Source organism: Vanacampus margaritifer, chromosome 15 (genome assembly GCF_051991255.1).
Source record: "Vanacampus margaritifer isolate UIUO_Vmar chromosome 15, RoL_Vmar_1.0, whole genome shotgun sequence".
NCBI lineage: Eukaryota > Metazoa > Chordata > Actinopteri > Syngnathiformes > Syngnathidae > Vanacampus > Vanacampus margaritifer.
The window spans coordinates 779,226-923,404 of NC_135446.1; positions in this window are offsets into that span (position 1 = coordinate 779,226).

Below are 144,179 nucleotides of genomic sequence, written 5' to 3' on the forward strand. Positions count from 1 at the left end.
TGTATTTAGTGTATTCTAGCATCCTGAAGATGATTCCAGCATTAATTTCATTGTGCTTATGCTCATTTTGAAGATTTTGACATTTTCACCTTATGTGTACAATCAGGGGCTGAAAACGCGTTTAAAGCAATAAAAAGTTTATTTTGGCTCTCACACCTAAACTAAACGTTTTAGACTCAAAATTTTTGCTGTATTTAGTGTATTCTAGCATCCTGAAGATGATTCCAGCATTAATTTCATTGTGCTTATGCTCATTTTTAAGATTTTGACATTTTCACCTAAAGTGCACAATCAGGCTGAAAACGCATTTAAAGCAATAAAAAGTTCATTTTGGCTCTCACACCTAAACTAAACGTTGTAGACTCAAAATTTTTGCTGTATTTAGTGTATTCTAGCATCCTGAAGATGATTCCAGCATTAATTTCATTGTGCTTATCCTCATTTTGAAGATTTTGACATTTTCACCTAAAGTGCACAATCAGGCTGAAAACGCATTTAAAGCAATAAAAAGTTCATTTTGGCTCACACACCTAAAATAAACGTTGTAAACTCAAAATTTTTGCTGTATTTGGTGTATTCTAGCATCCTTAAGATGATTCCAGCATTAATTTCATTGTGCTTATGCTCATTTTGAAGATTTTGACATTTTCACCTTATGTGTACAATCAGGGGCTGAAAACGCGTTTAAAGCAATAAAAAGTTTATTTTGGCTCTCACACCTAAACTAAACGTTATAGACTCAAAATTTTTGCTGTATTTAGTGTATTCTAGCATCCTGAAGATGATTCCAGCATTAATTTCATTGTGCTTATGCTCATTTTTAAGATTTTGACATTTTCACCTAAAGTGCACAATCAGGCTGAAAACGCATTTAAAGCAATAAAAAGTTCATTTTGGCTCTCACACCTAAACTAAACGTTGGAGACTCAAAATTTTTGCTGTATTTAGTGTATTCTAGCATCCTGAAGATGATTCCAGCATTAATTTCATTGTGCTTATGCTCATTTTTAAGATTTTGACATTTTCACCTAAAGTGCACAATCAGGCTGAAAACGCATTTAAAGCAATAAAAAGTTCATGTTGGCTCTCACACCTAAACTAAACGTTGTAGACTCAAAATTTTTGCTGTATTTAGTGTATTCTAGCATCCTGAAGATGATTCCAGCATTAATTTCATTGTGCTTATGCTCATTTTTAAGATTTTGACATTTTCACCTAAAGTGCACAATCAGGCTGAAAACGCATTTAAAGCAATAAAAAGTTCATTTTGGCTCTCACACCTAAACTAAACGTTGGAGACTCAAAATTTTTGCTGTATTTAGTGTATTCTAGCATCCTGAAGATGATTCCAGCATTAATTTCATTGTGCTTATGCTCATTTTTAAGATTTTGACATTTTCACCTAAAGTGCACAATCAGGCTGAAAACGCATTTAAAGCAATAAAAAGTTCATGTTGGCTCTCACACCTAAACTAAACGTTGTAGACTCAAAATTTTTGCTGTATTTAGTGTATTCTAGCATCCTGAAGATGATTCCAGCATTAATTTCATTGTGCTTATCCTCATTTTGAAGATTTTGACATTTTCACCTAAAGTGCACAATCAGGCTGAAAACGCATTTAAAGCAATAAAAAGTTCATTTTGGCTCACACACCTAAAATAAACGTTGTAAACTCAAATTTTTTGCTGTATTTGGTGTATTCTAGCATCCTGAAGATGATTCCAGCCTTCATTTCATTGTGCTTATGCTCATTTTTAAGATTTTGACATTTTCACCTTATGTGTACAATCAGGGGCTGAAAACGCGTTTAAAGCAATAAAAAGTTTATTTTGGCTCTCACACCTAAACTAAACGTTGTTGACTCAAAATTTTTGCTGTATTTAGTGTATTCTAGCATCCTGAAGATGATTACACCATTAATTTCATTGTGCTTATGCTCATTTTTAAGATTTGGACATTTTCCCCTAAAGTGCACAATCAGGCTGAAAACGCATTTAAAGCAATAAAAAGTTCATTTTGGCTCTCACACCTAAACTAAACGTTGTAGACTCAATATTTTTGGTGTATTTAGTGTATTCTAGCATCCTGAAGATGATTACAGCATTAATTTCATTGTGCTTATGCTCATTTTTAAGATTTGGACATTTTCACCTTAAGTGTACAATCAGGGGCTGAAAACGCGTTTAAAGCAATAAAAAGTTCATTTTTGCTCTCACACCTAAACTAAACGTTGTAGACTCAATATTTTTGCTGTATTTAGTGTATTCTAGCATCCTGAAGATGATTCCAGCATTAATTTCATTGTGCTTATGCTCATTTTGAAGATTTTGACATTTTCACCTAAAGTGCACAATCAGGCTGAAAACGCATTTAAAGCAATAAAAAGTTCATTTTGGCTCTCACACCTAAACTAAACGTTTTAGACCTAAAATTTTTGCTGTATTTAGTGTATTTTAGCATCCTGAAGATGATTCCAGCATTAATTTCATTGTGCTTATGCTCATTTTTAAGATTTTGACATTTTTACCTAAAGTGCACAATCAGGCTGAAAACGCATTTAAAGCAATAAAAAGTTCATTTTGGCTCTCACACCTAAACTAAAAGTTGAAGACTCAAAATTTTTGCTGTATTTAGTGTATTCTAGCATCCTGAAGATGATTCCAGCATTAATTTCATTGTGCTTATGCTCATTTTGAAGATTTTGACATTTTCACCTAAAGTGCACAATCAGGCTGAAAACGCATTTAAAGCAATAAAAAGTTCATTTTGGCTCTCACACCTAAACTAAACGTTGTAGACTCAAAATTTTTGCTGTATTTAGTGTATTCTAGCATCCTGAAGATGATTCCAGCATTAATTTCATTGTGCTTATCCTCATTTTGAAGATTTTGACATTTTCACCTAAAGTGCACAATCAGGCTGAAAACGCATTTAAAGCAATAAAAAGTTCATTTTGGCTCACACACCTAAAATAAACGTTGTAAACTCAAAATTTTTGCTGTATTTGGTGTATTCTAGCATCCTTAAGATGATTCCAGCATTAATTTCATTGTGCTTATGCTCATTTTGAAGATTTTGACATTTTCACCTTATGTGTACAATCAGGGGCTGAAAACGCGTTTAAAGCAATAAAAAGTTCATTTTGGCTCTCACACCTAAACTAAACGTTATAGACTCAAAATTTTTGCTGTATTTAGTGTATTCTAGCATCCTGAAGATGATTCCAGCATTAATTTCATTGTGCTTATGCTCATTTTTAAGATTTTGACATTTTCACCTAAAATGCACAATCAGGCTGAAAACGCATTTAAAGCAATAAAAAGTTCATTTTGGCTCTCACACCTAAACTAAAAGTTGAAGACTCAAAATTTTTGCTGTATTTAGTGTATTCTAGCATCCTGAAGATGATTCCAGCATTAATTTCATTGTGCTTATGCTCATTTTGAAGATTTTGACATTTTCACCTTAAGTGTACAATCAGGGGCTGAAAACGCGTTTAAAGCAATAAAAAGTTCATTTTGGCTCTCACACCTAAACTAAACGTTGTAGACTCAAAATTTTTGCTGTATTTAGTATATTCTAGCATCCTGAAGATGATTCCAGCATTAATTTCATTGTGCTTATGCTCATTTTGAAGATTTTGACATTTTCACCTTAAGTGTACAATCAGGGGCTGAAAACGCGTTTAAAGCAATAAAAAGTTCATTTTGGCTCTCACACCTAAAACTAAACGTTGTAGACTCAAAATTTTTGCTGTATTTAGTGTATTCTAGCATCCTGAAGATGATTCCAGCCTTAATTTCATTGTGCTTATGCTCATTTTTAAGATTTTGACATTTTCATCTTAAGTGTACAATTAGGGGCTGAAAACGCGTTTAAAGCAATAAAAAGTTAATTTTTGCTCTCACACCTAAACTAAACGTTGGAGACTCAAATTTTTTGCTGTATTTAGTGTATTCTAGCATCCTGAAGATGATTCCAGCATTAATTTCATTGTGCTTATGCTCATTTTTAAGATTTTGACATTTTCACCTAAAGTGCACAATCAGGCTGAAAACGCATTTAAAGCAATAAAAAGTTCATGTTGGCTCTCACACCTAAACTAAACGTTGTAGACTCAAAATTTTTGCTGTATTTAGTGTATTCTAGCATCCTGAAGATGATTCCAGCATTAATTTCATTGTGCTTATCCTCATTTTGAAGATTTTGACATTTTCACCTAAAGTGCACAATCAGGCTGAAAACGCATTTAAAGCAATAAAAAGTTCATTTTGGCTCACACACCTAAAATAAACGTTGTAAACTCAAATTTTTTGCTGTATTTGGTGTATTCTAGCATCCTGAAGATGATTCCAGCCTTCATTTCATTGTGCTTATGCTCATTTTTAAGATTTTGACATTTTCACCTTATGTGTACAATCAGGGGCTGAAAACGCGTTTAAAGCAATAAAAAGTTTATTTTGGCTCTCACACCTAAACTAAACGTTGTTGACTCAAAATTTTTGCTGTATTTAGTGTATTCTAGCATCCTGAAGATGATTACAGCATTAATTTCATTGTGCTTATGCTCATTTTTAAGATTTGGACATTTTCCCCTAAAGTGCACAATCAGGCTGAAAACGCATTTAAAGCAATAAAAAGTTCATTTTGGCTCTCACACCTAAACTAAACGTTGTAGACTCAATATTTTTGGTGTATTTAGTGTATTCTAGCATCCTGAAGATGATTACAGCATTAATTTCATTGTGCTTATGCTCATTTTTAAGATTTGGACATTTTCACCTTAAGTGTACAATCAGGGGCTGAAAACGCGTTTAAAGCAATAAAAAGTTCATTTTTGCTCTCACACCTAAACTAAACGTTGTAGACTCAATATTTTTGCTGTATTTAGTGTATTCTAGCATCCTGAAGATGATTCCAGCATTAATTTCATTGTGCTTATGCTCATTTTGAAGATTTTGACATTTTCACCTAAAGTGCAAAATCAGGCTGAAAACGCATTTAAAGCAATAAAAAGTTCATTTTGGCTCTCACACCTAAACTAAACGTTTTAGACTCAAAATTTTTGCTGTATTTAGTGTATTTTAGCATCCTGAAGATGATTCCAGCATTAATTTCATTGTGCTTATGCTCATTTTTAAGATTTTGACATTTTCACCTAAAGTGCACAATCAGGCTGAAAACGCATTTAAAGCAATAAAAAGTTCATTTTGGCTCTCACACCTAAACTAAACGTTGAAGACTCAAAATTTTTGCTGTATTTAGTGTATTCTAGCATCCTGAAGATGATTCCAGCATTAATTTCATTGTGCTTATGCTCATTTTGAAGATTTTGACATTTTCACCTAAAGTGCACAATCAGGCTGAAAACGCATTTAAAGCAATAAAAAGTTCATTTTGGCTCTCACACCTAAACTAAACGTTGTAAACTCAAAATTTTTGCTGTATTTAGTGTATTCTAGCATCCTGAAGATGATTCCAGCATTAATTTCATTGTGCTTATGCTCATTTTGAAGATTTTGACATTTTCACCTTAAGTGTACAATCAGGGGCTGAAAACGCGTTTAAAGCAATAAAAAGTTTATTTTGGCTCTCACACCTAAACTAAACGTTGTTGACTCAAAATTTTTGCTGTATTTAGTGTATTCTAGCATCCTGAAGATGATTACAGCATTAATTTCATTGTGCTTATGCTCATTTTTAAGATTTGGACATTTTCCCCTAAAGTGCACAATCAGGCTGAAAACGCATTTAAAGCAATAAAAAGTTCATTTTGGCTCTCACACCTAAACTAAACGTTGTAGACTCAATATTTTTGGTGTATTTAGTGTATTCTAGCATCCTGAAGATGATTCCAGCCTTCATTTCATTGTGCTTATGCTCATTTTTAAGATTTTGACATTTTCACCTTTTGTGTACAATCAGGGGCTGAAAACGCGTTTAAAGCAATAAAAAGTTTATTTTGGCTCTCACATCTAAACTAAACGTTGTTGACTCAAAATTTTTGCTGTATTTAGTGTATTCTAGCATCCTGAAGATGATTACAGCATTAATTTCATTGTGCTTATGCTCATTTTTAAGATTTGGACATTTTCCCCTAAAGTGCACAATCAGGCTGAAAACGCATTTAAAGCAATAAAAAGTTCATTTTGGCTCTCACACCTAAACTAAACGTTGTAGACTCAATATTTTTGGTGTATTTAGTGTATTCTAGCATCCTGAAGATGATTACAGCATTAATTTCATTGTGCTTATGCTCATTTTTAAGATTTGGACATTTTCACCTTAAGTGTACAATCAGGGGCTGAAAACGCGTTTAAAGCAATAAAAAGTTCATTTTTGCTCTCACACCTAAACTAAACGTTGTAGACTCAATATTTTTGCTGTATTTAGTGTATTCTAGCATCCTGAAGATGATTCCAGCATTAATTTCATTGTGCTTATGCTCATTTTTAAGATTTTGACATTATCACCTAAAGTGCACAATCAGGCTGAAAACGCATTTAAAGCAATAAAAAGTTCATTTTGGCTCTCACACCTAAACTAAACGTTTTAGACTCAAAATTTTTGCTGTATTTAGTGTATTCTAGCATCCTGAAGATGATTCCAGCATTAATTTCATTGTGCTTATGCTCATTTTTAAGATTTTGACATTTTCACCTAAAGTGCACAATCAGGCTGAAAACGCATTTAAAGCAATAAAAAGTTCATTTTGGCTCTCACACCTAAACTAAACGTTGGAGACTCAAAATTTTTGCTGTATTTAGTGTATTCTAGCATCCTGAAGATGATTCCAGCATTAATTTCATTGTGCTTATGCTCATTTTTAAGATTTTGACATTTTCACCTAAAGTGCACAATCAGGCTGAAAACGCATTTAAAGCAATAAAAAGTTCATGTTGGCTCTCACACCTAAACTAAACGTTGTAGACTCAAAATTTTTGCTGTATTTAGTGTATTCTAGCATCCTGAAGATGATTCCAGCATTAATTTCATTGTGCTTATCCTCATTTTGAAGATTTTGACATTTTCACCTAAAGTGCACAATCAGGCTGAAAACGCATTTAAAGCAATAAAAAGTTCATTTTGGCTCACACACCTAAAATAAACGTTGTAAACTCAAATTTTTTGCTGTATTTGGTGTATTCTAGCATCCTGAAGATGATTCCAGCCTTCATTTCATTGTGCTTATGCTCATTTTTAAGATTTTGACATTTTCACCTTATGTGTACAATCAGGGGCTGAAAACGCGTTTAAAGCAATAAAAAGTTTATTTTGGCTCTCACACCTAAACTAAACGTTGTTGACTCAAAATTTTTGCTGTATTTAGTGTATTCTAGCATCCTGAAGATGATTACACCATTAATTTCATTGTGCTTATGCTCATTTTTAAGATTTGGACATTTTCCCCTAAAGTGCACAATCAGGCTGAAAACGCATTTAAAGCAATAAAAAGTTCATTTTGGCTCTCACACCTAAACTAAACGTTGTAGACTCAATATTTTTGGTGTATTTAGTGTATTCTAGCATCCTGAAGATGATTACAGCATTAATTTCATTTTGCTTATGCTCATTTTTAAGATTTGGACATTTTCACCTTAAGTGTACAATCAGGGGCTGAAAACGCGTTTAAAGCAATAAAAAGTTCATTTTTGCTCTCACACCTAAACTAAACGTTGTAGACTCAATATTTTTGCTGTATTTAGTGTATTCTAGCATCCTGAAGATGATTCCAGCATTAATTTCATTGTGCTTATGCTCATTTTGAAGATTTTGACATTTTCACCTAAAGTGCACAATCAGGCTGAAAACGCATTTAAAGCAATAAAAAGTTCATTTTGGCTCTCACACCTAAACTAAACGTTTTAGACTCAAAATTTTTGCTGTATTTAGTGTATTTTAGCATCCTGAAGATGATTCCAGCATTAATTTCATTGTGCTTATGCTCATTTTTAAGATTTTGACATTTTCACCTAAAGTGCACAATCAGGCTGAAAACGCATTTAAAGCAATAAAAAGTTCATTTTGGCTCTCACACCTAAACTAAACGTTGAAGACTCAAAATTTTTGCTGTATTTAGTGTATTCTAGCATCCTGAAGATGATTCCAGCATTAATTTCATTGTGCTTATGCTCATTTTGAAGATTTTGACATTTTCACCTAAAGTGCACAATCAGGCTGAAAACGCATTTAAAGCAATAAAAAGTTCATTTTGGCTCTCACACCTAAACTAAACGTTGTAGACTCAAAATTTTTGCTGTATTTAGTGTATTCTAGCATCCTGAAGATGATTCCAGCATTAATTTCATTGTGCTTATCCTCATTTTGAAGATTTTGACATTTTCAGCTAAAGTGCACAATCAGGCTGAAAACGCATTTAAAGCAATAAAAAGTTCATTTTGGCTCACACACCTAAAATAAACGTTGTAAACTCAAAATTTTTGCTGTATTTGGTGTATTCTAGCATCCTTAAGATGATTCCAGCATTAATTTCACTGTGCTTATGCTCATTTTGAAGATTTTGACATTTTCACCTTATGTGTACAATCAGGGGCTGAAAACGCGTTTAAAGCAATAAAAAGTTTATTTTGGCTCTCACACCTAAACTAAACGTTATAGACTCAAAATTTTTGCTGTATTTAGTGTATTTTAGCATCCTGAAGATGATTCCAGCATTAATTTCATTGTGCTTATGCTCATTTTTAAGATTTTGACATTTTCACCTAAAGTGCACAATCAGGCTGAAAACGCATTTAAAGCAATAAAAAGTTCATTTTGGCTCTCACACCTAAACTAAACGTTGAAGACTCAAAATTTTTGCTGTATTTAGTGTATTCTAGCATCCTGAAGATGATTCCAGCATTAATTTCATTGTGCTTATGCTCATTTTGAAGATTTTGACATTTTCACCTTAAGTGTACAATCAGGGGCTGAAAACGCGTTTAAAGCAATAAAAAGTTCATTTTGGCTCTCACACCTAAACTAAACGTTGTAGACTCAAAAATTTTGCTGTATTTGGTGTATTCTAGCATCCTGAAGATGATTCCAGCATTAATTTCATTGTGTTTATGCTCATTTTTAAGATTTTGACATTTTCACCTAAAGTGCACAATCAGGCTGAAAACGCATTTAAAGCAATAAAAAGTTCATTTTGGCTCTCACACCTAAACTAAAAGTTGTAGACTCAAAATTTTTGCTGTATTTAGTGTATTCTAGCATCCTGAAGATGATTCCTGCATTAATTTCATTGTGCTTATGCTCATTTTTAAGATTTTGACATTTTCATCTTAAGTGTACAATTAGGGGCTGAAAACGCGTTTAAAGCAATAAAAAGTTCATTTTGGCTCTCACACCTAAACTAAACGTTGGAGACTCAAAATTTTTGCTGTATTTAGTATATTCTAGCATCCTGAAGATGATTCCAGCATTAATTTCATTGTGCTTATGCTCATTTTGAAGATTTTGACATTTTCACCTTAAGTGTACAATCAGGGGCTGAAAACGCGTTTAAAGCAATAAAAAGTTCATTTTGGCTCTCACACCTAAAACTAAACGTTGTAGACTCAAAATTTTTGCTGTATTTAGTGTATTCTAGCATCCTGAAGATGATTCCAGCCTTAATTTCATTGTGCTTATGCTCATTTTTAAGATTTTGACATTTTTATCTTAAGTGTACAATTAGGGGCTGAAAACGCGTTTAAAGCAATAAAAAGTTCATTTTGGCTCTCACACCTAAACTAAACGTTGGAGACTCAAAATTTTTGCTGTATTTAGTGTATTCTAGCATCCTGAAGATGATTCCAGCATTAATTTCATTGTGCTTATGCTCATTTTTAAGATTTTGACATTTTCACCTAAAGTGCACAATCAGGCTGAAAACGCATTTAAAGCAATAAAAAGTTCATGTTGGCTCTCACACCTAAACTAAACGTTGTAGACTCAAAATTTTTGCTGTATTTAGTGTATTCTAGCATCCTGAAGATGATTCCAGCATTAATTTCATTGTGCTTATCCTCATTTTGAAGATTTTGACATTTTCACCTAAAGTGCACAATCAGGCTGAAAACGCATTTAAAGCAATAAAAAGTTCATTTTGGCTCACACACCTAAAATAAACGTTGTAAACTCAAATTTTTTGCTGTATTTGGTGTATTCTAGCATCCTGAAGATGATTCCAGCCTTCATTTCATTGTGCTTATGCTCATTTTTAAGATTTTGACATTTTCACCTTATGTGTACAATCAGGGGCTGAAAACGCGTTTAAAGCAATAAAAAGTTTATTTTGGCTCTCACACCTAAACTAAACGTTGTTGACTCAAAATTTTTGCTGTATTTAGTGTATTCTAGCATCCTGAAGATGATTACAGCATTAATTTCATTGTGCTTATGCTCATTTTTAAGATTTGGACATTTTCCCCTAAAGTGCACAATCAGGCTGAAAACGCATTTAAAGCAATAAAAAGTTCATTTTGGCTCTCACACCTAAACTAAACGTTGTAGCCTCAATATTTTTGGTGTATTTAGTGTATTCTAGCATCCAGAAGATGATTACAGCATTAATTTCATTGTGCTTATGCTCATTTTTAAGATTTGGACATTTTCACCTTAAGTGTACAATCAGGGGCTGAAAACGCGTTTAAAGCAATAAAAAGTTCATTTTTGCTCTCACACCTAAACTAAACGTTGTAGACTCAATATTTTTGCTGTATTTAGTGTATTCTAGCATCCTGAAGATGATTCCAGCATTAATTTCATTGTGCTTATGCTCATTTTGAAGATTTTGACATTTTCACCTAAAGTGCACAATCAGGCTGAAAACGCATTTAAAGCAATAAAAAGTTCATTTTGGCTCTCACACCTAAACTAAACGTTTTAGACTCAAAATTTTTGCTGTATTTAGTGTATTTTAGCATCCTGAAGATGATTCCAGCATTAATTTCATTGTGCTTATGCTCATTTTTAAGATTTTGACATTTTCACCTAAAGTGCACAATCAGGCTGAAAACGCATTTAAAGCAATAAAAAGTTCATTTTGGCTCTCACACCTAAACTAAACGTTGAAGACTCAAAATTTTTGCTGTATTTAGTGTATTCTAGCATCCTGAAGATGATTCCAGCATTAATTTCATTGTGCTTATGCTCATTTTTAAGATTTTGACATTTTCACCTTAAGTGTACAATCAGGGGCTGAAAACGCGTTTAAAGCAATAAAAAGTTCATTTTGGCTCTCACACCTAAACTAAACGTTGTAGCCTCAAAATTTTTGCTGTATTTGGTGTATTCTAGCATCCTGAAGATGATTCCAGCCTTCATTTCATTGTGCTTATGCTCATTTTGAAGATTTTGACATTTTCACCTTATGTGTACAATCAGGGGCTGAAAACGCGTTTAAAGCAATAAAAAGTTTATTTTGGCTCTCACACCTAAACTAAACGTTATAGACTCAAAATTGTTGCTGTATTTAGTGTATTTTAGCATCCTGAAGATGATTCCAGCATTAATTTCATTGTGCTTATGCTCATTTTGAAGATTTTGACATTTTCACCTAAAGTGCACAATCAGGCTGAAAACGCATTTAAAGCAATAAAAAGTTCATTTTGGCTCTCACACCTAAACTAAACGTTGAAGACTCAAAATTTTTGCTGTATTTAGTGTATTCTAGCATCCTGAAGATGATTCCAGCATTAATTTCATTGTGCTTATGCTCATTTTTAAGATTTTGACATTTTCACCTTAAGTGTACAATCAGGGGCTGAAAACGCGTTTAAAGCAATAAAAAGTTCATTTTGGCTCTCACACCTAAACTAAACGTTGAAGACTCAAAATTTTTGCTGTATTTAGTGTATTCTAGCATCCTGAAGATGATTCCAGCATTAATTTCATTGTGCTTATGCTCATTTTTAAGATTTTGACATTTTCACCTTAAGTGTACAATCAGGGGCTGAAAACGCGTTTAAAGCAATAAAAAGTTCATTTTGGCTCTCACACCTAAACTAAACGTTGTAGACTCAAAATTTTTGCTGTATTTGGTGTATTCTAGCATCCTGAAGATGATTCCAGCCTTCATTTCATTGTGCTTATGCTCATTTTGAAGATTTTGACATTTTCACCTTATGTGTACAATCAGGGGCTGAAAACGCGTTTAAAGCAATAAAAAGTTTATTTTGGCTCTCACACCTAAACTAAACGTTATAGACTCAAAATTGTTGCTGTATTTAGTGTATTTTAGCATCCTGAAGATGATTCCAGCATTAATTTCATTGTGCTTATGCTCATTTTTAAGATTTTGACATTTTCACCTAAAGTGCACAATCAGGCTGAAAACGCATTTAAAGCAATAAAAAGTTCATTTTGGCTCTCACACCTAAACTAAACGTTGAAGACTCAAAATTTTTGCTGTATTTAGTGTATTCTAGCATCCTGAAGATGATTCCAGCATTAATTTCATTGTGCTTATGCTCATTTTGAAGATTTTGACATTTTCACCTTAAGTGTACAATCAGGGGCTGAAAACGCGTTTAAAGCAATAAAAAGTTCATTTTGGCTCTCACACCTAAACTAAACGTTGTAGACTCAAAAATTTTGCTGTATTTGGTGTATTCTAGCATCCTGAAGATGATTCCAGCATTAATTTCATTGTGTTTATGCTCATTTTTAAGATTTTGACATTTTCACCTAAAGTGCACAATCAGGCTGAAAACGCATTTAAAGCAATAAAAAGTTCATTTTGGCTCTCACACCTAAACTAAAAGTTGTAGACTCAAAATTTTTGCTGTATTTAGTGTATTCTAGCATCCTGAAGATGATTCCTGCATTAATTTCATTGTGCTTATGCTCATTTTTAAGATTTTGACATTTTCATCTTAAGTGTACAATTAGGGGCTGAAAACGCGTTTAAAGCAATAAAAAGTTCATTTTGGCTCTCACACCTAAACTAAACGTTGGAGACTCAAAATTTTTGCTGTATTTAGTATATTCTAGCATCCTGAAGATGATTCCAGCATTAATTTCATTGTGCTTATGCTCATTTTGAAGATTTTGACATTTTCACCTTAAGTGTACAATCAGGGGCTGAAAACGCGTTTAAAGCAATAAAAAGTTCATTTTGGCTCTCACACCTAAAACTAAACGTTGTAGACTCAAAAATTTTGCTGTATTTAGTGTATTCTAGCATCCTGAAGATGATTCCAGCCTTAATTTCATTGTGCTTATGCTCATTTTTAAGATTTTGACATTTTTATCTTAAGTGTACAATTAGGGGCTGAAAACGCGTTTAAAGCAATAAAAAGTTCATTTTGGCTCTCACACCTAAACTAAACGTTGGAGACTCAAAATTTTTGCTGTATTTAGTGTATTCTAGCATCCTGAAGATGATTCCAGCATTAATTTCATTGTGCTTATGCTCATTTTTAAGATTTTGACATTTTCACCTAAAGTGCACAATCAGGCTGAAAACGCATTTAAAGCAATAAAAAGTTCATGTTGGCTCTCACACCTAAACTAAACGTTGTAGACTCAAAATTTTTGCTGTATTTAGTGTATTCTAGCATCCTGAAGATGATTCCAGCATTAATTTCATTGTGCTTATCCTCATTTTGAAGATTTTGACATTTTCACCTAAAGTGCACAATCAGGCTGAAAACGCATTTAAAGCAATAAAAAGTTCATTTTGGCTCACACACCTAAAATAAACGTTGTAAACTCAAATTTTTTGCTGTATTTGGTGTATTCTAGCATCCTGAAGATGATTCCAGCCTTCATTTCATTGTGCTTATAATCATTTTTAAGATTTTGACATTTTCACCTTATGTGTACAATCAGGGGCTGAAAACGCGTTTAAAGCAATAAAAAGTTTATTTTGGCTCTCACACCTAAACTAAACGTTGTTGACTCAAAATTTTTGCTGTATTTAGTGTATTCTAGCATCCTGAAGATGATTACAGCATTAATTTCATTGTGCTTATGCTCATTTTTAAGATTTGGACATTTTCCCCTAAAGTGCACAATCAGGCTGAAAACGCATTTAAAGCAATAAAAAGTTCATTTTGGCTCTCACACCTAAACTAAACGTTGTAGCCTCAATATTTTTGGTGTATTTAGTGTATTCTAGCATCCTGAAGATGATTACAGCATTAATTTCATTGTGCTTATGCTCATTTTTAAGATTTGGACATTTTCACCTTAAGTGTACAATCAGGGGCTGAAAACGCGTTTAAAGCAATAAAAAGTTCATTTTTGCTCTCACACCTAAACTAAACGTTGTAGACTCAATATTTTTGCTGTATTTAGTGTATTCTAGCATCCTGAAGATGATTCCAGCATTAATTTCATTGTGCTTATGCTCATTTTGAAGATTTTGACATTTTCACCTAAAGTGCACAATCAGGCTGAAAACGCATTTAAAGCAATAAAAAGTTCATTTTGGCTCTCACACCTAAACTAAACGTTTTAGACTCAAAATTTTTGCTGTATTTAGTGTATTTTAGCATCCTGAAGATGATTCCAGCATTAATTTCATTGTGCTTATGCTCATTTTTAAGATTTTGACATTTTCACCTAAAGTGCACAATCAGGCTGAAAACGCATTTAAAGCAATAAAAAGTTCATTTTGGCTCTCACACCTAAACTAAACGTTGAAGACTCAAAATTTTTGCTGTATTTAGTGTATTCTAGCATCCTGAAGATGATTCCAGCATTAATTTCATTGTGCTTATGCTCATTTTTAAGATTTTGACATTTTCACCTAAAGTGCACAATCAGGCTGAAAACGCATTTAAAGCAATAAAAAGTTCATTTTGGCTCTCACACCTAAACTAAACGTTGTAGACTCAAAATTTTTGCTGTATTTAGTGTATTCTAGCATCCTGAAGATGATTCCAGCATTAATTTCATTGTGCTTATGCTCATTTTTAAGATTTTGACATTTTCACCTTACGTGTACAATCAGGGGCTGAAAACGCGTTTAAAGCAATAAAAAGTTCATTTTGGCTCTCACACCTAAACTAAACGTTGTAGACTCAAAATTTTTGCTGTATTTGGTGTATTCTAGCATCCTGAAGATGATTCCAGCCTTCATTTCATTGTGCTTATGCTCATTTTGAAGATTTTGACATTTTCACCTTATGTGTACAATCAGGGGCTGAAAACGCGTTTAAAGCAATAAAAAGTTTATTTTGGCTCTCACACCTAAACTAAACGTTGTTGACTCAAAGTTTTTGCTGTATTTAGTGTATTCTAGCATCCTGAAGATGATTACAGCATTAATTTTATTGTGCTTATGCTCATTTTTAAGATTTGGACATTTTCCTCTAAAGTGCACAATCAGGCTGAAAACGCATTTAAAGCAATAAAAAGTTCATTTTGGCTCTCACACCTAAACTAAACGTTGTAACTCAATATTTTTGGTGTATTTAGTGTATTCTAGCATCCTGAAGATGATTCCAGCCTTCATTTCATTGTGCTTATGCTCATTTTTAAGATTTTGACATTTTCACCTTATGTGTACAATCAGGGGCTGAAAACGCGTTTAAAGCAATAAAAAGTTTATTTTGGCTCTCACACCTAAACTAAACGTTGTTGACTCAAAATTTTTGCTGTATTTAGTGTATTCTAGCATCCTGAAGATGATTCCAGCCTTAATTTCATTGTGCTTATGCTCATTTTTAAGATTTTGACATTTTCATCTTAAGTGTACAATTAGGGGCTGAAAACGCGTTTAAAGCAATAAAAAGTTCATTTTGGCTCTCACACCTAAACTAAACGTTGGAGACTCAAAATTTTTGCTGTATTTAGTGTATTCTAGCATCCTGAAGATGATTCCAGCATTAATTTCATTGTGCTTATGCTCATTTTTAAGATTTTGACATTTTCATCTTAAGTGTACAATTAGGGGCTGAAAACGCGTTTAAAGCAATAAAAAGTTCATTTTGGCTCTCACACCTAAAACTAAACGTTGTAGACTCAAAATTTTTGCTGTATTTAGTGTATTCTAGCATCCTGAAGATGATTCCAGCCTTAATTTCATTGTGCTTATGCTCATTTTTAAGATTTTGACATTTTCACCTAAAGTGCACAATCAGGCTGAAAACGCATTTAAAGCAATAAAAAGTTCATTTTGGCTCACACACCTAAAATAAACGTTGTAAACTCAAATTTTTTGCTGTATTTGGTGTATTCTAGCATCCTGAAGATGATTCCAGCCTTCATTTCATTGTGCTTATGCTCATTTTTAAGATTTTGACATTTTCACCTTATGTGTACAATCAGGGGCTGAAAACGCGTTTAAAGCAATAAAAAGTTTATTTTGGCTCTCACACCTAAACTAAACGTTGTTGACTCAAAATTTTTGCTGTATTTAGTGTATTCTAGCATCCTGAAGATGATTACAGCATTAATTTCATTGTGCTTATGCTCATTTTTAAGATTTGGACATTTTCCCCTAAAGTGCACAATCAGGCTGAAAACTCATTTAAAGCAATAAAAAGTTCATTTTGGCTCTCACACCTAAACTAAACGTTGTAGCCTCAATATTTTTGGTGTATTTAGTGTATTCTAGCATCCTGAAGATGATTACAGCATTAATTTCATTGTGCTTATGCTCATTTTTAAGATTTGGACATTTTCACCTTAAGTGTACAATCAGGGGCTGAAAACGCGTTTAAAGCAATAAAAAGTTCATTTTTGCTCTCACACCTAAACTAAACGTTGTAGACTCAATATTTTTGCTGTATTTAGTGTATTCTAGCATCCTGAAGATGATTCCAGCATTAATTTCATTGTGCTTATGCTCATTTTGAAGATTTTGACATTTTCACCTAAAGTGCACAATCAGGCTGAAAACGCATTTAAAGCAATAAAAAGTTCATTTTGGCTCTCACACCTAAACTAAACGTTTTAGACTCAAAATTTTTGCTGTATTTAGTGTATTTTAGCATCCTGAAGATGATTCCAGCATTAATTTCATTGTGCTTATGCTCATTTTTAAGATTTTGACATTTTCTCCTAAAGTGCACAATCAGGCTGAAAACGCATTTAAAGCAATAAAAAGTTCATTTTGGCTCTCACACCTAAACTAAACGTTGAAGACTCAAAATTTTTGCTGTATTTAGTGTATTCTAGCATCCTGAAGATGATTCCAGCATTAATTTCATTGTGCTTATGCTCATTTTTAAGATTTTGACATTTTCACCTAAAGTGCACAATCAGGCTGAAAACGCATTTAAAGCAATAAAAAGTTCATTTTGGCTCTCACACCTAAACTAAACGTTGTAGACTCAAAATTTTTGCTGTATTTAGTGTATTCTAGCATCCTGAAGATGATTCCAGCATTAATTTCATTGTGCTTATGCTCATTTTTAAGATTTTGACATTTTCACCTTAAGTGTACAATCAGGGGCTGAAAACGCGTTTAAAGCAATAAAAAGTTCATTTTGGCTCTCACACCTAAACTAAACGTTGTAGACTCAAAATTTTTGCTGTATTTGGTGTATTCTAGCATCCTGAAGATGATTCCAGCCTTCATTTCATTGTGCTTATGCTCATTTTGAAGATTTTGACATTTTCACCTTATGTGTACAATCAGGGGCTGAAAACGCGTTTAAAGCAATAAAAAGTTTATTTTGGCTCTCACAACTAAACTAAACGTTGTTGACTCAAAGTTTTTGCTGTATTTAGTGTATTCTAGCATCCTGAAGATGATTACAGCATTAATTTTATTGTGCTTATGCTCATTTTTAAGATTTGGACATTTTCCCCTAAAGTGCACAATCAGGCTGAAAACGCATTTAAAGCAATAAAAAGTTCATTTTGGCTCTCACACCTAAACTAAACGTTGTAGACTCAATATTTTTGGTGTATTTAGTGTATTCTAGCATCCTGAAGATGATTCCAGCCTTCATTTCATTGTGCTTATGCTCATTTTTAAGATTTTGACATTTTCACCTTATGTGTACAATCAGGGGCTGAAAACGCGTTTAAAGCAATAAAAAGTTTATTTTGGCTCTCACACCTAAACTAAACGTTGTTGACTCAAAATTTTTGCTGTATTTAGTGTATTCTAGCATCCTGAAGATGATTACAGCATTAATTTCATTGTGCTTATGCTCATTTTTAAGATTTGGACATTTTCCCCTAAAGTGCACAATCAGGCTGAAAACGCATTTAAAGCAATAAAAAGTTCATTTTGGCTCTCACACCTAAACTAAACGTTTTAGACTCAAAATTTTTGCTGTATTTAGTGTATTTTAGCATCGTGAAGATGATTCCAGCATTAATTTCATTGTGCTTATGCTCATTTTTAAGATTTTGACATTTTCACCTAAAGTGCACAATCAGGCTGAAAACGCATTTAAAGCAATAAAAAGTTCATTTTTGCTCTCACACCTAAACTAAACGTTGAAGACTCAAAATTTTTGCTGTATTTAGTGTATTCTAGCATCCTGAAGATTAATCCAGCATTAATTTCATTGTGCTTATGCTCATTTTGATGATTTTGACATTTTCACCTAAAGTGCACAATCAGGCTGAAAACGCATTTAAAGCAATAAAAAGTTCATTTTGGCTCTCTTACCTAAACTAAACGTTGTAGACTCAAAATTTTTGCTGTATTTAGTGTATTCTAGCATCCTGAAGATGATTCCAGCATTAATTTCATTGTGCTTATCCTCATTTTGAAGATTTTGACATTTTCACCTAAAGTGCACAATCAGGCTGAAAACGCATTTAAAGCAATAAAAAGTTCATTTTGGCTCACACACCTAAAATAAACGTTGTAAACTCAAAATTTTTGCTGTATTTGGTGTATTCTAGCATCCTTAAGATGATTCCAGCATTAATTTCATTGTGCTTATGCTCATTTTGAAGATTTTGACATTTTCACCTTATGTGTACAATCAGGGGCTGAAAACGCGTTTAAAGCAATAAAAAGTTTATTTTGGCTCTCACACCTAAACTAAACGTTATAGACTCAAAATTTTTGCTGTATTTAGTGTATTCTAGCATCCTGAAGATGATTCCAGCATTAATTTCATTGTGCTTATGCTCATTTTTAAGATTTTGACATTTTCACCTAAAGTGCACAATCAGGCTGAAAACGCATTTAAAGCAATAAAAAGTTCATTTTGGCTCTCACACCTAAACTAAACGTTGAAGACTCAAAATTTTTGCTGTATTTAGTGTATTCTAGCATCCTGAAGATGATTCCAGCATTAATTTCATTGTGCTTATGCTCATTTTGAAGATTTTGACATTTTCACCTTAAGTGTACAATCAGGGGCTGAAAACGCGTTTAAAGCAATAAAAAGTTTATTTTGGCTCTCACACCTAAACTAAACGTTGTTGACTCAAAATTTTTGCTGTATTTAGTGTATTCTAGCATCCTGAAGATGATTACAGCATTAATTTCATTGTGCTTATGCTCATTTTTAAGATTTGGACATTTTCCCCTAAAGTGCACAATCAGGCTGAAAACGCATTTAAAGCAATAAAAAGTTCATTTTGGCTCTCACACCTAAACTAAACGTTGTAGACTCAATATTTTTGGTGTATTTAGTGTATTCTAGCATCCTGAAGATGATTACAGCATTAATTTCATTGTGCTTATGCTCATTTTTAAGATTTGGACATTTTCACCTTAAGTGTACAATCAGGGGCTGAAAACGCGTTTAAAGCAATAAAAAGTTCATTTTTGCTCTCACACCTAAACTAAACGTTGTAGACTCAATATTTTTGCTGTATTTAGTGTATTCTAGCATCCTGAAGATGATTACAGCATTAATTTCATTGTGCTTATGCTCATTTTTAAGATTTGGACATTTTCCCCTAAAGTGCACAATCAGGCTGAAAACGCATTTAAAGCAATAAAAAGTTCATTTTGGCTCTCACACATAAACTAAACGTTTTAGACTCAAAATTTTTGCTGTATTTAGTGTATTTTAGCATCCTGAAGATGATTCCAGCATTAATTTCATTGTGCTTATGCTCATTTTTAAGATTTTGACATTTTCACCTAAAGTGCACAATCAGGCTGAAAACGCATTTAAAGCAATAAAAAGTTCATTTTTGCTCTCACACCTAAACTAAACGTTGAAGACTCAAAATTTTTGCTGTATTTAGTGTATTCTAGCATCCTGAAGATGATTCCAGCATTAATTTCATTGTGCTTATGCTCATTTTGATGATTTTGACATTTTCACCTAAAGTGCACAATCAGGCTGAAAACGCATTTAAAGCAATAAAAAGTTCATTTTGGCTCTCACACCTAAACTAAACGTTGTAGACTCAAAATTTTTGCTGTATTTAGTGTATTCTAGCATCCTGAAGATGATTCCAGCATTAATTTCATTGTGCTTATCCTCATTTTGAAGATTTTGACATTTTCACCTAAAGTGCACAATCAGGCTGAAAACGCATTTAAAGCAATAAAAAGTTCATTTTGGCTCACACACCTAAAATAAACGTTGTAAACTCAAAATTTTTGCTGTATTTGGTGTATTCTAGCATCCTTAAGATGATTCCAGCATTAATTTCATTGTGCTTATGCTCATTTTGAAGATTTTGACATTTTCACCTTATGTGTACAATCAGGGGCTGAAAACGCGTTTAAAGCAATAAAAAGTTTATTTTGGCTCTCACACCTAAACTAAACGTTATAGACTCAAAATTTTTGCTGTATTTAGTGTATTCTAGCATCCTGAAGATGATTCCAGCATTAATTTCATTGTGCTTATGCTCATTTTTAAGATTTTGACATTTTCACCTAAAGTGCACAATCAGGCTGAAAACGCATTTAAAGCAATAAAAAGTTCATTTTGGCTCTCACACCTAAACTAAACGTTGAAGACTCAAAATTTTTGCTGTATTTAGTGTATTCTAGCATCCTGAAGATGATTCCAGCATTAATTTCATTGTGCTTATGCTCATTTTGAAGATTTTGACATTTTCACCTTAAGTGTACAATCAGGGGCTGAAAACGCGTTTAAAGCAATAAAAAGTTCATTTTGGCTCTCACACCTAAACTAAACGTTGTAGACTCAAAATTTTTGCTGTATTTGGTGTATTCTAGCATCCTGAAGATGATTCCAGCCTTCATTTCATTGTGCTTATGCTCATTTTTAAGATTTTGACATTTTCACCTTATGTGTACAATCAGGGGCTGAAAACGCGTTTAAAGCAATAAAAAGTTTATTTTGGCTCTCACACCTAAACTAAACGTTGTTGACTCAAAATTTTTGCTGTATTTAGTGTATTCTAGCATCCTGAAGATGATTACAGCATTAATTTCATTGTGCTTATGCTCATTTTTAAGATTTGGACATTTTCCCCTAAAGTGCACAATCAGGCTGAAAACGCATTTAAAGCAATAAAAAGTTCATTTTGGCTCTCACACCTAAACTAAACGTTGTAGACTCAATATTTTTGGTGTATTTAGTGTATTCTAGCATCCTGAAGATGATTCCAGCCTTCATTTCATTGTGCTTATGCTCATTTTTAAGATTTTGACATTTTCACCTTATGTGTACAATCAGGGGCTGAAAACGCGTTTAAAGCAATAAAAAGTTTATTTTGGCTCTCACACCTAAACTAAACGTTGTTGACTCAAAATTTTTGCTGTATTTAGTGTATTCTAGCATCCTGAAGATGATTACAGCATTAATTTCATTGTGCTTATGCTCATTTTTAAGATTTGGACATTTTCCCCTAAAGTGCACAATCAGGCTGAAAACGCATTTAAAGCAATAAAAAGTTTATTTTGGCTCTCACACCTAAACTAAACGTTGTTGACTCAAAATTTTTGCTGTATTTAGTGTATTCTAGCATCCTGAAGATGATTACAGCATTAATTTCATTGTGCTTATGCTCATTTTTAAGATTTGGACATTTTCCCCTAAAGTGCACAATCAGGCTGAAAACGCATTTAAAACAATAAAAAGTTCATTTTGGCTCTCACACCTAAACTAAACGTTTTAGACTCAAAATTTTTGCTGTATTTAGTGTATTTTAGCATCCTGAAGATGATTCCAGCATTAATTTCATTGTGCTTATGCTCATTTTTAAGATTTTGACATTTTCACCTAAAGTGCACAATCAGGCTGAAAACGCATTTAAAGCAATAAAAAGTTCATTTTTGCTCTCACACCTAAACTAAACGTTGAAGACTCAAAATTTTTGCTGTATTTAGTATATTCTAGCATCCTGAAGATGATTCCAGCATTAATTTCATTGTGCTTATGCTCATTTTGATGATTTTGACATTTTCACCTAAAGTGCACAATCAGGCTGAAAACGCATTTAAAGCAATAAAAAGTTCATTTTGGCTCTCACACCTAAACTAAACGTTGGAGACTCAAAATTTTTGCTGTATTTAGTGTATTCTAGCATCCTGAAGATGATTCCAGCATTAATTTCATTGTGCTTATGCTCATTTTTAAGATTTTGACATTTTCATCTTAAGTGTACAATTAGGGGCTGAAAACGCGTTTAAAGCAATAAAAAGTTCATTTTGGCTCTCACACCTAAAACTAAACGTTGTAGACTCAAAATTTTTGCTGTATTTAGTGTATTCTAGCATCCTGAAGATGATTCCAGCCTTAATTTCATTGTGCTTATGCTCATTTTTAAGATTTTGACATTTTCATCTTAAGTGTACAATTAGGGGCTGAAAACGCGTTTAAAGCAATAAAAAGTTCATTTTGGCTCTCACACCTAAACTAAACGTTGGAGACTCAAAATTTTTGCTGTATTTAGTGTATTCTAGCATCCTGAAGATGATTCCAGCATTAATTTCATTGTGCTTATGCTCATTTTTAAGATTTTGACATTTTCACCTAAAGTGCACAATCAGGCTGAAAACGCATTTAAAGTAATAAAAAGTTCATGTTGGCTCTCACACCTAAACTAAACGTTGTAGACTCAAAATTTTTGCTGTATTTAGTGTATTCTAGCATCCTGAAGATGATTCCAGCATTAATTTCATTGTGCTTATGCTCATTTTTAAGATTTTGACATTTTCACCTAAAGTGCACAATCAGGCTGAAAACGCATTTAAAGCAATAAAAAGTTCATGTTGGCTCTCACACCTAAACTAAACGTTGTAGACTCAAAATTTTTGCTGTATTTAGTGTATTCTAGCATCCTGAAGATGATTCCAGCATTAATTTCATTGTGCTTATCCTCATTTTGAAGATTTTGACATTTTCACCTAAAGTGCACAATCAGGCTGAAAACGCATTTAAAGCAATAAAAAGTTCATTTTGGCTCACACACCTAAAATAAACGTTGTAAACTCAAATTTTTTGCTGTATTTGGTGTATTCTAGCATCCTGAAGATGATTCCAGCCTTCATTTCATTGTGCTTATGCTCATTTTGAAGATTTTGACATTTTCACCTTATGTGTACAATCAGGGGCTGAAAACGCGTTTAAAGCAATAAAAAGTTTATTTTGGCTCTCACACCTAAACTAAACGTTGTTGACTCAAAATTTTTGCTGTATTTAGTGTATTCTAGCATCCTGAAGATGATTACAGCATTAATTTCATTGTGCTTATGCTCATTTTTAAGATTTGGACATTTTCCCCTAAAGTGCACAATCAGGCTGAAAACTCATTTAAAGCAATAAAAAGTTCATTTTGGCTCTCACACCTAAACTAAACGTTGTAGCCTCAATATTTTTGGTGTATTTAGTGTATTCTAGCATCCTGAAGATGATTACAGCATTAATTTCATTGTGCTTATGCTCATTTTTAAGATTTGGACATTTTCACCTTAAGTGTACAATCAGGGGCTGAAAACGCGTTTAAAGCAATAAAAAGTTCATTTTTGCTCTCACACCTAAACTAAACGTTGTAGACTCAATATTTTTGCTGTATTTAGTGTATTCTAGCATCCTGAAGATGATTCCAGCATTAATTTCATTGTGCTTATGCTCATTTTGAAGATTTTGACATTTTCACCTAAAGTGCACAATCAGGCTGAAAACGCATTTAAAGCAATAAAAAGTTCATTTTGGCTCTCACACCTAAACTAAACGTTTTAGACTCAAAATTTTTGCTGTATTTAGTGTATTTTAGCATCCTGAAGATGATTCCAGCATTAATTTCATTGTGCTTATGCTCATTTTTAAGATTTTGACATTTTCACCTAAAGTGCACAATCAGGCTGAAAACGCATTTAAAGCAATAAAAAGTTCATTTTTGCTCTCACACCTAAACTAAACGTTGAAGACTCAAAATTTTTGCTGTATTTAGTGTATTCTAGCATCCTGAAGATGATTCCAGCATTAATTTCATTGTGCTTATGCTCATTTTGATGATTTTGACATTTTCACCTAAAGTGCACAATCAGGCTGAAAACGCATTTAAAGCAATAAAAAGTTCATTTTGGCTCTCACACCTAAACTAAACGTTGTAGACTCAAAATTTTTGCTGTATTTAGTGTATTCTAGCATCCTGAAGATGATTCCAGCATTAATTTCACTGTGCTTATCCTCATTTTGAAGATTTTGACATTTTCACCTAAAGTGCACAATCAGGCTGAAAACGCATTTAAAGCAATAAAAAGTTCATTTTGGCTCACACACCTAAAATAAACGTTGTAAACTCAAAATTTTTGCTGTATTTGGTGTATTCTAGCATCCTTAAGATGATTCCAGCATTAATTTCATTGTGCTTATGCTCATTTTTAAGATTTGGACATTTTCCCCTAAAGTGCACAATCAGGCTGAAAACGCATTTAAAGCAATAAAAAGTTTATTTTGGCTCTCACACCTAAACTAAACGTTGTTGACTCAAAATTTTTGCTGTATTTAGTGTATTCTAGCATCCTGAAGATGATTACAGCATTAATTTCATTGTGCTTATGCTCATTTTTAAGATTTGGACATTTTCCCCTAAAGTGCACAATCAGGCTGAAAACGCATTTAAAACAATAAAAAGTTCATTTTGGCTCTCACACCTAAACTAAACGTTTTAGACTCAAAATTTTTGCTGTATTTAGTGTATTTTAGCATCCTGAAGATGATTCCAGCATTAATTTCATTGTGCTTATGCTCATTTTTAAGATTTTGACATTTTCACCTAAAGTGCACAATCAGGCTGAAAACGCATTTAAAGCAATAAAAAGTTCATTTTTGCTCTCACACCTAAACTAAACGTTGAAGACTCAAAATTTTTGCTGTATTTAGTATATTCTAGCATCCTGAAGATGATTCCAGCATTAATTTCATTGTGCTTATGCTCATTTTGATGATTTTGACATTTTCACCTAAAGTGCACAATCAGGCTGAAAACGCATTTAAAGCAATAAAAAGTTCATTTTGGCTCTCACACCTAAACTAAACGTTGGAGACTCAAAATTTTTGCTGTATTTAGTGTATTCTAGCATCCTGAAGATGATTCCAGCATTAATTTCATTGTGCTTATGCTCATTTTTAAGATTTTGACATTTTCATCTTAAGTGTACAATTAGGGGCTGAAAACGCGTTTAAAGCAATAAAAAGTTCATTTTGGCTCTCACACCTAAAACTAAACGTTGTAGACTCAAAATTTTTGCTGTATTTAGTGTATTCTAGCATCCTGAAGATGATTCCAGCCTTAATTTCATTGTGCTTATGCTCATTTTTAAGATTTTGACATTTTCATCTTAAGTGTACAATTAGGGGCTGAAAACGCGTTTAAAGCAATAAAAAGTTCATTTTGGCTCTCACACCTAAACTAAACGTTGGAGACTCAAAATTTTTGCTGTATTTAGTGTATTCTAGCATCCTGAAGATGATTCCAGCATTAATTTCATTGTGCTTATGCTCATTTTTAAGATTTTGACATTTTCACCTAAAGTGCACAATCAGGCTGAAAACGCATTTAAAGCAATAAAAAGTTCATGTTGGCTCTCACACCTAAACTAAACGTTGTAGACTCAAAATTTTTGCTGTATTTAGTGTATTCTAGCATCCTGAAGATGATTCCAGCATTAATTTCATTGTGCTTATGCTCATTTTTAAGATTTTGACATTTTCACCTAAAGTGCACAATCAGGCTGAAAACGCATTTAAAGCAATAAAAAGTTCATGTTGGCTCTCACACCTAAACTAAACGTTGTAGACTCAAAATTTTTGCTGTATTTAGTGTATTCTAGCATCCTGAAGATGATTCCAGCATTAATTTCATTGTGCTTATCCTCATTTTGAAGATTTTGACATTTTCACCTAAAGTGCACAATCAGGCTGAAAACGCATTTAAAGCAATAAAAAGTTCATTTTGGCTCACACACCTAAAATAAACGTTGTAAACTCAAATTTTTTGCTGTATTTGGTGTATTCTAGCATCCTGAAGATGATTCCAGCCTTCATTTCATTGTGCTTATGCTCATTTTGAAGATTTTGACATTTTCACCTTATGTGTACAATCAGGGGCTGAAAACGCGTTTAAAGCAATAAAAAGTTTATTTTGGCTCTCACACCTAAACTAAACGTTGTTGACTCAAAATTTTTGCTGTATTTAGTGTATTCTAGCATCCTGAAGATGATTACAGCATTAATTTCATTGTGCTTATGCTCATTTTTAAGATTTGGACATTTTCCCCTAAAGTGCACAATCAGGCTGAAAACTCATTTAAAGCAATAAAAAGTTCATTTTGGCTCTCACACCTAAACTAAACGTTGTAGCCTCAATATTTTTGGTGTATTTAGTGTATTCTAGCATCCTGAAGATGATTACAGCATTAATTTCATTGTGCTTATGCTCATTTTTAAGATTTGGACATTTTCACCTTAAGTGTACAATCAGGGGCTGAAAACGCGTTTAAAGCAATAAAAAGTTCATTTTTGCTCTCACACCTAAACTAAACGTTGTAGACTCAATATTTTTGCTGTATTTAGTGTATTCTAGCATCCTGAAGATGATTCCAGCATTAATTTCATTGTGCTTATGCTCATTTTGAAGATTTTGACATTTTCACCTAAAGTGCACAATCAGGCTGAAAACGCATTTAAAGCAATAAAAAGTTCATTTTGGCTCTCACACCTAAACTAAACGTTTTAGACTCAAAATTTTTGCTGTATTTAGTGTATTTTAGCATCCTGAAGATGATTCCAGCATTAATTTCATTGTGCTTATGCTCATTTTTAAGATTTTGACATTTTCACCTAAAGTGCACAATCAGGCTGAAAACGCATTTAAAGCAATAAAAAGTTCATTTTTGCTCTCACACCTAAACTAAACGTTGAAGACTCAAAATTTTTGCTGTATTTAGTGTATTCTAGCATCCTGAAGATGATTCCAGCATTAATTTCATTGTGCTTATGCTCATTTTGATGATTTTGACATTTTCACCTAAAGTGCACAATCAGGCTGAAAACGCATTTAAAGCAATAAAAAGTTCATTTTGGCTCTCACACCTAAACTAAACGTTGTAGACTCAAAATTTTTGCTGTATTTAGTGTATTCTAGCATCCTGAAGATGATTCCAGCATTAATTTCACTGTGCTTATCCTCATTTTGAAGATTTTGACATTTTCACCTAAAGTGCACAATCAGGCTGAAAACGCATTTAAAGCAATAAAAAGTTCATTTTGGCTCACACACCTAAAATAAACGTTGTAAACTCAAAATTTTTGCTGTATTTGGTGTATTCTAGCATCCTTAAGATGATTCCAGCATTAATTTCATTGTGCTTATGCTCATTTTGAAGATTTTGACATTTTCACCTTATGTGTACAATCAGGGGCTGAAAACGCGTTTAAAGCAATAAAAAGTTTATTTTGGCTCTCACACCTAAACTAAACGTTATAGACTCAAAATTTTTGCTGTATTTAGTGTATTCTAGCATCCTGAAGATGATTCCAGCATTAATTTCATTGTGCTTATGCTCATTTTTAAGATTTTGACATTTTCACCTAAAGTGCACAATCAGGCTGAAAACGCATTTAAAGCAATAAAAAGTTCATTTTGGCTCTCACACCTAAACTAAACGTTGAAGACTCAAAATTTTTGCTGTATTTAGTGTATTCTAGCATCCTGAAGATGATTCCAGCATTAATTTCATTGTGCTTATGCTCATTTTGAAGATTTTGACATTTTCACCTTAAGTGTACAATCAGGGGCTGAAAACGCGTTTAAAGCAATAAAAAGTTTATTTTGGCTCTCACACCTAAACTAAACGTTGTTGACTCAAAATTTTTGCTGTATTTAGTGTATTCTAGCATCCTGAAGATGATTACAGCATTAATTTCATTGTGCTTATGCTCATTTTTAAGATTTGGACATTTTCCCCTAAAGTGCACAATCAGGCTGAAAACGCATTTAAAGCAATAAAAAGTTCATTTTGGCTCTCACACCTAAACTAAACGTTGTAGACTCAATATTTTTGGTGTATTTAGTGTATTCTAGCATCCTGAAGATGATTACAGCATTAATTTCATTGTGCTTATGCTCATTTTTAAGATTTGGACATTTTCCCCTAAAGTGCACAATCAGGCTGAAAACGCATTTAAAACAATAAAAAGTTCATTTTGGCTCTCACACCTAAACTAAACGTTTTAGACTCAAAATTTTTGCTGTATTTAGTGTATTTTAGCATCCTGAAGATGATTCCAGCATTAATTTCATTGTGCTTATGCTCATTTTTAAGATTTTGACATTTTCACCTAAAGTGCACAATCAGGCTGAAAACGCATTTAAAGCAATAAAAAGTTCATTTTTGCTCTCACACCTAAACTAAACGTTGAAGACTCAAAATTTTTGCTGTATTTAGTATATTCTAGCATCCTGAAGATGATTCCAGCATTAATTTCATTGTGCTTATGCTCATTTTGATGATTTTGACATTTTCACCTAAAGTGCACAATCAGGCTGAAAACGCATTTAAAGCAATAAAAAGTTCATTTTGGCTCTCACACCTAAACTAAACGTTGGAGACTCAAAATTTTTGCTGTATTTAGTGTATTCTAGCATCCTGAAGATGATTCCAGCATTAATTTCATTGTGCTTATGCTCATTTTTAAGATTTTGACATTTTCATCTTAAGTGTACAATTAGGGGCTGAAAACGCGTTTAAAGCAATAAAAAGTTCATTTTGGCTCTCACACCTAAAACTAAACGTTGTAGACTCAAAATTTTTGCTGTATTTAGTGTATTCTAGCATCCTGAAGATGATTCCAGCCTTAATTTCATTGTGCTTATGCTCATTTTTAAGATTTTGACATTTTCATCTTAAGTGTACAATTAGGGGCTGAAAACGCGTTTAAAGCAATAAAAAGTTCATGTTGGCTCTCACACCTAAACTAAACGTTGTAGACTCAAAATTTTTGCTGTATTTAGTGTATTCTAGCATCCTGAAGATGATTCCAGCATTAATTTCATTGTGCTTATGCTCATTTTTAAGATTTTGACATTTTCACCTAAAGTGCACAATCAGGCTGAAAACGCATTTAAAGCAATAAAAAGTTCATGTTGGCTCTCACACCTAAACTAAACGTTGTAGACTCAAAATTTTTGCTGTATTTAGTGTATTCTAGCATCCTGAAGATGATTCCAGCATTAATTTCATTGTGCTTATCCTCATTTTGAAGATTTTGACATTTTCACCTAAAGTGCACAATCAGGCTGAAAACGCATTTAAAGCAATAAAAAGTTCATTTTGGCTCACACACCTAAAATAAACGTTGTAAACTCAAATTTTTTGCTGTATTTGGTGTATTCTAGCATCCTGAAGATGATTCCAGCCTTCATTTCATTGTGCTTATGCTCATTTTGAAGATTTTGACATTTTCACCTTATGTGTACAATCAGGGGCTGAAAACGCGTTTAAAGCAATAAAAAGTTTATTTTGGCTCTCACACCTAAACTAAACGTTGTTGACTCAAAATTTTTGCTGTATTTAGTGTATTCTAGCATCCTGAAGATGATTACAGCATTAATTTCATTGTGCTTATGCTCATTTTTAAGATTTGGACATTTTCCCCTAAAGTGCACAATCAGGCTGAAAACTCATTTAAAGCAATAAAAAGTTCATTTTGGCTCTCACACCTAAACTAAACGTTGTAGCCTCAATATTTTTGGTGTATTTAGTGTATTCTAGCATCCTGAAGATGATTACAGCATTAATTTCATTGTGCTTATGCTCATTTTTAAGATTTGGACATTTTCACCTTAAGTGTACAATCAGGGGCTGAAAACGCGTTTAAAGCAATAAAAAGTTCATTTTTGCTCTCACACCTAAACTAAACGTTGTAGACTCAATATTTTTGCTGTATTTAGTGTATTCTAGCATCCTGAAGATGATTCCAGCATTAATTTCATTGTGCTTATGCTCATTTTGAAGATTTTGACATTTTCACCTAAAGTGCACAATCAGGCTGAAAACGCATTTAAAGCAATAAAAAGTTCATTTTGGCTCTCACACCTAAACTAAACGTTTTAGACTCAAAATTTTTGCTGTATTTAGTGTATTTTAGCATCCTGAAGATGATTCCAGCATTAATTTCATTGTGCTTATGCTCATTTTTAAGATTTTGACATTTTCACCTAAAGTGCACAATCAGGCTGAAAACGCATTTAAAGCAATAAAAAGTTCATTTTTGCTCTCACACCTAAACTAAACGTTGAAGACTCAAAATTTTTGCTGTATTTAGTGTATTCTAGCATCCTGAAGATGATTCCAGCATTAATTTCATTGTGCTTATGCTCATTTTGATGATTTTGACATTTTCACCTAAAGTGCACAATCAGGCTGAAAACGCATTTAAAGCAATAAAAAGTTCATTTTGGCTCTCACACCTAAACTAAACGTTGTAGACTCAAAATTTTTGCTGTATTTAGTGTATTCTAGCATCCTGAAGATGATTCCAGCATTAATTTCACTGTGCTTATCCTCATTTTGAAGATTTTGACATTTTCACCTAAAGTGCACAATCAGGCTGAAAACGCATTTAAAGCAATAAAAAGTTCATTTTGGCTCACACACCTAAAATAAACGTTGTAAACTCAAAATTTTTGCTGTATTTGGTGTATTCTAGCATCCTTAAGATGATTCCAGCATTAATTTCATTGTGCTTATGCTCATTTTGAAGATTTTGACATTTTCACCTTATGTGTACAATCAGGGGCTGAAAACGCGTTTAAAGCAATAAAAAGTTTATTTTGGCTCTCACACCTAAACTAAACGTTATAGACTCAAAATTTTTGCTGTATTTAGTGTATTCTAGCATCCTGAAGATGATTCCAGCATTAATTTCATTGTGCTTATGCTCATTTTTAAGATTTTGACATTTTCACCTAAAGTGCACAATCAGGCTGAAAACGCATTTAAAGCAATAAAAAGTTCATTTTGGCTCTCACACCTAAACTAAACGTTGAAGACTCAAAATTTTTGCTGTATTTAGTGTATTCTAGCATCCTGAAGATGATTCCAGCATTAATTTCATTGTGCTTATGCTCATTTTGAAGATTTTGACATTTTCACCTTAAGTGTACAATCAGGGGCTGAAAACGCGTTTAAAGCAATAAAAAGTTTATTTTGGCTCTCACACCTAAACTAAACGTTGTTGACTCAAAATTTTTGCTGTATTTAGTGTATTCTAGCATCCTGAAGATGATTACAGCATTAATTTCATTGTGCTTATGCTCATTTTTAAGATTTGGACATTTTCCCCTAAAGTGCACAATCAGGCTGAAAACGCATTTAAAGCAATAAAAAGTTCATTTTGGCTCTCACACCTAAACTAAACGTTGTAGACTCAATATTTTTGGTGTATTTAGTGTATTCTAGCATCCTGAAGATGATTACAGCATTAATTTCATTGTGCTTATGCTCATTTTTAAGATTTGGACATTTTCACCTTAAGTGTACAATCAGGGGCTGAAAACGCGTTTAAAGCAATAAAAAGTTCATTTTTGCTCTCACACCTAAACTAAACGTTGTAGACTCAATATTTTTGCTGTATTTAGTGTATTCTAGCATCCTGAAGATGATTACAGCATTAATTTCATTGTGCTTATGCTCATTTTTAAGATTTGGACATTTTCCCCTAAAGTAAACAATCAGGCTGAAAACGCATTTAAAGCAATAAAAAGTTCATTTTGGCTCTCACACCTAAACTAAACGTTTTAGACTCAAAATTTTTGCTGTATTTAGTGTATTTTAGCATCCTGAAGATGATTCCAGCATTAATTTCATTGTGCTTATGCTCATTTTTAAGATTTTGACATTTTCACCTAAAGTGCACAATCAGGCTGAAAACGCATTTAAAGCAATAAAAAGTTCATTTTTGCTCTCACACCTAAACTAAACGTTGAAGACTCAAAATTTTTGCTGTATTTAGTGTATTCTAGCATCCTGAAGATGATTCCAGCATTAATTTCATTGTGCTTATGCTCATTTTGATGATTTTGACATTTTCACCTAAAGTGCACAATCAGGCTGAAAACGCATTTAAAGCAATAAAAAGTTCATTTTGGCTCTCACACCTAAACTAAACGTTGTAGACTCAAAATTTTTGCTGTATTTAGTGTATTCTAGCATCCTGAAGATGATTCCAGCATTAATTTCATTGTGCTTATCCTCATTTTGAAGATTTTGACATTTTCACCTAAAGTGCACAATCAGGCTGAAAACGCATTTAAAGCAATAAAAAGTTCATTTTGGCTCACACACCTAAAATAAACGTTGTAAACTCAAAATTTTTGCTGTATTTGGTGTATTCTAGCATCCTTAAGATGATTCCAGCATTAATTTCATTGTGCTTATGCTCATTTTGAAGATTTTGACATTTTCACCTTATGTGTACAATCAGGGGCTGAAAACGCGTTTAAAGCAATAAAAAGTTTATTTTGGCTCTCACACCTAAACTAAACGTTATAGACTCAAATTTTTTGCTGTATTTAGTGTATTCTAGCATCCTGAAGATGATTCCAGCATTAATTTCATTGTGCTTATGCTCATTTTTAAGATTTTGACATTTTCACCTAAAGTGCACAATCAGGCTGAAAACGCATTTAAAGCAATAAAAAGTTCATTTTGGCTCTCACACCTAAACTAAACGTTGAAGACTCAAAATTTTTGCTGTATTTAGTGTATTCTAGCATCCTGAAGATGATTCCAGCATTAATTTCATTGTGCTTATGCTCATTTTGAAGATTTTGACATTTTCACCTTAAGTGTACAATCAGGGGCTGAAAACGCGTTTAAAGCAATAAAAAGTTCATTTTGGCTCTCACACCTAAACTAAACGTTGTAGACTCAAAATTTTTGCTGTATTTGGTGTATTCTAGCATCCTGAAGATGATTCCAGCCTTCATTTCATTGTGCTTATGCTCATTTTTAAGATTTTGACATTTTCACCTTATGTGTACAATCAGGGGCTGAAAACGCGTTTAAAGCAATAAAAAGTTTATTTTGGCTCTCACACCTAAACTAAACGTTGTTGACTCAAAATTTTTGCTGTATTTAGTGTATTCTAGCATCCTGAAGATGATTACAGCATTAATTTCATTGTGCTTATGCTCATTTTTAAGATTTGGACATTTTCCCCTAAAGTGCACAATCAGGCTGAAAACGCATTTAAAGCAATAAAAAGTTCATTTTGGCTCTCACACCTAAACTAAACGTTGTAGACTCAATATTTTTGGTGTATTTAGTGTATTCTAGCATCCTGAAGATGATTCCAGCCTTCATTTCATTGTGCTTATGCTCATTTTTAAGATTTTGACATTTTCACCTTATGTGTACAATCAGGGGCTGAAAACGCGTTTAAAGCAATAAAAAGTTTATTTTGGCTCTCACACCTAAACTAAACGTTGTTGACTCAAAATTTTTGCTGTATTTAGTGTATTCTAGCATCCTGAAGATGATTACAGCATTAATTTCATTGTGCTTATGCTCATTTTTAAGATTTGGACATTTTCCCCTAAAGTGCACAATCAGGCTGAAAACGCATTTAAAGCAATAAAAAGTTCATTTTGGCTCTCACACCTAAACTAAACGTTTTAGACTCAAAATTTTTGCTGTATTTAGTGTATTTTAGCATCCTGAAGATGATTCCAGCATTAATTTCATTGTGCTTATGCTCATTTTTAAGATTTTGACATTTTCACCTAAAGTGCACAATCAGGCTGAAAACGCATTTAAAGCAATAAAAAGTTCATTTTTGCTCTCACACCTAAACTAAACGTTGAAGACTCAAAATTTTTGCTGTATTTAGTGTATTCTAGCATCCTGAAGATGATTCCAGCATTAATTTCATTGTGCTTATGCTCATTTTGATGATTTTGACATTTTCACCTAAAGTGCACAATCAGGCTGAAAACGCATTTAAAGCAATAAAAAGTTCATTTTGGCTCTCACACCTAAACTAAACGTTGTAGACTCAAAATTTTTGCTGTATTTAGTGTATTCTAGCATCCTGAAGATGATTCCAGCATTAATTTCATTGTGCTTATCCTCATTTTGAAGATTTTGACATTTTCACCTTAAGTGTACAATCAGGGGCTGAAAACGCGTTTAAAGCAATAAAAAGTTCATTTTGGCTCTCACACCTAAACTAAACGTTGTAGACTCAAAATTTTTGCTGTATTTGGTGTATTCTAGCATCCTGAAGATGATTCCAGCCTTCATTTCATTGTGCTTATGCTCATTTTTAAGATTTTGACATTTTCACCTTATGTGTACAATCAGGGGCTGAAAACGCGTTTAAAGCAATAAAAAGTTTATTTTGGCTCTCACACCTAAACTAAACGTTGTTGACTCAAAATTTTTGCTGTATTTAGTGTATTCTAGCATCCTGAAGATGATTACAGCATTAATTTCATTGTGCTTATGCTCATTTTTAAGATTTGGACATTTTCCCCTAAAGTGCACAATCAGGCTGAAAACGCATTTAAAGCAATAAAAAGTTCATTTTGGCTCTCACACCTAAACTAAACGTTGTAGACTCAATATTTTTGGTGTATTTAGTGTATTCTAGCATCCTGAAGATGATTCCAGCCTTCATTTCATTGTGCTTATGCTCATTTTTAAGATTTTGACATTTTCACCTTATGTGTACAATCAGGGGCTGAAAACGCGTTTAAAGCAATAAAAAGTTCATTTTTGCTCTCACACCTAAACTAAACGTTGTAGACTCAATATTTTTGCTGTATTTAGTGTATTCTAGCATCCTGAAGATGATTCCAGCATTAATTTCATTGTGCTTATGCTCATTTTTAAGATTTTGACATTTTCACCTAAAGTGCACAATCAGGCTGAAAACGCATTTAAAGCAATAAAAAGTTCATTTTGGCTCTCACACCTAAACTAAACGTTGTAGACTCAAAATTTTTGCTGTATTTAGTGTATTCTAGCATCCTGAAGATGATTCCAGCATTAATTTCATTGTGCTTATCCTCATTTTGAAGATTTTGACATTTTCACCTAAAGTGCACAATCAGGCTGAAAACGCATTTAAAGCAATAAAAAGTTCATTTTGGCTCACACACCTAAAATAAACGTTGTAAACTCAAAATTTTTGCTGTGTTTGGTGTATTCTAGCATCCTTAAGATGATTCCAGCATTAATTTCATTGTGCTTATGCTCATTTTGAAGATTTTGACATTTTCACCTTATGTGTACAATCAGGGGCTGAAAACGCGTTTAAAGCAATAAAAAGTTTATTTTGGCTCTCACACCTAAACTAAACGTTATAGACTCAAAATTTTTGCTGTATTTAGTGTATTCTAGCATCCTGAAGATGATTCCAGCATTAATTTCATTGTGCTTATGCTCATTTTTAAGATTTTGACATTTTCACCTAAAGTGCACAATCAGGCTGAAAACGCATTTAAAGCAATAAAAAGTTCATTTTGGCTCTCACACCTAAACTAAACGTTGAAGACTCAAAATTTTTGCTGTATTTAGTGTATTCTAGCATCCTGAAGATGATTCCAGCATTAATTTCATTGTGCTTATGCTCATTTTGAAGATTTTGACATTTTCACCTTAAGTGTACAATCAGGGGCTGAAAACGCGTTTAAAGCAATAAAAAGTTTATTTTGGCTCTCACACCTAAACTAAACGTTGTTGACTCAAAATTTTTGCTGTATTTAGTGTATTCTAGCATCCTGAAGATGATTACAGCATTAATTTCATTGTGCTTATGCTCATTTTTAAGATTTGGACATTTTCCCCTAAAGTGCACAATCAGGCTGAAAACGCATTTAAAGCAATAAAAAGTTCATTTTGGCTCTCACACCTAAACTAAACGTTGTAGACTCAATATTTTTGGTGTATTTAGTGTATTCTAGCATCCTGAAGATGATTACAGCATTAATTTCATTGTGCTTATGCTCATTTTTAAGATTTGGACATTTTCACCTTAAGTGTACAATCAGGGGCTGAAAACGCGTTTAAAGCAATAAAAAGTTCATTTTTGCTCTCACACCTAAACTAAACGTTGTAGACTCAATATTTTTGCTGTATTTAGTGTATTCTAGCATCCTGAAGATGATTCCAGCATTAATTTCATTGTGCTTATGCTCATTTTTAAGATTTTGACATTATCACCTAAAGTGCACAATCAGGCTGAAAACGCATTTAAAGCAATAAAAAGTTCATTTTGGCTCTCACACCTAAACTAAACGTTGTAGACTCAAAATTTTTGCTGTATTTAGTGTATTCTAGCATCCTGAAGATGATTCCAGCATTAATTTCATTGTGCTTATGCTCATTTTGAAGATTTTGACATTTTCACCTAAAGTGCACAATCAGGCTGAAAACGCATTTAAAGCAATAAAAAGTTCATTTTGGCTCTCACACCTAAACTAAACGTTTTAGACTCAAAATTTTTGCTGTATTTAGTGTATTTTAGCATCCTGAAGATGATTCCAGCATTAATTTCATTGTGCTTATGCTCATTTTTAAGATTTTGACATTTTCACCTAAAGTGCACAATCAGGCTGAAAACGCATTTAAAGCAATAAAAAGTTCATTTTTGCTCTCACACCTAAACTAAACGTTGAAGACTCAAAATTTTTGCTGTATTTAGTGTATTCTAGCATCCTGAAGATGATTCCAGCATTAATTTCATTGTGCTTATGCTCATTTTGATGATTTTGACATTTTCACCTAAAGTGTACAATCAGGGGCTGAAAACGCGTTTAAAGCAATAAAAAGTTTATTTTGGCTCTCACACCTAAACTAAACGTTATAGACTCAAAATTTTTGCTGTATTTAGTGTATTCTAGCATCCTAAAGATGATTCCAGCATTAATTTCATTGTGCTTATCCTCATTTTGAAGATTTTGACATTTTCACCTTAAGTGTACAATCAGGGGCTGAAAACGCGTTTAAAGCAATAAAAAGTTCATTTTGGCTCTCACACCTAAACTAAACGTTGTAGACTCAAAATTTTTGCTGTATTTGGTGTATTCTAGCATCCTGAAGATGATTCCAGCCTTCATTTCATTGTGCTTATGCTCATTTTTAAGATTTTGACATTTTCACCTTATGTGTACAATCAGGGGCTGAAAACGCGTTTAAAGCAATAAAAAGTTTATTTTGGCTTTCACACCTAAACTAAACGTTGTTGACTCAAAATTTTTGCTGTATTTAGTGTATTCTAGCATCCTGAAGATGATTACAGCATTAATTTCATTGTGCTTATGCTCATTTTTAAGATTTGGACATTTTCACCTTAAGTGTACAATCAGGGGCTGAAAACGCGTTTAAAGCAATAAAAAGTTCATTTTTGCTCTCACACCTAAACTAAACGTTGTAGACTCAATATTTTTGCTGTATTTAGTGTATTCTAGCATCCTGAAGATGATTCCAGCATTAATTTCATTGTGCTTATGCTCATTTTTAAGATTTTGACATTATCACCTAAAGTGCACAATCAGGCTGAAAACGCATTTAAAGCAATAAAAAGTTCATTTTGGCTCTCACACCTAAACTAAACGTTGTAGACTCAAAATTTTTGCTGTATTTAGTGTATTCTAGCATCCTGAAGATGATTCCAGCATTAATTTCATTGTGCTTATGCTCATTTTGAAGATTTTGACATTTTCACCTAAAGTGCACAATCAGGCTGAAAACGCATTTAAAGCAATAAAAAGTTCATTTTGGCTCTCACACCTAAACTAAACGTTTTAGACTCAAAATTTTTGCTGTATTTAGTGTATTTTAGCATCCTGAAGATGATTCCAGCATTAATTTCATTGTGCTTATGCTCATTTTTAAGATTTTGACATTTTCACCTAAAGTGCACAATCAGGCTGAAAACGCATTTAAAGCAATAAAAAGTTCATTTTTGCTCTCACACCTAAACTAAACGTTGAAGACTCAAAATTTTTGCTGTATTTAGTGTATTCTAGCATCCTGAAGATGATTCCAGCATTAATTTCATTGTGCTTATGCTCATTTTGATGATTTTGACATTTTCACCTAAAGTGCACAATCAGGCTGAAAACGCATTTAAAGCAATAAAAAGTTCATTTTGGCTCTCACACCTAAACTAAACGTTGTAGACTCAAAATTTTTGCTGTATTTAGTGTATTCTAGCATCCTGAAGATGATTCCAGCATTAATTTCATTGTGCTTATCCTCATTTTGAAGATTTTGACATTTTCACCTAAAGTGCACAATCAGGCTGAAAACGCATTTAAAGCAATAAAAAGTTCATTTTGGCTCACACACCTAAAATAAACGTTGTAAACTCAAAATTTTTGCTGTATTTGGTGTATTCTAGCATCCTTAAGATGATTCCAGCATTAATTTCATTGTGCTTATGCTCATTTTGAAGATTTTGACATTTTCACCTTATGTGTACAATCAGGGGCTGAAAACGCGTTTAAAGCAATAAAAAGTTTATTTTGGCTCTCACACCTAAACTAAACGTTATAGACTCAAAATTTTTGCTGTATTTAGTGTATTCTAGCATCCTGAAGATGATTCCAGCATTAATTTCATTGTGCTTATGCTCATTTTTAAGATTTTGACATTTTCACCTAAAGTGCACAATCAGGCTGAAAACGCATTTAAAGCAATAAAAAGTTCATTTTGGCTCTCACACCTAAACTAAACGTTGAAGACTCAAAATTTTTGCTGTATTTAGTGTATTCTAGCATCCTGAAGATGATTCCAGCATTAATTTCATTGTGCTTATGCTCATTTTGAAGATTTTGACATTTTCACCTTAAGTGTACAATCAGGGGCTGAAAACGCGTTTAAAGCAATAAAAAGTTTATTTTGGCTCTCACACCTAAACTAAACGTTGTTGACTCAAAATTTTTGCTGTATTTAGTGTATTCTAGCATCCTGAAGATGATTACAGCATTAATTTCATTGTGCTTATGCTCATTTTTAAGATTTGGACATTTTCCCCTAAAGTGCACAATCAGGCTGAAAACGCATTTAAAGCAATAAAAAGTTCATTTTGGCTCTCACACCTAAACTAAACGTTGTAGACTCAATATTTTTGGTGTATTTAGTGTATTCTAGCATCCTGAAGATGATTACAGCATTAATTTCATTGTGCTTATGCTCATTTTTAAGATTTGGACATTTTCACCTTAAGTGTACAATCAGGGGCTGAAAACGCGTTTAAAGCAATAAAAAGTTCATTTTTGCTCTCACACCTAAACTAAACGTTGTAGACTCAATATTTTTGCTGTATTTAGTGTATTCTAGCATCCTGAAGATGATTCCAGCATTAATTTCATTGTGCTTATGCTCATTTTTAAGATTTTGACATTATCACCTAAAGTGCACAATCAGGCTGAAAACGCATTTAAAGCAATAAAAAGTTCATTTTGGCTCTCACACCTAAACTAAACGTTGTAGACTCAAAATTTTTGCTGTATTTAGTGTATTCTAGCATCCTGAAGATGATTCCAGCATTAATTTCATTGTGCTTATGCTCATTTTGAAGATTTTGACATTTTCACCTAAAGTGCACAATCAGGCTGAAAACGCATTTAAAGCAATAAAAAGTTCATTTTGGCTCTCACACCTAAACTAAACGTTTTAGACTCAAAATTTTTGCTGTATTTAGTGTATTTTAGCATCCTGAAGATGATTCCAGCATTAATTTCATTGTGCTTATGCTCATTTTTAAGATTTTGACATTTTCACCTAAAGTGCACAATCAGGCTGAAAACGCATTTAAAGCAATAAAAAGTTCATTTTTGCTCTCACACCTAAACTAAACGTTGAAGACTCAAAATTTTTGCTGTATTTAGTGTATTCTAGCATCCTGAAGATGATTTCAGCATTAATTTCATTGTGCTTATGCTCATTTTGATGATTTTGACATTTTCACCTAAAGTGCACAATCAGGCTGAAAACGCATTTAAAGCAATAAAAAGTTCATTTTGGCTCTCACACCTAAACTAAACGTTGTAGACTCAAAATTTTTGCTGTATTTAGTGTATTCTAGCATCCTGAAGATGATTCCAGCATTAATTTCATTGTGCTTATCCTCATTTTGAAGATTTTGACATTTTCACCTAAAGTGCACAATCAGGCTGAAAACGCATTTAAAGCAATAAAAAGTTCATTTTGGCTCACACACCTAAAATAAACGTTGTAAACTCAAAATTTTTGCTGTATTTGGTGTATTCTAGCATCCTTAAGATGATTCCAGCATTAATTTCATTGTGCTTATGCTCATTTTGAAGATTTTGACATTTTCACCTTATGTGTACAATCAGGGGCTGAAAACGCGTTTAAAGCAATAAAAAGTTTATTTTGGCTCTCACACCTAAACTAAACGTTATAGACTCAAAATTTTTGCTGTATTTAGTGTATTCTAGCATCCTGAAGATGATTCCAGCATTAATTTCATTGTGCTTATGCTCATTTTTAAGATTTTGACATTTTCACCTAAAGTGCACAATCAGGCTGAAAACGCATTTAAAGCAATAAAAAGTTCATTTTGGCTCTCACACCTAAACTAAACGTTGAAGACTCAAAATTTTTGCTGTATTTAGTGTATTCTAGCATCCTGAAGATGATTCCAGCATTAATTTCATTGTGCTTATGCTCATTTTGAAGATTTTGACATTTTCACCTTAAGTGTACAATCAGGGGCTGAAAACGCGTTTAAAGCAATAAAAAGTTCATTTTGGCTCTCACACCTAAACTAAACGTTGTAGACTCAAAATTTTTGCTGTATTTGGTGTATTCTAGCATCCTGAAGATGATTCCAGCCTTCATTTCATTGTGCTTATGCTCATTTTTAAGATTTTGACATTTTCACCTTATGTGTACAATCAGGGGCTGAAAACGCGTTTAAAGCAATAAAAAGTTTATTTTGGCTCTCACACCTAAACTAAACGTTGTTGACTCAAAATTTTTGCTGTATTTAGTGTATTCTAGCATCCTGAAGATGATTACAGCATTAATTTCATTGTGCTTATGCTCATTTTTAAGATTTGGACATTTTCCCCTAAAGTGCACAATCAGGCTGAAAACGCATTTAAAGCAATAAAAAGTTCATTTTGGCTCTCACACCTAAACTAAACGTTGTAGACTCAATATTTTTGGTGTATTTAGTGTATTCTAGCATCCTGAAGATGATTCCAGCCTTCATTTCATTGTGCTTATGCTCATTTTTAAGATTTTGACATTTTCACCTTATGTGTACAATCAGGGGCTGAAAACGCGTTTAAAGCAATAAAAAGTTTATTTTGGCTCTCACACCTAAACTAAACGTTGTTGACTCAAAATTTTTGCTGTATTTAGTGTATTCTATCATCCTGAAGATGATTACAGCATTAATTTCATTGTGCTTATGCTCATTTTTAAGATTTGGACATTTTCCCCTAAAGTGCACAATCAGGCTGAAAACGCATTTAAAGCAATAAAAAGTTCATTTTGGCTCTCACACCTAAACTAAACGTTGTAGACTCAATATTTTTGGTGTATTTAGTGTATTCTAGCATCCTGAAGATGATTACAGCATTAATTTCATTGTGCTTATGCTCATTTTTAAGATTTGGACATTTTCACCTTAAGTGTACAATCAGGGGCTGAAAACGCGTTTAAAGCAATAAAAAGTTCATTTTTGCTCTCACACCTAAACTAAACGTTGTAGACTCAATATTTTTGCTGTATTTAGTGTATTCTAGCATCCTGAAGATGATTCCAGCATTAATTTCATTGTGCTTATGCTCATTTTTAAGATTTTGACATTTTCACCTAAAGTGCACAATCAGGCTGAAAACGCATTTAAAGCAATAAAAAGTTCATTTTGGCTCTCACACCTAAACTAAACGTTGTAGACTCAAAATTTTTGCTGTATTTAGTGTATTCTAGCATCCTGAAGATGATTCCAGCATTAATTTCATTGTGCTTATCCTCATTTTGAAGATTTTGACATTTTCACCTAAAGTGCACAATCAGGCTGAAAACGCATTTAAAGCAATAAAAAGTTCATTTTGGCTCACACACCTAAAATAAACGTTGTAAACTCAAAATTTTTGCTGTGTTTGGTGTATTCTAGCATCCTTAAGATGATTCCAGCATTAATTTCATTGTGCTTATGCTCATTTTGAAGATTTTGACATTTTCACCTTATGTGTACAATCAGGGGCTGAAAACGCGTTTAAAGCAATAAAAAGTTTATTTTGGCTCTCACACCTAAACTAAACGTTATAGACTCAAAATTTTTGCTGTATTTAGTGTATTCTAGCATCCTGAAGATGATTCCAGCATTAATTTCATTGTGCTTATCCTCATTTTGAAGATTTTGACATTTTCACCTTAAGTGTACAATCAGGGGCTGAAAACGCGTTTAAAGCAATAAAAAGTTCATTTTGGCTCTCACACCTAAACTAAACGTTGTAGACTCAAAATTTTTGCTGTATTTGGTGTATTCTAGCATCCTGAAGATGATTCCAGCCTTCATTTCATTGTGCTTATGCTCATTTTTAAGATTTTGACATTTTCACCTAAAGTGCACAATCAGGCTGAAAACGCATTTAAAGCAATAAAAAGTTCATTTTGGCTCTCACACCTAAACTAAACGTTTTAGACTCAAAATTTTTGCTGTATTTAGTGTATTTTAGCATCCTGAAGATGATTCCAGCATTAATTTCATTGTGCTTATGCTCATTTTTAAGATTTTGACATTTTCACCTAAAGTGCACAATCAGGCTGAAAACGCATTTAAAGCAATAAAAAGTTCATTTTTGCTCTCACACCTAAACTAAACGTTGAAGACTCAAAATTTTTGCTGTATTTAGTGTATTCTAGCATCCTGAAGATGATTCCAGCATTAATTTCATTGTGCTTATGCTCATTTTGATGATTTTGACATTTTCACCTAAAGTGCACAATCAGGCTGAAAACGCATTTAAAGCAATAAAAAGTTCATTTTGGCTCTCACACCTAAACTAAACGTTGTAGACTCAAAATTTTTGCTGTATTTAGTGTATTCTAGCATCCTGAAGATGATTCCAGCATTAATTTCATTGTGCTTATCCTCAATTTGAAGATTTTGACATTTTCACCTAAAGTGCACAATCAGGCTGAAAACGCATTTAAAGCAATAAAAAGTTCATTTTGGCTCACACACCTAAAATAAACGTTGTAAACTCAAAATTTTTGCTGTATTTGGTGTATTCTAGCATCCTTAAGATGATTCCAGCATTAATTTCATTGTGCTTATGCTCATTTTGAAGATTTTGACATTTTCACCTTATGTGTACAATCAGGGGCTAAAAACGCGTTTAAAGCAATAAAAAGTTTATTTTGGCTCTCACACCTAAACTAAACGTTATAGACTCAAAATTTTTGCTGTATTTAGTGTATTCTAGCATCCTGAAGATGATTCCAGCATTAATTTCATTGTGCTTATGCTCATTTTTAAGATTTTGACATTTTCACCTAAAGTGCACAATCAGGCTGAAAACGCATTTAAAGCAATAAAAAGTTCATTTTGGCTCTCACACCTAAACTAAACGTTGAAGACTCAAAATTTTTGCTGTATTTAGTGTATTCTAGCATCCTGAAGATGATTCCAGCATTAATTTCATTGTGCTTATGCTCATTTTGAAGATTTTGACATTTTCACCTTAAGTGTACAATCATGGGCTGAAAACGCGTTTAAAGCAATAAAAAGTTTATTTTGGCTCTCACACCTAAACTAAACGTTGTTGACTCAAAATTTTTGCTGTATTTAGTGTATTCTAGCATCCTGAAGATGATTACAGCATTAATTTCATTGTGCTTATGCTCATTTTTAAGATTTGGACATTTTCCCCTAAAGTGCACAATCAGGCTGAAAACGCATTTAAAGCAATAAAAAGTTCATTTTGGCTCTCACACCTAAACTAAACGTTGTAGACTCAATATTTTTGGTGTATTTAGTGTATTCTAGCATCCTGAAGATGATTACAGCATTAATTTCATTGTGCTTATGCTCATTTTTAAGATTTGGACATTTTCACCTTAAGTGTACAATCAGGGGCTGAAAACGCGTTTAAAGCAATAAAAAGTTCATTTTTGCTCTCACACCTAAACTAAACGTTGTAGACTCAATATTTTTGCTGTATTTAGTGTATTCTAGCATCCTGAAGATGATTCCAGCATTAATTTCATTGTGCTTATGCTCATTTTTAAGATTTTGACATTATCACCTAAAGTGCACAATCAGGCTGAAAACGCATTTAAAGCAATAAAAAGTTCATTTTGGCTCTCACACCTAAACTAAACGTTGTAGACTCAAAATTTTTGCTGTATTTAGTGTATTCTAGCATCCTGAAGATGATTCCAGCATTAATTTCATTGTGCTTATGCTCATTTTGAAGATTTTGACATTTTCACCTAAAGTGCACAATCAGGCTGAAAACGCATTTAAAGCAATAAAAAGTTCATTTTGGCTCTCACACCTAAACTAAACGTTTTAGACTCAAAATTTTTGCTGTATTTAGTGTATTTTAGCATCCTGAAGATGATTCCAGCATTAATTTCATTGTGCTTATGCTCATTTTTAAGATTTTGACATTTTCACCTAAAGTGCACAATCAGGCTGAAAACGCATTTAAAGCAATAAAAAGTTCATTTTTGCTCTCACACCTAAACTAAACGTTGAAGACTCAAAATTTTTGCTGTATTTAGTGTATTCTAGCATCCTGAAGATGATTCCAGCATTAATTTCATTGTGCTTATGCTCATTTTGATGATTTTGACATTTTCACCTAAAGTGCACAATCAGGCTGAAAACGCATTTAAAGCAATAAAAAGTTCATTTTGGCTCTCACACCTAAACTAAACGTTGTAGACTCAAAATTTTTGCTGTATTTAGTGTATTCTAGCATCCTGAAGATGATTCCAGCATTAATTTCATTGTGCTTATCCTCATTTTGAAGATTTTGACATTTTCACCTAAAGTGCACAATCAGGCTGAAAACGCATTTAAAGCAATAAAAAGTTCATTTTGGCTCACACACCTAAAATAAACGTTGTAAACTCAAAATTTTTGCTGTATTTGGTGTATTCTAGCATCCTTAAGATGATTCCAGCATTAATTTCATTGTGCTTATGCTCATTTTGAAGATTTTGACATTTTCACCTTATGTGTACAATCAGGGGCTGAAAACGCGTTTAAAGCAATAAAAAGTTTATTTTGGCTCTCACACCTAAACTAAACGTTATAGACTCAAAATTTTTGCTGTATTTAGTGTATTCTAGCATCCTGAAGATGATTCCAGCATTAATTTCATTGTGCTTATGCTCATTTTTAAGATTTTGACATTTTCACCTAAAGTGCACAATCAGGCTGAAAACGCATTTAAAGCAATAAAAAGTTCATTTTTGCTCTCACACCTAAACTAAACGTTGAAGACTCAAAATTTTTGCTGTATTTAGTGTATTCTAGCATCCTGAAGATGATTCCAGCATTAATTTCATTGTGCTTATGCTCATTTTGATGATTTTGACATTTTCACCTAAAGTGCACAATCAGGCTGAAAACGCATTTAAAGCAATAAAAAGTTCATTTTGGCTCTCACACCTAAACTAAACGTTGTAGACTCAAAATTTTTGCTGTATTTAGTGTATTCTAGCATCCTGAAGATGATTCCAGCATTAATTTCATTGTGCTTATGCTCATTTTTAAGATTTTGACATTTTCACCTAAAGTGCACAATCAGGCTGAAAACGCATTTAAAGCAATAAAAAGTTCATTTTGGCTCTCACACCTAAACTAAACGTTGAAGACTCAAAATTTTTGCTGTATTTAGTGTATTCTAGCATCCTGAAGATGATTCCAGCATTAATTTCATTGTGCTTATGCTCATTTTGAAGATTTTGACATTTTCACCTTAAGTGTACAATCAGGGGCTGAAAACGCGTTTAAAGCAATAAAAAGTTCATTTTGGCTCTCACACCTAAACTAAACGTTGTAGACTCAAAATTTTTGCTGTATTTGGTGTATTCTAGCATCCTGAAGATGATTCCAGCCTTCATTTCATTGTGCTTATGCTCATTTTTAAGATTTTGACATTTTCACCTTATGTGTACAATCAGGGGCTGAAAACGCGTTTAAAGCAATAAAAAGTTTATTTTGGCTCTCACACCTAAACTAAACGTTGTTGACTCAAAATTTTTGCTGTATTTAGTGTATTCTAGCATCCTGAAGATGATTACAGCATTAATTTCATTGTGCTTATGCTCATTTTTAAGATTTGGACATTTTCCCCTAAAGTGCACAATCAGGCTGAAAACGCATTTAAAGCAATAAAAAGTTCATTTTGGCTCTCACACCTAAACTAAACGTTGTAGACTCAATATTTTTGGTGTATTTAGTGTATTCTAGCATCCTGAAGATGATTCCAGCCTTCATTTCATTGTGCTTATGCTCATTTTTAAGATTTTGACATTTTCACCTTATGTGTACAATCAGGGGCTGAAAACGCGTTTAAAGCAATAAAAAGTTTATTTTGGCTCTCACACCTAAACTAAACGTTGTTGACTCAAAATTTTTGCTGTATTTAGTGTATTCTATCATCCTGAAGATGATTACAGCATTAATTTCATTGTGCTTATGCTCATTTTTAAGATTTGGACATTTTCCCCTAAAGTGCACAATCAGGCTGAAAACGCATTTAAAGCAATAAAAAGTTCATTTTGGCTCTCACACCTAAACTAAACGTTATAGACTCAAAATTTTTGCTGTATTTAGTGTATTCTAGCATCCTGAAGATGATTCCAGCATTAATTTCATTGTGCTTATGCTCATTTTTAAGATTTTGACATTTTCACCTAAAGTGCACAATCAGGCTGAAAACGCATTTAAAGCAATAAAAAGTTCATTTTTGCTCTCACACCTAAACTAAACGTTGAAGACTCAAAATTTTTGCTGTATTTAGTGTATTCTAGCATCCTGAAGATGATTCCAGCATTAATTTCATTGTGCTTATGCTCATTTTGATGATTTTGACATTTTCACCTAAAGTGCACAATCAGGCTGAAAACGCATTTAAAGCAATAAAAAGTTCATTTTGGCTCTCACACCTAAACTAAACGTTGTAGACTCAAAATTTTTGCTGTATTTAGTGTATTCTAGCATCCTGAAGATGATTCCAGCATTAATTTCATTGTGCTTATGCTCATTTTTAAGATTTTGACATTTTCACCTAAAGTGCACAATCAGGCTGAAAACGCATTTAAAGCAATAAAAAGTTCATTTTGGCTCTCACACCTAAACTAAACGTTGAAGACTCAAAATTTTTGCTGTATTTAGTGTATTCTAGCATCCTGAAGATGATTCCAGCATTAATTTCATTGTGCTTATGCTCATTTTGAAGATTTTGACATTTTCACCTTAAGTGTACAATCAGGGGCTGAAAACGCGTTTAAAGCAATAAAAAGTTCATTTTGGCTCTCACACCTAAACTAAACGTTGTAGACTCAAAATTTTTGCTGTATTTGGTGTATTCTAGCATCCTGAAGATGATTCCAGCCTTCATTTCATTGTGCTTATGCTCATTTTTAAGATTTTGACATTTTCACCTTATGTGTACAATCAGGGGCTGAAAACGCGTTTAAAGCAATAAAAAGTTTATTTTGGCTCTCACACCTAAACTAAACGTTGTTGACTCAAAATTTTTGCTGTATTTAGTGTATTCTAGCATCCTGAAGATGATTACAGCATTAATTTCATTGTGCTTATGCTCATTTTTAAGATTTGGACATTTTCCCCTAAAGTGCACAATCAGGCTGAAAACGCATTTAAAGCAATAAAAAGTTCATTTTGGCTCTCACACCTAAACTAAACGTTGTAGACTCAATATTTTTGGTGTATTTAGTGTATTCTAGCATCCTGAAGATGATTCCAGCCTTCATTTCATTGTGCTTATGCTCATTTTTAAGATTTTGACATTTTCACCTTATGTGTACAATCAGGGGCTGAAAACGCGTTTAAAGCAATAAAAAGTTTATTTTGGCTCTCACACCTAAACTAAACGTTGTTGACTCAAAATTTTTGCTGTATTTAGTGTATTCTATCATCCTGAAGATGATTACAGCATTAATTTCATTGTGCTTATGCTCATTTTTAAGATTTGGACATTTTCCCCTAAAGTGCACAATCAGGCTGAAAACGCATTTAAAGCAATAAAAAGTTCATTTTGGCTCTCACACCTAAACTAAACGTTGTAGACTCAATATTTTTGGTGTATTTAGTGTATTGTAGCATCCTGAAGATGATTACAGCATTAATTTCATTGTGCTTATGCTCATTTTTAAGATTTGGACATTTTCACCTTAAGTGTACAATCAGGGGCTGAAAACGCGTTTAAAGCAATAAAAAGTTCATTTTTGCTCTCACACCTAAACTAAACGTTGTAGACTCAATATTTTTGCTGTATTTAGTGTATTCTAGCATCCTGAAGATGATTCCAGCATTAATTTCATTGTGCTTATGCTCATTTTTAAGATTTTGACATTTTCACCTAAAGTGCACAATCAGGCTGAAAACGCATTTAAAGCAATAAAAAGTTCATTTTGGCTCTCACACCTAAACTAAACGTTGTAGACTCAAAATTTTTGCTGTATTTAGTGTATTCTAGCATCCTGAAGATGATTCCAGCATTAATTTCATTGTGCTTATCCTCATTTTGAAGATTTTGACATTTTCACCTAAAGTGCACAATCAGGCTGAAAACGCATTTAAAGCAATAAAAAGTTCATTTTGGCTCACACACCTAAAATAAACGTTGTAAACTCAAAATTTTTGCTGTGTTTGGTGTATTCTAGCATCCTTAAGATGATTCCAGCATTAATTTCATTGTGCTTATGCTCATTTTGAAGATTTTGACATTTTCACCTTATGTGTACAATCAGGGGCTGAAAACGCGTTTAAAGCAATAAAAAGTTTATTTTGGCTCTCACACCTAAACTAAACGTTATAGACTCCAAATTTTTGCTGTATTTAGTGTATTCTAGCATCCTGAAGATGATTCCAGCATTAATTTCATTGTGCTTATGCTCATTTTTAAGATTTTGACATTTTCACCTAAAGTGCACAATCAGGCTGAAAACGCATTTAAAGCAATAAAAAGTTCATTTTTGCTCTCACACCTAAACTAAACGTTGAAGACTCAAAATTTTTGCTGTATTTAGTGTATTCTAGCATCCTGAAGATGATTCCAGCATTAATTTCATTGTGCTTATGCTCATTTTGATGATTTTGACATTTTCACCTAAAGTGCACAATCAGGCTGAAAACGCATTTAAAGCAATAAAAAGTTCATTTTGGCTCTCACACCTAAACTAAACGTTGTAGACTCAAAATTTTTGCTGTATTTAGTGTATTCTAGCATCCTGAAGATGATTCCAGCATTAATTTCATTGTGCTTATCCTCATTTTGAAGATTTTGACATTTTCACCTAAAGTGCACAATCAGGCTGAAAACGCATTTAAAGCAATAAAAAGTTCATTTTGGCTCACACACCTAAAATAAACGTTGTAAACTCAAAATTTTTGCTGTATTTGGTGTATTCTAGCATCCTTAAGATGATTCCAGCATTAATTTCATTGTGCTTATGCTCATTTTGAAGATTTTGACATTTTCACCTTATGTGTACAATCAGGGGCTGAAAACGCGTTTAAAGCAATAAAAAGTTTATTTTGGCTCTCACACCTAAACTAAACGTTATAGACTCAAAATTCTTGCTGTATTTAGTGTATTCTAGCATCCTGAAGATGATTCCAGCATTAATTTCATTGTGCTTATGCTCATTTTTAAGATTTTGACATTTTCACCTAAAGTGCACAATCAGGCTGAAAACGCATTTAAAGCAATAAAAAGTTCATTTTGGCTCTCACACCTAAACTAAACGTTGAAGACTCAAAATTTTTGCTGTATTTAGTGTATTCTAGCATCCTGAAGATGATTCCAGCATTAATTTCATTGTGCTTATGCTCATTTTGAAGATTTTGACATTTTCACCTTAAGTGTACAATCAGGGGCTGAAAACGCGTTTAAAGCAATAAAAAGTTCATTTTGGCTCTCACACCTAAACTAAACGTTGTAGACTCAAAATTTTTGCTGTATTTGGTGTATTCTAGCATCCTGAAGATGATTCCAGCCTTCATTTCATTGTGCTTATGCTCATTTTTAAGATTTTGACATTTTCACCTTATGTGTACAATCAGGGGCTGAAAACGCGTTTAAAGCAATAAAAAGTTTATTTTGGCTCTCACACCTAAACTAAACGTTGTTGACTAAAAATTTTTGCTGTATTTAGTGTATTCTAGCATCCTGAAGATGATTACAGCATTAATTTCATTGTGCTTATGCTCATTTTTAAGATTTGGACATTTTCCCCTAAAGTGCACAATCAGGCTGAAAACGCATTTAAAGCAATAAAAAGTTCATTTTGGCTCTCACACCTAAACTAAACGTTGTAGACTCAATATTTTTGGTGTATTTAGTGTATTCTAGCATCCTGAAGATGATTACAGCATTAATTTCATTGTGCTTATGCTCATTTTTAAGATTTGGACATTTTCACCTTAAGTGTACAATCAGGGGCTGAAAACGCGTTTAAAGCAATAAAAAGTTCATTTTTGCTCTCACACCTAAACTAAACGTTGTAGACTCAATATTTTTGCTGTATTTAGTGTATTCTAGCATCCTGAAGATGATTCCAGCATTAATTTCATTGTGCTTATGCTCATTTTTAAGATTTTGACATTTTCACCTAAAGTGCACAATCAGGCTGAAAACGCATTTAAAGCAATAAAAAGTTCATTTTGGCTCTCACACCTAAACTAAACGTTGTAGACTCAAAATTTTTGCTGTATTTAGTGTATTCTAGCATCCTGAAGATGATTCCAGCATTAATTTCATTGTGCTTATCCTCATTTTGAAGATTTTGACATTTTCACCTAAAGTGCACAATCAGGCTGAAAACGCATTTAAAGCAATAAAAAGTTCATTTTGGCTCACACACCTAAAATAAACGTTGTAAACTCAAAATTTTTGCTGTGTTTGGTGTATTCTAGCATCCTTAAGATGATTCCAGCATTAATTTCATTGTGCTTATGCTCATTTTGAAGATTTTGACATTTTCACCTTATGTGTACAATCAGGGGCTGAAAACGCGTTTAAAGCAATAAAAAGTTTATTTTGGCTCTCACACCTAAACTAAACGTTATAGACTCAAAATTTTTGCTGTATTTAGTGTATTCTAGCATCCTGAAGATGATTCCAGCATTAATTTCATTGTGCTTATCCTCATTTTGAAGATTTTGACATTTTCACCTTAAGTGTACAATCAGGGGCTGAAAACGCGTTTAAAGCAATAAAAAGTTCATTTTGGCTCTCACACCTAAACTAAACGTTGTAGACTCAAAATTTTTGCTGTATTTGGTGTATTCTAGCATCCTGAAGATGATTCCAGCCTTCATTTCATTGTGCTTATGCTCATTTTTAAGATTTTGACATTTTCACCTTATGTGTACAATCAGGGGCTGAAAACGCGTTTAAAGCAATAAAAAGTTTATTTTGGCTCTCACACCTAAACTAAACGTTGTTGACTCAAAATTTTTGCTGTATTTAGTGTATTCTAGCATCCTGAAGATGATTACAGCATTAATTTCATTGTGCTTATGCTCATTTTTAAGATTTGGACATTTTCCCCTAAAGTGCACAATCAGGCTGAAAACGCGTTTAAAGCAATAAAAAGTTCATTTTGGCTCTCACACCTAAACTAAACGTTGTAGACTCAATATTTTTGGTGTATTTAGTGTAGTCTAGCATCCTGAAGATGATTCCAGCCTTCATTTCATTGTGCTTATGCTCATTTTTAAGATTTTGACATTTTCACCTTATGTGTACAATCAGGGGCTGAAAACGCGTTTAAAGCAATAAAAAGTTTATTTTGGCTCTCACACCTAAACTAAACGTTGTTGACTCAAAATTTTTGCTGTATTTAGTGTATTCTAGCATCCTGAAGATGATTACAGCATTAATTTCATTGTGCTTATGCTCATTTTTAAGATTTGGACATTTTCCCCTAAAGTGCACAATCAGGCTGAAAACGCATTTAAAGCAATAAAAAGTTCATTTTGGCTCTCACACCTAAACTAAACGTTGTAGACTCAATATTTTTGGTGTATTTAGTGTATTCTAGCATCCTGAAGATGATTACAGCATTAATTTCATTGTGCTTATGCTCATTTTTAAGATTTGGACATTTTCACCTTAAGTGTACAATCAGGGGCTGAAAACGCGTTTAAAGCAATAAAAAGTTCATTTTTGCTCTCACACCTAAACTAAACGTTGTAGACTCAATATTTTTGCTGTATTTAGTGTATTCTAGCATCCTGAAGATGATTCCAGCATTAATTTCATTGTGCTTATGCTCATTTTTAAGATTTTGACATTTTCACCTAAAGTGCACAATCAGGCTGAAAACGCATTTAAAGCAATAAAAAGTTCATTTTGGCTCTCACACCTAAACTAAACGTTGTAGACTCAAAATTTTTGCTGTATTTAGTGTATTCTAGCATCCTGAAGATGATTCCAGCATTAATTTCATTGTGCTTATCCTCATTTTGAAGATTTTGACATTTTCACCTAAAGTGCACAATCAGGCTGAAAACGCATTTAAAGCAATAAAAAGTTCATTTTGGCTCACACACCTAAAATAAACGTTGTAAACTCAAAATTTTTGCTGTGTTTGGTGTATTCTAGCATCCTTAAGATGATTCCAGCATTAATTTCATTGTGCTTATGCTCATTTTGAAGATTTTGACATTTTCACCTTATGTGTACAATCAGGGGCTGAAAACGCGTTTAAAGCAATAAAAAGTTTATTTTGGCTCTCACACCTAAACTAAACGTTATAGACTCCAAATTTTTGCTGTATTTAGTGTATTCTAGCATCCTGAAGATGATTCCAGCATTAATTTCATTGTGCTTATCCTCATTTTGAAGATTTTGACATTTTCACCTAAAGTGCACAATCAGGCTGAAAACGCATTTAAAGCAATAAAAAGTTCATTTTGGCTCACACACCTAAAATAAACGTTGTAAACTCAAAATTTTTGCTGTGTTTGGTGTATTCTAGCATCCTTAAGATGATTCCAGCATTAATTTCATTGTGCTTATGCTCATTTTGAAGATTTTGACATTTTCACCTTATGTGTACAATCAGGGGCTGAAAACGCGTTTAAAGCAATAAAAAGTTTATTTTGGCTCTCACACCTAAACTAAACGTTATAGACTCAAAATTTTTGCTGTATTTAGTGTATTCTAGCATCCTGAAGATGATTCCAGCATTAATTTCATTGTGCTTATGCTCATTTTTAAGATTTTGACATTTTCACCTAAAGTGCACAATCAGGCTGAAAACGCATTTAAAGCAATAAAAAGTTCATTTTGGCTCTCACACCTAAACTAAACGTTGAAGACTCAAAATTTTTGCTGTATTTAGTGTATTCTAGCATCCTGAAGATGATTCCAGCATTAATTTCATTGTGCTTATGCTCATTTTGAAGATTTTGACATTTTCACCTTAAGTGTACAATCAGGGGCTGAAAACGCGTTTAAAGCAATAAAAAGTATATTTTGGCTCACACACCTAAAATAAACGTTGTAAACTCAAAATTTTTGCTGTGTTTGGTGTATTCTAGCATCCTTAAGATGATTCCAGCATTAATTTCATTGTGCTTATGCTCATTTTGAAGATTTTGACATTTTCACCTAAAGTGCACAATCAGGCTGAAAACGCATTTAAAGCAATAAAAAGTTCATTTTGGCTCACACACCTAAAATAAACGTTGTAAACTCAAAATTTTTGCTGTGTTTGGTGTATTCTAGCATCCTTAAGATGATTCCAGCATTAATTTCATTGTGCTTATGCTCATTTTGAAGATTTTGACATTTTCACCTTATGTGTACAATCAGGGGCTGAAAACGCGTTTAAAGCAATAAAAAGTTTATTTTGGCTCTCACACCTAAACTAAACGTTATAGACTCAAAATTTTTGCTGTATTTAGTGTTTTCTAGCATCCTGAAGATGATTCCAGCATTAATTTCATTGTGCTTATGCTCATTTTTAAGATTTTGACATTTTCACCTAAAGTGCACAATCAGGCTGAAAACGCATTTAAAGCAATAAAAAGTTCATTTTGGCTCTCACACCTAAACTAAACGTTGAAGACTCAAAATTTTTGCTGTATTTAGTGTATTCTAGCATCCTGAAGATGATTCCAGCATTAGTTTCATTGTGCTTATGCTCATTTTGAAGATTTTGACATTTTCACCTTAAGTGTACAATCAGGGGCTGAAAACGCGTTTAAAGCAATAAAAAGTTCATTTTGGCTCTCACACCTAAACTAAACGTTGTAGACACAAAAATTTTGCTGTATTTGGTGTATTCTAGCATCCTGAAGATGATTCCAGCATTAATTTCATTGTGTTTATGCTCATTTTTAAGATTTTGTCATTTTCACCTAAAGTGCACAATCAGGCTGAAAACGCATTTAAAGCAATAAAAAGTTCATTTTGGCTCTCACACCTAAACTAAACGTTTTAGACTCAAATTGTTTGCTGTATTTAGTGTATTTTAGCATCCTGAAGATGATTCCAGCATTAATTTCATTGTGCTTATGCTCATTTTTAAGATTTGGACATTTTCACCTTAAGTGTACAATCAGGGGCTGAAAACGCGTTTAAAGCAATAAAAAGTTCATTTTTGCTCTCACACCTAAACTAAACGTTGTAGACTCAATATTTTTGCTGTATTTAGTGTATTCTAGCATCCTGAAGATGATTCCAGCATTAATTTCATTGTGCTTATGCTCATTTTTAAGATTTTGACATTATCACCTAAAGTGCACAATCAGGCTGAAAACGCATTTAAAGCAATAAAAAGTTCATTTTGGCTCTCACACCTAAACTAAACGTTGTAGACTCAAAATTTTTGCTGTATTTAGTGTATTCTAGCATCCTGAAGATGATTCCAGCATTAATTTCATTGTGCTTATGCTCATTTTGAAGATTTTGACATTTTCACCTAAAGTGCACAATCAGGCTGAAAACGCATTTAAAGCAATAAAAAGTTCATTTTGGCTCTCACACCTAAACTAAACGTTTTAGACTCAAAATTTTTGCTGTATTTAGTGTATTTTAGCATCCTGAAGATGATTCCAGCATTAATTTCATTGTGCTTATGCTCATTTTTAAGATTTTGACATTTTCACCTAAAGTGCACAATCAGGCTGAAAACGCATTTAAAGCAATAAAAAGTTCATTTTTGCTCTCACACCTAAACTAAACGTTGAAGACTCAAAATTTTTGCTGTATTTAGTGTATTCTAGCATCCTGAAGATGATTCCAGCATTAATTTCATTGTGCTTATGCTCATTTTGATGATTTTGACATTTTCACCTAAAGTGCACAATCAGGCTGAAAACGCATTTAAAGCAATAAAAAGTTCATTTTGGCTCTCACACCTAAACTAAACGTTGTAGACTCAAAATTTTTGCTGTATTTAGTGTATTCTAGCATCCTGAAGATGATTCCAGCATTAATTTCATTGTGCTTATCCTCATTTTGAAGATTTTGACATTTTCACCTAAAGTGCACAATCAGGCTGAAAACGCATTTAAAGCATTAAAAAGTTCATTTTGGCTCACACACCTAAAATAAACGTTGTAAACTCAAATTTTTTGCTGTATTTGGTGTATTCTAGCATCCTTAAGATGATTCCAGCATTAATTTCATTGTGCTTATGCTCATTTTGAAGATTTTGACATTTTCACCTTATGTGTACAATCAGGGGCTGAAAACGCGTTTAAAGCAATAAAAAGTTTATTTTGGCTCTCACACCTAAACTAAACGTTATAGACTCAAAATTTTTGCTGTATTTAGTGTATTCTAGCATCCTGAAGATGATTCCAGCATTAATTTCATTGTGCTTATGCTCATTTTTAAGATTTTGACATTTTCACCTAAAGTGCACAATCAGGCTGAAAACGCATTTAAAGCAATAAAAAGTTCATTTTGGCTCTCACACCTAAACTAAACGTTGAAGACTCAAAATTTTTGCTGTATTTAGTGTATTCTAGCATCCTGAAGATGATTCCAGCATTAATTTCATTGTGCTTATGCTCATTTTGAAGATTTTGACATTTTCACCTTAAGTGTACAATCAGGGGCTGAAAACGCGTTTAAAGCAATAAAAAGTTCATTTTTGCTCTCACACCTAAACTAAACGTTGTAGACTCAATATTTTTGCTGTATTTAGTGTATTCTAGCATCCTGAAGATGATTCCAGCATTAATTTCATTGTGCTTATGCTCATTTTTAAGATTTTGACATTATCACCTAAAGTGCACAATCAGGCTGAAAACGCATTTAAAGCAATAAAAAGTTCATTTTGGCTCTCACACCTAAACTAAACGTTGTAGACTCAAAATTTTTGCTGTATTTAGTGTATTCTAGCATCCTGAAGATGATTCCAGCATTAATTTCATTGTGCTTATGCTCATTTTGAAGATTTTGACATTTTCACCTAAAGTGCACAATCAGGCTGAAAACGCATTTAAAGCAATAAAAAGTTCATTTTGGCTCTCACACCTAAACTAAACGTTTTAGACTCAAAATTTTTGCTGTATTTAGTGTATTTTAGCATCCTGAAGATGATTCCAGCATTAATTTCATTGTGCTTATGCTCATTTTTAAGATTTTGACATTTTCACCTAAAGTGCACAATCAGGCTGAAAACGCATTTAAAGCAATAAAAAGTTCATTTTTGCTCTCACACCTAAACTAAACGTTGAAGACTCAAAATTTTTGCTGTATTTAGTGTATTCTAGCATCCTGAAGATGATTCCAGCATTAATTTCATTGTGCTTATGCTCATTTTGATGATTTTGACATTTTCACCTAAAGTGCACAATCAGGCTGAAAACGCATTTAAAGCAATAAAAAGTTCATTTTGGCTCTCACACCTAAACTAAACGTTGTAGACTCAAAATTTTTGCTGTATTTAGTGTATTCTAGCATCCTGAAGATGATTCCAGCATTAATTTCATTGTGCTTATCCTCATTTTGAAGATTTTGACATTTTCACCTAAAGTGCACAATCAGGCTGAAAACGCATTTAAAGCAATAAAAAGTTCATTTTGGCTCACACACCTAAAATAAACGTTGTAAACTCAAATTTTTTGCTGTATTTGGTGTATTCTAGCATCCTTAAGATGATTCCAGCATTAATTTCATTGTGCTTATGCTCATTTTGAAGATTTTGACATTTTCACCTTATGTGTACAATCAGGGGCTGAAAACGCGTTTAAAGCAATAAAAAGTTTATTTTGGCTCTCACACCTAAACTAAACGTTATAGACTCAAAATTTTTGCTGTATTTAGTGTATTCTAGCATCCTGAAGATGATTCCAGCATTAATTTCATTGTGCTTATGCTCATTTTTAAGATTTTGACATTTTCACCTAAAGTGCACAATCAGGCTGAAAACGCATTTAAAGCAATAAAAAGTTCATTTTGGCTCTCACACCTAAACTAAACGTTGAAGACTCAAAATTTTTGCTGTATTTAGTGTATTCTAGCATCCTGAAGATGATTCCAGCATTAATTTCATTGTGCTTATGCTCATTTTGAAGATTTTGACATTTTCACCTTAAGTGTACAATCAGGGGCTGAAAACGCGTTTAAAGCAATAAAAAGTTCATTTTGGCTCTCACACCTAAACTAAACGTTGTAGACTCAAAATTTTTGCTGTATTTGGTGTATTCTAGCATCCTGAAGATGATTCCAGCCTTCATTTCATTGTGCTTATGCTCATTTTTAAGATTTTGACATTTTCACCTTATGTGTACAATCAGGGGCTGAAAACGCGTTTAAAGCAATAAAAAGTTTATTTTGGCTCTCACACCTAAACTAAACGTTGTTGACTCAAAATTTTTGCTGTATTTAGTGTATTCTAGCATCCTGAAGATGATTACAGCATTAATTTCATTGTGCTTATGCTCATTTTTAAGATTTGGACATTTTCCCCTAAAGTGCACAATCAGGCTGAAAACGCATTTAAAGCAATAAAAAGTTCATTTTGGCTCTCACACCTAAACTAAACGTTGTAGACTCAATATTTTTGGTGTATTTAGTGTATTCTAGCATCCTGAAGATGATTCCAGCCTTCATTTCATTGTGCTTATGCTCATTTTTAAGATTTTGACATTTTCACCTTATGTGTACAATCAGGGGCTGAAAACGCGTTTAAAGCAATAAAAAGTTTATTTTGGCTCTCACACCTAAACTAAACGTTGTTGACTCAAAATTTTTGCTGTATTTAGTGTATTCTATCATCCTGAAGATGATTACAGCATTAATTTCATTGTGCTTATGCTCATTTTTAAGATTTGGACATTTTCCCCTAAAGTGCACAATCAGGCTGAAAACGCATTTAAAGCAATAAAAAGTTCATTTTGGCTCTCACACCTAAACTAAACGTTGTAGACTCAAAATTTTTGCTGTATTTAGTGTATTCTAGCATCCTGAAGATGATTCCAGCATTAATTTCATTGTGCTTATGCTCATTTTGAAGATTTTGACATTTTCACCTAAAGTGCACAATCAGGCTGAAAACGCATTTAAAGCAATAAAAAGTTCATTTTGGCTCTCACACCTAAACTAAACGTTTTAGACTCAAAATTTTTGCTGTATTTAGTGTATTTTAGCATCCTGAAGATGATTCCAGCATTAATTTCATTGTGCTTATGCTCATTTTTAAGATTTTGACATTTTCACCTAAAGTGCACAATCAGGCTGAAAACGCATTTAAAGCAATAAAAAGTTCATTTTTGCTCTCACACCTAAACTAAACGTTGAAGACTCAAAATTTTTGCTGTATTTAGTGTATTCTAGCATCCTGAAGATGATTCCAGCATTAATTTCATTGTGCTTATGCTCATTTTGATGATTTTGACATTTTCACCTAAAGTGCACAATCAGGCTGAAAACGCATTTAAAGCAATAAAAAGTTCATTTTGGCTCTCACACCTAAACTAAACGTTGTAGACTCAAAATTTTTGCTGTATTTAGTGTATTCTAGCATCCTGAAGATGATTCCAGCATTAATTTCATTGTGCTTATCCTCATTTTGAAGATTTTGACATTTTCACCTAAAGTGCACAATCAGGCTGAAAACGCATTTAAAGCAATAAAAAGTTCATTTTGGCTCACACACCTAAAATAAACGTTGTAAACTCAAATTTTTTGCTGTATTTGGTGTATTCTAGCATCCTTAAGATGATTCCAGCATTAATTTCATTGTGCTTATGCTCATTTTGAAGATTTTGACATTTTCACCTTATGTGTACAATCAGGGGCTGAAAACGCGTTTAAAGCAATAAAAAGTTTATTTTGGCTCTCACACCTAAACTAAACGTTATAGACTCAAAATTTTTGCTGTATTTAGTGTATTCTAGCTTCCTGAAGATGATTCCAGCATTAATTTCATTGTGCTTATGCTCATTTTTAAGATTTTGACATTTTCACCTAAAGTGCACAATCAGGCTGAAAACGCATTTAAAGCAATAAAAAGTTCATTTTGGCTCTCACACCTAAACTAAACGTTGAAGACTCAAAATTTTTGCTGTATTTAGTGTATTCTAGCATCCTGAAGATGATTCCAGCATTAATTTCATTGTGCTTATGCTCATTTTGAAGATTTTGACATTTTCACCTTAAGTGTACAATCAGGGGCTGAAAACGCGTTTAAAGCAATAAAAAGTTCATTTTGGCTCTCACACCTAAACTAAACGTTGTAGACTCAAAATTTTTGCTGTATTTGGTGTATTCTAGCATCCTGAAGATGATTCCAGCCTTCATTTCATTGTGCTTATGCTCATTTTTAAGATTTTGACATTTTCACCTTATGTGTACAATCAGGGGCTGAAAACGCGTTTAAAGCAATAAAAAGTTTATTTTGGCTCTCACACCTAAACTAAACGTTGTTGACTCAAAATTTTTGCTGTATTTAGTGTATTCTAGCATCCTGAAGATGATTACAGCATTAATTTCATTGTGCTTATGCTCATTTTTAAGATTTGGACATTTTCCCCTAAAGTGCACAATCAGGCTGAAAACGCATTTAAAGCAATAAAAAGTTCATTTTGGCTCTCACACCTAAACTAAACGTTGTAGACTCAAAATTTTTGCTGTATTTAGTGTATTCTAGCATCCTAAAGATGCTTCCAGCATTAATTTCATTGTGCTTATGCTCATTTTGAAGATTTTGACATTTTCACCTAAAGTGCACAATCAGGCTGAAAACGCATTTAAAGCAATAAAAAGTTCATTTTGGCTCTCACACCTAAACTAAACGTTTTAGACTCAAAATTTTTGCTGTATTTAGTGTATTTTAGCATCCTGAAGATGATTCCAGCATTAATTTCATTGTGCTTATGCTCATTTTTAAGATTTTGACATTTTCACCTAAAGTGCACAATCAGGCTGAAAACGCATTTAAAGCAATAAAAAGTTCATTTTTGCTCTCACACCTAAACTAAACGTTGAAGACTCAAAATTTTTGCTGTATTTAGTGTATTCTAGCATCCTGAAGATGATTCCAGCATTAATTTCATTGTGCTTATGCTCATTTTGATGATTTTGACATTTTCACCTAAAGTGCACAATCAGGCTGAAAACGCATTTAAAGCAATAAAAAGTTCATTTTGGCTCTCACACCTAAACTAAACGTTGTAGACTCAAAATTTTTGCTGTATTTAGTGTATTCTAGCATCCTGAAGATGATTCCAGCATTAATTTCATTGTGCTTATCCTCATTTTGAAGATTTTGACATTTTCACCTAAAGTGCACAATCAGGCTGAAAACGCATTTAAAGCAATAAAAAGTTCATTTTGGCTCACACACCTAAAATAAACGTTGTAAACTCAAATTTTTTGCTGTATTTGGTGTATTCTAGCATCCTTAAGATGATTCCAGCATTAATTTCATTGTGCTTATGCTCATTTTGAAGATTTTGACATTTTCACCTTATGTGTACAATCAGGGGCTGAAAACGCGTTTAAAGCAATAAAAAGTTTATTTTGGCTCTCACACCTAAACTAAACGTTATAGACTCAAAATTTTTGCTGTATTTAGTGTATTCTAGCATCCTGAAGATGATTCCAGCATTAATTTCATTGTGCTTATGCTCATTTTTAAGATTTTGACATTTTCACCTAAAGTGCACAATCAGGCTGAAAACGCATTTAAAGCAATAAAAAGTTCATTTTGGCTCTCACACCTAAACTAAACGTTGAAGACTCAAAATTTTTGCTGTATTTAGTGTATTCTAGCATCCTGAAGATGATTCCAGCATTAATTTCATTGTGCTTATGCTCATTTTGAAGATTTTGACATTTTCACCTTAAGTGTACAATCAGGGGCTGAAAACGCGTTTAAAGCAATAAAAAGTTCATTTTGGCTCTCACACCTAAACTAAACGTTGTAGACTCAAAATTTTTGCTGTATTTGGTGTATTCTAGCATCCTGAAGATGATTCCAGCCTTCATTTCATTGTGCTTATGCTCATTTTTAAGATTTTGACATTTTCACCTTATGTGTACAATCAGGGGCTGAAAACGCGTTTAAAGCAATAAAAAGTTTATTTTGGCTCTCACACCTAAACTAAACGTTGTTGACTCAAAATTTTTGCTGTATTTAGTGTATTCTAGCATCCTGAAGATGATTACAGCATTAATTTCATTGTGCTTATGCTCATTTTTAAGATTTGGACATTTTCCCCTAAAGTGCACAATCAGGCTGAAAACGCATTTAAAGCAATAAAAAGTTCATTTTGGCTCTCACACCTAAACTAAACGTTGTAGACTCAATATTTTTGGTGTATTTAGTGTATTCTAGCATCCTGAAGATGATTCCAGCCTTCATTTCATTGTGCTTATGCTCATTTTTAAGATTTTGACATTTTCACCTTATGTGTACAATCAGGGGCTGAAAACGCGTTTAAAGCAATAAAAAGTTTATTTTGGCTCTCACACCTAAACTAAACGTTGTTGACTCAAAATTTTTGCTGTATTTAGTGTATTCTATCATCCTGAAGATGATTACAGCATTAATTTCATTGTGCTTATGCTCATTTTTAAGATTTGGACATTTTCCCCTAAAGTGCACAATCAGGCTGAAAACGCATTTAAAGCAATAAAAAGTTCATTTTGGCTCTCACACCTAAACTAAACGTTGTAGACTCAATATTTTTGGTGTATTTAGTGTATTCTAGCATCCTGAAGATGATTACAGCATTAATTTCATTGTGCTTATGCTCATTTTTAAGATTTGGACATTTTCACCTTAAGTGTACAATCAGGGGCTGAAAACGCGTTTAAAGCAATAAAAAGTTCATTTTTGCTCTCACACCTAAACTAAACGTTGTAGACTCAATATTTTTGCTGTATTTAGTGTATTCTAGCATCCTGAAGATGATTCCAGCATTAATTTCATTGTGCTTATGCTCATTTTTAAGATTTTGACATTTTCACCTAAAGTGCACAATCAGGCTGAAAACGCATTTAAAGCAATAAAAAGTTCATTTTGGCTCTCACACCTAAACTAAACGTTGTAGACTCAAAATTTTTGCTGTATTTAGTGTATTCTAGCATCCTGAAGATGATTCCAGCATTAATTTCATTGTGCTTATCCTCATTTTGAAGATTTTGACATTTTCACCTAAAGTGCACAATCAGGCTGAAAACGCATTTAAAGCAATAAAAAGTTCATTTTGGCTCACACACCTAAAATAAACGTTGTAAACTCAAAATTTTTGCTGTGTTTGGTGTATTCTAGCATCCTTAAGATGATTCCAGCATTAATTTCATTGTGCTTATGCTCATTTTGAAGATTTTGACATTTTCACCTTATGTGTACAATCAGGGGCTGAAAACGCGTTTAAAGCAATAAAAAGTTTATTTTGGCTCTCACACCTAAACTAAACGTTATAGACTCAAAATTTTTGCTGTATTTAGTGTATTCTAGCATCCTGAAGATGATTCCAGCATTAATTTCATTGTGCTTATCCTCATTTTGAAGATTTTGACATTTTCACCTTAAGTGTACAATCAGGGGCTGAAAACGCGTTTAAAGCAATAAAAAGTTCATTTTGGCTCTCACACCTAAACTAAACGTTGTAGACTCAAAATTTTTGCTGTATTTGGTGTATTCTAGCATCCTGAAGATGATTCCAGCCTTCATTTCATTGTGCTTATGCTCATTTTTAAGATTTTGACATTTTCACCTTATGTGTACAATCAGGGGCTGAAAACGCGTTTAAAGCAATAAAAAGTTTATTTTGGCTCTCACACCTAAACTAAACGTTGTTGACTCAAAATTTTTGCTGTATTTAGTGTATTCTAGCATCCTGAAGATGATTACAGCATTAATTTCATTGTGCTTATGCTCATTTTTAAGATTTGGACATTTTCCCCTAAAGTGCACAATCAGGCTGAAAACGCATTTAAAGCAATAAAAAGTTCATTTTGGCTCTCACACCTAAACTAAACGTTGTAGACTCAATATTTTTGGTGTATTTAGTGTATTCTAGCATCCTGAAGATGATTCCAGCCTTCATTTCATTGTGCTTATGCTCATTTTTAAGATTTTGACATTTTCACCTTATGTGTACAATCAGGGGCTGAAAACGCGTTTAAAGCAATAAAAAGTTTATTTTGGCTCTCACACCTAAACTAAACGTTGTTGACTCAAAATTTTTGCTGTATTTAGTGTATTCTAGCATCCTGAAGATGATTACAGCATTAATTTCATTGTGCTTATGCTCATTTTTAAGATTTGGACATTTTCCCCTAAAGTGCACAATCAGGCTGAAAACGCATTTAAAGCAATAAAAAGTTCATTTTGGCTCTCACACCTAAACTAAACGTTGTAGACTCAATATTTTTGGTGTATTTAGTGTATTCTAGCATCCTGAAGATGATTACAGCATTAATTTCATTGTGCTTATGCTCATTTTTAAGATTTGGACATTTTCACCTTAAGTGTACAATCAGGGGCTGAAAACGCGTTTAAAGCAATAAAAAGTTCATTTTTGCTCTCACACCTAAACTAAACGTTGTAGACTCAATATTTTTGCTGTATTTAGTGTATTCTAGCATCCTGAAGATGATTCCAGCATTAATTTCATTGTGCTTATGCTCATTTTTAAGATTTGGACATTTTCACCTAAAGTGCACAATCAGGCTGAAAACGCATTTAAAGCAATAAAAAGTTCATTTTGGCTCTCACACCTAAACTAAACGTTGTAGACTCAAAATTTTTGCTGTATTTAGTGTATTCTAGCATCCTGAAGATGATTCCAGCATTAATTTCATTGTGCTTATGCTCATTTTGAAGATTTTGACATTTTCACCTAAAGTGCACAATCAGGCTGAAAACGCATTTAAAGCAATAAAAAGTTCATTTTGGCTCTCACACCTAAACTAAACGTTTTAGACTCAAAATTTTTGCTGTATTTAGTGTATTTTAGCATCCTGAAGATGATTCCAGCATTAATTTCATTGTGCTTATGCTCATTTTTAAGATTTTGACATTTTCACCTAAAGTGCACAATCAGGCTGAAAACGCATTTAAAGCAATAAAAAGTTCATTTTGGCTCTCACACCTAAACTAAACGTTGAAGACTCAAAATTTTTGCTGTATTTAGTGTATTCTAGCATCCTGAAGATGATTCCAGCATTAATTTCATTGTGCTTATGCTCATTTTGAAGATTTTGACATTTTCACCTAAAGTGCACAATCAGGCTGAAAACGCATTTAAAGCAATAAAAAGTTCATTTTGGCTCTCACACCTAAACTAAACGTTGTAGACTCAAAATTTTTGCTGTATTTAGTGTATTCTAGCATCCTGAAGATGATTCCAGCATTAATTTCATTGTGCTTATCCTCATTTTGAAGATTTTGACATTTTCACCTAAAGTGCACAATCAGGCTGAAAACGCATTTAAAGCAATAAAAAGTTCATTTTGGCTCACACACCTAAAATAAACGTTGTAAACTCAAAATTTTTGCTGTATTTGGTGTATTCTAGCATCCTTAAGATGATTCCAGCATTAATTTCATTGTGCTTATGCTCATTTTGAAGATTTTGACATTTTCACCTTATGTGTACAATCAGGGGCTGAAAACGCGTTTAAAGCAATAAAAAGTTTATTTTGGCTCTCACACCTAAACTAAACGTTATAGACTCAAAATTTTTGCTGTATTTAGTGTATTCTAGCATCCTGAAGATGATTCCAGCATTAATTTCATTGTGCTTATGCTCATTTTTAAGATTTGGACATTTTCCCCTAAAGTGCACAATCAGGCTGAAAACGCATTTAAAGCAATAAAAAGTTCATTTTGGCTCTCACACCTAAACTAAACGTTGTAGACTCAATATTTTTGGTGTATTTAGTGTATTCTAGCATCCTGAAGATGATTCCAGCCTTCATTTCATTGTGCTTATGCTCATTTTTAAGATTTTGACATTTTCACCTTATGTGTACAATCAGGGGCTGAAAACGCGTTTAAAGCAATAAAAAGTTTATTTTGGCTCTCACACCTAAACTAAACGTTGTTGACTCAAAATTTTTGCTGTATTTAGTGTATTCTAGCATCCTGAAGATGATTACAGCATTAATTTCATTGTGCTTATGCTCATTTTTAAGATTTGGACATTTTCCCCTAAAGTGCACAATCAGGCTGAAAACGCATTTAAAGCAATAAAAAGTTCATTTTGGCTCTCACACCTAAACTAAACGTTGTAGACTCAATATTTTTGGTGTATTTAGTGTATTCTAGCATCCTGAAGATGATTACAGCATTAATTTCATTGTGCTTATGCTCATTTTTAAGATTTGGACATTTTCACCTTAAGTGTACAATCAGGGGCTGAAAACGCGTTTAAAGCAATAAAAAGTTCATTTTTGCTCTCACACCTAAACTAAACGTTGTAGACTCAATATTTTTGCTGTATTTAGTGTATTCTAGCATCCTGAAGATGATTCCAGCATTAATTTCATTGTGCTTATGCTCATTTTTAAGATTTTGACATTTTCACCTAAAGTGCACAATCAGGCTGAAAACGCATTTAAAGCAATAAAAAGTTCATTTTGGCTCTCACACCTAAACTAAACGTTGTAGACTCAAAATTTTTGCTGTATTTAGTGTATTCTAGCATCCTGAAGATGATTCCAGCATTAATTTCATTGTGCTTATCCTCATTTTGAAGATTTTGACATTTTCACCTAAAGTGCACAATCAGGCTGAAAACGCATTTAAAGCAATAAAAAGTTCATTTTGGCTCACACACCTAAAATAAACGTTGTAAACTCAAAATTTTTGCTGTGTTTGGTGTATTCTAGCATCCTTAAGATGATTCCAGCATTAATTTCATTGTGCTTATGCTCATTTTGAAGATTTTGACATTTTCACCTTATGTGTACAATCAGGGGCTGAAAACGCGTTTAAAGCAATAAAAAGTTTATTTTGGCTCTCACACCTAAACTAAACGTTATAGACTCCAAATTTTTGCTGTATTTAGTGTATTCTAGCATCCTGAAGATGATTCCAGCATTAATTTCATTGTGCTTATCCTCATTTTGAAGATTTTGACATTTTCACCTAAAGTGCACAATCAGGCTGAAAACGCATTTAAAGCAATAAAAAGTTCATTTTGGCTCACACACCTAAAATAAACGTTGTAAACTCAAAATTTTTGCTGTGTTTGGTGTATTCTAGCATCCTTAAGATGATTCCAGCATTAATTTCATTGTGCTTATGCTCATTTTGAAGATTTTGACATTTTCACCTTATGTGTACAATCAGGGGCTGAAAACGCGTTTAAAGCAATAAAAAGTTTATTTTGGCTCTCACACCTAAACTAAACGTTATAGACTCAAAATTTTTGCTGTATTTAGTGTATTCTAGCATCCTGAAGATGATTCCAGCATTAATTTCATTGTGCTTATGCTCATTTTTAAGATTTTGACATTTTCACCTAAAGTGCACAATCAGGCTGAAAACGCATTTAAAGCAATAAAAAGTTCATTTTGGCTCTCACACCTAAACTAAACGTTGAAGACTCAAAATTTTTGCTGTATTTAGTGTATTCTAGCATCCTGAAGATGATTCCAGCATTAATTTCATTGTGCTTATGCTCATTTTGAAGATTTTGACATTTTCACCTTAAGTGTACAATCAGGGGCTGAAAACGCGTTTAAAGCAATAAAAAGTTCATTTTGGCTCACACACCTAAAATAAACGTTGTAAACTCAAAATTTTTGCTGTGTTTGGTGTATTCTAGCATCCTTAAGATGATTCCAGCATTAATTTCATTGTGCTTATGCTCATTTTGAAGATTTTGACATTTTCACCTAAAGTGCACAATCAGGCTGAAAACGCATTTAAAGCAATAAAAAGTTCATTTTGGCTCACACACCTAAAATAAACGTTGTAAACTCAAAATTTTTGCTGTGTTTGGTGTATTCTAGCATCCTTAAGATGATTCCAGCATTAATTTCATTGTGCTTATGCTCATTTTGAAGATTTTGACATTTTCACCTTATGTGTACAATCAGGGGCTGAAAACGCGTTTAAAGCAATAAAAAGTTTATTTTGGCTCTCACACCTAAACTAAACGTTATAGACTCAAAATTTTTGCTGTATTTAGTGTATTCTAGCATCCTGAAGATGATTCCAGCATTAATTTCATTGTGCTTATGCTCATTTTTAAGATTTTGACATTTTCACCTAAAGTGCACAATCAGGCTGAAAACGCATTTAAAGCAATAAAAAGTTCATTTTGGCTCTCACACCTAAACTAAACGTTGAAGACTCAAAATTTTTGCTGTATTTAGTGTATTCTAGCATCCTGAAGATGATTCCAGCATTAATTTCATTGTGCTTATGCTCATTTTGAAGATTTTGACATTTTCACCTTAAGTGTACAATCAGGGGCTGAAAACGCGTTTAAAGCAATAAAAAGTTCATTTTGGCTCTCACACCTAAACTAAACGTTGTAGACACAAAAATTTTGCTGTATTTGGTGTATTCTAGCATCCTGAAGATGATTCCAGCATTAATTTCATTGTGTTTATGCTCATTTTTAAGATTTTGTCATTTTCACCTAAAGTGCACAATCAGGCTGAAAACGCATTTAAAGCAATTAAAAGTTCATTTTGGCTCTCACACCTAAACTAAACGTTTTAGACTCAAATTGTTTGCTGTATTTAGTGTATTTTAGCATCCTGAAGATGATTCCAGCATTAATTTCATTGTGCTTATGCTCATTTTTAAGATTTTGACATTTTCACCTTAAGTGTACAATCAGGGGCTGAAAACGCGTTTAAAGCAATAAAAAGTTTATTTTGGCACTCACACCTAAACTAAACGTTGTAGACTCAAAATTTTTGCTGTATTTAGTGTATTCTAGCATCCTGAAGATGATTCCAGCATTAATTTCATTGTGCTTATGCTCATTTTTAAGATTTGGACATTTTCACCTAAAGTGCACAATCAGGCTGAAAACGCATTTAAAGCAATAAAAAGTTCATTTTGGCTCTCACACCTAAACTAAACGTTATAGACTCAACATTTTTGCTGTATTTAGTGTATTCTAGCATCCTGAAGATGATTCCAGCATTAATTTCATTGTGCTTATGCTCATTTTTAAGATTTTGACATTTTCACCTAAAGTGCACAATCAGGCTGAAAACGCATTTAAAGCAATAAAAAGTTCATTTTGGCTCTCACACCTAAACTAAACGTTGAAGACTCAAAATTTTTGCTGTATTTAGTGTATTCTAGCATCCTGAAGATGATTCCAGCATTAATTTCATTGTGCTTATGCTCATTTTGAAGATTTTGACATTTTCACCTTAAGTGTACAATCAGGGGCTGAAAACGCGTTTAAAGCAATAAAAAGTTCATTTTGGCTCTCACACCTAAACTAAACGTTGTAGACACAAAAATTTTGCTGTATTTGGTGTATTCTAGCATCCTGAAGATGATTCCAGCATTAATTTCATTGTGTTTATGCTCATTTTTAAGATTTTGTCATTTTCACCTAAAGTGCACAATCAGGCTGAAAACGCATTTAAAGCAATAAAAAGTTCATTTTGGCTCTCACACCTAAACTAAACGTTTTAGACTCAAATTGTTTGCTGTATTTAGTGTATTTTAGCATCCTGAAGATGATTCCAGCATTAATTTCATTGTGCTTATGCTCATTTTTAAGATTTTGACATTTTCACCTTAAGTGTACAATCAGGGGCTGAAAACGCGTTTAAAGCAATAAAAAGTTTATTTTGGCACTCACACCTAAACTAAACGTTGTAGACTCAAAATTTTTGCTGTATTTAGTGTATTCTAGCATCCTGAAGATGATTCCAGCATTAATTTCAATGTGCTTATGCTCATTTTTAAGATTTGGACATTTTCACCTAAAGTGCACAATCAGGCTGAAAACGCATTTAAAGCAATAAAAAGTTCATTTTGGCTCTCACACCTAAACTAAACGTTGTAGACTGAAAATTTTTGCTGTATTTAGTGTATTCTAGCATCCTGAAGATGATTCCAGCATTAATTTCATTGTGCTTATGCTCATTTTGAAGATTTTGACATTTTCACCTTAAGTGTACAATCAGGGGCTGAAAACGCGTTTAAAGCAATAAAAAGTTTATTTTGGCTCTCACACCTAAACTAAACGTTGTAGACTCAAAATTTTTGCTGTATTTAGTGTATTCTAGCATCCTGAAGATGATTCCAGCATTAATTTCATTGTGCTTATGCTCATTTTTAGGATTTTGACATTTTCACCTAAAGTGCACAATCAGGCTGAAAACGCATTTAAAGCAATAAAAAGTTCATGTTGGCTCTCACACCTAAACTAAACGTTGTAGACTCAAAATTTTTGCTGTATTTAGTGCATTCTAGCATCCTGAAGATGATTCCAGCATTAATTTCATTGTGCTTATCCTCATTTTGAAGATTTTGACATTTTCACCTAAAGTGCACAATCAGGCTGAAAACGCATTTAAAGCAATAAAAAGTTCATTTTGGCTCACACACCTAAAATAAACGTTGTAAACTCAAAATTTTTGCTGTATTTGGTGTATTCTAGCATCCTGAAGATGATTCCAGCCTTCATTTCACTGTGCTTATGCTCATTTTTAAGATTTTGACATTTTCACCTTATGTGTACAATCAGGGGCTGAAAACGCGTTTAAAGCAATAAAAAGTTTATTTTGGCTCTCACACCTAAACTAAACGTTGTTGACTCAAAATTTTTGCTGTATTTAGTGTATTCTAGCATCCTGAAGATGATTACAGCATTAATTTCATTGTGCTTATGCTCATTTTTAAGATTTGGACATTTTCCCCTAAAGTGCACAATCAGGCTGAAAACGCATTTAAAGCAATAAAAAGTTCATTTTGGCTCTCACACCTAAACTAAACGTTGTAGACTCAATATTTTTGGTGTATTTAGTGTATTCTAGCATCCTGAAGATGATTCCAGCCTTCATTTCATTGTGCTTATGCTCATTTTTAAGATTTTGACATTTTCACCTTATGTGTACAATCAGGGGCTGAAAACGCGTTTAAAGCAATAAAAAGTTTATTTTGGCTCTCACACCTAAACTAAACGTTGTTGACTCAAAATTTTTGCTGTATTTAGTGTATTCTAGCATCCTGAAGATGATTACAGCATTAATTTCATTGTGCTTATGCTCATTTTTAAGATTTGGACATTTTCCCCTAAAGTGCACAATCAGGCTGAAAACGCATTTAAAGCAATAAAAAGTTCATTTTGGCTCTCACACCTAAACTAAACGTTGTAGACTCAATATTTTTGGTGTATTTAGTGTATTCTAGCATCCTGAAGATGATTACAGCATTAATTTCATTGTGCTTATGCTCATTTTTAAGATTTGGACATTTTCACCTTAAGTGTACAATCAGGGGCTGAAAACGCGTTTAAAGCAATAAAAAGTTCATTTTTGCTCTCACACCTAAACTAAACGTTGTAGACTCAATATTTTTGCTGTATTTAGTGTATTCTAGCATCCTGAAGATGATTCCAGCATTAATTTCATTGTGCTTATGCTCATTTTTAAGATTTTGACATTTTCACCTAAAGTGCACAATCAGGCTGAAAACGCATTTAAAGCAATAAAAAGTTCATTTTGGCTCTCACACCTAAACTAAACGTTGAAGACTCAAAATTTTTGCTGTATTTAGTGTATTCTAGCATCCTGAAGATGATTCCAGCATTAATTTCATTGTGCTTATGCTCATTTTGAAGATTTTGACATTTTCACCTAAAGTGCACAATCAGGCTGAAAACGCATTTAAAGCAATAAAAAGTTCATTTTGGCTCTCACACCTAAACTAAACGTTGTAGACTCAAAATTTTTGCTGTATTTAGTGTATTCTAGCATCCTGAAGATGATTCCAGCATTAATTTCATTGTGCTTATCCTCATTTTGAAGATTTTGACATTTTCACCTAAAGTGCACAATCAGGCTGAAAACGCATTTAAAGCAATAAAAAGTTCATTTTGGCTCACACACCTAAAATAAACGTTGTAAACTCAAAATTTTTGCTGTATTTGGTGTATTCTAGCATCCTTAAGATGATTCCAGCATTAATTTCATTGTGCTTATGCTCATTTTGAAGATTTTGACATTTTCACCTTATGTGTACAATCAGGGGCTGAAAACGCGTTTAAAGCAATAAAAAGTTTATTTTGGCTCTCACACCTAAACTAAACGTTATAGACTCAAAATTTTTGCTGTATTTAGTGTATTCTAGCATCCTGAAGATGATTCCAGCATTAATTTCATTGTGCTTATGCTCATTTTTAAGATTTTGACATTTTCACCTAAAGTGCACAATCAGGCTGAAAACGCATTTAAAGCAATAAAAAGTTCATTTTGGCTCTCACACCTAAACTAAACGTTGAAGACTCAAAATTTTTGCTGTATTTAGTGTATTCTAGCATCCTGAAGATGATTCCAGCATTAATTTCATTGTGCTTATGCTCATTTTGAAGATTTTGACATTTTCACCTTAAGTGTACAATCAGGGGCTGAAAACACGTTTAAAGCAATAAAAAGTTCATTTTGGCTCTCACACCTAAACTAAACGTTGTAGACTCAAAATTTTTGCTGTATTTGGTGTATTCTAGCATCCTGAAGATGATTCCAGCCTTCATTTCATTGTGCTTATGCTCATTTTTAAGATTTTGACATTTTCACCTTATGTGTACAATCAGGGGCTGAAAACGCGTTTAAAGCAATAAAAAGTTTATTTTGGCTCTCACACCTAAACTAAACGTTGTTGACTCAAAATTTTTGCTGTATTTAGTGTATTCTAGCATCCTGAAGATGATTCCAGCATTAATTTCATTGTGCTTATGCTCATTTTGAAGATTTTGACATTTTCACCTTAAGTGTACAATCAGGGGCTGAAAACGCGTTTAAAGCAATAAAAAGTTCATTTTGGCTCACACACCTAAAATAAACGTTGTAAACTCAAAATTTTTGCTGTGTTTGGTGTATTCTAGCATCCTTAAGATGATTCCAGCATTAATTTCATTGTGCTTATGCTCATTTTGAAGATTTTGACATTTTCACCTAAAGTGCACAATCAGGCTGAAAACGCATTTAAAGCAATAAAAAGTTCATTTTGGCTCACACACCTAAAATAAACGTTGTAAACTCAAAATTTTTGCTGTGTTTGGTGTATTCTAGCATCCTTAAGATGATTCCAGCATTAATTTCATTGTGCTTATGCTCATTTTGAAGATTTTGACATTTTCACCTTATGTGTACAATCAGGGGCTGAAAACGCGTTTAAAGCAATAAAAAGTTTATTTTGGCTCTCACACCTAAACTAAACGTTATAGACTCAAAATTTTTGCTGTATTTAGTGTATTCTAGCATCCTGAAGATGATTCCAGCATTAATTTCATTGTGCTTATGCTCATTTTTAAGATTTTGACATTTTCACCTAAAGTGCACAATCAGGCTGAAAACGCATTTAAAGCAATAAAAAGTTCATTTTGGCTCTCACACCTAAACTAAACGTTGAAGACTCAAAATTTTTGCTGTATTTAGTGTATTCTAGCATCCTGAAGATGATTCCAGCATTAATTTCATTGTGCTTATGCTCATTTTGAAGATTTTGACATTTTCACCTTAAGTGTACAATCAGGGGCTGAAAACGCGTTTAAAGCAATAAAAAGTTCATTTTGGCTCTCACACCTAAACTAAACGTTGTAGACACAAAAATTTTGCTGTATTTGGTGTATTCTAGCATCCTGAAGATGATTCCAGCATTAATTTCATTGTGTTTATGCTCATTTTTAAGATTTTGTCATTTTCACCTAAAGTGCACAATCAGGCTGAAAACGCATTTAAAGCAATTAAAAGTTCATTTTGGCTCTCACACCTAAACTAAACGTTTTAGACTCAAATTGTTTGCTGTATTTAGTGTATTTTAGCATCCTGAAGATGATTCCAGCATTAATTTCATTGTGCTTATGCTCATTTTTAAGATTTTGACATTTTCACCTTAAGTGTACAATCAGGGGCTGAAAACGCGTTTAAAGCAATAAAAAGTTTATTTTGGCACTCACACCTAAACTAAACGTTGTAGACTCAAAATTTTTGCTGTATTTAGTGTATTCTAGCATCCTGAAGATGATTCCAGCATTAATTTCATTGTGCTTATGCTCATTTTTAAGATTTGGACATTTTCACCTAAAGTGCACAATCAGGCTGAAAACGCATTTAAAGCAATAAAAAGTTCATTTTGGCTCTCACACCTAAACTAAACGTTATAGACTCAACATTTTTGCTGTATTTAGTGTATTCTAGCATCCTGAAGATGATTCCAGCATTAATTTCATTGTGCTTATGCTCATTTTTAAGATTTTGACATTTTCACCTAAAGTGCACAATCAGGCTGAAAACGCATTTAAAGCAATAAAAAGTTCATTTTGGCTCTCACACCTAAACTAAACGTTGAAGACTCAAAATTTTTGCTGTATTTAGTGTATTCTAGCATCCTGAAGATGATTCCAGCATTAATTTCATTGTGCTTATGCTCATTTTGAAGATTTTGACATTTTCACCTTAAGTGTACAATCAGGGGCTGAAAACGCGTTTAAAGCAATAAAAAGTTCATTTTGGCTCTCACACCTAAACTAAACGTTGTAGACACAAAAATTTTGCTGTATTTGGTGTATTCTAGCATCCTGAAGATGATTCCAGCATTAATTTCATTGTGTTTATGCTCATTTTTAAGATTTTGTCATTTTCACCTAAAGTGCACAATCAGGCTGAAAACGCATTTAAAGCAATAAAAAGTTCATTTTGGCTCTCACACCTAAACTAAACGTTTTAGACTCAAATTGTTTGCTGTATTTAGTGTATTTTAGCATCCTGAAGATGATTCCAGCATTAATTTCATTGTGCTTATGCTCATTTTTAAGATTTTGACATTTTCACCTTAAGTGTACAATCAGGGGCTGAAAACGCGTTTAAAGCAATAAAAAGTTTATTTTGGCACTCACACCTAAACTAAACGTTGTAGACTCAAAATTTTTGCTGTATTTAGTGTATTCTAGCATCCTGAAGATGATTCCAGCATTAATTTCAATGTGCTTATGCTCATTTTTAAGATTTGGACATTTTCACCTAAAGTGCACAATCAGGCTGAAAACGCATTTAAAGCAATAAAAAGTTCATTTTGGCTCTCACACCTAAACTAAACGTTGTAGACTGAAAATTTTTGCTGTATTTAGTGTATTCTAGCATCCTGAAGATGATTCCAGCATTAATTTCATTGTGCTTATCCTCATTTTGAAGATTTTGACATTTTCACCTAAAGTGCACAATCAGGCTGAAAACGCATTTAAAGCAATAAAAAGTTCATTTTGGCTCACACACCTAAAATAAACGTTGTAAACTCAAAATTTTTGCTGTATTTGGTGTATTCTAGCATCCTTAAGATGATTCCAGCATTAATTTCATTGTGCTTATGCTCATTTTGAAGATTTTGACATTTTCACCTTATGTGTACAATCAGGGGCTGAAAACGCGTTTAAAGCAATAAAAAGTTTATTTTGGCTCTCACACCTAAACTAAACGTTATAGACTCAAAATTTTTGCTGTATTTAGTGTATTCTAGCATCCTGAAGATGATTCCAGCATTAATTTCATTGTGCTTATGCTCATTTTTAAGATTTTGACATTTTCACCTAAAGTGCACAATCAGGCTGAAAACGCATTTAAAGCAATAAAAAGTTCATTTTGGCTCTCACACCTAAACTAAACGTTGAAGACTCAAAATTTTTGCTGTATTTAGTGTATTCTAGCATCCTGAAGATGATTCCAGCATTAATTTCATTGTGCTTATGCTCATTTTGAAGATTTTGACATTTTCACCTTAAGTGTACAATCAGGGGCTGAAAACACGTTTAAAGCAATAAAAAGTTCATTTTGGCTCTCACACCTAAACTAAACGTTGTAGACTCAAAATTTTTGCTGTATTTGGTGTATTCTAGCATCCTGAAGATGATTCCAGCCTTCATTTCATTGTGCTTATGCTCATTTTTAAGATTTTGACATTTTCACCTTATGTGTACAATCAGGGGCTGAAAACGCGTTTAAAGCAATAAAAAGTTTATTTTGGCTCTCACACCTAAACTAAACGTTGTTGACTCAAAATTTTTGCTGTATTTAGTGTATTCTAGCATCCTGAAGATGATTCCAGCATTAATTTCATTGTGCTTATGCTCATTTTGAAGATTTTGACATTTTCACCTTAAGTGTACAATCAGGGGCTGAAAACGCGTTTAAAGCAATAAAAAGTTCATTTTGGCTCACACACCTAAAATAAACGTTGTAAACTCAAAATTTTTGCTGTGTTTGGTGTATTCTAGCATCCTTAAGATGATTCCAGCATTAATTTCATTGTGCTTATGCTCATTTTGAAGATTTTGACATTTTCACCTAAAGTGCACAATCAGGCTGAAAACGCATTTAAAGCAATAAAAAGTTCATTTTGGCTCACACACCTAAAATAAACGTTGTAAACTCAAAATTTTTGCTGTGTTTGGTGTATTCTAGCATCCTTAAGATGATTCCAGCATTAATTTCATTGTGCTTATGCTCATTTTGAAGATTTTGACATTTTCACCTTATGTGTACAATCAGGGGCTGAAAACGCGTTTAAAGCAATAAAAAGTTTATTTTGGCTCTCACACCTAAACTAAACGTTATAGACTCAAAATTTTTGCTGTATTTAGTGTATTCTAGCATCCTGAAGATGATTCCAGCATTAATTTCATTGTGCTTATGCTCATTTTTAAGATTTTGACATTTTCACCTAAAGTGCACAATCAGGCTGAAAACGCATTTAAAGCAATAAAAAGTTCATTTTGGCTCTCACACCTAAACTAAACGTTGAAGACTCAAAATTTTTGCTGTATTTAGTGTATTCTAGCATCCTGAAGATGATTCCAGCATTAATTTCATTGTGCTTATGCTCATTTTGAAGATTTTGACATTTTCACCTTAAGTGTACAATCAGGGGCTGAAAACGCGTTTAAAGCAATAAAAAGTTCATTTTGGCTCTCACACCTAAACTAAACGTTGTAGACACAAAAATTTTGCTGTATTTGGTGTATTCTAGCATCCTGAAGATGATTCCAGCATTAATTTCATTGTGTTTATGCTCATTTTTAAGATTTTGTCATTTTCACCTAAAGTGCACAATCAGGCTGAAAACGCATTTAAAGCAATTAAAAGTTCATTTTGGCTCTCACACCTAAACTAAACGTTTTAGACTCAAATTGTTTGCTGTATTTAGTGTATTTTAGCATCCTGAAGATGATTCCAGCATTAATTTCATTGTGCTTATGCTCATTTTTAAGATTTTGACATTTTCACCTTAAGTGTACAATCAGGGGCTGAAAACGCGTTTAAAGCAATAAAAAGTTTATTTTGGCACTCACACCTAAACTAAACGTTGTAGACTCAAAATTTTTGCTGTATTTAGTGTATTCTAGCATCCTGAAGATGATTCCAGCATTAATTTCATTGTGCTTATGCTCATTTTTAAGATTTGGACATTTTCACCTAAAGTGCACAATCAGGCTGAAAACGCATTTAAAGCAATAAAAAGTTCATTTTGGCTCTCACACCTAAACTAAACGTTATAGACTCAACATTTTTGCTGTATTTAGTGTATTCTAGCATCCTGAAGATGATTCCAGCATTAATTTCATTGTGCTTATGCTCATTTTTAAGATTTTGACATTTTCACCTAAAGTGCACAATCAGGCTGAAAACGCATTTAAAGCAATAAAAAGTTCATTTTGGCTCTCACACCTAAACTAAACGTTGAAGACTCAAAATTTTTGCTGTATTTAGTGTATTCTAGCATCCTGAAGATGATTCCAGCATTAATTTCATTGTGCTTATGCTCATTTTGAAGATTTTGACATTTTCACCTTAAGTGTACAATCAGGGGCTGAAAACGCGTTTAAAGCAATAAAAAGTTCATTTTGGCTCTCACACCTAAACTAAACGTTGTAGACACAAAAATTTTGCTGTATTTGGTGTATTCTAGCATCCTGAAGATGATTCCAGCATTAATTTCATTGTGTTTATGCTCATTTTTAAGATTTTGTCATTTTCACCTAAAGTGCACAATCAGGCTGAAAACGCATTTAAAGCAATAAAAAGTTCATTTTGGCTCTCACACCTAAACTAAACGTTTTAGACTCAAATTGTTTGCTGTATTTAGTGTATTTTAGCATCCTGAAGATGATTCCAGCATTAATTTCATTGTGCTTATGCTCATTTTTAAGATTTTGACATTTTCACCTTAAGTGTACAATCAGGGGCTGAAAACGCGTTTAAAGCAATAAAAAGTTTATTTTGGCACTCACACCTAAACTAAACGTTGTAGACTCAAAATTTTTGCTGTATTTAGTGTATTCTAGCATCCTGAAGATGATTCCAGCATTAATTTCAATGTGCTTATGCTCATTTTTAAGATTTGGACATTTTCACCTAAAGTGCACAATCAGGCTGAAAACGCATTTAAAGCAATAAAAAGTTCATTTTGGCTCTCACACCTAAACTAAACGTTGTAGACTGAAAATTTTTGCTGTATTTAGTGTATTCTAGCATCCTGAAGATGATTCCAGCATTAATTTCATTGTGCTTATGCTCATTTTGAAGATTTTGACATTTTCACCTTAAGTGTACAATCAGGGGCTGAAAACGCGTTTAAAGCAATAAAAAGTTTATTTTGGCTCTCACACCTAAACTAAACGTTGTAGACTCAAAATTTTTGCTGTATTTAGTGTATTCTAGCATCCTGAAGATGATTCCAGCATTAATTTCATTGTGCTTATGCTCATTTTTAAGATTTTGACATTTTCACCTAAAGTGCACAATCAGGCTGAAAACGCATTTAAAGCAATAAAAAGTTCATGTTGGCTCTCACACCTAAACTAAACGTTGTAGACTCAAAATTTTTGCTGTATTTAGTGTATTCTAGCATCCTGAAGATGATTCCAGCATTAATTTCATTGTGCTTATCCTCATTTTGAAGATTTTGACATTTTCACCTAAAGTGCACAATCAGGCTGAAAACGCATTTAAAGCAATAAAAAGTTCATTTTGGCTCACACACCTAAAATAAACGTTGTAAACTCAAAATTTTTGCTGTATTTGGTGTATTCTAGCATCCTGAAGATGATTCCAGCCTTCATTTCACTGTGCTTATGCTCATTTTTAAGATTTTGACATTTTCACCTTATGTGTACAATCAGGGGCTGAAAACGCGTTTAAAGCAATAAAAAGTTTATTTTGGCTCTCACACCTAAACTAAACGTTGTTGACTCAAAATTTTTGCTGTATTTAGTGTATTCTAGCATCCTGAAGATGATTACAGCATTAATTTCATTGTGCTTATGCTCATTTTTAAGATTTGGACATTTTCCCCTAAAGTGCACAATCAGGCTGAAAACGCATTTAAAGCAATAAAAAGTTCATTTTGGCTCTCACACCTAAACTAAACGTTGTAGACTCAATATTTTTGGTGTATTTAGTGTATTCTAGCATCCTGAAGATGATTCCAGCCTTCATTTCATTGTGCTTATGCTCATTTTTAAGATTTTGACATTTTCACCTTATGTGTACAATCAGGGGCTGAAAACGCGTTTAAAGCAATAAAAAGTTTATTTTGGCTCTCACACCTAAACTAAACGTTGTTGACTCAAAATTTTTGCTGTATTTAGTGTATTCTAGCATCCTGAAGATGATTACAGCATTAATTTCATTGTGCTTATGCTCATTTTTAAGATTTGGACATTTTCCCCTAAAGTGCACAATCAGGCTGAAAACGCATTTAAAGCAATAAAAAGTTCATTTTGGCTCTCACACCTAAACTAAACGTTGTAGACTCAATATTTTTGGTGTATTTAGTGTATTCTAGCATCCTGAAGATGATTACAGCATTAATTTCATTGTGCTTATGCTCATTTTTAAGATTTGGACATTTTCACCTTAAGTGTACAATCAGGGGCTGAAAACGCGTTTAAAGCAATAAAAAGTTCATTTTTGCTCTCACACCTAAACTAAACGTTGTAGACTCAATATTTTTGCTGTATTTAGTGTATTCTAGCATCCTGAAGATGATTCCAGCATTAATTTCATTGTGCTTATGCTCATTTTTAAGATTTTGACATTTTCACCTAAAGTGCACAATCAGGCTGAAAACGCATTTAAAGCAATAAAAAGTTCATTTTGGCTCTCACACCTAAACTAAACGTTGTAGACTCAAAATTTTTGCTGTATTTAGTGTATTCTAGCATCCTGAAGATGATTCCAGCATTAATTTCATTGTGCTTATCCTCATTTTGAAGATTTTGACATTTTCACCTAAAGTGCACAATCAGGCTGAAAACGCATTTAAAGCAATAAAAAGTTCATTTTGGCTCACACACCTAAAATAAACGTTGTAAACTCAAAATTTTTGCTGTGTTTGGTGTATTCTAGCATCCTTAAGATGATTCCAGCATTAATTTCATTGTGCTTATGCTCATTTTGAAGATTTTGACATTTTCACCTTATGTGTACAATCAGGGGCTGAAAACGCGTTTAAAGCAATAAAAAGTTTATTTTGGCTCTCACACCTAAACTAAACGTTATAGACTCAAAATTTTTGCTGTATTTAGTGTATTCTCGCATCCTGAAGATGATTCCAGCATTAATTTCATTGTGCTTATGCTCATTTTTAAGATTTTGACATTTTCACCTAAAGTGCACAATCAGGCTGAAAACGCATTTAAAGCAATAAAAAGTTCATTTTGGCTCTCACACCTAAACTAAACGTTGAAGACTCAAAATTTTTGCTGTATTTAGTGTATTCTAGCATCCTGAAGATGATTCCAGCATTAATTTCATTGTGCTTATGCTCATTTTGAAGATTTTGACATTTTCACCTTAAGTGTACAATCAGGGGCTGAAAACGCGTTTAAAGCAATAAAAAGTTCATTTTGGCTCACACACCTAAAATAAACGTTGTAAACTCAAAATTTTTGCTGTGTTTGGTGTATTCTAGCATCCTTAAGATGATTCCAGCATTAATTTCATTGTGCTTATGCTCATTTTGAAGATTTTGACATTTTCACCTAAAGTGCACAATCAGGCTGAAAACGCATTTAAAGCAATAAAAAGTTCATTTTGGCTCACACACCTAAAATAAACGTTGTAAACTCAAAATTTTTGCTGTGTTTGGTGTATTCTAGCATCCTGAAGATGATTCCAGCATTAATTTCATTGTGCTTATACTCATTTTGAAGATTTTGACATTTTCACCTTATGTGTACAATCAGGGGCTGAAAACGCGTTTAAAGCAATAAAAAGTTTATTTTGGCTCTCACACCTAAACTAAACGTTGTTGACTCAAAATTTTTGCTGTATTTAGTGTATTCTAGCATCCTGAAGATGATTACAGCATTAATTTCATTGTGCTTATGCTCATTTTTAAGATTTGGACATTTTCCCCTAAAGTGCACAATCAGGCTGAAAACGCATTTAAAGCAATAAAAAGTTCATTTTGGCTCTCACATCTAAACTAAACGTTGTAGACTCAATATTTTTGGTGTATTTAGTGTATTCTAGCATCCTGAAGATGATTCCAGCCTTCATTTCATTGTGCTTATGCTCATTTTTAAGATTTTGACATTTTCACCTTATGTGTACAATCAGGGGCTGAAAACGCGTTTAAAGCAATAAAAAGTTTATTTTGGCTCTCACACCTAAACTAAACGTTGTTGACTCAAAATTTTTGCTGTATTTAGTGTATTCTAGCATCCTGAAGATGATTACAGCATTAATTTCATTGTGCTTATGCTCATTTTTAAGATTTGGACATTTTCCCCTAAAGTGCACAATCAGGCTGAAAACGCATTTAAAGCATTAAAAAGTTCATTTTGGCTCTCACACCTAAACTAAACGTTGTAGACTCAATATTTTTGGTCTATTTAGTGTATTCTAGCATCCTGAAGATGATTACAGCATTAATTTCATTGTGCTTATGCTCATTTTTAAGATTTGGAGATTTTCACCTTAAGTGTACAATCAGGGGCTGAAAACGCGTTTAAAGCAATAAAAAGTTCATTTTTGCTCTCACACCTAAACTAAACGTTGTAGACTCAATATTTTTGCTGTATTTAGTGTATTCTAGCATCCTGAAGATGATTCCAGCATTAATTTCATTGTGCTTATGCTCATTTTTAAGATTTTGACATTTTCACCTAAAGTGCACAATCAGGCTGAAAACGCATTTAAAGCAATAAAAAGTTCATTTTGGCTCTCACACCTAAACTAAACGTTGTAGACTCAAAATTTTTGCTGTATTTAGTGTATTCTAGCATCCTGAAGATGATTCCAGCATTAATTTCATTGTGCTTATCCTCATTTTTAAGATTTTGACATTTTCACCTAAAGTGCACAATCAGGCTGAAAACGCATTTAAAGCAATAAAAAGTTCATTTTGGCTCACACACCTAAAATAAACGTTGTAAACTCAAAATTTTTGCTGTGTTTGGTGTATTCTAGCATCCTTAAGATGATTCCAGCATTAATTTCATTGTGCTTATGCTCATTTTGAAGATTTTGACATTTTCACCTAAAGTGCACAATCAGGCTGAAAACGCATTTAAAGCAATAAAAAGTTCATTTTGGCTCACACACCTAAAATAAACGTTGTAAACTCAAAATTTTTGCTGTGTTTGGTGTATTCTAGCATCCTTAAGATGATTCCAGCATTAATTTCATTGTGCTTATGCTCATTTTGAAGATTTTGACATTTTCACCTTATGTGTACAATCAGGGGCTGAAAACGCGTTTAAAGCAATAAAAAGTTTATTTTGGCTCTCACACCTAAACTAAACGTTATAGACTCAAAATTTTTGCTGTATTTAGTGTATTCTAGCATCCTGAAGATGATTCCAGCATTAATTTCATTGTGCTTATGCTCATTTTTAAGATTTTGACATTTTCACCTAAAGTGCACAATCAGGCTGAAAACGCATTTAAAGCAATAAAAAGTTCATTTTGGCTCTCACACCTAAACTAAACGTTGAAGACTCAAAATTTTTGCTGTATTTAGTGTATTCTAGCATCCTGAAGATGATTCCAGCATTAATTTCATTGTGCTTATGCTCATTTTGAAGATTTTGACATTTTCACCTTAAGTGTACAATCAGGGGCTGAAAACGCGTTTAAAGCAATAAAAAGTTCATTTTGGCTCTCACACCTAAACTAAACGTTGTAGACACAAAAATTTTGCTGTATTTGGTGTATTCTAGCATCCTGAAGATGATTCCAGCATTAATTTCATTGTGTTTATGCTCATTTTTAAGATTTTGTCATTTTCACCTAAAGTGCACAATCAGGCTGAAAACGCATTTAAAGCAATAAAAAGTTCATTTTGGCTCTCACACCTAAACTAAACGTTTTAGACTCAAATTGTTTGCTGTATTTAGTGTATTTTAGCATCCTGAAGATGATTCCAGCATTAATTTCATTGTGCTTATGCTCATTTTTAAGATTTGGACATTTTCACCTTAAGTGTACAATCAGGGGCTGAAAACGCGTTTAAAGCAATAAAAAGTTCATTTTTGCTCTCACACCTAAACTAAACGTTGTAGACTCAATATTTTTGCTGTATTTAGTGTATTCTAGCATCCTGAAGATGATTCCAGCATTAATTTCATTGTGCTTATGCTCATTTTTAAGATTTTGACATTATCACCTAAAGTGCACAATCAGGCTGAAAACGCATTTAAAGCAATAAAAAGTTCATTTTGGCTCTCACACCTAAACTAAACGTTGTAGACTCAAAATTTTTGCTGTATTTAGTGTATTCTAGCATCCTGAAGATGATTCCAGCATTAATTTCATTGTGCTTATGCTCATTTTGAAGATTTTGACATTTTCACCTAAAGTGCACAATCAGGCTGAAAACGCATTTAAAGCAATAAAAAGTTCATTTTGGCTCTCACACCTAAACTAAACGTTTTAGACTCAAAATTTTTGCTGTATTTAGTGTATTTTAGCATCCTGAAGATGATTCCAGCATTAATTTCATTGTGCTTATGCTCATTTTTAAGATTTTGACATTTTCACCTAAAGTGCACAATCAGGCTGAAAACGCATTTAAAGCAATAAAAAGTTCATTTTTGCTCTCACACCTAAACTAAACGTTGAAGACTCAAAATTTTTGCTGTATTTAGTGTATTCTAGCATCCTGAAGATGATTCCAGCATTAATTTCATTGTGCTTATGCTCATTTTGATGATTTTGACATTTTCACCTAAAGTGCACAATCAGGCTGAAAACGCATTTAAAGCAATAAAAAGTTCATTTTGGCTCTCACACCTAAACTAAACGTTGTAGACTGAAAATTTTTGCTGTATTTAGTGTATTCTAGCATCCTGAAGATGATTCCAGCATTAATTTCATTGTGCTTATCCTCATTTTGAAGATTTTGACATTTTCACCTAAAGTGCACAATCAGGCTGAAAACGCATTTAAAGCAATAAAAAGTTCATTTTGGCTCACACACCTAAAATAAACGTTGTAAACTCAAAATTTTTGCTGTATTTGGTGTATTCTAGCATCCTTAAGATGATTCCAGCATTAATTTCATTGTGCTTATGCTCATTTTGAAGATTTTGACATTTTCACCTTATGTGTACAATCAGGGGCTGAAAACGCGTTTAAAGCAATAAAAAGTTTATTTTGGCTCTCACACCTAAACTAAACGTTATAGACTCAAAATTTTTGCTGTATTTAGTGTATTCTAGCATCCTGAAGATGATTCCAGCATTAATTTCATTGTGCTTATGCTCATTTTTAAGATTTTGACATTTTCACCTAAAGTGCACAATCAGGCTGAAAACGCATTTAAAGCAATAAAAAGTTCATTTTGGCTCTCACACCTAAACTAAACGTTGAAGACTCAAAATTTTTGCTGTATTTAGTGTATTCTAGCATCCTGAAGATGATTCCAGCATTAATTTCATTGTGCTTATGCTCATTTTGAAGATTTTGACATTTTCACCTTATGTGTACAATCAGGGGCTGAAAACGCGTTTAAAGCAATAAAAAGTTTATTTTGGCTCTCACACCTAAACTAAACGTTATAGACTCAAAATTTTTGCTGTATTTAGTGTATTCTAGCATCCTGAAGATGATTCCAGCATTAATTTCATTGTGCTTATGCTCATTTTGAAGATTTTGACATTTTCACCTTAAGTGTACAATCAGGGGCTGAAAACGCGTTTAAAGCAATAAAAAGTTCATTTTGGCTCTCACACCTAAACTAAACGTTGTAGACTCAAAATTTTTGCTGTATTTCGTGTATTCTAGCATCCTGAAGATGATTCCAGCCTTCATTTCATTGTGCTTATGCTCATTTTTAAGATTTTGACATTTTCACCTAAAGTGCACAATCAGGCTGAAAACGCATTTAAAGCAATAAAAAGTTCATTTTGGCTCTCACACCTAAACTAAACGTTGAAGACTCAAAATTTTTGCTGTATTTAGTGTATTCTAGCATCCTGAAGATGATTCCAGCATTAATTTCATTGTGCTTATGCTCATTTTGAAGATTTTGACATTTTCACCTTATGTGTACAATCAGGGGCTGAAAACGCGTTTAAAGCAATAAAAAGTTTATTTTGGCTCTCACACCTAAACTAAACGTTATAGACTCAAAATTTTTGCTGTATTTAGTGTATTCTAGCATCCTGAAGATGATTCCAGCATTAATTTCATTGTGCTTATGCTCATTTTGAAGATTTTGACATTTTCACCTTAAGTGTACAATCAGGGGCTGAAAACGCGTTTAAAGCAATAAAAAGTTCATTTTGGCTCTCACACCTAAACTAAACGTTGTAGACTCAAAATTTTTGCTGTATTTCGTGTATTCTAGCATCCTGAAGATGATTCCAGCCTTCATTTCATTGTGCTTATGCTCATTTTTAAGATTTTGACATTTTCACCTTATGTGTACAATCAGGGGCTGAAAACGCGTTTAAAGCAATAAAAAGTTTATTTTGGCTCTCACACCTAAACTAAACGTTGTTGACTCAAAATTTTTGCTGTATTTAGTGTATTCTAGCATCCTGAAGATGATTACAGCATTAATTTCATTGTGCTTATGCTCATTTTTAAGATTTGGACATTTTCCCCTAAAGTGCACAATCAGGCTGAAAACGCATTTAAAGCAATAAAAAGTTCATTTTGGCTCTCACACCTAAACTAAACGTTGTAGACTCAATATTTTTGGTGTATTTAGTGTATTCTAGCATCCTGAAGATGATTCCAGCCTTCATTTCATTGTGCTTATGCTCATTTTTAAGATTTTGACATTTTCACCTTATGTGTACAATCAGGGGCTGAAAACGCGTTTAAAAGAATAAAAAGTTTATTTTGGCTCTCACACCTAAACTAAACGTTGTTGACTCAAAATTTTTGCTGTATTTAGTGTATTCTATCATCCTGAAGATGATTACAGCATTAATTTCATTGTGCTTATGCTCATTTTTAAGATTTGGACATTTTCCCCTAAAGTGCACAATCAGGCTGAAAACGCATTTAAAGCAATAAAAAGTTCATTTTGGCTCTCACACCTAAACTAAACGTTGTAGACTCAATATTTTTGGTGTATTTAGTGTATTCTAGCATCCTGAAGATGATTACAGCATTAATTTCATTGTGCTTATGCTCATTTTTAAGATTTGGACATTTTCACCTTAAGTGTACAATCAGGGGCTGAAAACGCGTTTAAAGAAATAAAAAGTTCATTTTTGCTCTCACACCTAAACTAAACGTTGTAGACTCAATATTTTTGCTGTATTTAGTGTATTCTAGCATCCTGAAGATGATTCCAGCATTAATTTCATTGTGCTTATGCTCATTTTTAAGATTTTGACATTTTCACCTAAAGTGCACAATCAGGCTGAAAACGCATTTAAAGCAATAAAAAGTTCATTTTGGCTCTCACACCTAAACTAAACGTTGTAGACTCAAAATTTTTGCTGTATTTAGTGTATTCTAGCATCCTGAAGATGATTCCAGCATTAATTTCATTGTGCTTATCCTCATTTTGAAGATTTTGACATTTTCACCTAAAGTGCACAATCAGGCTGAAAACGCATTTAAAGCAATAAAAAGTTCATTTTGGCTCACACACCTAAAATAAACGTTGTAAACTCAAAATTTTTGCTGTGTTTGGTGTATTCTAGCATCCTTAAGATGATTCCAGCATTAATTTCATTGTGCTTATCCTCATTTTGAAGATTTTGACATTTTCACCTAAAGTGCACAATCAGGCTGAAAACGCATTTAAAGCAATAAAAAGTTCATTTTGGCTCACACACCTAAAATAAACGTTGTAAACTCAAAATTTTTGCTGTGTTTGGTGTATTCTAGCATCCTTAAGATGATTCCAGCATTAATGTCATTGTGCTTATGCTCATTTTGAAGATTTTGACATTTTCACCTTATGTGTACAATCAGGGGCTGAAAACGCGTTTAAAGCAATAAAAAGTTTATTTTGGCTCTCACACCTAAACTAAACGTTATAGACTCAAAATTTTTGCTGTATTTAGTGTATTCTAGCATCCTGAAGATGATTCCAGCATTAATTTCATTGTGCTTATGCTCATTTTTAAGATTTTGACATTTTCACCTAAAGTGCACAATCAGGCTGAAAACGCATTTAAAGCAATAAAAAGTTCATTTTGGCTCTCACACCTAAACTAAACGTTGAAGACTCAAAATTTTTGCTGTATTTAGTGTATTCTAGCATCCTGAAGATGATTCCAGCATTAATTTCATTGTGCTTATGCTCATTTTGAAGATTTTGACATTTTCACCTTAAGTGTACAATCAGGGGCTGAAAACGCGTTTAAAGCAATAAAAAGTTCATTTTGGCTCACACACCTAAAATAAACGTTGTAAACTCAAAATTTTTGCTGTGTTTGGTGTATTCTAGCATCCTTAAGATGATTCCAGCATTAATTTCATTGTGCTTATGCTCATTTTGAAGATTTTGACATTTTCACCTAAAGTGCACAATCAGGCTGAAAACGCATTTAAAGCAATAAAAAGTTCATTTTGGCTCACACACCTAAAATAAACGTTGTAAACTCAAAATTTTTGCTGTGTTTGGTGTATTCTAGCATCCTTAAGATGATTCCAGCATTAATTTCATTGTGCTTATGCTCATTTTGAAGATTTTGACATTTTCACCTTATGTGTACAATCAGGGGCTGAAAACGCGTTTAAAGCAATAAAAAGTTTATTTTGGCTCTCACACCTAAACTAAACGTTATAGACTCAAAATTTTTGCTGTATTTAGTGTATTCTAGCATCCTGAAGATGATTCCAGCATTAATTTCATTGTGCTTATGCTCATTTTTAAGATTTTGACATTTTCACCTAAAGTGCACAATCAGGCTGAAAACGCATTTAAAGCAATAAAAAGTTCATTTTGGCTCTCACACCTAAACTAAACGTTGAAGACTCAAAATTTTTGCTGTATTTAGTGTATTCTAGCATCCTGAAGATGATTCCAGCATTAATTTCATTGTGCTTATGCTCATTTTGAAGATTTTGACATTTTCACCTTAAGTGTACAATCAGGGGCTGAAAACGCGTTTAAAGCAATAAAAAGTTCATTTTGGCTCTCACACCTAAACTAAACGTTGTAGACACAAAAATTTTGCTGTATTTGGTGTATTCTAGCATCCTGAAGATGATTCCAGCATTAATTTCATTGTGTTTATGCTCATTTTTAAGATTTTGTCATTTTCACCTAAAGTGCACAATCAGGCTGAAAACGCATTTAAAGCAATAAAAAGTTCATTTTGGCTCTCACACCTAAACTAAACGTTTTAGACTCAAATTGTTTGCTGTATTTAGTGTATTTTAGCATCCTGAAGATGATTCCAGCATTAATTTCATTGTGCTTATGCTCATTTTTAAGATTTGGACATTTTCACCTTAAGTGTACAATCAGGGGCTGAAAACGCGTTTAAAGCAATAAAAAGTTCATTTTTGCTCTCACACCTAAACTAAACGTTGTAGACTCAATATTTTTGCTGTATTTAGTGTATTCTAGCATCCTGAAGATGATTCCAGCATTAATTTCATTGTGCTTATGCTCATTTTTAAGATTTTGACATTATCACCTAAAGTGCACAATCAGGCTGAAAACGCATTTAAAGCAATAAAAAGTTCATTTTGGCTCTCACACCTAAACTAAACGTTGTAGACTCAAAATTTTTGCTGTATTTAGTGTATTCTAGCATCCTGAAGATGATTCCAGCATTAATTTCATTGTGCTTATGCTCATTTTGAAGATTTTGACATTTTCACCTAAAGTGCACAATCAGGCTGAAAACGCATTTAAAGCAATAAAAAGTTCATTTTGGCTCTCACACCTAAACTAAACGTTTTAGACTCAAAATTTTTGCTGTATTTAGTGTATTTTAGCATCCTGAAGATGATTCCAGCATTAATTTCATTGTGCTTATGCTCATTTTTAAGATTTTGACATTTTCACCTAAAGTGCACAATCAGGCTGAAAACGCATTTAAAGCAATAAAAAGTTCATTTTTGCTCTCACACCTAAACTAAACGTTGAAGACTCAAAATTTTTGCTGTATTTAGTGTATTCTAGCATCCTGAAGATGATTCCAGCATTAATTTCATTGCGCTTATGCTCATTTTGATGATTTTGACATTTTCACCTAAAGTGCACAATCAGGCTGAAAACGCATTTAAAGCAATAAAAAGTTCATTTTGGCTCTCACACCTAAACTAAACGTTGTAGACTCAAAATTTTTGCTGTATTTAGTGTATTCTAGCATCCTGAAGATGATTCCAGCATTAATTTCATTGTGCTTATCCTCATTTTGAAGATTTTGACATTTTCACCTAAAGTGCACAATCAGGCTGAAAACGCATTTAAAGCAATAAAAAGTTCATTTTGGCTCACACACCTAAAATAAACGTTGTAAACTCAAAATTTTTGCTGTATTTGGTGTATTCTAGCATCCTTAAGATGATTCCAGCATTAATTTCATTGTGCTTATGCTCATTTTGAAGATTTTGACATTTTCACCTTATGTGTACAATCAGGGGCTGAAAACGCGTTTAAAGCAATAAAAAGTTTATTTTGGCTCTCACACCTAAACTAAACGTTATAGACTCAAAATTTTTGCTGTATTTAGTGTATTCTAGCATCCTGAAGATGATTCCAGCATTAATTTCATTGTGCTTATGCTCATTTTTAAGATTTTGACATTTTCACCTAAAGTGCACAATCAGGCTGAAAACGCATTTAAAGCAATAAAAAGTTCATTTTGGCTCTCACACCTAAACTAAACGTTGAAGACTCAAAATTTTTGCTGTATTTAGTGTATTCTAGCATCCTGAAGATGATTCCAGCATTAATTTCATTGTGCTTATGCTCATTTTGAAGATTTTGACATTTTCACCTTAAGTGTACAATCAGGGGCTGAAAACGCGTTTAAAGCAATAAAAAGTTCATTTTGGCTCTCACACCTAAACTAAACGTTGTAGACTCAAAATTTTTGCTGTATTTGGTGTATTCTATCTAGCATCCTGAAGATGATTCCAGCCTTCATTTCATTGTGCTTATGCTCATTTTGAAGATTTTGACATTTTCACCTTATGTGTGCAATCAGGGGCTGAAAACGCGTTTAAAGCAATAAAAAGTTTATTTTGGCTCTCACACCTAAACTAAACGTTGTTGACTCAAAATTTTTGCTGTATTTAGTGTATTCTAGCATCCTGAAGATGATTACAGCATTAATTTCATTGTGCTTATGCTCATTTTTAAGATTTGGACATTTTCCCCTAAAGTGCACAATCAGGCTGAAAACGCATTTAAAGCAATAAAAAGTTCATTTTGGCTCTCACACCTAAACTAAACGTTGTAGACTCAATATTTTTGGTGTATTTAGTGTATTCTAGCATCCTGAAGATGATTCCAGCCTTCATTTCATTGTGCTTATGCTCATTTTTAAGATTTTGACATTTTCACCTTATGTGTACAATCAGGGGCTGAAAACGCGTTTAAAGCAATAAAAAGTTTATTTTGGCTCTCACACCTAAACTAAACGTTGTTGACTCAAAATTTTTGCTGTATTTAGTGTATTCTATCATCCTGAAGATGATTACAGCATTAATTTCATTGTGCTTATGCTCATTTTTAAGATTTGGACATTTTCCCCTAAAGTGCACAATCAGGCTGAAAACGCATTTAAAGCAATAAAAAGTTCATTTTGGCTCTCACACCTAAACTAAACGTTGTAGACTCAATATTTTTGGTGTATTTAGTGTATTCTAGCATCCTGAAGATGATTCCAGCATTAATTTCATTGTGCTTATGCTCATTTTTAAGATTTGGACATTTTCACCTTAAGTGTACAATCAGGGGCTGAAAACGCGTTTAAAGCAATAAAAAGTTCATTTTTGCTCTCACACCTAAACTAAACGTTGTAGACTCAATATTTTTGCTGTATTTAGTGTATTCTAGCATCCTGAAGATGATTCCAGCATTAATTTCATTGTGCTTATGCTCATTTTGAAGATTTTGACATTTTCACCTAAAGTGCACAATCAGGCTGAAAACGCATTTAAAGCAATAAAAAGTTCATTTTGGCTCTCACACCTAAACTAAACGTTGTAGACTCAAAATTTTTGCTGTATTTAGTGTATTCTAGCATCCTGAAGATGATTCCAGCATTAATTTCATTGTGCTTATCCTCATTTTGAAGATTTTGACATTTTCACCTAAAGTGCACAATCAGGCTGAAAACGCATTTAAAGCAATAAAAAGTTCATTTTGGCTCACACACCTAAAATAAACGTTGTAAACTCAAAATTTTTGCTGTGTTTGGTGTATTCTAGCATCCTTAAGATGATTCCAGCATTAATTTCATTGTGCTTATGCTCATTTTGAAGATTTTGACATTTTCACCTTATGTGTACAATCAGGGGCTGAAAACGCGTTTAAAGCAATAAAAAGTTCATTTTGGCTCTCACACCTAAACTAAACGTTATAGACTCAAAATTTTTGCTGTATTTAGTGTATTCTAGCATCCTGAAGATGATTCCAGCATTAATTTCATTGTGCTTATCCTCATTTTGAAGATTTTGACATTTTCACCTTAAGTGTACAATCAGGGGCTGAAAACGCGTTTAAAGCAATAAAAAGTTCATTTTGGCTCTCACACCTAAACTAAACGTTGTAGACTCAAAATTTTTGCTGTATTTGGTGTATTCTAGCATCCTGAAGATGATTCCAGCCTTCATTTCATTGTGCTTATGCTCATTTTTAAGATTTTGACATTTTCACCTTATGTGTACAATCAGGGGCTGAAAACGCGTTTAAAGCAATAAAAAGTTTATTTTGGCTCTCACACCTAAACTAAACGTTGTTGACTCAAAATTTTTGCTGTATTTAGTGTATTCTAGCATCCTGAAGATGATTACAGCATTAATTTCATAGTGCTTATGCTCATTTTTAAGATTTGGACATTTTCCCCTAAAGTGCACAATCAGGCTGAAAACGCATTTAAAGCAATAAAAAGTTCATTTTGGCTCTCACACCTAAACTAAACGTTGTAGACTCAATATTTTTGGTGTATTTAGTGTATTCTAGCATCCTGAAGATGATTCCAGCCTTCATTTCATTGTGCTTATGCTCATTTTTAAGATTTTGACATTTTCACCTTATGTGTACAATCAGGGGCTGAAAACGCGTTTAAAGCAATAAAAAGTTTATTTTGGCTCTCACACCTAAACTAAACGTTGTAGACTCAATATTTTTGCTGTATTTAGTGTATTCTAGCATCCTGAAGATGATTCCAGCATTAATTTCATTGTGCTTATGCTCATTTTTAAGATTTTGACATTTTCACCTAAAGTGCACAATCAGGCTGAAAACGCATTTAAAGCAATAAAAAGTTCATTTTGGCTCTCACACCTAAACTAAACGTTGTAGACTCAAAATTTTTGCTGTATTTAGTGTATTCTAGCATCCTGAAGATGATTCCAGCATTAATTTCATTGTGCTTATCCTCATTTTGAAGATTTTGACATTTTCACCTAAAGTGCACAATCAGGCTGAAAACGCATTTAAAGCAATAAAAAGTTCATTTTGGCTCACACACCTAAAATAAACGTTGTAAACTCAAAATTTTTGCTGTGTTTGGTGTATTCTAGCATCCTTAAGATGATTCCAGCATTAATTTCATTGTGCTTATGCTCATTTTGAAGATTTTGACATTTTCACCTTATGTGTACAATCAGGGGCTGAAAACGCGTTTAAAGCAATAAAAAGTTTATTTTGGCTCTCACACCTAAACTAAACGTTATAGACTCCAAATTTTTGCTGTATTTAGTGTATTCTAGCATCCTGAAGATGATTCCAGCATTAATTTCATTGTGCTTATCCTCATTTTGAAGATTTTGACATTTTCACCTTAAGTGCACAATCAGGCTGAAAACGCATTTAAAGCAATAAAAAGTTCATTTTGGCTCACACACCTAAAATAAACGTTGTAAACTCAAAATTTTTGCTGTGTTTGGTGTATTCTAGCATCCTGAAGATGATTCCAGCATTAATTTCATTGTGCTTTTGCTCATTTTGAAGATTTTGACATTTTCACCTTAAGTGTACAATCAGGGGCTGAAAACGCGTTTAAAGCAATAAAAAGTTCATTTTGGCTCTCACACCTAAACTAAACGTTGTAGACACAAAAATTTTGCTGTATTTGGTGTATTCTAGCATCCTGAAGATGATTCCAGCATTAATTTCATTGTGTTTATGCTCATTTTTAAGATTTTGTCATTTTCACCTAAAGTGCACAATCAGGCTGAAAACGCATTTAAAGCAATAAAAAGTTCATTTTGGCTCTCACACCTAAACTAAACGTTTTAGACTCAAATTGTTTGCTGTATTTAGTGTATTTTAGCATCCTGAAGATGATTCCAGCATTAATTTCATTGTGCTTATGCTCATTTTTAAGATTTGGACATTTTCACCTTAAGTGTACAATCAGGGGCTGAAAACGCGTTTAAAGCAATAAAAAGTTCATTTTTGCTCTCACACCTAAACTAAACGTTGTAGACTCAATATTTTTGCTGTATTTAGTGTATTCTAGCATCCTGAAGATGATTCCAGCATTAATTTCATTGTGCTTATGCTCATTTTTAAGATTTTGACATTATCACCTAAAGTGCACAATCAGGCTGAAAACGCATTTAAAGCAATTAAAAGTTCATTTTGGCTCTCACACCTAAACTAAACGTTGTAGACTCAAAATTTTTGCTGTATTTAGTGTATTCTAGCATCCTGAAGATGATTCCAGCATTAATTTCATTGTGCTTATGCTCATTTTGAAGATTTTGACATTTTCACCTAAAGTGCACAATCAGGCTGAAAACGCATTTAAAGCAATAAAAAGTTCATTTTGGCTCTCACACCTAAACTAAACGTTTTAGACTCAAAATTTTTGCTGTATTTAGTGTATTTTAGCATCCTGAAGATGATTCCAGCATTAATTTCATTGTGCTTATGCTCATTTTTAAGATTTTGACATTTTCACCTAAAGTGCACAATCAGGCTGAAAACGCATTTAAAGCAATAAAAAGTTCATTTTTGCTCTCACACCTAAACTAAACGTTGAAGACTCAAAATTTTTGCTGTATTTAGTGTATTCTAGCATCCTGAAGATGATTCCAGCATTAATTTCATTGCGCTTATGCTCATTTTGATGATTTTGACATTTTCACCTAAAGTGCACAATCAGGCTGAAAACGCATTTAAAGCAATAAAAAGTTCATTTTGGCTCTCACACCTAAACTAAACGTTGTAGACTCAAAATTTTTGCTGTATTTAGTGTATTCTAGCATCCTGAAGATGATTCCAGCATTAATTTCATTGTGCTTATCCTCATTTTGAAGATTTTGACATTTTCACCTAAAGTGCACAATCAGGCTGAAAACGCATTTAAAGCAATAAAAAGTTCATTTTGGCTCACACACCTAAAATAAACGTTGTAAACTCAAAATTTTTGCTGTATTTGGTGTATTCTAGCATCCTTAAGATGATTCCAGCATTAATTTCATTGTGCTTATGCTCATTTTGAAGATTTTGACATTTTCACCTTATGTGTACAATCAGGGGCTGAAAACGCGTTTAAAGCAATAAAAAGTTTATTTTGGCTCTCACACCTAAACTAAACGTTATAGACTCAAAATTTTTGCTGTATTTAGTGTATTCTAGCATCCTGAAGATGATTCCAGCATTAATTTCATTGTGCTTATGCTCATTTTTAAGATTTTGACATTTTCACCTAAAGTGCACAATCAGGCTGAAAACGCATTTAAAGCAATAAAAAGTTCATTTTGGCTCTCACACCTAAACTAAACGTTGAAGACTCAAAATTGTTGCTGTATTTAGTGTATTCTAGCATCCTGAAGATGATTCCAGCATTAATTTCATTGTGCTTATGCTCATTTTGAAGATTTTGACATTTTCACCTTAAGTGTACAATCAGGGGCTGAAAACGCGTTTAAAGCAATAAAAAGTTCATTTTGGCTCTCACACCTAAACTAAACGTTGTAGACTCAAAATTTTTGCTGTATTTGGTGTATTCTAGCATCCTGAAGATGATTCCAGCCTTCATTTCATTGTGCTTATGCTCATTTTGAAGATTTTGACATTTTCACCTTATGTGTGCAATCAGGGGCTGAAAACGCGTTTAAAGCAATAAAAAGTTTATTTTGGCTCTCACACCTAAACTAAACGTTGTTGACTCAAAATTTTTGCTGTATTTAGTGTATTCTAGCATCCTGAAGATGATTACAGCATTAATTTCATTGTGCTTATGCTCATTTTTAAGATTTGGACATTTTCCCCTAAAGTGCACAATCAGGCTGAAAACGCATTTAAAGCAATAAAAAGTTCATTTTGGCTCTCACACCTAAACTAAACGTTGTAGACTCAATATTTTTGGTGTATTTAGTGTATTCTAGCATCCTGAAGATGATTCCAGCCTTCATTTCATTGTGCTTATGCTCATTTTTAAGATTTTGACATTTTCACCTTATGTGTACAATCAGGGGCTGAAAACGCGTTTAAAGCAATAAAAAGTTTATTTTGGCTCTCACACCTAAACTAAACGTTGTTGACTCAAAATTTTTGCTGTATTTAGTGTATTCTATCATCCTGAAGATGATTACAGCATTAATTTCATTGTGCTTATGCTCATTTTTAAGATTTGGACATTTTCCCCTAAAGTGCACAATCAGGCTGAAAACGCATTTAAAGCAATAAAAAGTTCATTTTGGCTCTCACACCTAAACTAAACGTTGTAGACTCAATATTTTTGGTGTATTTAGTGTATTCTAGCATCCTGAAGATGATTCCAGCATTAATTTCATTGTGCTTATGCTCATTTTTAAGATTTGGACATTTTCACCTTAAGTGTACAATCAGGGGCTGAAAACGCGTTTAAAGCAATAAAAAGTTCATTTTTGCTCTCACACCTAAACTAAACGTTGTAGACTCAATATTTTTGCTGTATTTAGTGTATTCTAGCATCCTGAAGATGATTCCAGCATTAATTTCATTGTGCTTATGCTCATTTTGAAGATTTTGACATTTTCACCTAAAGTGCACAATCAGGCTGAAAACGCATTTAAAGCAATAAAAAGTTCATTTTGGCTCTCACACCTAAACTAAACGTTGTAGACTCAAAATTTTTGCTGTATTTAGTGTATTCTAGCATCCTGAAGATGATTCCAGCATTAATTTCATTGTGCTTATCCTCATTTTGAAGATTTTGACATTTTCACCTAAAGTGCACAATCAGGCTGAAAACGCATTTAAAGCAATAAAAAGTTCATTTTGGCTCACACACCTAAAATAAACGTTGTAAACTCAAAATTTTTGCTGTGTTTGGTGTATTCTAGCATCCTTAAGATGATTCCAGCATTAATTTCATTGTGCTTATCCTCATTTTGAAGATTTTGACATTTTCACCTTAAGTGTACAATCAGGGGCTGAAAACGCGTTTAAAGCAATAAAAAGTTCATTTTGGCTCTCACACCTAAACTAAACGTTGTAGACTCAAAATTTTTGCTGTATTTGGTGTATTCTAGCATCCTGAAGATGATTCCAGCCTTCATTTCATTGTGCTTATGCTCATTTTTAAGATTTTGACATTTTCACCTTATGTGTACAATCAGGGGCTGAAAACGCGTTTAAAGCAATAAAAAGTTTATTTTGGCTCTCACACCTAAACTAAACGTTGTTGACTCAAAATTTTTGCTGTATTTAGTGTATTCTAGCATCCTGAAGATGATTACAGCATTAATTTCATAGTGCTTATGCTCATTTTTAAGATTTGGACATTTTCCCCTAAAGTGCACAATCAGGCTGAAAACGCATTTAAAGCAATAAAAAGTTCATTTTGGCTCTCACACCTAAACTAAACGTTGTAGACTCAATATTTTTGGTGTATTTAGTGTATTCTAGCATCCTGAAGATGATTCCAGCCTTCATTTCATTGTGCTTATGCTCATTTTGAAGATTTTGACATTTTCACCTTATGTGTACAATCAGGGGCTGAAAACGCGTTTAAAGCAATAAAAAGTTTATTTTGGCTCTCACACCTAAACTAAACGTTGTAGACTCAATATTTTTGCTGTATTTAGTGTATTCTAGCATCCTGAAGATGATTCCAGCATTAATTTCATTGTGCTTATGCTCATTTTTAAGATTTTGACATTTTCACCTAAAGTGCACAATCAGGCTGAAAACGCATTTAAAGCAATAAAAAGTTCATTTTGGCTCTCACACCTAAACTAAACGTTGTAGACTCAAAATTTTTGCTGTATTTAGTGTATTCTAGCATCCTGAAGATGATTCCAGCATTAATTTCATTGTGCTTATCCTCATTTTGAAGATTTTGACATTTTCACCTAAAGTGCACAATCAGGCTGAAAACGCATTTAAAGCAATAAAAAGTTCATTTTGGCTCACACACCTAAAATAAACGTTGTAAACTCAAAATTTTTGCTGTGTTTGGTGTATTCTAGCATCCTTAAGATGATTCCAGCATTAATTTCATTGTGCTTATGCTCATTTTGAAGATTTTGACATTTTCACCTTATGTGTACAATCAGGGGCTGAAAACGCGTTTAAAGCAATAAAAAGTTTATTTTGGCTCTCACACCTAAACTAAACGTTATAGACTCCAAATTTTTGCTGTATTTAGTGTATTCTAGCATCCTGAAGATGATTCCAGCATTAATTTCATTGTGCTTATCCTCATTTTGAAGATTTTGACATTTTCACCTAAAGTGCACAATCAGGCTGAAAACGCATTTAAAGCAATAAAAAGTTCATTTTGGCTCACACACCTAAAATAAACGTTGTAAACTCAAAATTTTTGCTGTGTTTGGTGTATTCTAGCATCCTTAAGATGATTCCAGCATTAATTTCATTGTGCTTATGCTCATTTTGAAGATTTTGACATTTTCACCTTATGTGTACAATCAGGGGCTGAAAACGCGTTTAAAGCAATAAAAAGTTTATTTTGGCTCTCACACCTAAACTAAACGTTATAGACTCAAAATTTTTGCTGTATTTAGTGTATTCTAGCATCCTGAAGATGATTCCAGCATTAATTTCATTGTGCTTATGCTCATTTTTAAGATTTTGACATTTTCACCTAAAGTGCACAATCAGGCTGAAAACGCATTTAAAGCAATAAAAAGTTCATTTTGGCTCTCACACCTAAACTAAACGTTGAAGACTCAAAATTTTTGCTGTATTTAGTGTATTCTAGCATCCTGAAGATGATTCCAGCATTAATTTCATTGTGCTTATGCTCATTTTGAAGATTTTGACATTTTCACCTTAAGTGTACAATCAGGGGCTGAAAACGCGTTTAAAGCAATAAAAAGTTCATTTTGGCTCACACACCTAAAATAAACGTTGTAAACTCAAAATTTTTGCTGTGTTTGGTGTATTCTAGCATCCTTAAGATGATTCCAGCATTAATTTCATTGTGCTTATGCTCATTTTGAAGATTTTGACATTTTCACCTAAAGTGCACAATCAGGCTGAAAACGCATTTAAAGCAATTAAAAGTTCATTTTGGCTCACACACCTAAAATAAACGTTGTAAACTCAAAATTTTTGCTGTGTTTGGTGTATTCTAGCATCCTTAAGATGATTCCAGCATTAATTTCATTGTGCTTATGCTCATTTTGAAGATTTTGACATTTTCACCTTATGTGTACAATCAGGGGCTGAAAACGCGTTTAAAGCAATAAAAAGTTTATTTTGGCTCTCACACCTAAACTAAACGTTATAGACTCAAAATTTTTGCTGTATTTAGTGTATTCTAGCATCCTGAAGATGATTCCAGCATTAATTTCATTGTGCTTATGCTCATTTTTAAGATTTTGACATTTTCACCTAAAGTGCACAATCAGGCTGAAAACGCATTTAAAGCAATAAAAAGTTCATTTTGGCTCTCACACCTAAACTAAACGTTGAAGACTCAAAATTTTTGCTGTATTTAGTGTATTCTAGCATCCTGAAGATGATTCCAGCATTAATTTCATTGTGCTTATGCTCATTTTGAAGATTTTGACATTTTCACCTTAAGTGTACAATCAGGGGCTGAAAACGCGTTTAAAGCAATAAAAAGTTTATTTTGGCACTCACACCTAAACTAAACGTTGTAGACTCAAAATTTTTGCTGTATTTAGTGTATTCTAGCATCCTGAAGATGATTCCAGCATTAATTTCATTGTGCTTATGCTCATTTTTAAGATTTGGACATTTTCACCTAAAGTGCACAATCAGGCTGAAAACGCATTTAAAGCAATAAAAAGTTCATTTTGGCTCTCACACCTAAACTAAACGTTATAGACTCAAAATTTTTGCTGTATTTAGTGTATTCTAGCATCCTGAAGATGATTCCAGCATTAATTTCATTGTGCTTATGCTCATTTTTAAGATTTTGACATTTTCACCTAAAGTGCACAATCAGGCTGAAAACGCATTTAAAGCAATAAAAAGTTCATTTTGGCTCTCACACCTAAACTAAACGTTGAAGACTCAAAATTTTTGCTGTATTTAGTGTATTCTAGCATCCTGAAGATGATTCCAGCATTAATTTCATTGTGCTTATGCTCATTTTGAAGATTTTGACATTTTCACCTTAAGTGTACAATCAGGGGCTGAAAACGCGTTTAAAGCAATAAAAAGTTTATTTTGGCACTCACACCTAAACTAAACGTTGTAGACTCAAAATTTTTGCTGTATTTAGTGTATTCTAGCATCCTGAAGATGATTCCAGCATTAATTTCATTGTGCTTATGCTCATTTTTAAGATTTGGACATTTTCACCTAAAGTGCACAATCAGGCTGAAAACGCATTTAAAGCAATAAAAAGTTCATTTTGGCTCTCACACCTAAACTAAACGTTATAGACTCAAAATTTTTGCTGTATTTAGTGTATTCTAGCATCCTGAAGATGATTCCAGCATTAATTTCATTGTGCTTATGCTCATTTTTAAGATTTTGACATTTTCACCTAAAGTGCACAATCAGGCTGAAAACGCATTTAAAGCAATAAAAAGTTCATTTTGGCTCTCACACCTAAACTAAACGTTGAAGACTCAAAATTTTTGCTGTATTTAGTGTATTCTAGCATCCTGAAGATGATTCCAGCATTAATTTCATTGTGCTTATGCTCATTTTGAAGATTTTGACATTTTCACCTTAAGTGTACAATCAGGGGCTGAAAACGCGTTTAAAGCAATAAAAAGTTCATTTTGGCTCTCACACCTAAACTAAACGTTGTAGACACAAAAATTTTGCTGTATTTGGTGTATTCTAGCATCCTGAAGATGATTCCAGCATTAATTTCATTGTGTTTATGCTCATTTTTAAGATTTTGTCATTTTCACCTAAAGTGCACAATCAGGCTGAAAACGCATTTAAAGCAATAAAAAGTTCATTTTGGCTCTCACACCTAAACTAAACGTTTTAGACTCAAATTGTTTGCTGTATTTAGTGTATTTTAGCATCCTGAAGATGATTCCAGCATTAATTTCATTGTGCTTATGCTCATTTTTAAGATTTTGACATTTTCACCTTAAGTGTACAATCAGGGGCTGAAAACGCGTTTAAAGCAATAAAAAGTTTATTTTGGCACTCACACCTAAACTAAACGTTGTAGACTCAAAATTTTTGCTGTATTTAGTGTATTCTAGCATCCTGAAGATGATTCCAGCATTAATTTCATTGTGCTTATGCTCATTTTTAAGATTTGGACATTTTCACCTAAAGTGCACAATCAGGCTGAAAACGCATTTAAAGCAATAAAAAGTTCATTTTGGCTCTCACACCTAAACTAAACGTTGTAGACTGAAAATTTTTGCTGTATTTAGTGTATTCTAGCATCCTGAAGATGATTCCAGCATTAATTTCATTGTGCTTATGCTCATTTTGAAGATTTTGACATTTTCACCTTAAGTGTACAATCAGGGGCTGAAAACGCGTTTAAAGCAATAAAAAGTTTATTTTGGCTCTCACACCTAAACTAAACGTTGTAGACTCAAAATTTTTGCTGTATTTAGTGTATTCTAGCATCCTGAAGATGATTCCAGCATTAATTTCATTGTGCTTATGCTCATTTTTAAGATTTTGACATTTTCACCTAAAGTGCACAATCAGGCTGAAAACGCATTTAAAGCAATAAAAAGTTCATGTTGGCTCTCACACCTAAACTAAACGTTGTAGACTCAAAATTTTTGCTGTATTTAGTGTATTCTAGCATCCTGAAGATGATTCCAGCATTAATTTCATTGTGCTTATCCTCATTTTGAAGATTTTGACATTTTCACCTAAAGTGCACAATCAGGCTGAAAACGCATTTAAAGCAATAAAAAGTTCATTTTGGCTCACACACCTAAAATAAACGTTGTAAACTCAAAATTTTTGCTGTATTTGGTGTATTCTAGCATCCTGAAGATGATTCCAGCCTTCATTTCACTGTGCTTATGCTCATTTTTAAGATTTTGACATTTTCACCTTATGTGTACAATCAGGGGCTGAAAACGCGTTTAAAGCAATAAAAAGTTTATTTTGGCTCTCACACCTAAACTAAACGTTGTTGACTCAAAATTTTTGCTGTATTTAGTGTATTCTAGCATCCTGAAGATGATTACAGCATTAATTTCATTGTGCTGATGCTCATTTTTAAGATTTGGACATTTTCCCCTAAAGTGCACAATCAGGCTGAAAACGCATTTAAAGCAATAAAAAGTTCATTTTGGCTCTCACACCTAAACTAAACGTTGTAGACTCAATATTTTTGGTGTATTTAGTATATTCTAGCATCCTGAAGATGATTCCAGCCTTCATTTCATTGTGCTTATGCTCATTTTTAAGATTTTGACATTTTCACCTTATGTGTACAATCAGGGGCTGAAAACGCGTTTAAAGCAATAAAAAGTTTATTTTGGCTCTCACACCTAAACTAAACGTTGTTGACTCAAAATTTTTGCTGTATTTAGTGTATTCTAGCATCCTGAAGATGATTACAGCATTAATTTCATTGTGCTTATGCTCATTTTTAAGATTTGGACATTTTCCCCTAAAGTGCACAATCAGGCTGAAAACGCATTTAAAGCAATAAAAAGTTCATTTTGGCTCTCACACTTAAACTAAACGTTGTAGACTCAATATTTTTGGTGTATTTAGTGTATTCTAGCATCCTGAAGATGATTACAGCATTAATTTCATTGTGCTTATGCTCATTTTTAAGATTTGGACATTTTCACCTTAAGTGTACAATCAGGGGCTGAAAACGCGTTTAAAGCAATAAAAAGTTCATTTTTGCTCTCACACCTAAACTAAACGTTGTAGACTCAATATTTTTGCTGTATTTAGTGTATTCTAGCATCCTGAAGATGATTCCAGCATTAATTTCATTGTGCTTATGCTCATTTTTAAGATTTTGACATTTTCACCTAAAGTGCACAATCAGGCTGAAAACGCATTTAAAGCAATAAAAAGTTCATTTTGGCTCTCACACCTAAACTAAACGTTGTAGACTCAAAATTTTTGCTGTATTTAGTGTATTCTAGCATCCTGAAGATGATTCCAGCATTAATTTCATTGTGCTTATCCTCATTTTGAAGATTTTGACATTTTCACCTAAAGTGCACAATCAGGCTGAAAACGCATTTAAAGCAATAAAAAGTTCATTTTGGCTCACACACCTAAAATAAACGTTGTAAACTCAAAATTTTTGCTGTGTTTGGTGTATTCTAGCATCCTTAAGATGATTCCAGCATTAATTTCATTGTGCTTATGCTCATTTTGAAGATTTTGACATTTTCACCTTATGTGTACAATCAGGGGCTGAAAACGCGTTTAAAGCAATAAAAAGTTTATTTTGGCTCTCACACCTAAACTAAACGTTATAGACTCAAAATTTTTGCTGTATTTAGTGTATTCTCGCATCCTGAAGATGATTCCAGCATTAATTTCATTGTGCTTATGCTCATTTTTAAGATTTTGACATTTTCACCTAAAGTGCACAATCAGGCTGAAAACGCATTTAAAGCAATAAAAAGTTCATTTTGGCTCTCACACCTAAACTAAACGTTGAAGACTCAAAATTTTTGCTGTATTTAGTGTATTCTAGCATCCTGAAGATGATTCCAGCATTAATTTCATTGTGCTTATGCTCATTTTGAAGATTTTGACATTTTCACCTTAAGTGTACAATCAGGGGCTGAAAACGCGTTTAAAGCAATAAAAAGTTCATTTTGGCTCACACACCTAAAATAAACGTTGTAAACTCAAAATTTTTGCTGTGTTTGGTGTATTCTAGCATCCTTAAGATGATTCCAGCATTAATTTCATTGTGCTTATGCTCATTTTGAAGATTTTGACATTTTCACCTAAAGTGCACAATCAGGCTGAAAACGCATTTAAAGCAATAAAAAGTTCATTTTGGCTCACACACCTAAAATAAACGTTGTAAACTCAAAATTTTTGCTGTGTTTGGTGTATTCTAGCATCCTTAAGATGATTCCAGCATTAATTTCATTGTGCTTATACTCATTTTGAAGATTTTGACATTTTCACCTTATGTGTACAATCAGGGGCTGAAAACGCGTTTAAAGCAATAAAAAGTTTATTTTGGCTCTCACACCTAAACTAAACGTTGTTGACTCAAAATTTTTGCTGTATTTAGTGTATTCTAGCATCCTGAAGATGATTACAGCATTAATTTCATTGTGCTTATGCTCATTTTTAAGATTTGGACATTTTCCCCTAAAGTGCACAATCAGGCTGAAAACGCATTTAAAGCAATAAAAAGTTCATTTTGGCTCTCACACCTAAACTAAACGTTGTAGACTCAATATTTTTGGTGTATTTAGTGTATTCTAGCATCCTGAAGATGATTCCAGCCTTCATTTCATTGTGCTTATGCTCATTTTTAAGATTTTGACATTTTCACCTTATGTGTACAATCAGGGGCTGAAAACGCGTTTAAAGCAATAAAAAGTTTATTTTGGCTCTCACACCTAAACTAAACGTTGTTGACTCAAAATTTTTGCTGTATTTAGTGTATTCTAGCATCCTGAAGATGATTACAGCATTAATTTCATTGTGCTTATGCTCATTTTTAAGATTTGGACATTTTCCCCTAAAGTGCACAATCAGGCTGAAAACGCATTTAAAGCAATAAAAAGTTCATTTTGGCTCTCACACCTAAACTAAACGTTGTAGACTCAATATTTTTGGTGTATTTAGTGTATTCTAGCATCCTGAAGATGATTACAGCATTAATTTCATTGTGCTTATGCTCATTTTTAAGATTTGGACATTTTCACCTTAAGTGTACAATCAGGGGCTGAAAACGCGTTTAAAGCAATAAAAAGTTCATTTTTGCTCTCACACCTAAACTAAACGTTGTAGACTCAATATTTTTGCTGTATTTAGTGTATTCTAGCATCCTGAAGATGATTCCAGCATTAATTTCATTGTGCTTATCCTCATTTTTAAGATTTTGACATTTTCACCTAAAGTGCACAATCAGGCTGAAAACGCATTTAAAGCAATAAAAAGTTCATTTTGGCTCTCACACCTAAACTAAACGTTGTAGACTCAAAATTTTTGCTGTATTTAGTGTATTCTAGCATCCTGAAGATGATTCCAGCATTAATTTCATTGTGCTTATCCTCATTTTGAAGATTTTGACATTTTCACCTAAAGTGCACAATCAGGCTGAAAACGCATTTAAAGCAATAAAAAGTTCATTTTGGCTCAAACACCTAAAATAAACGTTGTAAACTCAAAATTTTTGCTGTGTTTGGTGTATTCTAGCATCCTTAAGATGATTCCAGCATTAATTTCATTGTGCTTATACTCATTTTGAAGATTTTGACATTTTCACCTTATGTGTACAATCAGGGGCTGAAAACGCGTTTAAAGCAATAAAAAGTTTATTTTGGCTCTCACACCTAAACTAAACGTTGTTGACTCAAAATTTTTGCTGTATTTAGTGTATTCTAGCATCCTGAAGATGATTACAGCATTAATTTCATTGTGCTTATGCTCATTTTTAAGATTTGGACATTTTCCCCTAAAGTGCACAATCAGGCTGAAAACGCATTTAAAGCAATAAAAAGTTCATTTTGGCTCTCACACCTAAACTAAACGTTGTAGACTCAATATTTTTGGTGTATTTAGTGTATTCTAGCATCCTGAAGATGATTCCAGCCTTCATTTCATTGTGCTTATGCTCATCTTTAAGATTTTGACATTTTCACCTTATGTGTACAATCAGGGGCTGAAAACGCGTTTAAAGCAATAAAAAGTTTATTTTGGCTCTCACACCTAAACTAAACGTTGTTGACTCAAAATTTTTGCTGTATTTAGTGTATTCTAGCATCCTGAAGATGATTACAGCATTAATTTCATTGTGCTTATGCTCATTTTTAAGATTTGGACATTTTCCCCTAAAGTGCACAATCAGGCTGAAAACGCATTTAAAGCAATAAAAAGTTCATTTTGGCTCTCACACCTAAACTAAACGTTGTAGACTCAATATTTTTGGTGTATTTAGTGTATTCTAGCATCCTGAAGATGATTACAGCATTAATTTCATTGTGCTTATGCTCATTTTTAAGATTTGGACATTTTCACCTTAAGTGTACAATCAGGGGCTGAAAACGCGTTTAAAGCAATAAAAAGTTCATTTTTGCTCTCACACCTAAACTAAACGTTGTAGACTCAATATTTTTGCTGTATTTAGTGTATTCTAGCATCCTGAAGATGATTCCAGCATTAATTTCATTGTGCTTATGCTCATTTTTAAGATTTTGACATTTTCACCTAAAGTGCACAATCAGGCTGAAAACGCATTTAAAGCAATAAAAAGTTCATTTTGGCTCTCACACCTAAACTAAACGTTGTAGACTCAAAATTTTTGCTGTATTTAGTGTATTCTAGCATCCTGAAGATGATTCCAGCATTAATTTCATTGTGCTTATCCTCATTTTGAAGATTTTGACATTTTCACCTAAAGTGCACAATCAGGCTGAAAACGCATTTAAAGCAATAAAAAGTTCATTTTGGCTCAAACACCTAAAATAAACGTTGTAAACTCAAAATTTTTGCTGTGTTTGGTGTATTCTAGCATCCTTAAGATGATTCCAGCATTAATTTCATTGTGCTTATGCTCATTTTGAAGATTTTGACATTTTCACCTTATGTGTACAATCAGGGGCTGAAAACGCGTTTAAAGCAATAAAAAGTTTATTTTGGCTCTCACACCTAAACTAAACGTTATAGACTCAAAATTTTTGCTGTATTTAGTGTATTCTAGCATCCTGAAGATGATTCCAGCATTAATTTCATTGTGCTTATGCTCATTTTTAAGATTTTGACATTTTCACCTAAAGTGCACAATCAGGCTGAAAACGCATTTAAAGCAATAAAAAGTTCATTTTGGCTCTCTTACCTAAACTAAACGTTGAAGACTCAAAATTTTTGCTGTATTTAGTGTATTCTAGCATCCTGAAGATGATTCCAGCATTAATTTCATTGTGCTTATGCTCATTTTGAAGATTTTGACATTTTCACCTTAAGTGTACAATCAGGGGCTGAAAACGCGTTTAAAGCAATAAAAAGTTCATTTTGGCTCTCACACCTAAACTAAACGTTGTAGACTCAAAAATTTTGCTGTATTTGGTGTATTCTAGCATCCTGAAGATGATTCCAGCATTAATTTCATTGTGTTTATGCTCATTTTTAAGATTTTGACATTTTCACCTAAAGTGCACAATCAGGCTGAAAACGCATTTAAAGCAATAAAAAGTTCATTTTGGCTCTCACACCTAAACTAAAAGTTGTAGACTCAAAATTTTTGCTGTATTTAGTGTTTTCTAGCATCCTGAAGATGATTCCTGCATTAATTTCATTGTGCTTATGCTCATTTTTAAGATTTTGACATTTTCATCTTAAGTGTACAATTAGGGGCTGAAAACGCGTTTAAAGCAATAAAAAGTTCATTTTGGCTCTCACACCTAAACTAAACGTTGGAGACTCAAAATTTTTGCTGTATTTAGTGTATTCTAGCATCCTGAAGATGATTCCAGCATTAATTTCATTGTGCTTATGCTCATTTTGAAGATTTTGACATTTTCACCTTAAGTGTACAATCAGGGGCTGAAAACGCGTTTAAAGCAATAAAAAGTTCATTTTGGCTCTCACACCTAAAACTAAACGTTGTAGACTCAAAATTTTTGCTGTATTTAGTGTATTCTAGCATCCTGAAGATGATTCCAGCCTTAATTTCATTGTGCTTATGCTCATTTTTAAGATTTTGACATTTTCATCTTAAGTGTACAATTAGGGGCTGAAAACGCGTTTAAAGCAATAAAAAGTTCATTTTGGCTCTCACACCTAAACTAAACGTTGGAGACTCAAAATTTTTGCTGTATTTAGTGTATTCTAGCATCCTGAAGATGATTCCAGCATTAATTTCATTGTGCTTATGCTCATTTTTAAGATTTTGACATTTTCACCTAAAGTGCACAATCAGGCTGAAAACGCATTTAAAGCAATAAAAAGTTCATGTTGGCTCTCACACCTAAACTAAACGTTGTAGACTCAAAATTTTTGCTGTATTTAGTGCATTCTAGCATCCTGAAGATGATTCCAGCATTAATTTCATTGTGCTTATCCTCATTTTGAAGATTTTGACATTTTCACCTAAAGTGCACAATCAGGCTGAAAACGCATTTAAAGCAATAAAAAGTTCATTTTGGCTCACACACCTAAAATAAACGTTGTAAACTCAAAATTTTTGCTGTATTTGGTGTATTCTAGCATCCTGAAGATGATTCCAGCCTTCATTTCATTGTGCTTATGCTCATTTTTAAGATTTTGACATTTTCATCTTAAGTGTACAATTAGGGGCTGAAAACGCGTTTAAAGCAATAAAAAGTTCATTTTGGCTCTCACACCTAAACTAAACGTTGGAGACTCAAAATTTTTGCTGTATTTAGTGTATTCTAGCATCCTGAAGATGATTCCAGCATTAATTTCATTGTGCTTATGCTCATTTTTAAGATTTTGACATTTTCACCTAAAGTGCACAATCAGGCTGAAAACGCATTTAAAGCAATAAAAAGTTCATGTTGGCTCTCACACCTAAACTAAACGTTGTAGACTCAAAATTTTTGCTGTATTTAGTGCATTCTAGCATCCTGAAGATGATTCCAGCATTAATTTCATTGTGCTTATCCTCATTTTGAAGATTTTGACATTTTCACCTAAAGTGCACAATCAGGCTGAAAACGCATTTAAAGCAATAAAAAGTTCATTTTGGCTCACACACCTAAAATAAACGTTGTAAACTCAAAATTTTTGCTGTATTTGGTGTATTCTAGCATCCTGAAGATGATTCCAGCCTTCATTTCATTGTGCTTATGCTCATTTTTAAGATTTTGACATTTTCACCTTATGTGTACAATCAGGGGCTGAAAACGCGTTTAAAGCAATAAAAAGTTTATTTTGGCTCTCACACCTAAACTAAACGTTGTTGACTCAAAATTTTTGCTGTATTTAGTGTATTCTAGCATCCTGAAGATGATTACAGCATTAATTTCATTGTGCTTATGCTCATTTTTAAGATTTGGACATTTTCCCCTAAAGTGCACAATCAGGCTGAAAACGCATTTAAAGCAATAAAAAGTTCATTTTGGCTCTCACACCTAAACTAAACGTTGTAGACTCAATATTTTTGGTGTATTTAGTGTATTCTAGCATCCTGAAGATGATTACAGCATTAATTTCATTGTGCTTATGCTCATTTTTAAGATTTGGACATTTTCACCTTAAGTGTACAATCAGGGGCTGAAAACGCGTTTAAAGCAATAAAAAGTTCATTTTTGCTCTCACACCTAAACTAAACGTTGTAGACTCAATATTTTTGCTGTATTTAGTGTATTCTAGCATCCTGAAGATGATTCCAGCATTAATTTCATTGTGCTTATGCTCATTTTGAAGATTTTGACATTTTCACCTAAAGTGCACAATCAGGCTGAAAACGCATTTAAAGCAATAAAAAGTTCATTTTGGCTCTCACACCTAAACTAAACGTTTTAGACTCAAAATTTTTGCTGTATTTAGTGTATTTTAGCATCCTGAAGATGATTCCAGCATTAATTTCATTGTGCTTATGCTCATTTTTAAGATTTTGACATTTTCACCTAAAGTGCACAATCAGGCTGAAAACGCATTTAAAGCAATAAAAAGTTCATTTTGGCTCTCACACCTAAACTAAACGTTGAAGACTCAAAATTTTTGCTGTATTTAGTGTATTCTAGCATCCTGAAGATGATTCCAGCATTAATTTCATTGTGCTTATGCTCATTTTGAAGATTTTGACATTTTCACCTAAAGTGCACAATCAGGCTGAAAACGCATTTAAAGCAATAAAAAGTTCATTTTGGCTCTCACACCTAAACTAAACGTTGTAGACTCAAAATTTTTGCTGTATTTAGTGTATTCTAGCATCCTGAAGATGATTCCAGCATTAATTTCATTGTGCTTATCCTCATTTTGAAGATTTTGACATTTTCACCTAAAGTGCACAATCAGGCTGAAAACGCATTTAAAGCAATAAAAAGTTCATTTTGGCTCACACACCTAAAATAAACGTTGTAAACTCAAAATTTTTGCTGTATTTGGTGTATTCTAGCATCCTTAAGATGATTCCAGCATTAATTTCATTGTGCTTATGCTCATTTTGAAGATTTTGACATTTTCACCTTAAGTGTACAATCAGGGGCTGAAAACGCGTTTAAAGCAATAAAAAGTTCATTTTGGCTCTCACACCTAAACTAAACGTTGTAGACTCAAAATTTTTGCTGTATTTGGTGTATTCTAGCATCCTGAAGATGATTCCAGCCTTCATTTCATTGTGCTTATGCTCATTTTTAAGATTTTGACATTTTCACCTTATGTCTACAATCAGGGGCTGAAAACGCGTTTAAAGCAATAAAAAGTTTATTTTGGCTCTCACACCTAAACTAAACGTTGTTGACTCAAAATTTTTGCTGTATTTAGTGTATTCTAGCATCCTGAAGATGATTCCAGCATTAATTTCATTGTGCTTATGCTCATTTTTAAGATTTGGACATTTTCCCCTAAAGTGCACAATCAGGCTGAAAACGCATTTAAAGCAATAAAAAGTTCATTTTGGCTCTCACACCTAAACTAAACGTTGTAGACTCAATATTTTTGGTGTATTTAGTGTATTCTAGCATCCTGAAGATGATTCCAGCCTTCATTTCATTGTGCTTATGCTCATTTTTAAGATTTTGACATTTTCACCTTATGTGTACAATCAGGGGCTGAAAACGCGTTTAAAGCAATAAAAAGTTTATTTTGGCTCTCACACCTAAACTAAACGTTGTTGACTCAAAATTTTTGCTGTGTTTAGTGTATTCTAGCATCCTGAAGATGATTACAGCATTAATTTCATTGTGCTTATGCTCATTTTTAAGATTTGGACATTTTCCCCTAAAGTGCACAATCAGGCTGAAAACGCATTTAAAGCAATAAAAAGTTCATTTTGGCTCTCACACCTAAACTAAACGTTGTAGACTCAATATTTTTGGTGTATTTAGTGTATTCTAGCATCCTGAAGATGATTACAGCATTAATTTCATTGTGCTTATGCTCATTTTTAAGATTTGGACATTTTCACCTTAAGTGTACAATCAGGGGCTGAAAACGCGTTTAAAGCAATAAAAAGTTCATTTTTGCTCTCACACCTAAACTAAACGTTGTAGACTCAATATTTTTGCTGTATTTAGTGTATTCTAGCATCCTGAAGATGATTCCAGCATTAATTTCATTGTGCTTATGCTCATTTTTAAGATTTTGACATTTTCACCTAAAGTGCACAATCAGGCTGAAAACGCATTTAAAGCAATAAAAAGTTCATTTTGGCTCACACACCTAAAATAAACGTTGTAAACTCAAAATTTTTGCTGTATTTGGTGTATTCTAGCATCCTGAAGATGATTCCAGCATTAATTTCATTGTGCTTATCCTCATTTTGAAGATTTTGACATTTTCACCTAAAGTGCACAATCAGGCTGAAAACGCATTTAAAGCAATAAAAAGTTCATTTTGGCTCACACACCTAAAATAAACGTTGTAAACTCAAAATTTTTGCTGTATTTGGTGTATTCTAGCATCCTGAAGATGATTCCAGCCTTCATTTCATTGTGCTTATCCTCATTTTGAAGATTTTGACATTTTCACCTAAAGTGCACAATCAGGCTGAAAACGCATTTAAAGCAATAAAAAGTTCATTTTGGCTCACACACCTAAAATAAACGTTGTAAAGTCAAAATTTTTGCTGTATTTGGTGTATTCTAGCATCCTTAAGATGATTCCAGCATTAATTTCATTGTGCTTATGCTCATTTTGAAGATTTTGACATTTTCACCTTAAGTGTACAATCAGGGGCTGAAAACGCGTTTAAAGCAATAAAAAGTTCATTTTGGCTCTCACACCTAAACTAAACGTTGTAGACTCAAAATTTTTGCTGTATTTGGTGTATTCTAGCATCCTCAAGATGATTCCAGCCTTCATTTCATTGTGCTTATGCACATTTTTAAGATTTTGACATTTTCACCTTATGTCTACAATCAGGGGCTGAAAACGCGTTTAAAGCAATAAAAAGTTTATTTTGGCTCTCACACCTAAACTAAACGTTGTTGACTCAAAATTTTTGCTGTATTTAGTGTATTCTAGCATCCTGAAGATGATGACAGCATTAATTTCATTGTGCTTATGCTCATTTTTAAGATTTGGACATTTTCCCCTAAAGTGCACAATCAGGCTGAAAACGCATTTAAAGCAATAAAAAGTTCATTTTGGCTCTCACACCTAAACTAAACGTTGTAGACTCAAAATTTTTGCTGTATTTAGTGTATTCTAGCATCCTGAAGATGATTCCAGCATTAATTTCATTGTGCTTATCCTCATTTTGAAGATTTTGACATTTTCACCTAAAGTGCACAATCAGGCTGAAAACGCATTTAAAGCAATAAAAAGTTCATTTTGGCTCACACACCTAAAATAAACGTTGTAAACTCAAAATTTTTGCTGTATTTGGTGTATTCTAGCATCCTTAAGATGATTCCAGCATTAATTTCATTGTGCTTATGCTCATTTTGAAGATTTTGACATTTTCACCTTAAGTGTACAATCAGGGGCTGAAAACGCGTTTAAAGCAATAAAAAGTTCATTTTGGCTCTCACACCTAAACTAAACGTTGTAGACTCAAAATTTTTGCTGTATTTGGTGTATTCTAGCATCCTGAAGATGATTCCAGCCTTCATTTCATTGTGCTTATGCTCATTTTTAAGATTTTGACATTTTCACCTTATGTCTACAATCAGGGGCTGAAAACGCGTTTAAAGCAATAAAAAGTTTATTTTGGCTCTCACACCTAAACTAAACGTTGTTGACTCAAAATTTTTGCTGTATTTAGTGTATTCTAGCATCCTGAAGATGATTCCAGCATTAATTTCATTGTGCTTATGCTCATTTTTAAGATTTGGACATTTTCCCCTAAAGTGCACAATCAGGCTGAAAACGCATTTAAAGCAATAAAAAGTTCATTTTGGCTCTCACACCTAAACTAAACGTTGTAGACTCAATATTTTTGGTGTATTTAGTGTATTCTAGCATCCTGAAGATGATTCCAGCCTTCATTTCATTGTGCTTATGCTCATTTTTAAGATTTTGACATTTTCACCTTATGTGTACAATCAGGGGCTGAAAACGCGTTTAAAGCAATAAAAAGTTTATTTTGGCTCTCACACCTAAACTAAACGTTGTTGACTCAAAATTTTTGCTGTGTTTAGTGTATTCTAGCATCCTGAAGATGATTACAGCATTAATTTCATTGTGCTTATGCTCATTTTTAAGATTTGGACATTTTCCCCTAAAGTGCACAATCAGGCTGAAAACGCATTTAAAGCAATAAAAAGTTCATTTTGGCTCTCACACCTAAACTAAACGTTGTAGACTCAATATTTTTGGTGTATTTAGTGTATTCTAGCATCCTGAAGATGATTACAGCATTAATTTCATTGTGCTTATGCTCATTTTTAAGATTTGGACATTTTCACCTTAAGTGTACAATCAGGGGCTGAAAACGCGTTTAAAGCAATAAAAAGTTCATTTTTGCTCTCACACCTAAACTAAACGTTGTAGACTCAATATTTTTGCTGTATTTAGTGTATTCTAGCATCCTGAAGATGATTCCAGCATTAATTTCATTGTGCTTATGCTCATTTTTAAGATTTTGACATTTTCACCTAAAGTGCACAATCAGGCTGAAAACGCATTTAAAGCAATAAAAAGTTCATTTTGGCTCACACACCTAAAATAAACGTTGTAAACTCAAAATTTTTGCTGTATTTGGTGTATTCTAGCATCCTGAAGATGATTCCAGCATTAATTTCATTGTGCTTATCCTCATTTTGAATATTTTGACATTTTCACCTAAAGTGCACAATCAGGCTGAAAACGCATTTAAAGCAATAAAAAGTTCATTTTGGCTCACACACCTAAAATAAACGTTGTAAACTCAAAATTTTTGCTGTATTTGGTGTATTCTAGCATCCTGAAGATGATTCCAGCCTTCATTTCATTGTGCTTATCCTCATTTTGAAGATTTTGACATTTTCACCTAAAGTGCACAATCAGGCTGAAAACGCATTTAAAGCAATAAAAAGTTCATTTTGGCTCACACACCTAAAATAAACGTTGTAAAGTCAAAATTTTTGCTGTATTTGGTGTATTCTAGCATCCTTAAGATGATTCCAGCATTAATTTCATTGTGCTTATGCTCATTTTGAAGATTTTGACATTTTCACCTTAAGTGTACAATCAGGGGCTGAAAACGCGTTTAAAGCAATAAAAAGTTCATTTTGGCTCTCACACCTAAACTAAACGTTGTAGACTCAAAATTTTTGCTGTATTTGGTGTATTCTAGCATCCTGAAGATGATTCAAGCCTTCATTTCATTGTGCTTATGCACATTTTTAAGATTTTGACATTTTCACCTTATGTCTACAATCAGGGGCTGAAAACGCGTTTAAAGCAATAAAAAGTTTATTTTGGCTCTCACACCTAAACTAAACGTTGTTGACTCAAAATTTTTGCTGTATTTAGTGTATTCTAGCATCCTGAAGATGATTACAGCATTAATTTCATTGTGCTTATGCTCATTTTTAAGATTTGGACATTTTCCCCTAAAGTGCACAATCAGGCTGAAAACGCATTTAAAGCAATAAAAAGTTCATTTTGGCTCTCACACCTAAACTAAACGTTGTAGACTCAATATTTTTGGTGTATTTAGTGTATTCTAGCATCCTGAAGATGATTCCAGCCTTCATTTCATTGTGCTTATGCTCATTTTTAAGATTTTGACATTTTCACCTTATGTGTACAATCAGGGGCTGAAAACGCGTTTAAAGCAATAAAAAGTTTATTTTGGCTCTCACACCTAAACTAAACGTTGTTGACTCAAAATTTTTGCTGTGTTTAGTGTATTCTAGCATCCTGAAGATGATTACAGCATTAATTTCATTGTGCTTATGCTCATTTTTAAGATTTGGACATTTTCCCCTAAAGTGCACAATCAGGCTGAAAACGCATTTAAAGCAATAAAAAGTTCATTTTGGCTCTCACACCTAAACTAAACGTTGTAGACTCAATATTTTTGGTGTATTTAGTGTATTCTAGCATCCTGAAGATGATTACAGCATTAATTTCATTGTGCTTATGCTCATTTTTAAGATTTGGACATTTTCACCTTAAGTGTACAATCAGGGGCTGAAAACGCGTTTAAAGCAATAAAAAGTTCATTTTTGCTCTCACACCTAAACTAAACGTTGTAGACTCAATATTTTTGCTGTATTTAGTGTATTCTAGCATCCTGAAGATGATTCCAGCATTAATTTCATTGTGCTTATGCTCATTTTTAAGATTTTGACATTTTCACCTAAAGTGCACAATCAGGCTGAAAACGCATTTAAAGCAATAAAAAGTTCATTTTGGCTCACACACCTAAAATAAACGTTGTAAACTCAAAATTTTTGCTGTATTTGGTGTATTCTAGCATCCTGAAGATGATTCCAGCATTAATTTCATTGTGCTTATCCTCATTTTGAAGATTTTGACATTTTCACCTAAAGTGCACAATCAGGCTGAAAACGCATTTAAAGCAATAAAAAGTTCATTTTGGCTCACACACCTAAAATAAACGTTGTAAACTCAAAATTTTTGCTGTATTTGGTGTATTCTAGCATCCTGAAGATGATTCCAGCCTTCATTTCATTGTGCTTATGCTCATTTTTAAGATTTTGACATTTTCACCTTATGTGTACAATCAGGGGCTGAAAACGCGTTTAAAGCAATAAAAAGTTTATTTTGGCTCTCACACCTAAACTAAACGTTGTTGACTCAAAATTTTTGCTGTATTTAGTGTATTCTAGCATCCTGAAGATGATTACAGCATTAATTTCATTGTGCTTATGCTCATTTTTAAGATTTGGACATTTTCCCCTAAAGTGCACAATCAGGCTGAAAACGCATTTAAAGCAATAAAAAGTTCATTTTGGCTCTCACACCTAAACTAAACGTTGTAGACTCAATATTCTTGGTGTATTTAGTGTATTCTAGCATCCTGAAGATGATTGCAGCATTAATTTCATTGTGCTTATGCTCATTTTTAAGATTTGGACATTTTCACCTTAAGTGTACAATCAGGGGCTGAAAACGCGTTTAAAGCAATAAAAAGTTCATTTTTGCTCTCACACCTAAACTAAACGTTGTAGACTCAATATTTTTGCTGTATTTAGTGTATTCTAGCATCCTGAAGATGATTCCAGCATTAATTTCATTGTGCTTATGCTCATTTTGAAGATTTTGACATTTTCACCTAAAGTGCACAATCAGGCTGAAAACGCATTTAAAGCAATAAAAAGTTCATTTTGGCTCTCACACCTAAACTAAACGTTTTAGACTCAAAATTTTTGCTGTATTTAGTGTATTTTAGCATCCTGAAGATGATTCCAGCATTAATTTCATTGTGCTTATGCTCATTTTTAAGATTTTGACATTTTCACCTAAAGTGCACAATCAGGCTGAAAACGCATTTAAAGCAATAAAAAGTTCATTTTGGCTCTCACACCTAAACTAAACGTTGAAGACTCAAAATTTTTGCTGTATTTAGTGTATTCTAGCATCCTGAAGATGATTCCAGCATTAATTTCATTGTGCTTATGCTCATTTTGAAGATTTTGACATTTTCACCTAAAGTGCACAATCAGGCTGAAAACGCATTTAAAGCAATAAAAAGTTCATTTTGGCTCTCACACCTAAACTAAACGTTGTAGACTCAAAATTTTTGCTGTATTTAGTGTATTCTAGCATCCTGAAGATGATTCCAGCATTAATTTCATTGTGCTTATCCTCATTTTGAAGATTTTGACATTTTCACCTAAAGTGCACAATCAGGCTGAAAACGCATTTAAAGCAATAAAAAGTTCATTTTGGCTCACACACCTACAATAAACGTTGTAAACTCAAAATTTTTGCTGTATTTGGTGTATTCTAGCATCCTTAAGATGATTCCAGCATTAATTTCATTGTGCTTATGCTCATTTTGAAGATTTTGACATTTTCACCTTAAGTGTACAATCAGGGGCTGAAAACGCGTTTAAAGCAATAAAAAGTGCATTTTGGCTCTCACACCTAAACTAAACGTTGTAGACTCAAAATTTTTGCTGTATTTGGTGTATTCTAGCATCCTGAAGATGATTCCAGCCTTCATTTCATTGTGCTTATGCTCATTTTTAAGATTTTGACATTTTCACCTTATGTGTACAATCAGGGGCTGAAAACGCGTTTAAAGCAATAAAAAGTTTATTTTGGCTCTCACACCTAAACTAAACGTTGTTGACTCAAAATTTTTGCTGTATTTAGTGTATTCTAGCATCCTGAAGATGATTACAGCATTAATTTCATTGTGCTTATGCTCATTTTTAAGATTTGGACATTTTCCCCTAAAGTGCACAATCAGGCTGAAAACGCATTTAAAGCAATAAAAAGTTCATTTTGGCTCTCACACCTAAACTAAACGTTGTAGACTCAATATTTTTGGTGTATTTAGTGTATTCTAGCATCCTGAAGATGATTCCAGCCTTCATTTCATTGTGCTTATGCTCATTTTTAAGATTTTGACATTTTCACCTTATGTGTACAATCAGGGGCTGAAAACGCGTTTAAAGCAATAAAAAGTTTATTTTGGCTCTCACACCTAAACTAAACGTTGTTGACTCAAAATTTTTGCTGTGTTTAGTGTATTCTAGCATCCTGAAGATGATTACAGCATTAATTTCATTGTGCTTATGCTCATTTTTAAGATTTGGACATTTTCCCCTAAAGTGCACAATCAGGCTGAAAACGCATTTAAAGCAATAAAAAGTTCATTTTGGCTCTCACACCTAAACTAAACGTTGTAGACTCAATATTTTTGGTGTATTTAGTGTATTCTAGCATCCTGAAGATGATTACAGCATTAATTTCATTGTGCTTATGCTCATTTTTAAGATTTGGACATTTTCACCTTAAGTGTACAATCAGGGGCTGAAAACGCGTTTAAAGCAATAAAAAGTTCATTTTTGCTCTCACACCTAAACTAAACGTTGTAGACTCAATATTTTTGCTGTATTTAGTGTATTCTAGCATCCTGAAGATGATTCCAGCATTAATTTCATTGTGCTTATGCTCATTTTTAAGATTTTGACATTTTCACCTAAAGTGCACAATCAGGCTGAAAACGCATTTAAAGCAATAAAAAGTTCATTTTGGCTCACACACCTAAAATAAACGTTGTAAACTCAAAATTTTTGCTGTATTTGGTGTATTCTATTATCCTGAAGATGATTCCAGCATTAATTTCATTGTGCTTATCCTCATTTTGAAGATTTTGACATTTTCACCTAAAGTGCACAATCAGGCTGAAAACGCATTTAAAGCAATAAAAAGTTCATTTTGGCTCACACACCTAAAATAAACGTTGTAAACTCAAAATTTTTGCTGTATTTGGTGTATTCTAGCATCCTGAAGATGATTCCAGCCTTCATTTCATTGTGCTTATGCTCATTTTTAAGATTTTGACATTTTCACCTTATGTGTACAATCAGGGGCTGAAAACGCGTTTAAAGCAATAAAAAGTTTATTTTGGCTCTCACACCTAAACTAAACGTTGTTGACTCAAAATTTTTGCTGTATTTAGTGTATTCTAGCATCCTGAAGATGATTACAGCATTAATTTCATTGTGCTTATGCTCATTTTTAAGATTTGGACATTTTCCCCTAAAGTGCACAATCAGGCTGAAAACGCATTTAAAGCAATAAAAAGTTCATTTTGGCTCTCACACCTAAACTAAACGTTGTAGACTCAATATTTTTGGTGTATTTAGTGTATTCTAGCATCCTGAAGATGATTACAGCATTAATTTCATTGTGCTTATGCTCATTTTTAAGATTTGGACATTTTCACCTTAAGTGTACAATCAGGGGCTGAAAACGCGTTTAAAGCAATAAAAAGTTCATTTTTGCTCTCACACCTAAACTAAACGTTGTAGACTCAATATTTTTGCTGTATTTAGTGTATTCTAGCATCCTGAAGATGATTCCAGCATTAATTTCATTGTGCTTATGTTCATTTTTAAGATTTGGACATTTTCACCTTAAGTGTACAATCAGGGGCTGAAAACGCGTTTAAAGCAATAAAAAGTTCATTTTTGCTCTCACACCTAAACTAAACGTTGTAGACTCAATATTTTTGCTGTATTTAGTGTATTCTAGCATCCTGAAGATGATTCCAGCATTAATTTCATCGTGGTTATGCTCAGTTTTAAGATTTTGACATTTTCACCTAAAGTGCACAATCAGGCTGAAAACGCATTTAAAGCAATAAAAAGTTCATTTGGGCTCTCACACCTAAACTAAACGTTGTAGACTCAAAATTTTTGCTGTATTTAGTGTATTCTAGCATCCTGAAGATGATTCCAGCATTAATTTCATCGTGCTTATGCTCAGTTTTAAGATTTTGACATTTTCACCTAAAGTGCACAATCAAGCTGAAAACGCATTTAAAGCAATAAAAAGTTCATTTTGGCTCTCACACCTAAAATAAACGTTGTAAACTCAAATTTTTTTGCTGTATTCAGTGTATTCTAGCATCCTGAAGATGATTCCAGCATTAATTTCATTGTGCTTACGCTCATTTTGAAGATTTTGACATTTTCACCTTAAGTGTACAATCAGGGGCTGAAAACGCGTTTAAAGCAATAAAAAGTTCATTTTGGCTCTCACACTAAACTAAACGTTGTAGACTCAAAATTTTTGCTGTATTTAGTGTATTCTAGCATCCTGAAGATGATTCCAGCATTAATTTCATTGTGCTTATGCTCATTTTGAAGATTTTGACATTTTCACCTAAAGTGCACAATCAGGCTGAAAACGCATTTAAAGCAATAAAAAGTTCATTTTGGCTCTCACACCTAAACTAAACGTTGAAGACTCAAAATTTTTGCTGTATTTAGTGTATTCTAGCATCCTGAAGATGATTCCAGCATTAATTTCATTGTGCTTATGCTCATTTTGAAGATTTTGACATTTTCACCTTAAGTGTACAATCAGGGGCTGAAAACACGTTTAAAGCTATAAAAAGTTATTTTTGGCTCTCACACCTAAACTAAACGTTGTAGACTCAAAATTGTTGCTATATTTAGTGTATTCTAGCATCCTGAAGATGATTTCAGCATTAATTTCATTGTGCTTATGCTCATTTTTAAGATTTTGACATTTTCACCTAAAGTGCACAATCAGGCTGAAAACGCATTTAAAGCAATAAAAAGTTCATTTGGGCTCTAACACCTAAACTAAACGTTGTAGACTCAAAATTTTTGCTGTATTTAGTGTATTCTAGCATCCTGAAGATGATTCCAGCATTAATTTCATTGTGCTTATGCTCATTTTTAAGATTTTGACATTTTCACCAAAAGTGCACAATCAGGCTGAAAACGCATTTAAAGCAATAAAAAGTTCATTTGGGCTCTCACACCTAAACTAAACGTTGTAGACTCCAAATTTTTGCTGAAGATGATTCCAGCATTAATTTCATCGTGCTTATGCTCATTTTGAAGATTTTGACATTTTCACCTAAAGTGCACAATCAGGCTGAAAACGCATTTAAAGCAATAAAAAGTTCATTTTGGCTCACACACCTAAAATAAACCTTGTAGACTCAAAATTGTTGCTGTATTTAGTGTATTCTAGCATCCTGAAGATGATTCCAGCATTAATTTCATTGTGCTTATGCTCATTTTGAAGATTTTGACATTTTCACCTAATGTGTACAGTCAGGGGCTGAAAACGCGTTTAAAGCAATAAAAAGTTTATTTTGGCTCTCACACCTAAACTAAACGTTGTAGACTCAAAATTTTTGCTGTATTTAGTGTATTCTAGCATCCTGAAGATGATTCCAGCATTAATTTCATTGTGCTTATGCTCATTTTTAAGATTTGGACATTTTCACCTAAAGTGCACAATCAGGCTGAAAACGCATTTAAAGCAATAAAAAGTTCGTTTTGGCTCTCACACCTAAACTAAACGTTGTAGACTCAAAATTTTTGCTGTATTTAGTGTATTCTAGCATCCTGAAGATGATTCCAGCATTAATTTCATTGTGCTTATGCTCATTTTGAAGATTTTGACATTTTCACCTTAAGTGTACAATCAGGGGCTGAAAACGCGTTTAAAGCAATAAAAAGTTCATTTTGGCTCTCACACCTAAACTAAACGTTGTAGACTCAAAATTTTTGCTGTATTTAGTGTATTCTAGCATCCTGAAGATGATTCCAGCCTTAATTTCATTGTGCTTCTGCTCATTTTTAAGATTTTGACATTTTCACCTTAAGTGTACAATCGGGCTGAAAACGCGTTTAAAGCAATAAAAAGTTCATTTTGGCTCTCACAACTAAACTAAACGTTGTAGACTCAAAATTTTTGCTGTATTAGTGTATTCTAGCATCCTGAAGATGATTCCAGCATTAATTTCATCGTGCTTATGCTCATTTTGAAGATTTTGACATTTTCACCTAAAGTGCACAATCCGGCTGAAAACGCATTTAAAGCAATAAAAAGTTCATTTTGGCTCTCACACCTAAACTAAACGTTGTAGACTCAAGATTTTTGCTGTATTTAGTGTATTTTAGCATCCTGAAGATGATTCCAGCATTAATTTCATTGTGCTTATGCTCATTTTAAAGATTTTGACATTTTCACCTTAAGTGTACAATCAGGGGCTGAAAACGCGTTTAAAGCAATAAAAAGTTCATTTTGGCTCTCACACCTAAACTAAACGTTGTAGACTCAAAATTTTTGCTGTATTTGGTGTATTCTATTATCCTGAAGATGATTCCAGCATTAATTTCATTGTGCTTATCCTCATTTTGAAGATTTTGACATTTTCACCTAAAGTGCACAATCAGGCTGAAAACGCATTTAAAGCAATAAAAAGTTCATTTTGGCTCACACACCTAAAATAAACGTTGTAAACTCAAAATTTTTGCTGTATTTGGTGTATTCTAGCATCCTGAAGATGATTCCAGCCTTCATTTCATTGTGCTTATGCTCATTTTTAAGATTTTGACATTTTCACCTTATGTGTACAATCAGGGGCTGAAAACGCGTTTAAAGCAATAAAAAGTTTATTTTGGCTCTCACACCTAAACTAAACGTTGTTGACTCAAAATTTTTGCTGTATTTAGTGTATTCTAGCATCCTGAAGATGATTACAGCATTAATTTCATTGTGCTTATGCTCATTTTTAAGATTTGGACATTTTCCCCTAAAGTGCACAATCAGGCTGAAAACGCATTTAAAGCAATAAAAAGTTCATTTTGGCTCTCACACCTAAACTAAACGTTGTAGACTCAATATTTTTGGTGTATTTAGTGTATTCTAGCATCCTGAAGATGATTACAGCATTAATTTCATTGTGCTTATGCTCATTTTTAAGATTTGGACATTTTCACCTTAAGTGTACAATCAGGGGCTGAAAACGCGTTTAAAGCAATAAAAAGTTCATTTTTGCTCTCACACCTAAACTAAACGTTGTAGACTCAATATTTTTGCTGTATTTAGTGTATTCTAGCATCCTGAAGATGATTCCAGCATTAATTTCATTGTGCTTATGTTCATTTTTAAGATTTGGACATTTTCACCTTAAGTGTACAATCAGGGGCTGAAAACGCGTTTAAAGCAATAAAAAGTTCATTTTTGCTCTCACACCTAAACTAAACGTTGTAGACTCAATATTTTTGCTGTATTTAGTGTATTCTAGCATCCTGAAGATGATTCCAGCATTAATTTCATCGTGGTTATGCTCAGTTTTAAGATTTTGACATTTTCACCTAAAGTGCACAATCAGGCTGAAAACGCATTTAAAGCAATAAAAAGTTCATTTGGGCTCTCACACCTAAACTAAACGTTGTAGACTCAAAATTTTTGCTGTATTTAGTGTATTCTAGCATCCTGAAGATGATTCCAGCATTAATTTCATCGTGCTTATGCTCAGTTTTAAGATTTTGACATTTTCACCTAAAGTGCACAATCAAGCTGAAAACGCATTTAAAGCAATAAAAAGTTCATTTTGGCTCTCACACCTAAAATAAACGTTGTAAACTCAAATTTTTTTGCTGTATTCAGTGTATTCTAGCATCCTGAAGATGATTCCAGCATTAATTTCATTGTGCTTACGCTCATTTTGAAGATTTTGACATTTTCACCTTAAGTGTACAATCAGGGGCTGAAAACGCGTTTAAAGCAATAAAAAGTTCATTTTGGCTCTCACACTAAACTAAACGTTGTAGACTCAAAATTTTTGCTGTATTTAGTGTATTCTAGCATCCTGAAGATGATTCCAGCATTAATTTCATTGTGCTTATGCTCATTTTGAAGATTTTGACATTTTCACCTAAAGTGCACAATCAGGCTGAAAACGCATTTAAAGCAATAAAAAGTTCATTTTGGCTCTCACACCTAAACTAAACGTTGAAGACTCAAAATTTTTGCTGTATTTAGTGTATTCTAGCATCCTGAAGATGATTCCAGCATTAATTTCATTGTGCTTATGCTCATTTTGAAGATTTTGACATTTTCACCTTAAGTGTACAATCAGGGGCTGAAAACACGTTTAAAGCTATAAAAAGTTATTTTTGGCTCTCACACCTAAACTAAACGTTGTAGACTCAAAATTGTTGCTATATTTAGTGTATTCTAGCATCCTGAAGATGATTTCAGCATTAATTTCATTGTGCTTATGCTCATTTTTAAGATTTTGACATTTTCACCTAAAGTGCACAATCAGGCTGAAAACGCATTTAAAGCAATAAAAAGTTCATTTGGGCTCTAACACCTAAACTAAACGTTGTAGACTCAAAATTTTTGCTGTATTTAGTGTATTCTAGCATCCTGAAGATGATTCCAGCATTAATTTCATTGTGCTTATGCTCATTTTTAAGATTTTGACATTTTCACCAAAAGTGCACAATCAGGCTGAAAACGCATTTAAAGCAATAAAAAGTTCATTTGGGCTCTCACACCTAAACTAAACGTTGTAGACTCCAAATTTTTGCTGAAGATGATTCCAGCATTAATTTCATCGTGCTTATGCTCATTTTGAAGATTTTGACATTTTCACCTAAAGTGCACAATCAGGCTGAAAACGCATTTAAAGCAATAAAAAGTTCATTTTGGCTCACACACCTAAAATAAACCTTGTAGACTCAAAATTGTTGCTGTATTTAGTGTATTCTAGCATCCTGAAGATGATTCCAGCATTAATTTCATTGTGCTTATGCTCATTTTGAAGATTTTGACATTTTCACCTAATGTGTACAGTCAGGGGCTGAAAACGCGTTTAAAGCAATAAAAAGTTTATTTTGGCTCTCACACCTAAACTAAACGTTGTAGACTCAAAATTTTTGCTGTATTTAGTGTATTCTAGCATCCTGAAGATGATTCCAGCATTAATTTCATTGTGCTTATGCTCATTTTTAAGATTTGGACATTTTCACCTAAAGTGCACAATCAGGCTGAAAACGCATTTAAAGCAATAAAAAGTTCGTTTTGGCTCTCACACCTAAACTAAACGTTGTAGACTCAAAATTTTTGCTGTATTTAGTGTATTCTAGCATCCTGAAGATGATTCCAGCATTAATTTCATTGTGCTTATGCTCATTTTGAAGATTTTGACATTTTCACCTTAAGTGTACAATCAGGGGCTGAAAACGCGTTTAAAGCAATAAAAAGTTCATTTTGGCTCTCACACCTAAACTAAACGTTGTAGACTCAAAATTTTTGCTGTATTTAGTGTATTCTAGCATCCTGAAGATGATTCCAGCCTTAATTTCATTGTGCTTCTGCTCATTTTTAAGATTTTGACATTTTCACCTTAAGTGTACAATCGGGCTGAAAACGCGTTTAAAGCAATAAAAAGTTCATTTTGGCTCTCACAACTAAACTAAACGTTGTAGACTCAAAATTTTTGCTGTATTAGTGTATTCTAGCATCCTGAAGATGATTCCAGCATTAATTTCATCGTGCTTATGCTCATTTTGAAGATTTTGACATTTTCACCTAAAGTGCACAATCCGGCTGAAAACGCATTTAAAGCAATAAAAAGTTCATTTTGGCTCTCACACCTAAACTAAACGTTGTAGACTCAAGATTTTTGCTGTATTTAGTGTATTTTAGCATCCTGAAGATGATTCCAGCATTAATTTCATTGTGCTTATGCTCATTTTAAAGATTTTGACATTTTCACCTTAAGTGTACAATCAGGGGCTGAAAACGCGTTTAAAGCAATAAAAAGTTCATTTTGGCTCTCACACCTAAACTAAACGTTGTAGACTCAAAATTTTTGCTGTATTCAGTGTATTCTAGCATCCTGAAGATGATTCCAGCATTAATTTCATCGTGCTTATGCTCATTTTGAAGATTTTGACATTTTTACCTAAAGTGCACAATCAGGCTGAAAACGCATTTAAAGCAATAAAAAGTTCATTTTGGCTCTCACACCTAAACTAAACGTTGTAGACTCAAGATTTTTGCTGTATTTAGTGTATTTTAGCATCCTGAAGATGATTCCAGCATTAATTTCATTGTGCTTATGCTCATTTTTAAGATTTTGACTTTTTCACCTTAAGTGTACAATCGGGCTGAAAACGCGTTTAAAGCAATAAAAAGTTCATTTTGGCTCTCACAACTAAACTAAACGTTGTAGACTCAAAATTTTTTCTGTATTAGTGTATTCTAGCATCCTGAAGATGATTCCAGCATTAATTTCATCGTGCTTATGCTCATTTTGAAGATTTTGACATTTTCACCTAAAGTGCACAATCCGGCTGAAAACGCATTTAAAGCAATAAAAAGTTCATTTTGGCTCTCACACCTAAACTAAACGTTGTAGACTCAAGATTTTTGCTGTATTTAGTGTATTTTAGCATCCTGAAGATGATTCCAGCATTAATTTCATTGTGCTTATGCTCATTTTAAAGATTTTGACATTTTCACCTTAAGTGTACAATCAGGGGCTGAAAACGCGTTTAAAGCAATAAAAAGTTCATTTTGGCTCTCACACCTAAACTAAACGTTGTAGACTCAAAATTTTTGCTGTATTCAGTGTATTCTAGCATCCTGAAGATGATTCCAGCATTAATTTCATCGTGCTTATGCTCATTTTGAAGATTTTGACATTTTTACCTAAAGTGCACAATCAGGCTGAAAACGCATTTAAAGCAATAAAAAGTTCATTTTGGCTCTCACACCTAAACTAAACGTTGTAGACTCAAGATTTTTGCTGTATTTAGTGTATTTTAGCATCCTGAAGATGATTCCAGCATTAATTTCATTGTGCTTATGCTCATTTTTAAGATTTTGACTTTTTCACCTTAAGTGTACAATCAGGGGCTGAAAACGCGTTTAAAGCAATAAAAGTTCATTTTGGCTCTCACACCTAAACTAAACGTTGTACACTCAAAATTGTTGCTGTATTTAGTGTATTCTAGCATCCTGAAGATGATTCCAGCATTAATTTCATTGTGCTTATGCTCATTTTTAAGATTTTGACATTTTCACCTAAAGTGCACAATCAGGCTGAAAACGCATTTAAAGCAATAAAAAGTTCATTTGGGCTCTCACACCTAAACTAAACGTTGTAGACTCCAAATTTTTGCTGTATTTAGTGTATTTTAGCATCCTGAAGATGATTCCAGCATTAATTTCATTGTGCTTATGCTCATTTTTAAGATTTTGACATTTTCACCTTAAGTGTACAATCAGGGGCTGAAAACGCGTTTAAAGCAATAAAAAGTTCATTTTGGCTCTCACACCTAAACTAAACGTTGTAGACTTAAATTTTTTGCTGTATTTAGTGTATTCTAGCATCCTGAAGATGATTCCACTATTAATTTCATTGTGCTTATGCTCATTTTTAAGATTTTGACATTTTCACCTAAAGTGCACAATCAGGCTGAAAACGCATTTAAAGCAATAAAAAGTTCATTTTGGCTCTCACACCTAAACTAAACGTTGTAGACTCAAATTTTTTGCTGTATTTAGTGTATTCTAGCATCCTGAAGATGATTCCAGCATTAATTTCATCGTGCTTATGCTCAGTTTTAAGATTTTGACATTTTCACCTAAAGTGCACAATCAGGCTGAAAACGCATTTAAAGCAATAAAAAGTTCATTTTGGCTCTCACACCTAAACTAAACGTTGTAGACTCATAATTTTTGCTGTGTTTAGTGTATTCTAGCATCCTGAAGATGATTCCAGCATTAATTTCATTGTGCTTATGCTCATTTTTAAGATTTTGACATTTTCACCTAAAGTGCACAATCAGGCTGAAAACGCATTTAAAGCAATAAAAAGTTCATTTGGGCTCTCACACCTAAACTAAACGTTGTAGACTCAAAATTTTTGCTGTATTCAGTGTATTCTAGCATCCTGAAGATGATTCCAGCATTAATTTCATTGTGCTTATGCTCATTTTGAAGATTTGGACATTTTCACCTTATGTGTACAATCAGGGGCTGAAAACGCGTTTAAAGCAATAAAAAGTTGATTTTGGCTCTCACACCTAAACTAAACGTTATAGACTCAAAATTTTTGCTGTATTTAGTGTATCCTAGCATCCTGAAGATGATTCCAGCATTAATTTCATTGTGCTTATGCTCATTTTTAAGATTTTGACATTTTCACCTAAAGTGCACAATCAGGCTGAAAACGCATTTAAAGCAATAAAAAGTTCATTTTGGCTCTCACACCTAAACTAAACGTTGTAGACTCAAATTTTTTTGCTGTATTCAGTGTATTCTAGCATCCTGAAGATGATTCCAGCATTAATTTCATTGTGCTTACGCTCATTTTGAAGATTTTGACATTTTCACCTTAAGTGTACAATCAGGGGCTGAAAACGCGTTTAAAGCAATAAAAAGTTCATTTTGGCTCTCACACTAAACTAAACGTTGTAGACTCAAAATTTTTGCTGTATTTAGTGTATTCTAGCATCCTGAAGATGATTCCAGCATTAATTTCATTGTGCTTATGCTCATTTTGAAGATTTTGACATTTTCACCTAAAGTGCACAATCAGGCTGAAAACGCATTTAAAGCAATAAAAAGTTCATTTTGGCTCTCACACCTAAACTAAACGTTGAAGACTCAAAATTTTTGCTGTATTTAGTGTATTCTAGCATCCTGAAGATGATTCCAGCATTAATTTCATTGTGCTTATGCTCATTTTGAAGATTTTGACATTTTCACCTTAAGTGTACAATCAGGGGCTGAAAACGCGTTTAAAGCAATAAAAAGTTCTTTTTGGCTCTCACACCTAAACTAAACGTTGTAGACTCAAAATTGTTGCTATATTTAGTGTATTCTAGCATCCTGAAGATGATTCCAGCATTAATTTCATTGTGCTTATGCTCATTTTTAAGATTTTGACATTTTCACCTAAAGTGCACAATCAGGCTGAAAACGCATTTAAAGCAATAAAAAGTTCATTTGGGCTCTCACACCTAAACTAAACGTTGTAGACTCAAAATTTTTGCTGTATTTAGTGTATTTTAGCATCCTGAAGATGATTCCAGCATTAATTTCATTGTGCTTATGCTCATTTTTAAGATTTTGACATTTTCACCTTAAGTGTACAATCAGGGGCTGAAAACGCGTTTAAAGCAATAAAAAGTTCATTTTGGCTCTCACACCTAAACTAAACGTTGTAGACTTAATTTTTTTGCTGTATTTAGTGTATTCTAGCATCCTGAAGATGATTCCACTATTAATTTCATTGTGCTTATGCTCATTTTTAAGATTTTGACATTTTCATCTAAAGTGCACAATCAGGCTGAAAACGCATTTAAAGCAATAAAAAGTTCATTTTGGCTCTCACACCTAAACTAAACATTGTAGACTCAAAATTTTTGCTGTATTTAGTGTATTCTAGCATCCTGAAGATGATTCCAGCATTAATTTCATCGTGCTTATGCTCAGTTTTAAGATTTTGACATTTTCACCTAAAGTGCACAATCAGGCTGAAAACGCATTTAAAGCAATAAAAAGTTCATTTTGGCTCTCACACCTAAACTAAACGTTGTAGACTCATAATTTTTGCTGTGTTTAGTGTATTCTAGCATCCTGAAGATGATTCCAGCATTAATTTCATTGTGCTTATGCTCATTTTTAAGATTTGGACATTTTCACCTAAAGTGCACAATCAGGCTGAAAACGCATTTAAAGCAATAAAAAGTTCATTTGGGCTCTCACACCTAAACTAAACGTTGTAGACTCAAAATTTTTGCTGTATTCAGTGTATTCTAGCATCCTGAAGATGATTCCAGCATTAATTTCATTGTGCTTATGCTCATTTTGAAGATTTGGACATTTTCACCTTATGTGTACAATCAGGGGCTGAAAACGCGTTTAAAGCAATAAAAAGTTGATTTTGGCTCTCACACCTAAACTAAACGTTTTAGACTCAAAATTTTTGCTGTATTTAGTGTATCCTAGCATCCTGAAGATGATTCCAGCATTAATTTCATTGTGCTTATGCTCATTTTTAAGATTTTGACATTTTCACCTAAAGTGCACAATCAGGCTGAAAACGCATTTATAGCAATAAAAAGTTCATTTTGGCTCTCACACCTAAACTAAACGTTGTAGACTCAATTTTTTTTGCTGTATTCAGTGTATTCTAGCATCCTGAAGATGATTCCAGCATTAATTTCATTGTGCTTACGCTCATTTTGAAGATTTTGACATTTTCACCTTAAGTGTACAATCAGGGGCTGAAAACGCGTTTAAAGCAATAAAAAGTTCATTTTGGCTCTCACACTAAACTAAACGTTGTAGACTCAAAATTTTTGCTGTATTTAGTGTATTCTAGCATCCTGAAGATGATTCCAGCATTAATTTCATTGTGCTTATGCTCATTTTGAAGATTTTGACATTTTCACCTAAAGTGCACAATCAGGCTGAAAACGCATTTAAAGCAATAAAAAGTTCATTTTGGCTCTCACACCTAAACTAAACGTTGAAGACTCAAAATTTTTGCTGTATTTAGTGTATTCTAGCATCCTGAAGATGATTCCAGCATTAATTTCATTGTGCTTATGCTCATTTTGAAGATTTTGACATTTTCACCTTAAGTGTACAATCAGGGGCTGAAAACGCGTTTAAAGCAATAAAAAGTTCTTTTTGGCTCTCACACCTAAACTAAACGTTGTAGACTCAAAATTGTTGCTATATTTAGTGTATTCTAGCATCCTGAAGATGATTCCAGCATTAATTTCATTGTGCTTATGCTCATTTTTAAGATTTTGACATTTTCACCTAAAGTGCACAATCAGGCTGAAAACGCATTTAAAGCAATAAAAAGTTCATTTGGGCTCTCACACCTAAACTAAACGTTGTAGACTCAAAATTTTTGCTGTATTTAGTGTATTCTAGCATCCTGAAGATGATTCCAGCATTAATTTCATTGTGCTTATGCTCATTTTTAAGATTTTGACATTTTCACCAAAAGTGCACAATCAGGCTGAAAACGCATTTAAAGCAATAAAAAGTTCATTTGGGCTCTCACACCTAAACTAAACGTTGTAGACTCCAAATTTTTGCTGAAGATGATTCCAGCATTAATTTCATCGTGCTTATGCTCATTTTGAAGATTTTGACATTTTCACCTAAAGTGCACAATCAGGCTGAAAACGCATTTAAAGCAATAAAAAGTTCATTTTGGCTCACACACCTAAAATAAACCTTGTAGACTTAATTTTTTTGCTGTATTTAGTGTATTCTAGCATCCTGAAGATGATTCCACTATTAATTTCATTGTGCTTATGCTCATTTTTAAGATTTTGACATTTTCATCTAAAGTGCACAATCAGGCTGAAAACGCATTTAAAGCAATAAAAAGTTCATTTTGGCTCTCACACCTAAACTAAACATTGTAGACTCAAAATTTTTGCTGTATTTAGTGTATTCTAGCATCCTGAAGATGATTCCAGCATTAATTTCATCGTGCTTATGCTCAGTTTTAAGATTTTGACATTTTCACCTAAAGTGCACAATCAGGCTGAAAACGCATTTAAAGCAATAAAAAGTTCATTTTGGCTCTCACACCTAAACTAAACGTTGTAGACTCATAATTTTTGCTGTGTTTAGTGTATTCTAGCATCCTGAAGATGATTCCAGCATTAATTTCATTGTGCTTATGCTCATTTTTAAGATTTGGACATTTTCACCTAAAGTGCACAATCAGGCTGAAAACGCATTTAAAGCAATAAAAAGTTCATTTGGGCTCTCACACCTAAACTAAACGTTGTAGACTCAAAATTTTTGCTGTATTCAGTGTATTCTAGCATCCTGAAGATGATTCCAGCATTAATTTCATTGTGCTTATGCTCATTTTGAAGATTTGGACATTTTCACCTTATGTGTACAATCAGGGGCTGAAAACGCGTTTAAAGCAATAAAAAGTTGATTTTGGCTCTCACACCTAAACTAAACGTTTTAGACTCAAAATTTTTGCTGTATTTAGTGTATCCTAGCATCCTGAAGATGATTCCAGCATTAATTTCATTGTGCTTATGCTCATTTTTAAGATTTTGACATTTTCACCTAAAGTGCACAATCAGGCTGAAAACGCATTTATAGCAATAAAAAGTTCATTTTGGCTCTCACACCTAAACTAAACGTTGTAGACTCAATTTTTTTTGCTGTATTCAGTGTATTCTAGCATCCTGAAGATGATTCCAGCATTAATTTCATTGTGCTTACGCTCATTTTGAAGATTTTGACATTTTCACCTTAAGTGTACAATCAGGGGCTGAAAACGCGTTTAAAGCAATAAAAAGTTCATTTTGGCTCTCACACTAAACTAAACGTTGTAGACTCAAAATTTTTGCTGTATTTAGTGTATTCTAGCATCCTGAAGATGATTCCAGCATTAATTTCATTGTGCTTATGCTCATTTTGAAGATTTTGACATTTTCACCTAAAGTGCACAATCAGGCTGAAAACGCATTTAAAGCAATAAAAAGTTCATTTTGGCTCTCACACCTAAACTAAACGTTGAAGACTCAAAATTTTTGCTGTATTTAGTGTATTCTAGCATCCTGAAGATGATTCCAGCATTAATTTCATTGTGCTTATGCTCATTTTGAAGATTTTGACATTTTCACCTTAAGTGTACAATCAGGGGCTGAAAACGCGTTTAAAGCAATAAAAAGTTCTTTTTGGCTCTCACACCTAAACTAAACGTTGTAGACTCAAAATTGTTGCTATATTTAGTGTATTCTAGCATCCTGAAGATGATTCCAGCATTAATTTCATTGTGCTTATGCTCATTTTTAAGATTTTGACATTTTCACCTAAAGTGCACAATCAGGCTGAAAACGCATTTAAAGCAATAAAAAGTTCATTTGGGCTCTCACACCTAAACTAAACGTTGTAGACTCAAAATTTTTGCTGTATTTAGTGTATTCTAGCATCCTGAAGATGATTCCAGCATTAATTTCATTGTGCTTATGCTCATTTTTAAGATTTTGACATTTTCACCAAAAGTGCACAATCAGGCTGAAAACGCATTTAAAGCAATAAAAAGTTCATTTGGGCTCTCACACCTAAACTAAACGTTGTAGACTCCAAATTTTTGCTGAAGATGATTCCAGCATTAATTTCATCGTGCTTATGCTCATTTTGAAGATTTTGACATTTTCACCTAAAGTGCACAATCAGGCTGAAAACGCATTTAAAGCAATAAAAAGTTCATTTTGGCTCACACACCTAAAATAAACCTTGTAGACTCAAAATTTTTGCTGTATTTAGTGTATTCTAGCATCCTGAAGATGATTCCAGCATTAACTTCATTGTGCTTATGCTCATTTTGAAGATTTTGACATTTTCACCTAATGTGTACAATCAGGGGCTGAAAACGCGTTTAAAGCAATAAAAAGTTTATTTTGGCTCTCACACCTAAACTAAACGTTGTAGACTCAAAATTTTTGCTGTATTTAGTGTATTCTAGCATCCTGAAGATGATTCCAGCATTAATTTCATTGTGCTTATGCTCATTTTTAAGATTTGGACATTTTCACCTAAAGTGCACAATCAGGCTGAAAACGCATTTAAAGCAATAAAAAGTTCATTTTGGCTCTCACACCTAAACTAAACGTTGTAGACTCAAAATTTTTGCTGTATTTAGTGTATTCTAGCATCCTGAAGATGATTCCAGCATTAATTTCATTGTGCTTATGCTCATTTTGAAGATTTTGACATTTTCACCTTAAGTGTACAATCAGGGGCTGAAAACGCGTTTAAAGCAATAAAAAGTTCATTTTGGCTCTCACACCTAAACTAAACGTTGTAGACTCAAAATTTTTGCTGTATTTAGTGTATTCTAGCATCCTGAAGATGATTCCAGCCTTAATTTCATTGTGCTTATGCTCATTTTTAAGATTTTGACATTTTCACCTTAAGTGTACAATCGGGCTGAAAACGCGTTTAAAGCAATAAAAAGTTCATTTTGGCTCTCACAACTAAACTAAACGTTGTAGACTCAAAATTTTTGCTGTATTCAGTGTATTCTAGCATCCTGAAGATGATTCCAGCATTAATTTCATCGTGCTTATGCTCATTTTGAAGATTTTGACATTTTCACCTAAAGTGCATAATCCGGCTGAAAACGCATTTAAAGCAATAAAAAGTTCATTTTGGCTCTCACACCTAAACTAAACGTTGTAGACTCAAGATTTTTGCTGTATTTAGTGTATTTTAGCATCCTGAAGATGATTCCAGCATTAATTTCATTGTGCTTATGCTCATTTTAAAGATTTTGACATTTTCACCTTAAGTGTACAATCAGGGGCTGAAAACGCGTTTAAAGCAATAAAAAGTTCATTTTGGCTCTCACACCTAAACTAAACGTTGTAGACTCAAATTTTTTTGCTGTATTCAGTGTATTCTAGCATCCTGAAGATGATTCCAGCATTAATTTCATTGTGCTTACGCTCATTTTGAAGATTTTGACATTTTCACCTTAAGTGTACAATCAGGGGCTGAAAACGCGTTTAAAGCAATAAAAAGTTCATTTTGGCTCTCACACTAAACTAAACGTTGTAGACTCAAAATTGTTGCTGTATTTAGTGTATTCTAGCATCCTGAAGATGATTCCAGCATTAATTTCATTGTGCTTATGCTCATTTTGAAGATTTTGACATTTTCACCTTATGTGTACAATCAGGGGCTGAAAACGCATTTAAAGCAATAAAAAGTTTATTTTGGCTCTCACACCTAAACTAAACGTTGTAGACTCAACATTTTTGCTGTATTTAGTGTATTCTAGCATCCTGAAGATGATTCCAGCATTAATTTCATTGTGCTTATGCTCATTTTGAAGATTTGGATATTTTCACCTAAAGTGCATAATCCGGCTGAAAACGCATTTAAAGCAATAAAAAGTTCATTTTGGCTCTCACACCTAAACTAAACGTTGTAGACTCAAGATTTTTGCTGTATTTAGTGTATTTTAGCATCCTGAAGATGATTCCAGCATTAATTTCATTGTGCTTATGCTCATTTTAAAGATTTTGACATTTTCACCTTAAGTGTACAATCAGGGGCTGAAAACGCGTTTAAAGCAATAAAAAGTTCATTTTGGCTCTCACACCTAAACTAAACGTTGTAGACTCAAATTTTTTTGCTGTATTCAGTGTATTCTAGCATCCTGAAGATGATTCCAGCATTAATTTCATTGTGCTTACGCTCATTTTGAAGATTTTGACATTTTCACCTTAAGTGTACAATCAGGGGCTGAAAACGCGTTTAAAGCAATAAAAAGTTCATTTTGGCTCTCACACCTAAACTAAACGTTGTAGACTCAAAATTGTTGCTGTGTTTAGTGTATTCTAGCATCCTGAAGATGATTCCAGCATTAATTTCATTGTGCTTATGCTCATTTTTAAGATTTTGACATTTTCACCTAAAGTGCACAATCAGGCTGAAAACGCATTTAAAGCAATAAAAAGTTCATTTGGGCTCTCACACCTAAACTAAACGTTGTAGACTCAAAATTTTTGCTGTATTCAGTGTATTCTAGCATCCTGAAGATGATTCCAGCATTAATTTCATTGTGCTTATGCTCATTTTGAAGATTTGGACATTTTCACCTTATGTGTACAATCAGGGGCTGAAAACGCGTTTAAAGCAATAAAAAGTTGATTTTGGCTCTCACACCTAAACTAAACGTTATAGACTCAAAATTTTTGCTGTATTTAGTGTATCCTAGCATCCTGAAGATGATTCCAGCATTAATTTCATTGTGCTTATGCTCATTTTTAAGATTTTGACATTTTCACCTAAAGTGCACAATCAGGCTGAAAACGCATTTAAAGCAATAAAAAGTTCATTTTGGCTCTCACACCTAAACTAAACGTTGAAGACTCAAAATTTTTGCTGTATTTAGTGTATTCTAGCATCCTGAAGATGATTCCAGCATTAATTTCATTGTGCTTATGCTCATTTTTAAAATTTTGACATTTTCACCTTAAGTGTACAATCAGGGGCTGAAAACGTGTTTAAAGCAATAAAAAGTTCATTTTGGCTCTCACACCTAAACTAAACGTTGTAGACTCAAAATTTTTGCTGTATTTAGTGTATTCTAGCATCCTGAAGATGATTCCAGCATTAATTTCATCGTGGTTATGCTCAGTTTTAAGATTTTGACATTTTCACCTAAAGTGCACAATCAGGCTGAAAACGCATTTAAAGCAATAAAAAGTTCATTTGGGCTCTCACACCTAAACTAAACGTTGTAGACTCAAAATTTTTGCTGTATTTAGTGTATTCTAGCATCCTGAAGATGATTCCAGCATTAATTTCATCGTGCTTATGCTCAGTTTTAAGATTTTGACATTTTCACCTAAAGTGCACAATCAAGCTGAAAACGCATTTAAAGCAATAAAAAGTTCATTTTGGCTCTCACACCTAAACTAAACGTTGTAGACTCAAAATGTTTGCTGTATTTAGTGTATTTTAGCATCCTGAAGATGATTCCAGCATTAATTTCATTGTGCTTATGCTCATTTTTAAGATTTTGACATTTTCACCTTAATTGTACAATCAGGGGCTGAAAACGCGTTTAAAGCAATAAAAAGTTCATTTTGGCTCTCACACCTAAACTAAACGTTGTACACTCAAAATTGTTGCTGTATTTAGTGTATTCTAGCATCCTGAAGATGATTCCAGCATTAATTTCATTGTGCTTATGCTCATTTTTAAGATTTTGACATTTTCACCTAAAGTGCACAATCAGGCTGAAAACGCATTTAAAGCAATAAAAAGTTCATTTGGGCTCTCACACCTAAACTAAACGTTGTAGACTCCAAATTTTTGCTGTATTTAGTGTATTTTAGCATCCTGAAGATGATTCCAGCATTAATTTCATTGTGCTTATGCTCATTTTTAAGATTTTGACATTTTCACCTTAAGTGTACAATCAGGGGCTGAAAACGCGTTTAAAGCAATAAAAAGTTCATTTTGGCTTTCACACCTAAACTAAACGTTGTAGACTTAAATTTTTTGCTGTATTTAGTGTATTCTAGCATCCTGAAGATGATTCCACTATTAATTTCATTGTGCTTATGCTCATTTTTAAGATTTTGACATTTTCACCTAAAGTGCACAATCAGGCTGAAAACGCATTTAAAGCAATAAAAAGTTCATTTTGGCTCTCACACCTAAACTAAACGTTGTAGACTCAAAATGTTTGCTGTATTTAGTGTATTCTAGCATCCTGAAGATGATTCCAGCATTAATTTCATCGTGCTTATGCTCAGTTTTAAGATTTTGACATTTTCACCTAAAGTGCACAATCAGGCTGAAAACGCATTTAAAGCAATAAAAAGTTCATTTTGGCTCTCACACCTAAACTAAACGTTGTAGACTCATAATTTTTGCTGTGTTTAGTGTATTCTAGCATCCTGAAGATGATTCCAGCATTAATTTCATTGTGCTTATGCTCATTTTTAAGATTTTGACATTTTCACCTAAAGTGCACAATCAGGCTGAAAACGCATTTAAAGCAATAAAAAGTTCATTTGGGCTCTCACACCTAAACTAAACGTTGTAGACTCAAAATTTTTGCTGTATTCAGTGTATTCTAGCATCCTGAAGATGATTCCAGCATTAATTTCATTGTGCTTATGCTCATTTTGAAGATTTGGACATTTTCACCTTATGTGTACAATCAGGGGCTGAAAACGCGTTTAAAGCAATAAAAAGTTGATTTTGGCTCTCACACCTAAACTAAACGTTATAGACTCAAAATTTTTGCTGTATTTAGTGTATCCTAGCATCCTGAAGATGATTCTAGCATTAATTTCATTGTGCTTATGCTCATTTTTAAGATTTTGACATTTTCACCTAAAGTGCACAATCAGGCTGAAAACGCATTTAAAGCAATAAAAAGTTCATTTTGGCTCTCACACCTAAACTAAACGTTGTAGACTCAAATTTTTTTGCTGTATTCAGTGTATTCTAGCATCCTGAAGATGATTCCAGCATTAATTTCATTGTGCTTACGCTCATTTTGAAGATTTTGACATTTTCACCTTAAGTGTACAATCAGGGGCTGAAAACGCGTTTAAAGCAATTAAAAGTTCATTTTGGCTCTCACACTAAACTAAACGTTGTAGACTCAAAATTTTTGCTGTATTTAGTGTATTCTAGCATCCTGAAGATGATTCCAGCATTAATTTCATTGTGCTTATGCTCATTTTGAAGATTTTGACATTTTCACCTAAAGTGCACAATCAGGCTGAAAACGCATTTAAAGCAATAAAAAGTTCATTTTGGCTCTCACACCTAAACTAAACGTTGAAGACTCAAAATTTTTGCTGTATTTAGTGTATTCTAGCATCCTGAAGATGATTCCAGCATTAATTTCATTGTGCTTATGCTCATTTTGAAGATTTTGACATTTTCACCTTAAGTGTACAATCAGGGGCTGAAAACGCGTTTAAAGCAATAAAAAGTTCTTTTTGGCTCTCACACCTAAACTAAACGTTGTAGACTCAAAATTGTTGCTATATTTAGTGTATTCTAGCATCCTGAAGATGATTCCAGCATTAATTTCATTGTGCTTATGCTCATTTTTAAGATTTTGACATTTTCACCTAAAGTGCACAATCAGGCTGAAAACGCATTTAAAGCAATAAAAAGTTCATTTGGGCTCTCACACCTAAACTAAACGTTGTAGACTCAAAATTTTTGGTGTATTTAGTGTATTCTAGCATCCTGAAGATGATTCCAGCATTAATTTCATTGTGCTTATGCTCATTTTGAAGATTTTGACATTTTCACCTTATGTGTACAATCAGGGGCTGAAAACGCATTTAAAGCAATAAAAAGTTTATTTTGGCTCTCACACCTAAACTAAACGTTGTAGACTCAAAATTTTTGCTGTATTTAGTGTATCCTAGCATCCTGAAGATGATTCCAGCATTAATTTCATTGTGCTTATGCTCATTTTTAAGATTTTGACATTTTCACCTAAAGTGCACAATCAGGCTGAAAACGCATTTATAGCAATAAAAAGTTCATTTTGGCTCTCACACCTAAACTAAACGTTGTAGACTCAATTTTTTTTGCTGTATTCAGTGTATTCTAGCATCCTGAAGATGATTCCAGCATTAATTTCATTGTGCTTACGCTCATTTTGAAGATTTTGACATTTTCACCTTAAGTGTACAATCAGGGGCTGAAAACGCGTTTAAAGCAATAAAAAGTTCATTTTGGCTCTCACACTAAACTAAACGTTGTAGACTCAAAATTTTTGCTGTATTTAGTGTATTCTAGCATCCTGAAGATGATTCCAGCATTAATTTCATTGTGCTTATGCTCATTTTGAAGATTTTGACATTTTCACCTAAAGTGCACAATCAGGCTGAAAACGCATTTAAAGCAATAAAAAGTTCATTTTGGCTCTCACACCTAAACTAAACGTTGAAGACTCAAAATTTTTGCTGTATTTAGTGTATTCTAGCATCCTGAAGATGATTCCAGCATTAATTTCATTGTGCTTATGCTCATTTTGAAGATTTTGACATTTTCACCTTAAGTGTACAATCAGGGGCTGAAAACGCGTTTAAAGCAATAAAAAGTTCTTTTTGGCTCTCACACCTAAACTAAACGTTGTAGACTCAAAATTGTTGCTATATTTAGTGTATTCTAGCATCCTGAAGATGATTCCAGCATTAATTTCATTGTGCTTATGCTCATTTTTAAGATTTTGACATTTTCACCTAAAGTGCACAATCAGGCTGAAAACGCATTTAAAGCAATAAAAAGTTCATTTGGGCTCTCACACCTAAACTAAACGTTGTAGACTCAAAATTTTTGCTGTATTTAGTGTATTCTAGCATCCTGAAGATGATTCCAGCATTAATTTCATTGTGCTTATGCTCATTTTTAAGATTTTGACATTTTCACCAAAAGTGCACAATCAGGCTGAAAACGCATTTAAAGCAATAAAAAGTTCATTTGGGCTCTCACACCTAAACTAAACGTTGTAGACTCCAAATTTTTGCTGAAGATGATTCCAGCATTAATTTCATCGTGCTTATGCTCATTTTGAAGATTTTGACATTTTCACCTAAAGTGCACAATCAGGCTGAAAACGCATTTAAAGCAATAAAAAGTTCATTTTGGCTCACACACCTAAAATAAACCTTGTAGACTCAAAATTTTTGCTGTATTTAGTGTATTCTAGCATCCTGAAGATGATTCCAGCATTAACTTCATTGTGCTTATGCTCATTTTGAAGATTTTGACATTTTCACCTAATGTGTACAATCAGGGGCTGAAAACGCGTTTAAAGCAATAAAAAGTTTATTTTGGCTCTCACACCAGCATTAATTTCATTGTGCTTACGTTGTAGACTCAACATTTTAAAGATTTTGACATTTTCACCTTAAGTGTACAATCAGGGGCTGAAAACGCGTTTAAAGCAATAAAAAGTTCATTTTGGCTCTCACACCTAAACTAAACGTTGTAGACTCAAATTTTTTTGCTGTATTCAGTGTATTCTAGCATCCTGAAGATGATTCCAGCATTAATTTCATTGTGCTTACGCTCATTTTGAAGATTTTGACATTTTCACCTTAAGTGTACAATCAGGGGCTGTAAACGCGTTTAAAGCAATAAAAAGTTCATTTTGGCTCTCACACTAAACTAAACGTTGTAGACTCAAAATTGTTGCTGTATTTAGTGTATTCTAGCATCCTGAAGATGATTCCAGCATTAATTTCATTGTGCTTATGCTCATTTTGAAGATTTTGACATTTTCACCTTATGTGTACAATCAGGGGCTGAAAACGCATTTAAAGCAATAAAAAGTTTATTTTGGCTCTCACACCTAAACTAAACGTTGTAGACTCAACATTTTTGCTGTATTTAGTGTATTCTAGCATCCTGAAGATGATTCCAGCATTAATTTCATTGTGCTTATGCTCATTTTTAAGATTTGGATATTTTCACCTAAAGTGCACAATCAGGCTGAAAACTTATTTAAAGCAATAAAAAGTTCATTTTGGCTCTCACACCTAAACTAAACGTTGTAGACTCAAAATTTTTGCTGTATTTAGTGTATTCTAGCATCCTGAAGATGATTCCAGCATTAATTTCATTGTGCTTATGCTCATTTTGAAGATTTTGACATTTTCACCTTAAGTGTACAATCAGGGGCTGAAAACGCGTTTAAAGCAATAAAAAGTTCATTTTGGCTCTCACACCTAAACTAAACGTTGTAGACTCAAAATTTTTGCTGTATTTAGTGAATTCTAGCATCCTGAAGATGATTCCAGTATTAATTTCATTGTGCTTATGCTCATTTTGAAGATTTTGACATTTTCACCTTATGTGTACAATCAGGGGCTGAAAACGCGTTTAAAGCAATAAAAAGTTCATTTTGGCTCTCACACCTAAACTAAACGTTGTAGACTTAAATTTTTTGCTGTATTTAGTGTATTCTAGCATCCTGAAGATGATTCCACTATTAATTTCATTGTGCTTATGCTCATTTTTAAGATTTTGACATTTTCACCTAAAGTGCACAATCAGGCTGAAAACGCATTTAAAGCAATAAAAAGTTCATTTTGGCTCTCACACCTAAACTAAACGTTGTAGACTCAAATTTTTTGCTGTATTTAGTGTATTCTAGCATCCTGAAGATGATTCCAGCATTAATTTCATCGTGCTTATGCTCAGTTTTAAGATTTTGACATTTTCACCTAAAGTGCACAATCAGGCTGAAAACGCATTTAAAGCAATAAAAAGTTCATTTTGGCTCTCACACCTAAACTAAACGTTGTAGACTCAAAATTGTTGCTGTGTTTAGTGTATTCTAGCATCCTGAAGATGATTCCAGCATTAATTTCATTGTGCTTATGCTCATTTTTAAGATTTTGACATTTTCACCTAAAGTGCACAATCAGGCTGAAAACGCATTTAAAGCAATAAAAAGTTCATTTGGGCTCTCACACCTAAACTAAACGTTGTAGACTCAAAATTTTTGCTGTATTCAGTGTATTCTAGCATCCTGAAGATGATTCCAGCATTAATTTCATTGTGCTTATGCTCATTTTGAAGATTTGGACATTTTCACCTTATGTGTACAATCAGGGGCTGAAAACGCGTTTAAAGCAATAAAAAGTTGATTTTGGCTCTCACACCTAAACTAAACGTTATAGACTCAAAATTTTTGCTGTATTTAGTGTATCCTAGCATCCTGAAGATGATTCCAGCATTAATTTCATTGTGCTTATGCTCATTTTTAAGATTTTGACATTTTCACCTAAAGTGCACAATCAGGCTGAAAACGCATTTAAAGCAATAAAAAGTTCATTTTGGCTCTCACACCTAAACTAAACGTTGAAGACTCAAAATTTTTGCTGTATTTAGTGTATTCTAGCATCCTGAAGATGATTCCAGCATTAATTTCATTGTGCTTATGCTCATTTTTAAAATGTTGACATTTTCACCTTAAGTGTACAATCAGGGGCTGAAAACGTGTTTAAAGCAATAAAAAGTTCATTTTGGCTCTCACACCTAAACTAAACGTTGTAGACTCAAAATTTTTGCTGTATTTAGTGTATTCTAGCATCCTGAAGATGATTCCAGCATTAATTTCATCGTGGTTATGCTCAGTTTTAAGATTTTGACATTTTCACCTAAAGTGCACAATCAGGCTGAAAACGCATTTAAAGCAATAAAAAGTTCATTTGGGCTCTGACACCTAAACTAAACGTTGTAGACTCAAAATTTTTGCTGTATTTAGTGTATTCTAGCATCCTGAAGATGATTCCAGCATTAATTTCATCGTGCTTATGCTCAGTTTTAAGATTTTGACATTTTCACCTAAAGTGCACAATCAAGCTGAAAACGCATTTAAAGCAATAAAAAGTTCATTTTGGCTCTCACACCTAAACTAAACGTTGTAGACTCAAAATGTTTGCTGTATTTAGTGTATTTTAGCATCCTGAAGATGATTCCAGCATTAATTTCATTGTGCTTATGCTCATTTTTAAGATTTTGACATTTTCACCTTAATTGTACAATCAGGGGCTGAAAACGCGTTTAAAGCAATAAAAAGTTCATTTTGGCTCTCACACCTAAACTAAACGTTGTACACTCAAAATTGTTGCTGTATTTAGTGTATTCTAGCATCCTGAAGATGATTCCAGCATTAATTTCATTGTCCTTATGCTCATTTTTAAGATTTTGACATTTTCACCTAAAGTGCACAATCAGGCTGAAAACGCATTTAAAGCAATAAAAAGTTCATTTGGGCTCTCACACCTAAACTAAACGTTGTAGACTCCAAATTTTTGCTGTATTTAGTGTATTTTAGCATCCTGAAGATGATTCCAGCATTAATTTCATTGTGCTTATGCTCATTTTTAAGATTTTGACATTTTCACCTTAAGTGTACAATCAGGGGCTGAAAACGCGTTTAAAGCAATAAAAAGTTCATTTTGGCTTTCACACCTAAACTAAACGTTGTAGACTTAATTTTTTTGCTGTATTTAGTGTATTCTAGCATCCTGAAGATGATTCCACTATTAATTTCATTGTGCTTATGCTCATTTTTAAGATTTTGACATTTTCACCTAAAGTGCACAATCAGGCTGAAAACGCATTTAAAGCAATAAAAAGTTCATTTTGGCTCTCACACCTAAACTAAACGTTGTAGACTCAAAATTTTTGCTGTATTTAGTGTATTCTAGCATCCTGAAGATGATTCCAGCATTAATTTCATCGTGCTTATGCTCAGTTTTAAGATTTTGACATTTTCACCTAAAGTGCACAATCAGGCTGAAAACGCATTTAAAGCAATAAAAAGTTCATTTTGGCTCTCACACCTAAACTAAACGTTGTAGACTCATAATTTTTGCTGTGTTTAGTGTATTCTAGCATCCTGAAGATGATTCCAGCATTAATTTCATTGTGCTTATGCTCATTTTTAAGATTTTGACATTTTCACCTAAAGTGCACAATCAGGCTGAAAACGCATTTAAAGCAATAAAAAGTTCATTTGGGCTCTCACACCTAAACTAAACGTTGTAGACTCAAAATTTTTGCTGTATTCAGTGTATTCTAGCATCCTGAAGATGATTCCAGCATTAATTTCATTGTGCTTATGCTCATTTTGAAGATTTGGACATTTTCACCTTATGT